Source organism: Vigna unguiculata, chromosome 10 (assembly GCF_037176805.1).
Source record: "Vigna unguiculata cultivar grain cowpea cultivar isolate G323 ecotype 2 chromosome 10, ASM3717680v1, whole genome shotgun sequence".
NCBI lineage: Eukaryota > Viridiplantae > Streptophyta > Magnoliopsida > Fabales > Fabaceae > Vigna > Vigna unguiculata.
In genome coordinates this window covers 40,038,658-40,182,836 of record NC_140801.1, presented here as the reverse complement: position 1 = coordinate 40,182,836, position 144,179 = coordinate 40,038,658, and the positions used below count along the sequence as shown (strand labels likewise).

Here is a 144,179-nt window from a genome sequence, read left to right as displayed (position 1 = left end):
CATTACCCAATCCTAATGGACACTTTGTTATATTTTGTGATGCTTCCAAAATGGGATTAGGTTGTGTTCTTATGCAAGATAGAAGGGTAGTGGCATATGCTTCTAGACAATTAAGAACACACGAGAAAAATTACCCAACCCATGATCTAGAACTAGCTGCCATTGTTTTTGCACTTAAGATATGGAGACATTATGTTTATGGTGGAAAGTTTGAAGTTTTTAGTGATCATAAGAGTCTCAAATACTTTTTTGATCAAAAGGAATTAAATATGAGACAAAGAAGATGGATGGAATTTCTGAAAGATTATGATTTTGAATTACAGTACCACCCAGGTAAGGCAAATGTAGTGGCAGATGCGTTAAGTAGAAAATCTTTACATATCTCCTCACTAATGATTCATGAAATAAATTTGTTAGAAAAATTTAGAGACATGAATCTGTCAGTCACCCTAAGCCATGATACAATGCAATTAAACTCCATTCAGATCACTAACAATTTACAAAAACAAATCCATGAGGCACAGGAAAGTGATGAATTCATTCAAAAGAAAAAGAAATTGATGGGACAAAAGGATGGGGAGAATTTTGGCATAGATAAAACCGGAACTTTGAGATTTAAGGACAGGATGTGTGTACCCAATAATGAGGAAATTAAGGAAATGATTCTAGAAGAAGCACATAAAAGCAAATTAAGCATACACCCGGGCACAACAAAAATGTATCAAGATCTCAAGAAAATGTTTTGGTGGCCCAAAATGAAAAAGGAAGTGGCACAATATGTAGCAAAATTTCTAGTTTGTCAAAAAGCTAAAATAGAACACCAAAAGCCAGCAGGAATGCTACAATCCTTAGATATACCTGAATGGAAATGGGATAGTATAACAATGGATTTTGTAGTTGGTCTCCCACGAACCATTCAAAAATTTGATTCCATATGGGTTATCGTGGATAGATTAACAAAGTCTGCTCATTTCTTACCCATTAACATTAGGTATTCATTGGAAAAATTGACTGAATTGTACATAAAAGAAATTGTCAGGTTACATGGAGTTCCAATAACTATTATATTTGATAGGGACCCTAGATTCACTTCAAAATTTTGGGGAAGTTTACATCAAGCCTTATGTACTCAGCTTCACCTTAGCTCAGCTTATCATCCCCAAACTGATGGACAATCTGAACGAACCATTCAATCTTTGGAAGATTTGCTGAGAGCTTGTGTGTTAGAAAATTCTGATAGTTGGGATCGATACCTGCCTTTGATTGAGTTCACCTATAACAACAGTTTCCATTCCAGCATAGGTATGGCACCTTATGAAGCATTATATGGGAGGAAATGTAGAACACCTTTGTGTTGGTTTGAGACTAGTGAGAATTTAGTATTAGGTCCTGACATGATTCAACAGACAACAGAGAAAATCATAATGATCCGGAACAAATTGAGAGCAACTCAAAGTAGACAGAAAAGTTATGCTGACAAGAAAAGACGACCTCTTGAATTTCAAGAAGGTGATCATGTATTCTTGAAAGTAACACCAATCACTAGAATTGGTAGAGCGATGAAATCAAAGAAACTCACCCCCCGGTTCATTGGTCCTTACCAAATTCTTAGAAAAATAGGTTATGTTGCATATCAAATTTGCTTACCTCCGTTCCTTTCCAATCTCCATAATGTCTTTCATGTGTCTCAATTAAGAAAATATATTTCTGATCCAACTCATGTGATAAGATCTGATACAGTACAATTAAAGAATAACCTTACATTTGACACAATACCTGTACAGATTATGGACAAGAAGGTCAAAGAATTGAGGGGCAGACAGATCCCTCTAGTGAAGGTCATGTGGAATGAAACTAATGGAGATATTACATGGGAATTAGAAGAAAAAATAACAAACCTTTACCCTTATTTATTTCAAAAATAAATAAATAAATAATTTCGAGGACGAAATTTCTTTTAGTAGGGGAGAATTGTAACATCTCAAAATTTGTACCCCGGTGTTTTCAGTATATCAATACCTAAAATTTTATGATACATTATTTTTTTAGGTATTGTGACTAGTATAATAAATTTTGAACATATAATATATATAAAAAAAAAATGACGATAGTATTTATAATATCTGCTAGCTGTAAATTTACAAAATAAATTGTACTGATGGGTAATAATTCATTACCAACAAATTATACGATAGTTCAATATTCTATAGATTATATATATATATATATATATATATATATATATATATATATATATATATTATTGAAACTAATAATAAAATAAATTATGAATATACGTATATATATGAATTATATGCAAAAGTTTGAATAAGTGGAAAGCGGATTACAATCAGATGCGAAACCTTGGAAAGCAAAGTGGCAGTATACTGAATAACAAATGGATGAGAACGTTAATATCATATTTAATAAAAGATTAAAAGAAAAGAGTATATATATATATATATATATGGAAGTAATCAGAAGCATTTAATGTTAGCAGATATGTTTCTATCCTTTATCCGTTCATTGTGAAAAAAAAAATATCTAGGATGGAATGTTAAGAACTAATGGAACTAGAATAGTATAGGAACCAAGTTAATTAAAATCAAACTAGAAGTAATGATTACTTAATATAGTATAAATAGGGGTGGGGTAAGAGAAATAGAAAGCAAAAGAGAAGCTGGACAAAAGAAATCAGAGAAAAGCTTTGTGTGAGAGAGAGAGAGGTTACGACAACGAAGAAAGAATTTTTATCACAGTCTCCGTACAACCTTGGTGTGTTTTCCGTAGTAATTAAGGTCAGGGAAGGAGACATCCATCACTTTATCTTTTTACTTCGATTATTTGTTTTTATCTATTCGTAATTTTTATCTCGATATCTACCCTAAGTGAAGTGTCCCTAACCTCATTCTAATTTATATTTAGTTCCCAATCCTATTTATTTATTTCCAGTTATGCACTAGTTCTATTTATTTAATTTATATTTATTCTCATTTACTTATTTATATTTATCTCTAGTTACGTATTGACCCTTTTTATTCATTTATATCTATTTTAATTATTCATTGATCCTATCTATTTATTTATTTATATAATTATATGGTTTAATATTGAAATAAAAATTATGATAATTAAAGATTTGATTAATGTAGTTGAAGGTATGACCTTGGGGATTTAAACGAGTTAGTATCACTCAAGATGAGATGTTCTTGAGTTACTTTGTTGGCCACGAACTCATTTATCCTGACTAGTCACTACAAAATTAATCAATATCTTTATAAAAGTATAATAAAGATCTCGTTTTATGGAATTGGAAGAATTTTCATTTCATTTTATTTTATTATGATATGTTATTTTTTTTTGTGATATTTGTCTCACTTCCCTATTTCTTTTGATTGTGTGCGAAAAACAAAATTTTATAACATTATCATAGATGGCTGCTCCGAACACGCTTGATCCCTTCTTCGCCGACATTGTGGCTGTTTTTCCGGGAAATGCATGGCAAACCAATGTAGTGAATAATTCTGTAACATTTCAGGGAACGGGAAACTCTACCATTACTTTTCTCTCTGCTCCGAATGCACCGATTGTCATCGAAGGACAAATCGGAGTTACCTTTTATTTACCCCCAACAGTACAAGTGAATCCTATCCATAACCTTTTCCCTCCACCTGTTTGATAAACCGCATATGAGGGGGAAACTATAAATAAATAACCCTTCTTCCTCTTCCAGTATAGAAAATATAAAATGTACTAAACAATGTGGATATAGGAAGTATATAGTATTGTAAATATATATATAAATGTGAATATTTTAAATATAATTATATATTAGTGTATAAATTTTTGCCTCTAAATATTTATAAGTATACTGTAATAAATAAATAAATAGAATTTTTTTTTTCGTCACACTAGGCGCCACCGTGATCCAGAACCCCCTATTTCTACGTTGTCGCTTGGCGGATCGATCACCACCGCCAGGCGCTACTCCAGTACTTGCGCAGTACTGGTTTTAGTTTAGGTTCAAACACACTTCACACTGGTTGCTCTCATTTGCTCTCATTCTAGAGTACCCTTAATGAAAAGCATTGCCATCTATAATGTTTCAGGCCTTATAGCACCTCACATGTGCATTCATCCCCTAGTCATATAGACCATCCCAAGTATGCTCAAATAAAATATAAGCAGCAACACTCTAACAATTTTAAGCACATGATCTGATGCACCAATGCATTTTAATATTGACACCCATGCCTTCACCAAACTAATTCTCCACATGTGACTAATAAATTGATAGAGACTTACCACAGAACCCAATCATGTTTCATTAAAAGTTACTAGGAATTATCAAGAGGTTATTCGTGCATTTTAAAGATTCCCAAATTAGCAATATTGGGTAATGTATATCTCTAGCTACTGACCTCCAAATCAAATCTCCACCGTGCAAAGTGAAGAACCACATGTTATGGATCACCTGTCAAAATTTCATCTTAATCGGACAGTTAACGAATCGGGATATGCAGTTTTACTAAAACTGCATAAACTAGAAAAATGGTCACGCCTAGCGCCCAGAAGTGAGGAAGGTGGCGCCTGGCGGGACTAAATTACCGCCTGGCGATTCCTGTTGCGTGAAAAGTATGAAAAACAGCATTTTTTGTGAATTAGAACACCGTGCAACTCTGGTATGGCGCCTGGCGGCCAATTGGGTGCCATCAGGCGGTTCCTGCACCTGCGAACCTTACCCCCTTCACTACAACTCTGATTTCCATCAATTTATGACTCCATAGGATACGATCCCAGTTATTAGGATTACGGTTCATCCCTAACACTTCCCATTCACGAATTCATTCACACTAAAATTCCCAAATCATCAACCCTAAGATAATATTCCTATTGTTTCATCCAATTTAGCCATCAATTAAATGAATTTCAATGATGTTTGACATCTAATCACCCCTTAACCATTAAAATTTGCTTTCCCTCTATTTAAAGTCATCCCACAACACTCAGAACACCAAAATTGAACCAAAATTTGGTTCGTGCCGCTTGGCGGTTCAAACACCTCCGCCAGGCTCTTCATCAAAGAACGCATAAATGGGTTACAGGTTTGCATCGCCTGGCGGTACAGGCTTCACCCCCAGGTGGTTCCTCAAAGGAACCCAGAAACACACCAGGCAGTTTCTGGAAATTTTCCAGAAATTTGAATTTTAACAAACAACAGAGGTTCATGGAAATCAAACACATGCATATATCATACAATTCATGCATTAGCATAAAATTTAACGTGAATAACTCCCCTAACCTGGTTTCCTTAGTTTATTTTGAAATTGTTTTCAGCTCCCCCTTGATCACCATTGCTCTTCCTCTGACTCTATCTCAATGCAACTCCTTTCCTCACTCAATCATCACCAAACTCTCCATTTTCGTACTCCTCTCCCTATACAGCAATAACAAATGCAGAAAAGCTTTCCTTTCACCTAAATTTTCCCTTATAATAGTGCCTTAATGATGGATTAATGTGCTAAAACGAAAATGACATTAGAAGTGGTATAATTGTCATTCAAAGTCCATCATTAGTTGTTTTTCCAGCCTCTTAGGCTGCCTTCACGTGGTTGCTAGGTTCCCAACCCTTTTCCTCTTTGCCAGAAATAAGTTTAGCAAAAAAGAAAGCTTAGTTTGAGTTAACCAAGGTTCAAACCCCTAACCATGCCCATGTCAAACCAATGCACAACCATTTAACCAATTCATTTTTCGTGATGATTAATATAATTCTATGATTATATTATCACTCAACATGATCAAGCATATTATTAAAAATAATAATAATTAAAGAAAACATAAATAGCATACATAGGACTTGAACCCAAGTCCTCTCATATAATAAAGTACTCTCAACCACTTAAGCTAGTACTTTTCCACGTCATACATGCCAGTATTAAATGCCATAAAGGCTCGCACCACCCACCTTTATTAATTAATTAATTAGTTAATTAATTAAATTCCACGAGTCTTACAGTGTTCATCACCGCCAGACAATTCATAAAAAAACCCAAAAATCTGGGTGGTCAATATGCGTTGCTTGGCGGCCAGGGTGCTGCCGCCAGGCGGTTCCCTTGTAGGAACCCAAAATGGCTTAAAAACGAGATGAGTCGGCGGGCAATGATCTATCGCCAGGTGTTCACAACCATGCTTGTATGCAAAATAATTAAATAATAAAAATAATCCACAAATGGCATTCACAAGACTCGAACCCAAGTCCTCCTCACACCATCAACATGCTTTACCACTTAAGCTACCATTGTTCATTGTCTTTTCTCTTCACATTAAATAACTTAGGGATTCTCGCTGTCGCATTTATTAAATAAATACTTATTAATTTATTTATTTTTCCCAGGTCTTACATGCCTGATGATGATGAGATACACCATGGAGAAGTCTATTCAACAGAGCATTCTAGATAATGACAATGTTAAGGATTTTATGAGATCGGTTGGTGAGATGTTTAAGACTTTTGACAAAGCTCAAAAGGGTCAGTATCTATCACTTCTTGAAAAGACCAAATATGATGGTGTCAGTGGTGTTCGTGAGCATATGATGAAGCTTGTGCACTATTATAACAAACTCAAATCTCTAAAGGTAGAGCTTGGTGATAGTTACTTGATTTGGTAGGTTATGGAATCTCTTCCTTCTCAGTTTGATATGTTGAAGACTTCTTACAACACTCAGAAGGAGGAATGGACAATTGATGAGATGATAATTATTATTTCTCAAGAGGAAGCATCGATTAAAAAGACTAAGTCTTATAGTATGCAGTTAACAGCTACTACTTCTAGCACTAAACATGTGAAAAAGGGATTCAAAGGCAAATCTCATTATGAAAAGGGGAACATAAGGAAAGCATCAGTGGTTTTGGAGCCTAAGAAGAAGTACTTCAAGGCAAATTATGCCCATTGTAAGAAATTTGGGCACAAGCTAGTTGACTGTTATATTCTTGAAAAGAAGAATGTTGATAAGGAAGGTATACTCCTATATGCTCTAGCTTGTTTTGAATCTAATGTTATTGATGTTCCTCCCAATTCTTGGTGGTTAGACGCGGGTGCCACTATTCATGTTGTGAATTCTTTACAAGGGTTCTCAAGCCTGAGAAAACCAAGTGATGTCGAGTCTAAGATTATCATGGGAGATGGAGCTAGAGCACCAGTTGAAGACATAAGAGTAGTTTCTTGAAATACGTTTTTTATGTACCTTCTATGAGAAGGAATTTGGTAATGGTAAACTTGTTGTTTATTTCAATTCAATTACTGTTAGCTTAGGAGTTTTATATGATGGGCTTTACATGTTGAATCTGAATGACATGTCTGTTAATTCTGTTATTGGACATAAGCGTAGTAGAGTTGATGAAAATTCCTCTATGTTGTGGCATAGACATCTAGGACATATTTCTAGACCTCAGATTAAGAGGCTTATTAAAGAGGGTTTCTGCATGATCTAGATTTTTTTGATTTTCATACTTGTGTTGATTGCATTAAGGGCAAGCTTACCGCAAAAGTAAGAAATACAAGAACAAACAAGAGTGACAATGTGTTGGAGCTTATTCATACTTATATATGGGGAGCTATCACACCCACTTCCATGTGGGGATATAGGTACTTTATCACGTTTGTAGACGATTATTCCCGATTTGGTTAATAGATCTCCTACAAGAAAAAATCAAGTACCTTGGATGCTTTTAAGTCTTCCAAAGCTACTATTGAGTTGAAAACAAGAAAGAAGATAAAATGTGTAAGGTCTGACAAAGGTGGAGAGTATTATGACAGATATGATGAGACTGGAAGAAATCCTGGACCTTTCGCTAGATTTCTTGATCAATGTAGTATTAAAGCTCAGTATACTATACATGGTACTCCTCAGCAAACTGGAGTTGCAGAAAAGAGGAATCACACTCTTTTAGAGATGGTGAGATGCATGTTGAGTCATTCCTCTTTATCGGATTTCCTTTGGGGAGACGCTTTAAGGACTGCTATGTATATTCTTAATAAAGTACCTAGCAAGTCTGTTTCAAAGACTCCTTATGAACTCATGTCTGGGAAGAAGCCAAGTTTGAGACATTTCCATGTGTGGGGTTGTAAGGCGGAGGCGGAGATGAGGCCTTATAATCCTTACTTAAAAAACTTGATCTTCAAACTGTCAGCAAGTTCTTCATTGGTTATTGTGTGGCTTCTCGTGGTAGCTGGTTTTACTGTCCTTGAGACGACAAATTTTTTTTTCTTTTTAACTATTATTTATTTATTTATATTATTTTCTATATTATACTAAAAAGATTTGAAACATAATTCTACAATAACATATCACATAACTAAAATATTCACATATACATCTATTTACAATATTGTATGCATCTTATATCCACACCATTGAGTACATCTTATATTTCCTACACTAGAAGAGGGAGGAGTGTTATTTATTTACAGTTCCCCCTCATGTATTGGCTTTCAAACATGTGGAGGGAAAAGGTTATGGATAGGGTTCACTTGGACTGTTGGGGGTAAATAGAAGGTAACTCCGATTTGTCCTTCTATGACAATCGGCGCATTGGAAGCAGAGAGAAAAGTAATAGTAGAATTTCATATTCCTTGAAATGTCACATAATTATTCACTGCATTGGTTTGCCATGCATTCCCCTGAAAAACAACCACAATGTCGGTGAAGAAGGGATCAAGCATGTTGGGAGCAGTCATCTATGATATGGTTATAAAATTTTGTTTTTCACACACAATCATAAAGTAGGGAAGTGAGACAAATTTCACATAAAAAAATATACAACATATCATAATAAGATAAAATGAAATGAAAATTCTCCCAAATCCATTTAATTGAATTTTTTCATACTTTATATAGATATTGATTAATTTTGTAGTGACTAGTCAGGATAAATGAGCTCATGGCCAACAAAGTAACTCAAGAACATCTCATCTTGAGTAATACTAACTCGTTTAAATCCCCAAGGTCATACCTCCAACTACAATAATTAAATCTTTATTTATCATAAATTTTATTTCAATATTAAACCATATAATTATATAAATAAATAAATAAATAGGATCAATCAATAATTAAAATAAGTATTTGAAAAAGTCTATGTATGGACTAAGACAAGCTTCTAGGAAATGGTATTTGAAATTTGATCAGGTGGTCACTTCTTTTGGCTTCAAGGAAAATGCCTCAGATCAATGCATTTACTTGAAGAAAAATGGGAGCCTTTTCATCATTCTTGTCTTATATGTTGATGATATTCTTCTTGCTAGTAGCATTGTTGAACTTTTGACTGAGACAAAATTTATGTTAAATAGCCACTTTGATATGAAGGATCTTGGTGATGCTTCTGTTGTTCTAGGCATTCAGATCTCTTGTGACAGGTCACGTGGCATTCTTGGATAGTCTCAAAGAGAAATCATTGATAAAGTCCTCAAGAGGTTTAACATGCATTCTTGCTCCTCATGTGCAACACCTGTTCAAAAAGGTGACAAACTCTTTAAATCTTAGTGTCCTCAAAATGATAATGACAGAGTTGAAATGAAAAAAATCCCATATGCTTCCATTGTTGGTAGTTTAATGTATGCTCAAGTTTGTACTCATCCCGATATTGCTTTTGCTGTTAATGCTTTAGGGAGATACTTAAGTGATCCAGGTTTGGATCATTGGAAAGATGTTAAAAAGGTCTTTAGATATTTGCAGGGAACTAAGGATCATATGTTGACCTTTGAGAAGTCTGATCAACTTCAAGTCATTGGTTATTCTGATTCTGATTTTGCTAGTTGTCCTGATGACTGGAAATCTACATCCGACTTTATTTTTATGATGGCAGGATGAGCCATTTCTTGGAAGAGTGTTAAAAAAACTCTTACAGCTACTTCCACTATGAAGGCAGAGTATGTTGCTTGTTATGAAGCTACTTGTCAAGCTATGTACCTTAAAAATTTGATTTATGGCTTTCAAATTATTGAAAGTATTTCTAGGCCACTTGTGATATGTTGTGACAACATTGCTATCGTACATTTATCTCAAAACAACAGAAGTTCTACTCGCTCAAAACATTTTGATATAAAATTTTTGTTTGTTGGAGAGAAAGTTTTGGATTATCAAACTCAGATTGAGCATACTGCTACAGAAAATATGTTAGCAGACTCACTAACTAAGGGCTTATCTGTTGGAGTTTTTCAAAATCATGTAACTCATATGGGTGTGGTTAATTCTTTTGATGTATTGGGTTAGTGGGAGTTTGACATTTACACTTTATATTATTATTATGGTTTTCATGAGATGTAAATTTGTCAATTTCGTTACGTCTCTTTCTCTTTCTGCATATAGAATTTATGAACCATTTTGGGATCACATATTTATTATGTTTATTTTTATTTTATATATTATCCATTATTTAAGAAATCTAAGCATATTGTAAGTATCTCTATCGAATATTATCTTTGTGATTCATGTTTGTATTTCTTAATTGGTATTTGTACTTATGTTGCAATTGATATAATTAATTTATGGGTTAAATATGTTTTTGGTCCCTTAACTTTCAGTGAAAATTGGAATTAGTCCCTCTCGGAAACCTTGACCCAATTTAGTCCTCCAACTTTACAAATGTTTGGATTTAGTCCTTTTAACAAAATTTTGTTAAGTTTATTTGACATTTTAAACGTTTTTCAAGACAGTTTCTTAGCTAACATTGAAGCGGAAATGTGTCAAGCGGGGTAAACAACTCAAATGCTCTCATGAAATGTGTTTAAAACGTTAAATAAACTTTAAAAAAATTGGTTAAAAGGACTAAATTAGGCCAAAGTTTCGAAGATGGACTAAATTCAATTTTCATTGAAAGTTAAGGGAACAAAAACATTTTAACCCTTATTTATTAATGTTAAGTGGGAGAATGTTATATTTTATATAATTTTATTATATAAAATTATTATTCTCTATTTTGTTATTATTATGGATTAACATTAATTAATAAATTAAATTATTTGTTTATATTAATTATATTGCACATAATTTATTATTGTATGGGTAATATATAATTTTGGGTTTCTGATGAACGATCCGTGATGGGTTGGATTGTTTAGTAAACGGTCTCTAATGTCTGATGGGCTTGAATAATCAAATACTTATTTGCGAGGTCTCTGGTCTTTGCTGATATGATATAAAACTGATACCCCATTAGTCAGTTTTAAGAGTAACAACTTAAAACACTCTTACGTTTAAGCAGTGGCGGAGCACTGTTGGTGCAGGGAGGGGCCATGGCCCCCCCAAAGTTTTAATTTTTTTTTTATATTATATATATTTTAATTTTTTTATATTATAGATATTAAAAAATATATTATAATTAAATCAAATATTTTATTTCTTTTGTAAACATAATAATTAATGTTAATAAATAATAAAATATAAAATTAAACATAATAAAAAATAAAGAATAAAAAGATTTATCAAGATATTTTTTATTTTTTTATTTATTATAGTTTGAGTTTCTCACAAATTGTTCTCCTATTTCATTCTCACATGTTTTTTCTTGTTTTTGAAGAGAAAAATATCTATTATTTTTGCTCTTATTTATCCTCTGTCCTCTTCCTTCCATTCTCATGGAAGTAAAGAAGAAGGTAATTCTTTGGTCTCAATTGATAGTGAAATATTAGTTTAATAATTTATTTAATGATCCTCTTTTATATTAATTGTTTATTTCATGAATATAGAAAAAAAAATATTGTACTGTGTGTTTTTTTTATAACCGAATCTTAATTGTGGTTCCATTATATGTCTTGAGTTTCTCACAAATTGTTCTCATATCTCATTTTCAACTATTTTCTTTTGTTTTTGAAGAGGAAAAGATCTATCATTTTTGCTCTTATATTTCCTATGTTCTCTTCCATACTCGAGGGGAAAAAAAGAAGGTAATTCTTTGGTCTCAATTGATAGTGAAATATTAGTTTAATAATTTAATTAATGAGTATGTTTTATATTAATTTTTTATTTTATGAACATGGAAGAAAAAATATTATACTGTGTGTTTTTTTTATAACTGAATTTTAGTTGTAGTTCCATTATATGTCTTGAGTTTCTCACAAATTGTTCTTACCTATCTTCTTTTGTTTCTGAAGAGAAAAAGATCTATTATTTTTGCTCTCATCTTTCAACGGTTTTCTTCCATTCTTGAAGAAATAAAGAAGGTAGTTCTCTTTTGTCTCACTTGATAGTAAAATATTAGTTTAATCAGCTTCTTGTATATTAGTTTTTTTTATTTTATGAAAATAGAAAAAAAATATTGTACTTTGTGTTTTTTATAACTGGATTTTAAGTGTGGTTTGATTATTATTGAATTTTCTTTTGACAATTTTTTAGATATGTGTGATTTCTTTTTTAGTTGTTGTTATACTAAAATATGTATTTAATTTTATTTTATTAGTGACAATAATTAAATATATAAATTTTTGATGTATTATTTTGGCTCCCCCAACAATTCTCGTCAAGATCTGTCACTTCGCTTAAGAATACCTATCAGAAAGTGAAAGAAGTATCTCATGCTACGTGCTTTTGTGGATCCTTCATTAATTTCGAGTACACAATCCTCTTTAAACTTTTGCATGAATATATTATATTATTTTATTTCTATCATTTAATTGATAAGTAATTCAAAAGTCAAAAAATAAAATAAAAATCTCAATCCTTTCAAGATTTGAAAGGGTTTTTAGATTGAAATGTAGTGACTGATTATAAGATTTATCTTAAAACAAACCTTTTTCTTTTCTAAAAAAAATTCATATTTACAATCTCAATTAAATTAATTCATTATGATATCATTGAGTTTACCAAATTAGATCTTGGAATAAAAGTAAAATCGTGGATTGATTCAATCACTGAGTCTTCACAATTTGTTATATATAAACTTTGTTCTTCACAAAGTTGACGTATGATTCAACTCTTTACTTTTAAAGATTCTTAATTTGGATTGTTCTGACACAATAATAAACTTCTCGTACCGCGACACAAACATTGCATTTGAGAATTCTTTCCAAATGAAAAAAAAAATGGTATTTTCAATATGGAAGTTATTTTATCTTTAAAAGAAATATCTGTTTGATTTTCGTTTCTTATGAAAAATAATTTCATATTTTATCTTGTTATGATTTTTGTGAAACAATTTTTTTCCGCCTTTTGTCCTTTTAAGCAAAATCGATTCAAAATAAATATAGCCATATTTTAGAAGAAATATATGTATTTTATAAGTTTTATAACTCTTTTAGTAGTTTTTCAAAATTAATATTTACACATGTATTTTATAATATTTTTCTTTGAACCAATAAAGTGTTACTTTAAAGTTCGGCAAACTAAATGAATATCCCATCCATTCTGGTTTACTATTCACTTAATAAAATTTCATCTAATTCTCTTTAAATTAATATTTAATGTTCTGGAATGCAAAATGATTATTTATGCTTGTGTTTCAGATTGGTAGTACTTGTTTGCACTTTATATCTTGAATTGTTGTTTTCAAATTTTAATAGTTATCGGAGAATTAAAGTAAAAGTTGATGGGCCCGTATATCAATTAAGAATAAAATATAGTTAGGAATTGATTATTTTAAATTGAGGAAAAAATTCATTTTAAAAGATCAAATAGTGTAATAATAATGATTCGTACTTAAAAAACTTAATTATAAATATTATAATTAACGTTTTCTAAAACAAACTAGAGTCGTGACTCTCAAAAAGAATAATATTTCTATTTTTATTCTTTTTATTATACATAACAAAAATCTTCGTATCTAAATTTTGACATTTTTTAATATTCACATCTAATACTATTTTTTAATATAAGATTTTTATTCAAGAAATATCACTATAGACTTTTAAAACCTCAATTAGGTATCAACCTCATTGTTCACAAATTGAATTGAATCGATACCAATAAAAGACGAAAAGGTATAGTAGTTGGAAAATAAATGTTTAGATGTTATTTTGTTTAATTGAACATAATAAAACCTTTAAAAATGATAAAATAGGTCAGAAAATGTAAGAAACGAATGGGTTAACCGATAGAATATATATATATATTATTGGCCGATCTTGATCAAGAGTTTTGGAGTGGTCAAAATAATATAATTCTTTGATCATTTGATTGAACCATTAGTATAATACTTTAAAAAATGAGTCTTCTATAAAATAATTAGATTGGATTATTAGTATAATGCTTTAAATATATATATATATATATATATATATATATATATATATATATATATATATATATAAATTTAGTATGAAAGGTTCTTAATCAGACATGAATAAATAAGAAATTGCAGATTTTGGGTACTTTTGAAATTTTCCAAGAGATGATTATAGCACAAGATCACGACTATTAAATATGATAAAATATCATCCAATCAAGCTAAATATGATCAAATATTATCACATCAAGTTAAAGATGATCAAGTATCATCGATCAAACTAAGGACGATCAAGTATCATAGATCAATCTAAGGATGATCAAGTATCATCCATCAGACTATCAAGCTACAATTAAGATGATCCAACTATCATTCGATCAAGCTAAAGATGCTCAAGTATAATTTGATAAAACTAAAAATGATCAAATATCATTTAATCAAGCTATTAAGGTACAATTAAGATAATCATGCATCATTCGATCCGGTTAAAGATGATCAAGTATCGTCCGATCATGTTAGAGATGATCAAGTATAATCTAATCAAACTAAAGATGAACACATATCATCTAATAAAGGTAATGATGATCAAGTATCATTTGATCAAACTATCAAACTACAATTAAGATGATCATGTATCATCCAATCAAGCTACAAAAGATGATTAAGAATTGATTGATCAAACTTACCAATAATGTTTATGAATCATCGGATTAAGACAAGAAATTAAATTTTTGTCATACTAGTGTCAATATGATCCATGTTATATTTTAATTTATATATAAATTTCATATTATTTAGGTCAATCTATCTAACATTAAGCTGAACTAATTAAATATTTTTTCACTTAACCATGACTTAATGTCATTTTGGCGTGATCCCCTAAGATAGGATAACGTTACATCAGAGTTCTTCAACTTACAGGTTCCTTCTCGAAAGAAAGCTAATTACAATTTAATAATACTGATTATTATATTAAATATGAGATGTATATATTAGTATGAAATAATAAATAATAATTTTCTTTCAAACCGATGCTCATCGGAGTGGACAAAATGCACCAATTTGAACAATCATAAAATTGAACCAAATCATATAAGTGTTATAAAAGAATTGAGTTAAATTGTATAATAATTTAAATAAATTGAATTTAATTAGGGCAGAGTGAACTAACTTAAATTGAACTACTCTACATTGTTAAATTGTACGAAGTATATGGATGTTTAGTTTATTACAAGTAAACATTCCATTTTTTAATATCATAGCATATAGTTTAATTTAATTTAACTAATTCTATTTAAGAGTAATTATATATTTTAAAACTAAATTAGTAGAACAATTCAGTACGACTCTTATTATAAACAATTCAATATTCAGTCCAATATCAACTTGGTTGAGTTTAAATGTTTTTCAAGAACTCTATTCTAATACTTCTGTCGAATAGTTTACTCATACTTCCTCTATCCATAGATAATAATAATTGTTTAAGATTCTTTCACTAAAACTAAACACATTATTTATTTTCTTAAGTAATTTATTTGAAAATAATGTTATTTGAAATTTTAAAAATAAGAGATAAAAATTAATATTTAAAAAAATGATTATATTAACTTTAGGGGCAATCTAAATCATTGGCTAATTATTCCGATAAAACAACATATAGTTATTATTAACTTATACCTCTTTAATATTTTAATTCCTAAGTCTAATACAATAAGGAAAACTATCATTTTATTATAACATATAAACTAACATCATACCCAGATATGTGATGAATAATTTAAAATATTTGGAAATTGTGTAAATATTTTACGGGTTGTAAAATTTAACTCATCCTTAAAAAGGAACCTTCAACATTCCATCTTTGACTTTGAATTTACATGTTGATAGTTTTGTTTTAACTATGCCAAGACTGAAAGGCAGGGAAACATAAAACTACTGAAGATTAAACTTTAATAGACTTTAATGAACATAAATTGAGAATAAGTGTGTTGAACATAAATTGGTAATAAATGTGTTGAACATAAATTGATAATAAGTGTACTTCTAGGAAAAATATATTATTTGTTCTTCCAAACTCCTAGAATTCTAAGTAAATACCAGGTAAGACTTTTTTGGATATAGATAGTGTCACTTAATATTCAAACTCTTTCATTACAATATCTAACTTTAATAAAATATTTTTCGAAAAACATAACTTTGATAAATGAAATTATCCTATAAATTTCACTCTCTCTTGGTATATAAACCCAATAAATTATTTGAAAAGAATTACAAAAATAAATTAAATCAAATCAAAATTTTAAACTGTTTTTAGTTTTAAAAGTTCTTTTAGATTGAAAGGTTGTGTGGAAGTGTAATAGAGCTGTAAATTGCATACGAATCATCACCATCAAACCAAAGTCCATAAGTTGCTTGCTTCAATTTCAATATAAGTGGCCACTTCCTTAAATCCTGTGAGGAAACACTATTGATTACAATAAAATTTATGTCTGGTGTATGTTACAGTTACAAACCTAATATTTTCCCAAAAAACTATTGATATTTACAATCTTAACTAAGTCACAGTTACATATCATTGGATGTATCAAGTAACATCTCATAGGAATCAAACCAAAGGTGTTTGATGACTGGTTGTTTTTAATAGCATCCATGCTTGTTTCACTCCCCATTTCTCTTAAGTTACTATTTCACTTTCAATCTCCTCAGTCACCAATCTGCAACCGCATCTTTCTCCAAATTCCATTCATGGGTTCCAACAAGATGGGAAAAATTGTGAATTCTACCACCAACTCTTCACCATCTGTTGCAGTCTCTGCTGTCCGCAAAAACCATGTATGATTCAATAGTCTTATGTCATTGTTCAGTGACTTGATGAATGAACCATTATTTTTGTTTCACAAAACAGAAATAATGAACGAAACCTGTACCTTAATTTGGCTTTGTTGGCTTGTAGGATTAAATAAAAATTGTAGTATTAGGCTTTCTCTGCTGCATTTTGCGATTACAGATCTGTTGTTTTTAATTTTCATGATTTGATAGCAGGTTGTGGCTGATCATGACATCGAGAATTGTATCATGTTTGGTAGTATTCCAGTCGTGCTGTCCAAAAAGAAAGCGAAGAAAGCGAAGAAGTTTTCACTTGGAGACAAACACCCTGAGCCAATAATATCTAATTCTAATGAGTCAATTTCCTCATCAAATGCCACCACTACTGCTTCTAAACCTAAAAATTTCAGCAGGAGAACTCGTGTTGATTTAGATTTAGAATCTGCCAACCCCAGTGGAGACAAATTTAGTGTACCAAATTCCAATTTTGAAAATTCTAAGTCACCTCTTAGAAAGAAAGTTGCAGAAAATTGTAACTTGTCAAATCCCCATGATGAATTGCCTCATAGCAATCAATGTTGGTGGAAGAAACCTGATTCTGTCAATAGATCTCATAATAGTGACAACAATTCAAACTATGCTGCAGTTGGTGATTCAAAGTTGGATTCTTCAGTTAACAAGCCAGAGTTCAGACCATTTGACATTTGTCTCCGTGGAATAGGAAATCCTGCTTTAAAAAGATTTACTCTGCATGGAGAAAACAAGGAAAGTAGAATTGAGATGGTTGATGAAAGATCAGAAGGGTATGTGTTGAGGTCTGGGATGGTTCTCTTGAAAAATTTCATAAGCCATGATGGACAGGTACTTCATTTTCACTTGCTTCAGTATTTAGGATACTGTTCTGTAACTCCTTTTAACATGTTGAAATGTTGTTGATGATACCTTATAGTTTAATTTATTGTAACATTTTTAGGTGGAGATAGTGAGAGCTTGTCGTGAACTTGGTCTAGGTTCTGGAGGATTCTATCAACCAGGATATGCAAATGGAGCGAAACTTCGATTAAAAATGATGTGTCTTGGTATGGATTGGGATCCTCAGACATATAAATATGGAACCAAACGTGTATTTGATGGTAGCACCCCACCAAGTATTCCAGATCAATTTAGTGAGCTAGTTGCAACATCAATCAAAGAAGCTCAATCACTGTCTAAAAGGGAATATAGTGTTCGTCATGCGAATGATGTTCTTCCTTCAATGACTCCAGACATCTGCATAGTCAACTTTTATACAAACAATGGAAAACTTGGTCTTCATAAAGTTAGCACCTTCCTACACTACTTTGTTCTGCTTTTTCATTTTGAAATATATTGACTTATTTCTTACCAATCTATTTCTCACCTGTGCTGGTGAAATATAATTTTTTCGAATCTTGTACGACTTTTGGTTGTAAAATATATTATAAAATGGACAAACTCTATGAAGCATCTAACTCAAAACTGTTTGATGTAGGATCGTGATGAAAGTAAAGAAAGTCTGCAGAAAGGGTTGCCTGTTGTGTCTTTCTCTATTGGTGATTCTGCAGATTTTCTTTATGGGGATGAGAGGAATGAAGAGGAGGCAGAATTGGTAACACTAGACTCTGGAGATGTGCTAATATTTGGTGGTGATTCTCGACATGTTTATCATGGTGTGCCATATGTTTATGCAAATTCAGCTCCAAAGGAATTACTCAGAGATTCTGGGCTTTCTCCGGGTCGACTCAATCTTACATTCAGACAATATTAATGCAGTCTAATCTATGTACTTCGAAGAATTACTATTTCTGTTTTTATAGACATGTTTTTCATACTCACTAGTTATCATTGTTCAGGTGAATATCACTTGTTCATAATCATTATATAGAGTTACATCTGAAGTTACCTGGTTGAATTTAGTTGAATAGTTGAAGTTGTGAGCAACAGAATAATTTTAATGTTATGCTTCTTTAATATTATACATGCCCGTGATGTTTTTCTTCCTTGTTCAAGAACTTTGATGAAAATGCTTCTTTAATATTATACATGAAGTTTTTAATATTTTGTGCTTGAACGAAGACTGTAAATAGATATGTCATCTTCTATCTAGACTTGCCCATTTCATTTTGTAAATTAAACTTAACATGAATGTGTAATATTTTTATATAAAAATAAATAACTTTCTTTTGTTATTTAAAAATAAATAACCTTACTTTCGTAAATAAGTAAGGGCAGGTTTTTATTTATTATTTTGTTTTTTTACATATTCTTTTATGAAGCATTCAAATTAGGGATGAGAACTCTTTTAGTAGTTTTCAAATTTAATATTTTTCAATCTTTTTAAAATTGGATTTGTCTTTGAACCAATGAAGTGTTAATTTTAAGTTCGGCAGAGTGAATGAATATCCTCATTCATTATTGTTTATTATTCAGTTATTAAAAGTTCATCTAATTCACCTTAAGTTGATATTTAAAGTTCTGGTATGCAAAATGATTATTTCTGCTTGTGTATCAGACTGGTGTAGTTTTTGTTAGCACTTAATATCTTGAATCGTTATTTTAAAATTTTAATAGTTATTGGAGGTTAAAATAAATATGAAGTTGAATAAAGGTAGGTATTGCTTGTTTTAAATTGAGAAAAAAAAAGCATTTTAAGAGACCGAAGTGTAACATTCATGATAATAATAATGATAAACTTAACCCGTAATTATTAATATTATAATTTTTTTTTTAAAACAAACTATAGTCATGACTGAAAAAGAGTAAATATTTCTCTTTTTATTAAATGTAATAAAAACTTCGTATCTAAATTTTGATATTTTTGATATTATTTATTATTCTTATCTAATAGATATTTTTTTAATAAGGTTTTAATCAAGAAAATACCACTATAGAATTTTAAAATGTCAACCAGGTATCAACCTCAAAAGTTCACAAATTAAATTGAATTGATACGAATAAATCATATCTCAACACATTATCTAACTGTAACTTTTAATTTGGGTTTTTTATTTTTTATTTTTCTTATCCTTCATATACATTAGCGATAATTTTCGGAAATACAGTTAATGGTTACTATGGGCCTTATTATTTATCACAGCATGGATTTCAGTGTGGTTTGGATTATATTATATTATTTGATTCAGTTTCGTATTTAGTTTGAAATACATTTTAGAATGTTTTCTGTTTATACGTCGCATGTTAGGGCATTAGGAGTATTCTCATACGTATATACAAGTGAACACACAAGCACATGTGTATCCAACTTTTTAATTTTGTAAGATTAATAATATTTATTTTTCAAATATATATAATAAATTTTAAAATAGTTGTTAAATAAAATAATTATTAAAAAAGGTTTTTAGAATAACGATCAAAATAAAAAAATTTAAAAAAAACAGTTAAAAAAAATAATTATAAAATAATTAATTTTTAAAATAATAATTAAATGTAAAATTGGAAAATAAAAAATGGACACAAAAAAAGGAATCTCCTTTATATATTGTTATAGATAAAATAAGAGACGTTTTGTTTTTAAATCTTATCTTTTTATATCTTTAAACATTGTATTAATTTTACTTTTTAAGTAATTATTTCTTTAAATTTAACCTTTTTTTATTTTACCTTCTCTTGGAGCTTAACATTTTTTAATCATAGAACTATTTACAAAATAAATAAATAAACTATAAATAATATAAGAAATTTATTTTAATTTTATAATTATATTAATAATAATAATAATTTCACTAGTAAACATAACTTTATATATATATATATATATATATATATATATATATATATATATATATATATATATATATTTATTTATTTATTTATTTATTTTGTGTGGTGCAATTAATGAGAAAAAAGTGTGGTATGACACAACAACATGGTTAAATCTTGTAGTGTTATAATATTTATATTTATATTTGTATGTACCATGAAAGTATTTATGTTATAGGTGATACAAATATCACTTTAATGTAAATATTACTAATTAAATATTTAAATATCTTTGCTTTATCATGAATAATAGAGGAATATGGCTTGCTTTCCCACAGATGGGGAAAAAATTCTTGTGTTCTGATTTTTTATTTCCTTCCTCTAGATAAGTTTGGTCGTATGAATTTTTTCTTTATTTTTTTTATTAATGTGATCAATTCTTATTTATAATAATTACAATAATGATATTAAAATATTGATTCTTAATCAAAATAAAATTCATTGGTTAAATCAAGAAAATCTCTGCTGTCTCAACTCTTTCTTTTACTATTTTAGGAGGATATTAATATTTAAAAAAATAGTTAAGTTTTAAATTCTTTCTAAATTTGAGTATTTGAAATATTTATATTTTTTAAATTAAATTTTCGTCGTTTAATTATTTTTTTTAAATAAAATGTGTTATTTATATGTACATGATAAGAAATTTTTATCTTGATTTTATTAATATAAAATAATATTATAATTAATCTGAAGAGATTAGTGACTTTTATTTCATTAATATTATTTTATATTATTCATAAAATTTCACATTTATTAAAAGATGAAATCAAGTAAATAAAGATAACGAAATAAAATAACAATTACATAATTTAATTAATGATAAAGCTAAACATTAAATCAATTAGAAAAATTTAAATATTCAATCAAAAATTTAATTAAAAATAGTTAACTTAAAAAACATAAAATCTAATTAAAAAAATTAAATTACAAGTCTAATTACTTATAATTAATCGCCTTTAAATATTATATATATTTCTTACAAATGATATATTTTACCAATTCGAAAAATTCTTTCGTAAACATTTTTTAAGTATTAATTTGAGAGACAACTCCATTTTTTAATTACTTTCTTTTGGTGCCGCCCGCTTAACAAAAACCGATTGAATTATCGTGATGTTTTTATAAATATACAGTTTTTAATAGTAACCTATACGTACTTTTTTTTATTTAAATATAATATAAAATTATCTCATAAAAATATGATATTATAGTTTTATAAATTTAATAATAATATTCACAGTGGTCATTGTAATAGAAACATTTAAATAAAATAAAAATAAATATTATCAATTTTGATTAAATAAATATTTAAAAGTAATACTATACTAATATTTTTACTACTACTAATATTATCAATAAATTTAATAATAACAACAATCATATATAATCATAATATTAATATTGTTAATAATACTAATAATAATAATAACAATAATAATATAGCAATAATTTTACTATTACTAATGTTAATAATTTTTACAATAACCAAATATAATAGTAATAATACTAATAGTAATATTAATAATTTCACTCCTAACTTAAGTATTAATTTTCGTATATTATAGTTAATAATTTTTCTAATTACTTCTTTACTCATAATAATAATAATAATAATAATAATAATAATAATAATAATAATAATAATAATAATAATAATAATAGTAACTACTTTTTTGAATTAATTACTTCGATGTAATGATAAATCAACAAAAAAAAGGAATAAAAAGTGCAAATAATTGAAACATGATCATGTAGTAAATATCAATAAAATGGGTGTGTAACTACAATAATAATATCCCGTATTGATAAAAATAAAAATAATAATAATAATAATACACACAACTACATATATAGAGATACATGGTCTCCTTTTGTTTTTACAGTTATATTCTCTTAATTATTATTTTTTAAATTTAAATTATTATTGATAATAAAAAAATTAGTCTTTAGTTCTATTATTTTACTAATTTTAGTAATTACTTTTTTTAATTCAGCTAATTACTCGGATGTAAAGATAAATCAACAACAAAATAAATAAAAATGCAAGTAATTAATATATAATCCGTAATAGATAAAAGTAAAATGTGTATCTAAATACTACAATTCAAATAACAACACTAAGATTGATATTAATATGATAATAATAACACTAATATTATTTAAAATAAAAATACAAATAATAATAATAATTATTATTATTATATTAATATTAATACTAATACTAATTATTATTTTTAAAATTTAAATGATTATTAATAATAAAAAAACTACATTTTAGTTTTATTTTTTTACTAATTTTAGTAACTACTTTTTTGGATTCAACTAATTACTTAAATGTAAAAACAAATCAACAACAAAACAAATAAAAATGCAAGTAATTAAAATATAATCTTGTAGTATATAAAAATAAGATGTGTATCTAAATACTACAATCCATATAATAAAAATGTAAATAATTAAAATATAATGTTGTGTCAAAACTGAAATAATATTAATAATACTAATATTATTTATGATAAGTATAGTACTAACAACAGTAAATAATAATAATAATGATTTTATTAATAATAATGTTATTAATAACAATAAATCTTTTTAGTTTTTTTCCATAATATATAAAAATATATTGATATTATAAGTAATACTATACTAATATTTTTACTACTACTAATATTATCAATAAATTTAATAATAACAACAATCATATATAATCATAATATTAATATATTATATATTAATATTGTTAATAATACTAATAATAATAATAACAATAATAATATAGTAATAATTTTACTATTACTAATAATGTTAATAATTTTCACAATAACAATATAATAGTACAAATACTAATAATTTCACTACTAATTTAAGTATTAATTTTCGTATATTATAGTTAATAATTTTTCTAATTACTTCTTTACTCATAATAATAATAATAATAATAATAATAATAATAATATATAATAATAGTAGTAACTATTTTTTTGAATTAATTACTTCGATGTAATGATAAATCAACAACAAAAGGAACAAAAAAGTGCAAGTAATTGGAACATGATTATGTAGTAAATATAAATAAAATGTGTAACATCTCATTTAATTAATAAGCGTAATTAAAAGAAACGCTACACATAAATAGTACAACAGCGCAGTCCTGGGTCCTTAACACCACCCCTACAAAACTAGGCACACCACGATGCCAACAGAAAAACAGTTGAAAGGTCTAACAGATGAAAGTAGAGTAATAAAGCATAAAGCAATACATGGGTCATAGCCCTAAAGAAAAGTCCATTAAGAAATAAGGTCCAGTCCACGCGGACTATGCAGCAGAACCATCATCTCCATGTTGTCCATGGGTGTTCCTCGCATCTGCTCACACCAACAAGTTGATGATCATCGCAAAAGAGAGTACCACACAGCAAAACACACAACAACGAAAGTAGGGTAAGCTATAGCACAAAAGATTTCATCCATACAATCAAATATATTTTCACAATCTCATATACACATATCAACTAAGCATGTTATGACTTTCCAAACAATACACTAAGACACGACTCGACTCATCCGGATACATATAACCTGGTCGGATTCAGCGGATGCTCGCACTTGTGGTGGATACCTCTGCTCACCCCCGAGCTGCTCACCCCCGAGCTATGTGTTACAATGAATCAATTTCCCTCACCACAAGGTTAACCCTTAATGAATTTCAGGCCTCCTGCTACTCTCACCACAGGAGTCAGTCCGCTCTAGGTGAGACTAATTGACTCCTTAGAGTGTCAGGATGCAACCTTACCTTGAATCCTTACCTAGTTATACAGATGGGGCACCACCATGGACACCTACTAAAAGGAGTCATGGAATTACGTCCCGACCACTGAAGCACGACCCTGAAAGTCTAACCTAGAGACTCCAAGGAATTACGCACTAACACGGACTAAACATGCTCAACCAATCAAGAAAGATTCATCATGTAGATTTATACATACATATCGCATACTAGTTCTTCATAATCCATCTCTTTCATTTTTTTCCAGTGAATCCATACCAGCTCATCATTCTCAACCAACATAGTGGAATTTCGTCTCATGCCAATGTCGTGTCAATTTAATACCAACCACCTCATTCATTTCACATGCGAAGGTTCACGCCCAAAACCATCATTTACAATTCATGAATCACCTCATTCATGCATATTTATTTGTCTCATGCATTTAACACAATAATCAACATCCAAGCAAGCATAAACCATTTCAGAATTTCAGAAACAACCACACAATCACATTGTCTCGCCCATCTCCTCGCTCACGCTGAAGGGTCTCGCTCAAGCGAGCCCCCTTCGCCTAGGCGAGGGCTCGAAAAAAGGGAAACAGTAGCTCACGCGGGATCTCGCTTAGGCGAGACCCCTCTCGCTTGGGCGAGACATTCGCTCGCTCAAAAGCTGAGCTGGTCGCCTGAGCGACCTCTCGCGTAAAAAGGGGTCTGGGTGAGTCCCTGTCCATCTCGCCTAGGCGAGACTGGCACGCTTGGGCGAGATTATCAAGTCTCGCCACTGTTTTCCTACAACAGCCACACACACCAGTCCAAAACAACATACTCATACGTTCACAACTAACATAACATCACGCCAACCATATAACCTCGAAATAACAGCCAAACAACATGGAAAAACAGAATATATGAGTAAGCCATAGCTTCCCTACTTGGAAATGGCTAGCACGAGACCTCGACCCTAAACAGCAGAAAGCGGCAACTCAAGGAGCGACTTAAGGTGCTGGAAAGAAATGAGAGACAGCGGGAAATGAGTTACCCAGCGTAACAGTAGCAGAACCATAAGCACAGATGAAAGGATACTTACGTAGAGGAAGAGAGCTGGTTCAAACTTGCGTGCCTACGGTGGTACCAAACCCTAGCAAAGATTGAGAGGCGGCTGCGGCTCTAGGACAAGGAACAATTTTTTGAAAAGTGAAAGGGAGAGTTAGGGTTAGGGCAGTCTTAGGGTCTGAATTCGTTTTGGGCCAACCCTTGGGCCCATTCGATTTGGGGCAGCCCTTACAAAAATAAGGCAGCAGGAAAAACTGGGTCTTACAAAATGGGTGTCTAACTAAAATAATAATATCTTGTATTGATAAAAATAATAATAATACACAACTACATATATAGAGATACATGGTCTCTTATTTTGTTTTTACAATTATATTCACTTAATTATTACTTTTTACATTTAGATGACTATTGATAATAAAAAAATTATTCTTCAGTTCTATTATTTTACTAATTTCAGTAACTACTTTTTTTAATTCAATTAATTACTCGGATGTAAAGATAAATCAATAACAAAACAAATAAAAATGTAAGTAATTAATATATAATCCATAGTAGATAAAAGTAAAATGTGTATCTAAATACTACAATTCAAATAATAACACTGAGATTGATATTAATATAATAATAATAACACTAATATTATTGAAAATAAAAATACAAAAAAATTAATAATAATCATTATTATATTAATATTAATACTAATACTAATTATTATTTTTTAAACTTAAATGATTATTTATAATAGAAAAACTACATTTTAGTTTTATTATTTTACTATTTTTAGTAATACTTTTTTGGATTCAACTAATTACTCAAATATAAAGACAAACCAACAACAAAGTAAATAAAAATGCTAATAAATACAATATAATCTCGTAGTATATAAAAGTAAAATGTGTATCTAAATACTATAATCCAAATAATAAAATTGTAAGTAATTAAAGTATAATCTTGTGTCAAAATTGAAATAAGAGTAATAATACTAATATTATTTATGATAAGTATAATACTAATAACCGTAAATAATAATAATAATAATAATAATAATAATAATAATAATAATAATAATTTTATTAATAATAATATCATTGAAACTTATAATAATAATATTAGTAGTAATAATAAATTTTTCTAGTTTTTTTTTTCAAATATATAAAAAAATTAATATATTATATATTGATATTATAAGTAATACTATACTAATATTTTTAGTACTACTAGTATTAGCAATAAATTTAATAATAACAACAATCATATATAATCATAATATTAATATATTATATGTTAATATTGTTAATAATGATAACAATAATAATAACAACAATAGTTTTACTATTACTAATCATGTTAATAATTTTTATAATAACAAAATATAATAGTAATAATACTAATAGTAATACTAATAATTTCACTACTAATTTAAGTATTAATTTTCGTATATTATAGTTAATATTTTTCTAATTACTTCTTTACTCATAATAATAGTAATAATAATAATAATATATAATAATAGTAGTAACTATTTTTTTGAATTAATTACTCCGATGTAATGATAAATCAACAACAAAAGAAACAAAAAAGTGCAAGTAATTGAAACATGATCATGTAGTAAATATAAACAAAATGGGTGTCTAACTGTAATAATAATATCCTGTATTGATAATAATAATAATAATAATAATAATAATAATAATAATAATAATAATAATAATAATAATAATAATACACAACTACATATATAGAGATACATGGTCTCCTATTTTGTTTTTACAATTATATTCTCTTAATTATTATTTTTTACATTTAAATGATTATTGATAATAAAAAAATTACTCTTAAGTTATATTATTTTACTAATTTTAGTAACTACTTTTTTTAATTCAGCTTATTACTCAGATGTAAAGATAAATCAACAACAAAACAAATAAAAATGCAAGTAATTAATATATAATCCGTAGTAGATAAAAGTAAAATGTGTATCTAAATACTACGATTCAAATAATAACACTAAGATTGATATTAATATAATAATAACTAGCATATCGCGCCTGTGTGTATGCATTTTTTGAATTATATTAATAATTGATGATATTGTAATATTATTAAGTTAATAAACAAAATAAAAATAAAGTAAAATGTATGGAAAAAATATGAGAAAAATAACTGTTGATAAATAGTAGAAGAAAAAATAAGAAAGAAATAAGTAAATAGTTTTATAAAAACTTGTAAAACTAACCGTTAATTTTTAAAAATTTAATAAATAATTAAATTGTAAAGGGTAAAGTTGGAATTATGAAATGTGGACACAAAAAAGGGAATCCCCTTCATATATAGTTATAGATAACACTACTATTATTTAAAATAAAAATACAAATAATAATAATAATAATAATTATTATTATTATTATATTAATAATAATTAATACTAATTATTATTTTTGAAATTTAAATAATTATTTTAATAATATGATTTTATTTTAATTATTTATTTATTTTTTAAAATTATATTAATTATTTCCAATAATCCTCCACATAATTAAAAAAAAACAAAACATATCACAGTTTAAAACAAAATATTATATTTCAGCGTAAGGAACCTTCTAAGTTTGAGTCTTACAACACTTTAGTGCTTATAAAATTTCACCCGAGAAAATGCAAATACATAATTATCTTAAGCTACATCCCCTATAATCGGGTTTTAGTAAATAACATATATAATATCGATGTTCATTTTAGGTTCTAATAAGTGGTTGTACGTGTTGGCAGGGGGAGCTTTTCTTCTATAAACAAAGATCAATTTTGATGATGTCTACTTATCTAGGATAAAACATAGCTTGATCTAATTAGGGTATGCATTAGGAATTAGCTTTTCTTGTTCAATTGTATTTCAGGTTCGCTGTGTAACTCTGTATGCGATTAGCTCCTTGACTAAGAGATTAGCTGTGAGTATTGTACTAAGTAAGTGAAAACATACTCACGATAATCGATTAGATAAATGGCTAATTGAATTAGTGACAGCAAAAACCTTAGTATAAAAGCTGTTTTGTAATCTGTTTTGGGTCTGGATTTTTTGGAGAGATTACGCTGTCTGCATCTGACAAAGAGCCATCTGATAGACACAAGAACTTCAGAAGATTCTGCAATTACCTAAGCACAGATCCAAGAATGTTTGATGGTTGACTCTACCATAATGGATCTTGCTTGATTCAAGAAGCTTCAAGTCAAATCTGCACAACATAGGTGTTTTCGTTTCTTGTTTTGTTTTCTGTATCTTTGTTTACAGTAGTTTCAGTGGTTGAAGTGTGGACCTAGGTGCAATTGTGTGGATGCATTGCTCCTAGGGGGAGTTCTTGATTGTTGAATCAAGTTCTTGGGTTTTTGGGGTTAGAATTACATAGGTGTGCTTGTAATTCTTGAAACCTTTGTGTTTAGTGGAATCCTCCTAAGTGCATTACTTAGGAGAAGACTGGATGTAGATTCGCCTTGAATCGAACCAGTATAAATTGTGTGTTTTGATTCCTCTTCTCTCTTTTAATCCGTCTTGGTTGTTTTAAAACAGTCCATTAACCCAGAACTGTGTGTTTGATTAACTAAGTTTTAAACCTTAAAGAATCCTTCAAGATTCACTTTAAACAAGTAAGAAACTCATTAATCAACACAGATCCACTTGTGGTTAAGAGTATTAGACAGATCTATTTTAACAGTACGTTACGACCTTGTGCATGTATCTTGTTTCATGAGTTAGAGACTTGTCCATGCCTCACAATGACATCCCCACACCATCACACTCAGTAGGTAAACCCTCAAAGGATGGTTTGTGACTCACACCTCTACAACAATTGTCATTGGGTTTATTAATATGTATTTAAAAAAATGTATAATTACTCGTATAGTACCTAGTTTGGGGCTAGTGTGTCAAATAGGTACCCGATTTAAAAAAAAGTGTCAATTACATCCCAACTTTTGAAAAAGTGCTTCAATTAGGTCCCTTTCAAACGGAGTTGACTAACACTGTTATTCAACATGCCACGTGTCAGTTTGTGGTTTTTTTTAATTTTTTTTTAATTTTTTTTTAATTTTTTTTAAAATTTTTTGAAAAAAAAAAATAAAAATGCCACATGTCAAGTCCCTATGTGTGACAGGTGGCATTGTCAGTGCCACGTGACATTGCAATGTCACGTGTCAGTATCAGATGCCATTGTGTTGATTTCGATTTAGTCCTCATATATGTCTTTTTGTTTCAATTTAGTACCTAAGTATGTGTATCTAATTCAATTTTGTCCCAATTTTTTTTAATAATTAAAATATTTTTGTAAGCCATTTTTTATAAGATTTAAAATAATTAAGTATAAATATTTTTACAAAATTAAGGACTAATATTTATATTGTTTCTCTCAATTTAAGACCAAATTTATTATTTGTGTAAATGTTATACTAATATTTTTTTATTAAAAACGACTTTTTAACATATTACTTTATTAATACTTTTTTATTGAGTACTCATGTTTTGTTAATTTTTATTTTTTTTCCAAAATAGAACAATATTGTCTCTTACTAATTTTAAACCAAAATTTCTATTGGTATGAATGTTATACTAATTTTTTTTATTAAAAATGACTTAATAAAATGACTTTTACCACTAAATTTTAATATAAATATCAAATACTTAATTTTTGTAAGACTTTTATACTTAATTACTTTTAATTTTATAAAAAATGAATTTTAATTATTAAAAAATATTAGGTCAAAATTGAATCAGATACACATAAGTAGGTACTAAATTGAAACAAAAAAACATATATGGGGACTAAATCGAAATCAACACAATGACATCTGATAATGATACTGACACATGGCATTGCAATGCCACGTGGCACTAATAATGCCACGTGTCACACAGGGACTTGACACATGACATTTTTTTTTTTCAAAAAATTAAAAAAATAATAATAAAAGAAAAGAACCACAAACTGACACATGGCACGTTGACTAACGGCGTTAGTCAACTCCGTCTGAAAGGGACCTAATTGAAGCACTTTTTCAAAAGTTGGGATGCAATTGACACTTTTTTTAAACCGGGTACCTATTTAACACACTAGCCCCAAACTGGGTACTATACGAGTAATTATACCTTTAAAAAATAAGCATAATAATGCACATAGCTCAATCTTATTATTGCCATAATTTATAGTTATACCCCAGCATAGGAGATGAGTTGCTATTGTTGCAAGTTATTGATGCATCAATCGGATCCACACTATTTCTTTCTAACGGTGACAAAGTAAAGAGAAATAACATCATGAGTAATTAAGTATCTAATAAATTTATGTCTCACTCCCAAATGCCTTTTTTCATTAAAAGTTTTGCTATAAACTTTACATATAGCAACTTAAGTGTCATAATGCATTGAAATAGGAGGTATAGGTTTACTTAATAATGATAAATCATATAGATAATAAAAATTAGCCTTATCTATAATAGTATTTACAACAAGAATCTTTGTTTCCATGGTATATCATGAAACAACATTTTGTGTAGTAGATTTTGATGATATTGCACCTCCACCCAAAGTAAAACATAATCAGTAGTTGATTTTGTGTCACTACAATAAAAAATCCAATTTATATCAATATATCCTTCAATAATCTCAAGAAATTACACATATTGAATGTTGTAACTAGAAGAAATACAAATAATGTTATCACTAAATTGTTAATTTATCCTTTAAAAGAAACATTCCTAGATTCCATAATAGTATTGTAAAAAATTTCACTCACTTTAGAATACATAACCAATAAATTTTCTTTTCTTATTGAGAGGTATATTAACATTTGCAAGATATCATCACACTTTAAAATATTTTAAATGTGGTTCTCCTTTTTTTTTCATAACTCATAATGAATTTTACACAATCTTTATAAGGAATTTTATTTGAGAATATGACAAGCAAAATATAAATTTTCACCATATATATTGCTAACTTAAATATAATTTCAGCGTCATTACAAAAAATAAAAAAAAATCGCAGCTAATTAGCGAGGAAATATATTTCACACTAAATTCATCGTAATTAAATTAAATTATGATATTATATCAAATAAAATTTATTTATACAATTAGAGTGATAAAATTACACATATGATAATGAGTTAAAAAATAAAAAAATTATATACAAAATATCAAAATAGTACTCAACATGATAAAAATAAACAACAAATAAAAATATTAAAAAGTGATCAAATGTGTGTCTTAGAAAAACATTTTCAAATATCAACTTAGTCTATGGTTGAGAGATAAAAAAATGTTTTAGCGAAACAAAAGAGTTATTCAGATGAAACCAAAATTAACAATAACAAAATAAAAAAGATAATTTTTTATATAACCTAATAAATGAAATTTTGATGCTATTGAACACTTAAATTGAGAGTGTTAAACATTTTCATCTAAAAATAAAATATACAATAAATAAAAGTATTAAAAAATAGTAGAAATATTGAAATGTAAGACATAAAAAATATTTACATAATTGCATAAAGGTTGTGATAATACCAAAAATACCTTGAAGATATGACTGAATTTCATGACAAGTCAAACAATTAGAATAAATAAAAAATAGAAAGTGATATATATTATATATATATATATATATATATATATATATATATATATATATAATAAAGCTCTAATACATTATATATACAAAGTATTGTATGGTAAAATTTTTGGTATTACAGTTGTCACCCATTTACAAAAATTTTGTCCTCATAATTTTTTATTGATTAAAATAATTAAGGGTAACTTTTTCTTATTCTTTCTTCTAATTTCCATGTAGTGTCTCTAGTGTCTTCATTCCAAATGACTTTCATTAGTAGGATTTGTCTACCTTTCAACTCTTTGATCTTATTATCTATAACTTATATATACATTGTGTGAAATGTAAGGTTATACTTTAATTGTATTGTATGAGGTGTTATTACATGAGATGGGTCAATAATATATTTTCTTAATTGAGACCAATGAAAGACATTGTGAAGGTCAAAAAGAAAAGGGGGGTAAAGAAATTTGATAAGCAACAAGACCAATTTTTCTGAGAATTTGATAAGGATCGATCAATCTGGGAGTGAGTTTCTTTGATTTCACTACTTTGTCAATTCCAATTGTTGGTGTGACATTCAAGAGTACATGATCACCTTCCCGAAATTCAAGAGGTCATCTTTTCTTGTTAATATAACTTTTCTGTCTACTCTGAGTTGCTCTCAATTTTTTGTTAATAATTTTGTTTTTTTTTTCTATTGTATGTTGAATCATGTTAGGACCTAAGACTAAGTTTTCTCTAACATCAAACCAATACAAAGGTGTTTTACATTTTCTCCCGTACAATGCCTCAAAGGGAGCCATACCTATGTTAGAATCAAATTTTTTGTTATATGTGAATTCAATTAGAGGTAGGCATTGATCCCAACTATTGGAATCCTCTAGCGCACAAGCTCTCAACAAATATTCCAAAGATTGATTGGTTCTTTTTTATTGTCCATCAGTTTGGGAATGCTAAGTTGAGCTAATAGGTAAATTAGGATCCTTATTAGATACAATACTGGTTAGAACTCCATGTTATAACACCCCAATTTGGGATGTCATAGAGAGTTATAAAAGATATACTTTCAGCGGAAAATGATTGTTCTAAAAACATATTTAAGTAAAATTTTATAATTTAATTTTTAAATATCGTAGTTCAAAACATCAATTACCTAATAGTTTTCAATAACAACGATAAATAAAAGAAATTACATCGTTTTTAATATTTAATTGAAACATCTTTAATAAATAGGAACAACAATCCCGAGTTCACCCCATCCTCTCGTCAATTGATGTAGGATTATCTTGTTCCTTTTAGAATATTATTGAATATGGTGATGGTTAATTAAGAAAAACAAGGAAATCCCCACTAGACATTAAGATAGCAAGCTATCTAGATGTGAAGGTTCCTTTCCAAGGTTCTAGAGAAGAGAAGAATGGCTTGATTCAAAACAAATAAGAGTGGACAACACATAAAAAGAGTAAAACCCAAGTCACACACACAAAGAAAGAAGAAAACATAAAATAGAAAGGAAAGGAATGATAAAAATGTGAGAAGCAAGGCACTACAAGGCTAGGCTAGAAGAAGTCATGGCAACCTTGAAGATGAGTGGATGTGTGCCGCCACTTGAATTAAGATTCAAGATAAGGCTTAAAAGAACTCCACTCCTTAAAGAGGAAGACTCTCACAATGGTTGATACACAAAGGTGTTTTTCCAAAATGTTCAACCCTTGTACAAGTGTTAGAGGTCCCCTTAAATAGAGATGTTTAGGGGCCTCTTAGAAAAAACAAATAAGCTAAAAAGGATTACAATGCAAATATAAAAACCTAGAGTCTAGAAAGTAGGTCAACAAAGGAGCACATGGACACATTCTAGAAGCCTTCTTGTCCAAGGCAAGGTGGATGCTCCTTCTAGATGTTTCTAGACTTCTTGGTGACCAAGGCATGTGGTCATCCTTTCTAGATGTTTCTAGAAAGCTTTGCTCCTTCTCTTTCCTCCATATGTGCTCTCCAAAAGCCATCTAAATGTGCCACTTGTCCTTCCTTGTCCAACCTCTTAATGATCCTACAAAACAAGTTATTTTTGAATTAGCATGTTGGCTTTAAGTTAAGCTAATTCTTTGAGTCAACAAGTCAACCCAAAGTCAAGGTCAACAAGTCAACTTAAAAATAGTCAACCAAGTAAACTTAATGGAATTTTAAACTAAAGAAAATAAAAGCAAAGGAAGGAATCAAGGAACTCCCTTTCTTCTAACCATGTGTCATGGGTCATCATCCTTGGTAGGGATCAATCCTTTATCATCAATCTACCCCATGCCAAAAGCATTTGCATTATCACCTGTTCTCGTATAACACGCACGTCATACGATCATCGCGCACACAAAAAATATCCAGTCATGAGGCATAAGTTGACTTCCTCACTTTCATCTCATGATGAGCTACTTGTTGAATCATCATTATCTTCCCAAGCTATGTAGACACGTCTTTACTTGATTTTCTTCTCATTTTTCCTGTCAAAACTCTTCTCCTTTTCTTTGTTAATGTTTGGACATCCAATCTTGATATGTCCTTACTTTCCACAATTATAACAAGAGATATTTGAAGTGTTATTTGACTCATTTCGTGTGGAATTGTACCTCTTTTGATTATCTTTGCTACCTTTCCTTTTGAGATACTTCCCAAACCTTTTGACTAGTAGATTCAAGTTCTCATTGTCACTTGATTCAGCCACCTCATCCTTGGGTTCATCAGTTTTATTTTTCCTATCCTTCAAGGCTATATTCTTCACCTTTTTCTCACTTGACTCTTGCTCATTCAGTCTATGCATTTCAATTTCATGCTTCCTTAGCTTGCCAAACAATGCAGTCGTAGTCATAGTGGACAATACTCTTGATTCTAAAATAGTCGTGACCTTTGGTTGCCAAGTTCTATCAAGACACTTCAACACCTTGATGTTTAGCTCCTCTTTATCAAATTCTTTACCCATACCTATGAGATGGTTGACAATGTGAGTGAATCTTTTTTGTACTTCAGCAACAAACTTTCCTTGTTGCATCTTGAACAACTCATACGCTTATATCAAGGCATGCTTCCTTGCTCTCTTCACATCATTAGTCCATTCATGCATGACTTCAAGTACATCCCATATATCTTTTGCACTTTTGCATCGAGAAACTCTAAAGAACTCATCCATGTTCAATAATGATGTGAGAATGTTCTTTGAGGTGTAATCATATTGAACTCTCCTTCTTTCCTCCTCTGTCCATTCAGTCCAAGGCTTGTCAACCTGTTTATTATCAACCACATATTTAGGAGTGTAAGGTCCATTCAAAATTGCATCCCAAATACCTTGGTCAATTGATTCAATGAAGATGTTCATTCTAATTTTTCCAAAACTGGTAGTTGATACCACTAAACATATGTTGTCCATGTATAGAGGCACCTTTTGCAAAAGAAAGCATGTTTTCACCCATTTCAAATAGTTAAAAAATAATTTTAGGATTAAACTTGAGTAATTTTCAAGAACCTTGCTCTATATACCAATTGTGGGTATTGAAATGTGTGAAATGCCAAGAAAGGGGGTTGAATTGGCTAATTAAAAACTTAGGTAATTTTTGAAAGCTTATAACACCTTTAACTTGAATCAAATCAACCACGAAATGAGGATGCAAAAGTTACTAGACTACACACTTTTAATCAATCAAAAATAGGGACAATCAGCTAATTTCATTAAATAGTTAATAATACTATGTAAATCAACAGACCAAAACACAAAATCATTCGATTGAAATACTGGAAGTCTGCAGAAATTGGATTTGTAGTTTAAACCAAAAACAACATGAAAGGCTTATCAAGATTGATTCAAATGAGTAATACAAATGAGTCAAGCTTCATATCAGGCTAGCACACACAAGAACAATTAAAAGATGATTAAATTCAAATTTCTTCAAGCTTTAATGCACAAAGCAAGAGAGAAAAGTTAAAGACAAGCACAAGAACACAAGATTTTATATGGTTCATTCAAATTTGAGCTACGTCCAGTTTGTCAAGGCAACATGAGTCTGACTTGCACTATTTCAAAAGATTTACAAAATCCACAAGATTACACTTTCAAAATATGCACAAATACAACCTAAGACCCTTGAATCCCACAATAATCAATACAAGCACAACAAGACCACCTTGCCGACCTGGAAAACCACCAGGAACCACCTAGAGACTTGAGAAAGATCAAACATGAATGATGGCTCTCCATAGCCAACTAAACCTTTTTGTCCTAGTTCCAAAACTAAGCAAAATTGCTCCAAGAAAGATCCAAGATCAATCTTCAATGGCTACACTTTTGTATGATCAAGGGAGAGAGTTTTCGACAGAATATCCAATGATTTCGCACTCCAAATGGTAAGTCTTCCACCTCTCTCTCTCTCTCTCTCTCTCAAAACAAAAACTTATAGTCAATCTATTAACAAATTCAATAGGTTGATTTTTCATTCAATATGTTGATTTCACTTAATTTAAGTGAAATTAGTCGATTAAGAAATAAATCAAATGATTGAATATGTAATAAATAAAACTATTACAACAAACCTCTTAACCTGTTAAAAAAACCATTCAATGGATTAAAAGAAACAATTTAACTTGTTGAAAAATAATTCAATAGATTAAAAGACACCAATAAGACCATATACATCTATACAATTTTAAAGGGTCTACACTATAAACGCTAATCTTTAAGTTTGTTTTCTTCATGAGTAGTCCAAATATAGCACACACACACACACACGAGGCTTGATCAACATTTGAAACATCAAACCTTCACATCTTCATCAATTTAATCATGGTTGGAACATGTTCTAATGCAATGGCTTCATATATCTTCATCAAATCTTCAAGCACCAAATCACCAAGACCATTTGTGCTAACATACAGTATGTTATACATCTTATATTTTACATCGTTTATATTACACATTTCATTTTCTACACCCGGAGGAGAAGAAATATTATTTAACTACAATCTCTTCTTCATCTACTAATCTTCAAGTGGTTGGAGGGAAAAGGTTAAGGACATGATTCGCCTAAATTGTAGGAGGCATATAAAAGGTAACTCTAATTTTCCTTTCAAGGAGAGAGGTGCATTTGGAGCGGACAAGAATGTAAGGGTAGAGGTACCTGTTCCCTAGAACGTTACTGAATTATTCAAAACATTAGTTTGTCATGTGTTCCCCAAAAAAATTGCTACGATGTCAGCAATGAAGAGATCAAGCGTATTGGGAGAAGTCATCTTAATGTTCATTATACCGAACAGGCATCGATTCATATACAAATTAGCACATATTTAACCAACTCTAACTTAAATAAATGCTAAATATATAAACAATAAAACAAAATGTTAAAAAATGATTACTCAAATAATACTAATAATAATAAAAATATAAAATGATATAATAATAATTATTAAATCAATAATAATACTAAGACAATATATAAAACAATGAATATTAATCAGAGATTAACAATTATAATAACAATAATAAATAAAAAATAAAAAGTAAGGAGTAGAAATATCCTAGGTTGAGGCACACATAGCGCTATCCTTAGAGAGAAAACGCCCCTACTGCACAGGGCTAAACAAATACACAGTACACAATCATATGTGTTTTCAAATCATATGTGTTTCTCTCCCAAGATACAACAACCCGTCAGATCGATCGAGTGCAGCGAAGGATCTCCGAACCTTATGAACACCACTGTCTTAAAGATAATATAGAGAAGAAAAGAAGAACATTTCAGAGAAAACTCTAATATTTGTTGTCTTTGTTGTTGTGTCTTTCCCCATGCACCTAGGTGGTATTTATAGGTAGAAAATGGAGACAAAGAAGTAAATAGTAATAAGAATATAGTCGTTAGCCATAAAAACCATTAACCCATAAATTAAAGGTCTATAAAAACTTCAATAACAGTAAAATTTTTTATTTTAATTATAATAAAATATTTCCAACACAAATTAAATCAACATTAGTTTTGTTGATACTAACTTCAACAAATATAAATACTAAAAATAAATAAAATTAACGTCAAAAAGTAATATTATTACTTATTACAAAAAAACTGAAAATAGTTAGTATTGATTTAGAGATGGCTAAGTCAATTCTATGAATGTGTAACATTTACTGTACTAGTGTTATCTAAGGTAATCCACATTAACATTGTTATTTTTAAGTATTAAAAAGTTAATATCGACTTAGACTTGAATAAACTAACATTACTATATATATATAATTAATTTATTTTTTTAATGTCCATATTTCTTTTATTTTATTCTTCAAGTGACAATTTGTTTTTTAAATTAACTATTTTCTTCTTAAATTTACCCACTTTTTAAAATTAAACTAATAAAATTATCTGCAAATAAATTAAACTATCTACAATTAAATTATAAAAATTTTCATATTAATTTTTATAATTATAATTTCATTATTCTATTTAACATATAAAAATAAATAAATAAACACACGTACGTGTTAATTTAGTTTAAAAATAATTTTATATTTTTTAAGTTTAAAAAATATTAACTTTTTACATTACGTCATAATTAGATTTATATTTTGATTAATTAACACTACTATTTAGATGTCAATTTAATATTTTATACAGATATAAAAGTCTATATAGTTGGTAAGTAGTGGAATTCATCCAAGAGAATAAATGTAGAGTTTTGCATAAATGTGGACCATGTTAGGGCTGCAGAGTTTGCATTCTTAAAGAGCAAGTGGCTGTAATTCAGTGGGCCGATGCATTCAAACAGTTGGCTTTTGTAATTTACTAGTATTTGTACCGTGCAATGATGCATCATGGATATCTTTTTCTTTTTCTTTTAATTATAATTAATATTTAATAATAAAATAAAGTTTATAAAATGACTTAATTTTATAGCGTTAAATATGTTTTTGGTCCTTCAAGTTTAAGTAAATTTTGGAATTAGTTCCTCTTCGAAACTCCATACCAATTTAGTCCTTTATTTTTAGAAATACGTGGATTTAGCCCTTCTTACCTGATTTTGTTAAGTTTATTTGTCATTTTAAACGCATTTTATGATAATATTTGAGTTAACAATGAAGCTAAAATGTGTCAAAAACAATTCAAATACTATCATGAAATAACTTGAAACGTCAGGTAAACTTAACAAAATTTGGTTAAAATGACTAAAATTCACGCATTTTCAAAGATGAAGGACTAAATTAGTCAAAAGTTTTGAAGAGGGACTAATTCCAAATTTCACTAAAACTTGAGGGACCAAAAACATATTTAACCATAATAATAATTGAAGTACTAAATAGTAATAAATTTTAAAAATATTGTCTATATATTAATTTAAATTATTATTAAATATTATTTTATAATGATTAGATATAATATAATGTGTTAAGTTTGAAATAAATTAAACAAATAAGTAAGAGTTAAATATGTTTTTAGTCACCGAATTTTGATGTGAAATTGAAATTCGTTCTTGTGTGAAACTTTAATATAATTTTGTCTCCAAACTTTAACAATAAATTGATATAATCATTTTAATCTAATTATGTTAGTTTTTTGAAGTGTTAAACGCGTTTCATTCTAACCTTTGAGTTGTTTACAATGTTTAACACATTCTTACTTTGTCACTTGAAAAACATGTTTCACATATAAAAAGTAATTGAGTTAAATGAATTATATATCCATTTTATTTTTAAAATTTAAGGAGCAAAATATATGAAAGTTTCGGATATTGACGAATTCTAATTTTATGTACAAGAACTAAAGATATATTTGACCCAAGAAATAATTTCGGATATTGTCATCTATAATAAATAATTCAAATTTTATTTCTAATAAATGATTTAATTTTTAAAATCAATTTAATAGTAAGAAATAACATATAAACTAACGTATAGAAATTATTGTAATAAGTGGTTAATTTTAAATATTTTATTTGAATTGTATAAGTGAGACTTAAATCAATTATACATAATTTGTGGCAAAGTTTATGTTCTTTTCATTTTTAAAACTTCTTTTTTTTTCAAAATTTTCTGATTGTGACATGTGACAAATTTTCATTTGTCCTCCTTGGAATATTATAGGTTATAGAATAGTTAATTACTTATTTTTGGTTGGAAATTATTTCATTTATATTATATTTTCATCCCCCTCATGTCAACTAATTTAAATCTATAACATCAATTTAGTAATTTAGACCAAATATTTAACATTAAATCAATTACTAAATATTTTTAATTAGTTTCTCAACCTTAAATTAGTTTTTTAGTTAACTATTCTATTTTAACTATATTTATGATTTTTATTTTAATTTTCTTATAAAAATATTAATAAGATAAAGTAAAATAATAAAAAAATATAAAATTATATTAAAATTTATGAGAGAAGTTTGAAAAGTATGTTTACCAAATTTAATGAGAGAGAAGACTAAACTTGTTTGAGAAACTTGACGAGAGAGAACAAATGAAATGATATTGGAAAGTGTGTGATTGCTTTTGTCACAATACTTATTTTCTTTTAATTTTTGAAATTTTTTCCAAAATTTTCTTATTGAGACATGTGGTAAAAATTTTCATTTGTGATCCGTGAAATTGTATATATTATATAGACTAGTGGAAAAAAAAAACTATTCTTAACTAATATAAATTGTAAATATAGTATATTTTTCATAAAATGTTTTTTAAATAGGTTATAGAATTTTAATAAATTATTAAAATCCATAAAGATGATTAATAAATTTAAGTTTATAAGGCATCGGTATTCTAAAATAAAAATTAAAACAATAATTATTTTGAAGGAAGAAAAATAATAATAAAATATATCTGATGAGTACATGTGCTAACACCGTTGGTCTTATATTATAATTGTTATCTAGATATGGTACAATGAATCCGGTGCATAGCTTTATTGTCTGATCTTTCAATCGTAAAGCTTTTTTTATGTAAATTTAAGTTATTATTAAATAAGTATTGAAATATTTTCCAGAACGTTTATTAATTTTGTTTACCGATTGAAATATAAATTCTATTAAATTCTATTGTGAATTTAACAATAATTATAACATTGTATTACTGATGTATTTACCGGTTTAGATAATTAATTAGGCTTTTACAAAATATCTAAAGTAACAATCAAACTTATAATATTTTCGTAAAACCACGAAATATAAAAATATACAATATATCATAATAAGATAAAATGAATAATAAGATAAAATGAAATGAAAATTCTCCCAAATTCATATAATTGAATTTTATCATACTTTATAAAGATATTGATTAATTTTATCATGGTTAGCAAAGTAACTCAAGAACATCTCATCTTGAGTAATACTAACTCGTTTAAATACCCAAGGTCATACCTCCAACTACAATAATCAAATCTTTATTTATCATAAATTATATTTCAATATTAAACCATATAATTATATAAATAAATAAATAAATAAGATCAGTACACAATTAAAATAAATATAAATAAATAAAAAGGACCAATACATTACTGGAGATAAATATAAATAAGTAAATGAGAGTAAATATAAATTGAATAAATATGATCAGTACACAACTATAGATGAATATAAATAAATAAATAAATAGTAACGAGAACTAAATATAAATTATAATGAGGTTAGGGACACCTCACTTAGGTAAATATAGAGATAAAAATAATTATGAACAAATAAAAAATAATCAAAGTAAAAAGATAAAATGATAGATGTCTCCTCCCCTTACTTTTCCTCTCCCGTAATGATTGCATTTAGTTTAAAATGCACTATTTTTTGTTTTGTTTCAGTTCTTCCATGGTTTAGTTTAGTTAGTTAAAGATCGGGCTATCAAGATTTTTTTGTATCCTATATGACGTTAACACATTAACCTGGCCTAGCATTAACTGTGATCTAAAAGTTTCTTTAGTATATTTGATCATAATATATAAAGTTTCTGCACATATATTATTAAAGTTCAGTTTGGAAAAGACTATAAATATTTTATTCATTTTTTATTTATCATTTATGGATTGATGTTAAATAAAATCAATAACTATTAATATTATGAAAATAAGTCTGAGTGCAAATGAATATGAATGTAATTAAAATGTTCAAATTAATAAATATATTTTATTAAATAATTATAAAATATCGTATACGACAACAATTATATTATTTAAAAATTATATTTAAAATTATTTATAGTTGATGTATAATATATTTTTTTAAATATATCCATGATATTTAAAAGTACTTCAACAAATAGGATAATGGTGTATAACGAAACAATATTATAATATTATTGTGTAATATCTATTATAAATGTGTTTATATTATTATTATTATTATTATTATTATTATTATTATTATTATTATTATAAAGGCAAAACGTATGTTTTTTTAAAATCGAAATGCTAGTTGTAATGTTATAAGTATTATAACTTATTTTATTATTGAAGTATAGTATTTTGTAGTAATATTTTTATTATAATTATTTTAATTGAAAACACTTAAATTTTGATTTCTTGAATAATTATAATTTTTATATCATATGTTCATAATTTATTATACTAGTCATAATATACTTAAATTTAGAACACCTAAAACTAAACAAAAGAGAGAGTTGGAGAAGGAGAAAGTGTGTTCAAGGGTAGAAGAAGAGAGTTAGATCAAACTTGATGCAAGAAGGACCTTAGGAGAGCTTTTGGAGAAATATTTCAAGAGCTGCACTAAAGGTTGTGTTTTCTTCTTGCAAGATTCGAAGTTGAGCCTCGTAGTTTCGTTGCATTTCATCCATTCGTTATTGCATCATTCTCAACATTTCCCTCGTGTCTCCTTGCTCGTTCACCACATCTCTTCCTTCTACGTTGCTCGTCATGTTTCTTGTGGTCACCATAAGGGTTTAAAAATAGTCGCTCGGCTCCACTATGAGCACCAAAATGTTTTGGGTATCGCGACTGGCCGTCTATCTAAACACCTGGCTTGTCTCTTCTTTTCTTTCGTCATTTGCTCGGTATTTCCATATTCTCTCATTCGGTGGTTCAGAGGATCGGGGGTACCTGTCAATTAGGCTACAATGCTTAAGTTATTTATAATCCGTTCGAGTTTAGCAATTAATGTAGTAATAAATGGTAAAAGTCCTTACTAACTTACCTTGAAGTCCTGTTTATAGTTTTCTATATGGGCCTTGGATTATGGTTTATTTAATTGAGGCCTAATTGCTTTTTAAACTTGATTATTCACCTATTTTATCTTAACTATAGGGGTCTGATCTTTCTGTTGTTGCCACTTGACTTATGTGGTTGTGCGTGCACAACTTCCTCGCCCACAATTTTGTGACCTGACAACCGGATGAGAATGGCAAGTCATGGGTGGTGTTACCAAGAGCCACAATGTGCACTCATGCTCACAAGCATCCAAGAATGGTCTCAATGTGATTTTCAGTTAGTGTTGACAAAGCAAATGTGGCATAGGCTCACTAAATCAGCTTTCGCGGCCTGCGACTGCTCGGTTGTTGACCTCTTATTATCACTTTGGAGTGATTGTCACATATACTAGTCACAACATCAAACCTCAACCATTGGATCGCGAGACAACCAACGATGTGGCTAGGGTACGTAGTTTTGCATCGATCAGCGCTGTGCGAACTTCTTTGAGCGTCGATCGGCTGTTGTGGCAAATCGAATGCTATGGTATAATATATATTATGAAACTCGTGTATATATATAATTATGATTGTGTGGTTTTAGTATGTGTGTATATACATACATATATATATATATATATATATATATATACATATACATATACATATACATATACATATACATATACATATACATATATGTATATGATATATGATATATGTATATATATATATATATATATATATATATATATTAGGTAAATATAGTGTATTGTTTATTTTGGAATGGGAGGCTTAAATGAAATAATAAAATTTTATATTAATAACGTTATTTTTGGGGTTGTTTTAATTGGGTACAATGAAGTAACCTTGGCAATTGGAGAATTGGAGTCCTTTGTTATTATTATGTGTTTTGTTATTATTATGTGTTGGTAGCAAAAAGAATTGTGGGTGAAGTGTTTTATTTTGGGTATGCGCCAAATAGTGGTTTTGGTTTGAAGCATGGGAATAAATGGAATCTTAAAGGAATTGTTTGAGACCTTGTTTGATTATATGCATGAATTGGTTGTTGGCTTATAAATTCTTATAAGCATCGGGTATTCTTGGCCATACTCAAGTGTTGGCATGATTTCAAATTCTGAATGCATGTGTGTTTATACTTGATTGATTCATGTGAGCTGTGATGATGCAATTTTGGAGCATGTTAAAGTGTATGAGTATGCATTTGCTATTCTTGATATGAGCTTCTGATAATTAGTGTGTTAAAAAATGGTTCTGCACTAAACCAATAAGAATCACGTTACTAGTGTAGCGTTTGGTGGTGTGAATTAGACCACCAGGCAATAGTTATGAACAAGGGTATCCTGCAGCGCATGGCGTCTGGCGATGAGTTGGGACCGCTAGGCGGTCTGCAGTACATTTTCGCCTAGCGGCGCTTAGACAACGCCAAACAATAGCACACAAACAATGTGTTATTTTGTAGCATTGTGCATGTTTTGGTGTGTTGGTCCTGATCTGGGATATGCTTGATAGTATCACGAGCGGTTACATTTGTGATTGGTGATGGAACACGTGATTAATATAAGTGGGAAGGTTTATATTAATGATACTCTCGTGTGAGGATACGAGTAGGGAGGTTCGTATGTTCCATGCTCACACTTGAGAGTTGTTGTGAGCGAGGAGGTTATTAGCTGGATGGATCACGCGTGTTGGACTATGGGCTGGGAGGTTCGTAGAGTTGGACTACGAGTGGGGAGGTTCGTAGAGTTAGACCACGAGCGGACAGGTTCATGGAAGCATTGGAATCCCTAAGACCCAGGTTGAGTGTGTACTAATCTTGTATAGGTCAGGTGAATAATATTGAGAGTTTTACACAACTTTGGATGGAGGCCTTGAGGAGATGACTTGTTGGGGTCCCATTTACATTTTGTAGCTTGTAATGAGGAGTTAAACACGTGACTATTCTAGGTTGAAGCCTGATGGTAATTGGAATTTCAGTGTGAGCATGCTAGTTGTGGCTAATACAGATTGGTTCATTTGATTGCCTTTCACGGTCGGAGTCAGCGAGGTCGGTAGTCTTGTGATAAATACGAATTGTGATTCGTATTGGGGAGCTCCACTCGGTATTGGGGATTGTAGTCTATAACTGGATAATTTTCGTGTGTGATCTATAGGTGATGGCCGGTAGATGGTAGAACCACGAGTTGGAGGTTGTCGCTGCAAGAATCATCTTAAGGATATTATCAATGTGTGTAGAATCGGAAGGTACACGGTGAGGCTATGATTGCTAGTGTTTGAGGATAGTAGTCCTCAAAAGGGTTATTGGGTTAACTTAATAACCTGAATTTGGGTTACATTGTATTGTTTATTATTTCTCTTATTTTGAACTCTTCCTTTCTGTGTGTGTTTCGCGATGATCGTGTAACTTGTTACACGAGATGAAATGATATTTTTGGTGGTGGTGTTGATGTTTAGAGCCGGAGTGAGGACTAGGGATTGCGGTTCCTTGAGGAATTGTTTTTACTATTTTATAGTTTATGATTTAAATAGTATTAGAACGTGTTTTATAATAAATTACTTTTGAATGTTAAAATGATGGTGCGATTAATAAAAGTTTTAAATTTTTCCACGCTTTGGGAAAAACTTTTAAAGCTTGAATTATTATTTATATTATTTATTTTATTTAAATTATTAATATACAGTCAAAATGTTACAACTTCTTCCAAAAGCAACTTAAGTCGTGCTTACGAGTGACAACTTTTATCAATAGAAAAGTCATAAAGTCGTACGATCATCTAACTAACTTCTTCATTATATATTTTATTTTGGAAGTTGAACTTGAGACATACAACTCCAACTTTTTCAACTTTTTTATATTATAAATTTATTTATTTTATTTCATATAAACAAATTTGTATTTTAATAGTTTTTTTCTTAAATATAAAAATATTAAATATTTTTTAAAAAAATTCCTATATATATAATAAATAAAAATATGTATAAAGTTTAATAACCAAATTATTTAAAAAAATTAAAATAGGAAATATTTGCATAAAAAGTTTAGAGAAAAAAACCTTTAAAAAGTGAAAAAAATAATTTGTTTATTAATTAATCAAATTATTAAAAAATATCTCAAAATAAAAAAAATATTTATATAAAACTTTAAAATATTAAATTCTTTCTAATCAAATTATTAAAAAAAAAAATAAAACAGTAAAGATTACTGAAAATTTTAAATTAATAAAATAAATATCTAAAAAATTTGGTTATTACATTTTATACGTATTCTTATTTAAAATATATATATATATATATATATATATATATATATATATATATATATATATATAGGAATATTTTCTAAAATTACAATATCTTTTATATTTAAGAAAAAACAATTAAAATAAAAATTTGTTTTTATGAAATAAAATAAGCATGACTTCAGTTAATTAACAACCATTACACTGAAGTTGTCATCCCTACACGACTTCAATGTTTATAACTTTTGGAAAAAGTATCCACCCTTGCACAATAATCAGAAGTCGTCCACAAGTCACTTATCTCTTGCATGACTTTAATTGTAGTTAATCTTAATTGAAGTCATTTTTTATCGACAACTTCAACATTTATACAAAAGGTCTTCTCGTGCTTGCACAACTTCATCTCCACTTATCTGAAATTGTCTACAATGGTCACGATTTCTTGAGAATGAAGTTGTACCACATAAGCACAACTTGTCTCTAAATGTTTTTTTTTTAAATGTGACCCAGATCTGTAATTTCAAAATCAAATTGACCCAGATAAGTAAAAAGAAACCTTTTTCAAAGGTTGAGTAAATATTTGATATAACATCTCATTAATAATTATATTATTATTAACTATAATAAGATAAATAAATATAGATTTAATTCTTCACATTACATTGTTTTTTGAAAACAATTTTCTCTCCCTACATAAAATTTATATATATTTATTCTAGAAAAAATTTAAACAAAAAATAAGATAGATTTCTTCTCTCTTTTTATATTATTTCTGATAAATTTTTCTCTTAAAATGTTATTTGTTTTTGTACAACACATAATTATTATAGTTTGAAAATCAACATGAAGACATGCAAAATATGATAAACTAGTATTTTAAAACCGAAGATACATGCATATATTAGAATCATATACATATTGAATTTGGGTGCTCAAGTTTAACTTGAAATGAGTGAAAAATGTTACTTGATCATTATGGATTGTATTTATCATGTTGAGTTATTTGGAAGTTGATTCTTTTTTATATTTTCTTAGAATTTTTTCTGAATAAAAAATAGAGTAGAAACTCAACATTTGCTCTTAATCTTATTTTCACTTGAGCGAATAATTTTTTGCTCAAATAAAAGTAGAATTGAAACTCAATCTTTGCTTTTGACCTCATTTTCGCTCAAGCGAACAATTTTTCACTCAAACGAAAATAGAGTTGCAAGTCAACCCTTGATCTAAACTAGATTTTCACTCAAATGCTTTTTTTTTTTCACTCAAGTGAGGCAACTTTTACTTGTGCTAATTTTTTCTCTCTTTTGTCTCTTTAATAGATTGAATGTGAATGCTTAGTGTGATGTAATGTTAATGTGTTGCTTTGTTTAAATGAATTATGATGTATGCAAATGTTGTAAAAACTGATAAGAATTCTATAAATTTGGAGTCACAAGTATGGGATGATATGTGAATCATTAGTTGAGTTGTGTATTAAGTAAAAACACCAATGTTATAAGAGAGAAATCTCATTACTTCAGTAATATTCTAAGTCACATAGATTAAGATATCAAATGTAAAAATTTGAGATGAGAGTTCTTGCATAGCATAATATGTGTAACTTAGGCTATAATGAACTTATATTGATTCATTCTTGGGTTTATTTGTTAATCTAAGTCTTCGATCGAATTAAATGTTAGGATATGATAGAATATACGTAATACAAGTCTTTTAGAAGGCTTTAATTCATATTTTATTTATGAATATATAGATAGATCTATGCATGACTTGTAGGATTTTTGTATGTTCTTGTTTGATTTAAATTAGATTGTTTATGGAGTACTAATTATAATCCTTCCCTTTTTTAAATATATATTTTCATGTTGAAAATTTATTATAATAACTTATCATTGTATATATTGTTTATGTAATGATATGTTATACTACTATATTGTATACATAAATGAATATATATATATATATATATATATATATATATATATATATATATATATATATATATATATATATATATATATATATATAATAAAAGTGCATAAGCAATATCGAATTACAAAAGATTTTATTTTGATTATATTTTTGTATATTGTGCATATGAAAGTTATATTTTAAAATTTGATATGCTTTCAAGGTCTGCTCAAGGATGGTAAAGTACTCGCTTTAGGTCTCTAGAAAAAGAAGGCCTCAAAATTATTTTTTTCTTACTACTAATATTTTTCTATTAAATTAATTAATACTTATAAATTATGTTTAAGAAAAAAGGTCTCAATTTTTTGTAATAATATACCTTTATTAAATTAATTATAAAATTATGTTTAAGAAAAACCTTCAAAAAAATATTTTATTACTAATATAACTCTATTAAATTAATTATAAGTTTATGTTTGAGAATAAAATTTAATTAAATTACTATTAGTGTCTTTTATTTTTATTGGTATTAAAAATGATAATTAATGAGTTAAAACCTTTATTTAGTAAATTATAATTTTGTTTACGAAAAAGATAATGATAAGTTATTTTTATTCTCTTATAATCAATTTGGATTTTATTTTCTTCTTTTATCTTTTTGTGTTTGACTTCTCTTGTCTCTCTTCACTTTCTTCTCTTAAAAGAGTCCTTTTTTAGGGTTTTGCCAAATTATGTTACTTGATTATCATGTTATTCGTGTGTACCAAATTTTTCATCTTCATTTCTGGTTAGTATGTTTTTTTCTTTCCATTTGTGTTAATGTTATTTTTATTTTGTTTTGGATTAGTATTAGAATTAGAAATGCGTTTCTTTTGCCCAATTTTATTTTTCGGTACTTTTCGGTTTATGAGTTTTGAATTTTTTTTTTTGCATATATCTTGACGAGGAACTATAATATTTCAACATAATTATTAATTGAATTAGGGTTTAGTCTTTTAGTGGATAATATATTAATTGAAGCATAATTCAAAGTTGAATTTTCTGTAAAAAGATAAGTAAAGTTTAGGAATAAAAAAGACTTACTATCGAATTGAGAAGAACACTGATAATTTTAATTATTTTTATTAATGATTAATCTTAAAATAAACTCCTTAGGTTTGAGAAAAAGTTGAGACTTGAGAAGTTGAAAGAGACTTGAAACTTCAAGATACTATAAGACTACTATCGAATTTATTTTATTGACAACCAAAACTAGATTTTACTGTTTTAACTCATTCGTTTTATATATTTATCTTTAGTAATGTTTTATATATTATAAGTTTTTATTTCATATAAAAATATATAGATATGTCAACTAGAAAATTTGAATCAAGTTATTCAAAAATCTAAAAGAAGAAAAGAATTGAGACTTTAATTGTATCAAAAAAGGACCAACGAATAAATGTATAAAAATTGATGAAAAATGAATTAGGAAATACAGGTGGATTGTAACATCCCATTTAATTAATATGCGTAATTAAAGAAACGTCACACAATTATAATATAACCATGCAGTCCTGGAGTTTAAACATAACGCCGTACAGGCCAAGGCACACCAAGATGCCACCAAAAAAATAAAATAAAAGAAACATGTTAAACAGTTTACTGGAATCCTAGAAAGATGTAAAAGCGAACAAGTACATGGGCTGTAGCCCTAAGGATAGCCCAAGAAGGATAGAAAGTCCGACCCAAGAAGACTAAGCAGCGGGTTCGCCTCTCCTTTGTTGACCACGGTTACCTCTCGCGTCTGCTCCCATCAATAGAATTGATGATCATCGCGAAGATAAAAGAACAACATACAAAGCAACCAACAAGAACGGGTAAGCTAGAGCCAACAACAATTTCATCATGCAATCAAATGTACCTTCATAGCCAATATACATGTATACAACATACACATATCACTCAAACATGTTATGACCCTTCAATCAATACACTAAGACTCGATTCATCCGGATACATATAGCCTGGTCGGATTCAGCGGATGCTTGCACTTGTGGTGGATACCTCTGCTCACCCCCGAGCTAAGTGTTACAAGTGTTATAATGAATCAAATTTCCCTCACACACAAGGTTAGCCCTTAATGAATTCCGGGGCTCCTACTACTCTCACCACAGGAGTCAGTCCGCTCTAAGTGAGACTAACTGACTCCTTAGAGTGTTAGGATGCAACCGTACCTTGAATCCTTACTAGACCATATAGATGGGGCACCACCATGGACACCCACTAACAGGGGCCATGGAATTACGTCCCGACCACTGAAGCACGACCCTAAAAGTCTCACCTAGAGACTCCAAGGAATTATGCACTAACACAGACCGACTTATATAAACAGCCAAGAATTTTCACATACATCACACATGAAATATCATGCCAACACCCATAACCAACTCCTCAATTCTCATACGTTGAATCATTACCAACTCGTTATTCCCAACCATGAGTAAAGTGTTTCTCCTCATAACATAACCATGCCACTGGTTTACCAACCATCAAGATTTATTGTTGCTCATGCCAAATTTGTGACTACACGCATATATATATATATATATATATATATATATATATATATATATATATATATATATATGTATCCAACTTCTCATGTACAACTCATATAGAAATCATGCCAAGCTCACAATTCCCCAAAAATAAACTCCTCCCAACATGCATACTCATTTCCCTCATGCCATCATATAACAATACAATAAAGCACAGTTCAACCATCAAAAGACAAGAAAACCCCAAGCTGAACGCAACCTCGCTCAACCCGTCGCCCAGGCGAGAGTCTCTCGCTCAGGCGAGTCCTCTTCGCCTAGGTGAAAGTTCGCGAATCTGGAACAGGGCCCTCCGCACGTTCTCGCTTAGGTGAAACTCGCCTCGCCTAGGCGAGACGCTCGCTTGCTCGAAATTGAGCGAGCCGCCTGGGCGGCCATTTGCGCGAGGAGGCCTGGGCGAGCCTCTACTCACCTCGCCTAGGCGAGATGAGCTTGCTTGGGCGAGTTTAACAGTCGCTGCCATTGCCATGCCTATAACAGTCGTATTTTGCACATGCCAACAACAACATCAACCATCTCATGCATTCACAAAAACATACCAGTTCAAGGACCTTAAAAATATATCGTAAACGACTTACAATCACATTAAACAGATTAAACAGAGAGGTTCTAGCTCCCCGTACCTGGATAAAACTAGCTGGAAACCTCGACACCCAACTGTGGAGCACGAACAGCTTCTAAGAAAAGATTCAGAGCTGGAAAACAATGAATAAAAGCGGGTCATTACGGAACCCTGAAAAAAGCTACGAGAATAGACCAAGGAGGGATAACTGCTAGTTGGAGAGCACTTACGTGAGCTAGGGACGGCCAAGCTGAATGCGAACGGAAGGTGTCGTGAAACCCTAGCAGAGGAGACAGCTACAACTCTAGGTTTTGTGAAAAGAGTGGAAAAGTGAGACTTAGGGCAACGAAGTATGATTTTGTATACTGGGCTAGCCCTTAGGCCCACTTACAAGGGCAACCCCTTTAATTTAGTGCAGGCAGAAAAGGATTATTCTTAATGGGCCTTACATTCTCCCCAACAAAAAAAATTTTCGACCTCGAAAATTCACCGACGAGATGGGAAGGAAACTACGTTTTCCCCCATTTCGTCTGACAACCACCACTTAGACATGACGAATAAAACGACTCCAACACCTATAGTCATTGGAAACTTTACCTTTGTACTATGCGATATGTGTCCAACAATGTAAATTGGTTTAGTCACTACACTCGAACTAACTCCTAACTTGCAACCTTAACACTGGAATTGCTCTTTCATACTTGCCCAACTAACTTGTATCTTATATACTGACTTACCCACCATATGCTCTCCATTACCTCTTGTAGGTTTCATCAAAGTCTTCGATGACTTTAAGTCTCAAACTAAAGCATGTTCGTTATCGCTTCACATCACCTTGTTTACTCCTTTATGCCTCACTCCATTGACTAGATCATTATTGAGTTCTGGCCTACTGCCTCACCATCAACACTCTTGACCCCTTTTACGCATAACGATACTCATAATATCTTACTTCCTTTGTTGGCTTCAACCAAGGCAACAAAGTCCCCTACCGAGTTATTTCATTTCCAATTTAAAACTCTCAATTGATTCCATCGCGATATCGTTTTGGTATCGTATCCTCATTTTTGATCCCTCAACTCGTAACCATCCTTCCACCAACCCACAGTACCATAACTTCCATTGAATCCAAATCTCAAGTCTGGTTTGCACCAAGCAACCCTATGATACACCTCGAACTGAGATTGCCCGATTTGGCTTTTTCCCCACCTCTTTGAGAAACTTACTTATTCTAGTCGAATAACTAGACCAAGGAAATCTCGTCACATCTCCTCCTCCCGACTTAGACACTTACCTCTCCACCAACCCTTACCCCGTCAAGCCCAGATCTTGAATTCTCTTCTAGAAATAAACACATACCCTTAGTTCCTTACTTCAAGGTCGGTACCTTAACTTGAAAACATAATTCAACCACCTCTCATTTTCTTGGTCCAACTTCCTCTGTGCAACCCTACACTTCCAACTCTGAATGATCATTGCACACTTTTACCTGACACTCACAAGGACGAAACCTTTGATGTTTTTAGGGACTGGTTTTCGTAGTGATCTCTAGGTCTTGAATAAGATAGTTCTTCTCGCGCACCTATTACCATTTCTAAGCATCATCTGCCACCATCCCGCTGTGCTACTTTGATCTATACCCAAGCTCACTTGTTTATTTACTCCAAATAATGATCCTTTCATGTCCACCATGACAAGGAAGCAATCATTGTTGAGAAATCTTCCTCGAGACCCCTATCAAACTTGCAGAACCCCTTAAACTCCTCTTTCGATAGCCTTAGCTCTCCATTTTCTTAACAACGTACCTACCCTTTTTAAAACCATATTCCTCATTAGTCACCCCAACCTTAGTTAATACTCTTCTTGAACGGTTTGACACCCCAACTTCACCAAACTCGCAGTCATCTTGGTGATTATACTGAGTTTATACCATTATGTCTCCAACAACTCTTTCACTTGTTTCTCTTACTTCACAATCCTAGCATAAAGCCTCCAATTAGAAACTATCAGCACAAGTTCGACTTCAGACCCAAAGGCAAAAGGGGACTTCACCACTCCAAAGCGAAAATTCTAATGTTTACTTCAGGACGATTCTATAACTCTTCTACAACTGAGGTTCCATGCGTCTATTTTTCGCTTGCCTTTGTCGTATAACTCTGATTCACATAACACCCTGCCTCCACCTTTCAACTTGATCTACATTTATTACATCACCACTGACATATTGTTGGTCTCTTGGCAAGCGTACCAAAAGTCAACTGTAGTATAATGATTTTTTTTTGTAAGAGTGTCGAACACACGAGAAACGGAGTCAGTGAAAATTAATAATTATCTCAATCAGCATATGTACAAAGAATTTAATTTGACTTGACATTAACTATTGCATAAAATGAATACAATAAAAGCGGAAAAGTTTAAGAAAATACAGTAAAAGAAACTGGGATTGAATTGCATCTATCTCCCTTGTCTGTAATCTGGATGAATATAATATATAACATATGAAAATACCAATATTGATGCACACTCAAAAATCATTTATACCGATCTCTCGCGTATAAAATTCATAAGATTAGTTCCCTGAATATTGATTCCTCACATATTCAACAAACTATCCAGCATTACGGTCAAGTGTTAAAAGCAATTGATATATTGAGATCTATTCCTAGTATCACAGTATATCAAGTATCGTTGTTCAAATCAGATTTTCAAAAATACCTTTCGGTCAGATCTAAAAATCAAAATCAAAACATCTATTGATTAGATAGAAGTAAGCATTAAGAGCAGAACAATAATACCAATACTGAGTAAAACAGAAATGCTATATATAAATATCACCAGATTACATCCAAGTTCGAGTAAATTACATTCAATCCCAAGGGAGAAGATTAGCCACTCATGGTAGCTATCAAATCCTAAGAACTAAAGAAGAAGAAGAAGAAATATGATCTGTGTTATGCTCCTGGTAGCAGCTCTGCAGCACGGATGCACCCCTCTTCCAAAATCTCTAGCTGATCTGCAGTTATGAACCTCCAAAATATATATATACAGCCCGAACTCTCGCTTGGGCTACTGAATCTCGCTTGGGCGAGATAGAGTACTTCAGCATGAAGGAAGGGTCTCGCTTGGGCCACTCATTCTCGCTTAGGCGAGATAGAGTTCTTCAGGTTGAAGGAAGGTCTCGCTTGGACGACCATGTTCTTGCTTAAGCGAGAATTGAAAAACTGGGCATGGCTTCTTCACGAAATCTCGCTTGAGCGAGAAAGGCGGCAAGTGTCTCGCTTAGGCGAGAAGACTTTAAGTTTTGGGCGAGCCTGTCCTAGCTTGAGGGAAACACCTTAGTTTTGAGCGACCTGTAGCTGATTTTCCTCCTTTTCTTCTCTATTTCTTGCTTTCTCCTTCACTCTTCTTGAGTTCTCTTTAATCTTTCCTGAAAAACACACAAAATAGGATCAAATGATTTCTTTAATTCAAAACTTGGAAGCATGTGATTGAAACTTAGATTTAGGGAGAATCAACATGAAATGAACACAAATTTAAAGCATAAGTGCCAGAGTTTGTTATGAATCTTTATTGAATTTTGGCACTTATCAACTCCCCCCAACCTAGCATCTTGCTTGTCCTCAAGCAGAGTAACAAAATCAACAGCCATTCAAAACTAAAACTGAAATTGGTTATTGAGAAATCTTTTTCACAGTTCCTTACCAGACAACTTTTACATTCCAAACCACAGATTCAAAATCAGAAGCAAATTGTGAATCCAATTATCAAACAACAGTAGGATAAGAGTGCAACCAATTTTTCAGGAAAACTAATTGTAAGAACAAGTGATTCTAACTAAGGAAATTCTCTCTTAAATGTCACAGGCATGTGTCTATCTCATTTTCCACTGGATTTCAACAAATCAAAATTGCTAGTCATTTACAATTCAACCACAAACACACATTCAGCATGGATCTTAAGGTCTTTTCAAGGTTGTAATGAGGCTAGGCTTTCAAGAATAATGGTTTTTCAAGATCACAAAAGCACAACTTAGAAAAGAGAGCATAGTTACAATTCAAACCCAATTCTACTCTCCATTCCTCACAATTCAGACCTCAATACACCAAGTTTCTTTTTCATTCATAATTCACTCTTATCTCTTTTTGTTCTTTCCTTTTTTTTTTGAGTAAAACATATACATTCCTACACAATACTAAAGAGTGAATTATGATACTCAACCCTTTTCTTCCTTAAGTGCAATTCTACCAACCAATTACCCTTACAGTTGAAAAATGCACCTATGCTCTCGATCCCTAAGTGTGCAAAGGGAAAGGATAATAATTCAAGTTAAGGTTAAGGTGCATAATTCAAACAATTAGGCTCTCAAATGGGCTATCAACAAAAGATGATTATTTACAGGTTGGCTATTTGACACTAAGTTATAAATTCAACAAAATTGCCTTAATCATTTCCATGCTTCAAATGTGATGTTATCAAATGAAAACTCAAGCAATATCAATTTGTCAACAAACAGTGGAAACACTCAAACTGTTTAAGGATTCACACACTCACTGGGTTTTCTGGTTTATTTCCTTGGTATCTCACTTGTTGTTACAACTGATTATCTTGACTAACTATGCAGCACTAATATCCTAATCCTGTTTAATTATGAATTCAACCAAAATTTTCCTTTTTCACCTCTGTGTTCAGTTCACTCAGTTGTTCTAGGACTCAGGATACTTACTGAAATCAGATTTCTCTTTAACCAATTCTCTCAAAAAAGATTTTCAAAATGATTCCCAAAAAATTTTAGTTGTCTCTAAGTATTATGCACAAAATATTAAGCCAAAAGGTAAAGTTAAACAGTTAATTAACTAGATAATATAGAATTCTAGCCAAAACAACTAAAGCAAAATAGTAGTAATTACATAAATACTGCAAAATACTAAAAGAAAAAGAACAATGAAACCGTATTTATAGAGTTTTGAAGGGTGGAATGATGTTGTGAATCAATCTCCTCCAAAATCAATCTCATCCTCAATGTTAGCTCCATCTGTGTCAGCAGCTCCTGATGGTCCCTCACCTGCAGCAGGTCCACTTCTCCCTAGGAAAATAGGACTGTCCCCAGGCCACTATAGATAAGTGAAGAATTCTGGTGGAGTCATGCCTGGGTATGGTCCGCAGACATTCCGATAGAGGTACTCCTAAAGGTGGAGTTGTCCTCTATGAATGGAAGCATTTTGCTGGTGAGTCTGCTCCATCTGCAACCTCAGATATCTCATCTGCTCAAGCAATTCATTATTCATGTTGAGCTGAGGTTGTTGTGTGGGCCCTGTTTGTTGTTCTTCCATTGCTGGTTGGTCTTCAACTGGTTGATCTTCAGCTTGTTGGTCCAGTTGGGGCTCTTCTAGCTGCTCCAAGTCCTCTGGGTGGGTACAAAAGTGTTCAATGAATCTCTTGGTAATTGAAGGTCGTATCTTTTCAGTTAACTCTACCTCCACCCCTTGATCTTGGCAAAGAGCTGTGATCAATGCCGGAAAACCCAAAGCATCTTTTGCCTTGTCATTCCTAGTGTTGACTTCGTATCTCACAAATTTGTGGATTTCTTCAGAGATAATTGTGGCGACGTCAACAGTCAGATCCTCCCTCATTATGCAATAAAGGAGATGACATCTGGGGACATTCAAGTTTGACACGTGGCCAATGGGCACTATGTTTGCAAGTAAGAATGTGGTCCAGACTTGGGCTAAGGTTTTCATATCCCCTCTTAGAATTCTGAGAGGATTTCCAGTGGGTCCGACTTGATAAGAGCGGTTGGCAGCGCATATAAGGAGTGCCACTTCATTTTCATCATAAGGTTCATGACTCCCCCTTCTTCTTGTGAAGTCACTGCGTTGCCCTGGTTCTAGAGGTAGTGGATTACCAAGGAATTCACTGATGGCAGCTCGATCATAATTTACCCACCTCCCCCTAACTTTAGATCTCTTTTCACCAGGATTGTCCTCAGAATAAGCATTTGCATAGAACTCTCTGACAATTTCTGGATCAAATTTGGGAAGCAGGTCAGCCAACTTCATCCAATTCCTCCTGATAAGGCCATTCAAGAATGGATCATATTCATCCGGAAGTAGGACCACCTTTCTTTCTTTGATAAAGACCCAATTCTTTATCTTCTCATACTGTTCTTCTCTTTCGGGGTCCTTAAAACGGTTGCTTATTGGCCTTTCAGGAGAAGAGCTACTTGCACGTCTTCTCCTTTCCCCTTTGCTGGGTTCAGTAGTGGGAAGTCTAGATGTTGTCTTTGTTCTAGCCATGGACCTGCAAGGATGAAAATTAACCCACTAAAAACATGCCAAGTCATCTTTCAACACTTAAATGACAAACCAACACAAAATTAAGTCAAACATTTTGTCAAACAACTTGAATGCATTCTTAAAATATGAAATTTTTGAACCAATTCGTGCATAAACAACCTACACTATTCTGTTACAGCATCAATTCATATTAATTCTCACAACATAAACACAAAATGCAGCAACAAAATATGGGCACTCTCCTAGGGTTTGGAGTATACAAAACCGTAACTATGCTTGGTGAAAATGAAGAGAATGAGAACTAGAACTTACCTTGAAGGGGAATTAGCAAAGGGAGGAAGAAAATTGTGAGTTAAAATGCAGAGAAAAGAGTGAGTGATGGCGCGCTCAAAACTGAGGAGGGAAGAATGTGAGCGAGGGTTTGAAGGAAAGAAAAAGAGTAGTGAGTTCTGCCACTGTCCCTCACTTAAACGCGAATTCTCGCTCAAGCGACTGATTCTCGCTTAAGCGAGATGAGCGTGAGAGGAAAATTAAAAAGTCTCGCGCAGGCGTGACTGTGTCACCCAAAACACCCCTGGTGCAGGGCATTCTCGCCTAGGCGAGCCATGACTCGCTTAAGCGAGTATATCAGCAAAATTGGTTGGCTCAGGTTCTGCATATCTCGCCCAGGCGAGACATGTTTAGCTTGGGCGAGATTTTCGTGTAGTTTTGACACACACTGATTTTGCCATTTTACAATTTTTTGTTCAACTTCCACTCACTCAATTCATGATCCTTTCAATCCAAATAACTAAAAAACACACATCAAACAATACTTCAATCAATTCTCTATCATTCCAAAAGGTTTCACATCAACAAACTAAAAATCAAGCTATCAAACTCAAATTTCACAATTTGGCCAAAACAAGGCAATTTTTAGCATTTGATGATCTCAATTCTAGCACCAAAACTCATTGCCACGCTTAAAATATAAATTTTGTTTGAAAACAACCAAAATTGCATGGTTTGTCTTATTGAGATGATTGGATGCTAAAATTCACCTTTTTACACACAAACATATAACTATAAACACAAACACATAATTACATACACAAACACATTTCATCAGAAAAGATAAAATTGAAGAGAAAAGATAAAATTGAAGTGCAAGAACATAATTAAAACACTGGGTTGCCTCCCAGGAAGTGCTTGTTTAACATCACGAGCCTGACGCCTGTTTCATTAAGGTTCATCCAGTTGAATGATTGTGGCGAGCCTATCAATCTCACCACCCAGATAGGGCTTCAACCTTTGCCCGTTTACAACCTAACTCCTTTTTGGATTCAGGGTCCTCTAGCTCAATGGCTCCATAGGGTTTCACATCTTTGACAAGGAATGGTCCTGACCACTTTGATTTTAGCTTTCCAGGGAATAATCTCAACCTGGAGTTGAACAATAGTACTGATTGGCCAGGATAAAATTCTCTTTTGAGAATTTTCTTGTCATGATTAGCCTTCATCTTTTCCTTGTAGAGATTAGAGGACTCATAGGCGTTGAGTCTCATTTCCTCCAATTCTTGCAGCTGTAGTTTTCTCTTTTCTGCTGCTGCCTTTGGATCAAAATCCAAAAATTTCAAGGCCCAAAATGCCTTGTGTTCCAATTCAACCGGTAAGTGACATGACTTACCATATACCAGCTGGAATGGGGATAAACCTGTGGGAGACTTATAAGCAGTTCTGTAGGCCCAAAGTGCGTCATCCAACTTCATTGACCAATCTTTTCTTGAAGATGCCATTGTCTTCTCTAGAATACGCTTGATTTCCCTGTTCGACACCTCCGCTTGTCCATTGGTCTGTGGATGATAAGGTGATGCAATTTTATGCCGCACTCCATAATGTTCCAAACATTTCTGAAGTTGAGCATTGCAAAAGTGTGAACCACCATCACTAATCAACACTCTTGGAGTACCAAACCTGCAAAAGATGTTCCGTTTGAGAAATTTTATTACAGTTTTGGCATCGGCCTTAGGAGCTGCTACTGCTTCAACCCACTTTGTCACATAATCAACTGCCACCAAACTGTATTCATTTGAGAAAGAAGATGGCAGTGGTCCCACAAAGTCGATTCCCCAACAATCAAAGACCTCAACCTCTAAAATGATATTCAGTGGCATTTCATGTCTTTTTGAGATTCCCCCTATTCTCTGACAACTATTGTAGTGTTGCACATATTTGTGTGAGTCTTTGAATAAGGTGGGCCAATAAAATCCAGATTGGATGACTTTTGTAGCTGTCCTCTCTCCATTAAAATGCCCTCCATATGGGGAACTATGACAGTGCCACAGAATGCTCTTTGCCTCATCATTGGATACACACCTTCTCAATAATTGATCAGCTCCGATTTTGAACAAATGAGGATCATCCCACACATATTGGTGTGCATCTCTTAGGAATTTCCTCTTCTGGTGCCAATTAAAATCTTCAGGTATGACCCCTGCAGCTTTGAAATTGGCCATGTCAGCAAACCATGGCCTTTCTTGCACCATCATCAATTTTTCATCAGGAAACTCCTCCTACACCTCCGATTGAGTGTTGGTCACCTCAGTATTCACCAATCTAGACAAATGATCAGCTACAAAGTTTTCACTTCCCTTTTTGTCCTTGATTACCAAATCAAATTCCTGCAACAATAAGATCCATCTAATTAGTCTTGGTTTTGAATCAAATTTGGTTAACAAATATTTAATTGCAGCATGATCAGTATATACAGTGACAGATGAACCAATCAAATATGCTCTAAATTTTTCCAATGCATAAACTATAGCTAGCAATTCCTTTTCAGTTATTGCATAATTAATTTGAGCTTCATTAAGGACTTTGCTAGCATAGTGTATAGCATGGAAAACTTTGGATTTTCTCTGTCCCTAAAACTGCTCCTATGGCATAATCACTTGCATCACACATTAACTCAAAACCTAAATTCCAATCAGGAGCAATTATCACAGGAGCTGAAACCAATTTCTATTTTAACAATTCAAATGCATGAAAACATTCAACATCAAAATTAAAGGGTGTATCCTTATTGAGCAGATTGCTGAGTGGTTTGGCAATTCTGGAGAAATCTTTGATGAATTGTCTATAGAACCCAACATGGCCTAGAAAACTCCTGATACCCTTCACATTTTTGGGTGGTGGCATCTTTTCAATGATCTCCACTTTAGCTTTGTCGACTTTGATACCTTTAGCAGAGATTTTATGGCCCAACACCACACCTTCAGTTACCATAAAATGGCACTTTTCCCAGTTCAAAACCAGATTAATATCAACACACCGCTTCAGTACGATGTTTAAGTTTTCTAGGCATTGATCAAATGAAGCCCCAAATACAGAGAAGTCATCAATAAAGACTTCTATGCATTTTTCCACCAAGTTCGAGAAAATTGCAAGCATGCATCGTTGAAAAGTTGCTGGTGCGTTACACAATCCAAACGGCATTTTCCTGTAAGCAAACACACCAAAGGGACAAGTAAAAGCAGTTTTTTCTTGGTCTTCTAGATCCACTGCAATTTGATTATAACCAGAATATCCATCCAAAAAACAATAGAATGCTTTCCCTGGTAACCTTTCTAGCATTTGATCCATGAAAGGTAAAGGAAAATGATCTTTCCTAGTGGCCTGATTTAATTTTCTATAATCTATACACATTCTCCAACCTATGACTGTTCTAGTAGGAATTAGTTCATTTTTATCATTACAAATAACAGTCATACCTCCCTTTTTTGGAACTACCTGGACCGGGCTGACCCAGGCACTGTCGGAGATTGGATAGATCATACTTGTATCAAGTAACTTCATTACTTCTTTCTTGACCACCTCTTTCATGGTTGGATTCAATCGCCGTTGAGGCTGTGCTACAGGCTTGTAATCTTGCTCCATGTGAATTTTGTGCATACAGTAGGATGGACTAATTCCTTTAAGATCAGATAAAGTCCAACCTATTGCACCCTCATTGGCCTTAAGAACTGAAATCAGCTTTTCCTCTTCAGAAGCCGTTAGAGCACTACTGATCACCACTGGTTTGTTACCTCCATCTGCAAGAAAAACATATTTTAAATGAGGAGGTAATACCTTTAGCTCCAGCTTCTGACTTTCAGTTCTATTTTCTTGCTGCAATTTCTCAAGTTGTATATCATTTGATGCAATTTCTTTTGCTGAATTTAGATGTGTCATGTATTCATCAACTTTCTTTTCTTCATCTTCCTCCAGATCATCACAAGCACCAATCAAAGCTTTTTCTAATGGGCTTGCCTTTGTCAATTGCTTCTTGGATGACAGAAAAATTTCATCTATCACATCCATCCTGAAGCATTTTTGCTTGTCCTTCGGGTGCTGCATTGCTTCAAATATATTAAAGTTGACTTCATCATCTTGCACCCTGGCCTTCAATTTACCATCATCAACGTCAATAATGACCTTGGCCGTCTTCATGAAAGGTCATCCCAGTATTAGAGGAACTTCAGTGTCTTCCTCAATATCCATTACTACAAAATCAACTAGGAACATGAATTTGTCAACCTTAACTAAGACATCCTCTGCCACACCATAGGGATACTTCATGGATCTGTCAGCTAGTTGTAATGTCATCCGTGTAGGCCTCACTTCCAGATCTCCTATTCTCCTTAGCATAGACAAAGGCATCAAATTTATACTAGCACCCAGATCAAGCAATGCTTTTCCCACTGGTAATGTTCCGATTGTAACTGGAATAGTGAAGCTCCCAGGGTCTTTGGATTTCTGAGGTAATGATTTCTGAATTATAGCACTGCACCCTGCTTCAAGCTCCACCGTCTCTTCAGAAAATCTTCTCTTTTTTGTTAGGAGCTCTTTCATGAATTTTGCATATGTCGGCATCTGCTCCATAGCTTCCACAAAAGGGATGTTAATCTGCAGTCGCTTGAAAATGTCCATGAATCTTGCAAACTGCCTTTCCTTGTCTTTTTTGGAGGGATTTTGAGGGTATGGTAGGCTCTTCAACTGAGGTACCTGTTTCTCACCCTTCTCCCTCTTTTTCTCCTCACCTTTATTTTTTTCTTCTTTTTCTTCTCTTTTATTTACAAACTCTCTTTTATTTTGTTCTTCCTCTCCCTCACACTCATTTTTTTCATTCTCTCTCTCTTTTTCCTCCAACACCTCCTCCTCTACACCCAGGTTGTCTCCAATCCCTCTTCCCACAACTTTACCACTTCGGGTGGTAATAGATTTACAATGCTCCTTGGGATTAGTTTGTGTGTTGGCTGAAAATTGACATGCTTGTTGATCTGATAATTGTTTTGCCAACTGACCAACCTGTGTTTCAAGATTCCTGATTGAAGCTTCTATATTTTTCTGATTAGTCAAAGAAGCTTGAATAAACTTTTCTAAAGTATCCTCCAGTTTAGTTGTTCTGTCATGCACAGAAGGATAATGTTGTTGCTGTTGTTGATAAGGAGGTTGTCTGTTTGAAGGACCAGCATCTTGCTTCCATCCAAAATTCTGATTTGGATTGTTTCTCCACCCCTGTGAAAAGTTGTTATTATTGGAGAAATTTCCTGGTCTTCCTTGGTTGCTCACATATTGAACTTCTCCTTGTGAGCTACTCTGATAAGAACAATGACCATTTGGATGATCGTCTCCACAAAAGTCACATCTCATGGGTTGTTGACTGGGAGAGGATTGCACAACTTGTAACTGCTCTGGTAATTTAGACATCTGCTTCGTCAGTGCTTCAATATGTTGAGTCAGAATTTTATTCTGAGCTAAGATCACATCTGTAGTACTAAGATCAAGCACTCCTTTCCTCTGAACAGTTTGCCTATTATGCTGAGCTTGATGATCTGTGGATACTAATGCCTCAATGATTCTTGTTGCTTGCTCCGCATCTACACTCATCATTGTTCCACCTGCTGCTGCATCTAATATCATTTTGGTGTCAGGCCTCAGACCATTGCAGAATATGTCCAGCTGAGCAATATCTTCAAATCCATGATTTGGGCATTTCCTCAATAAGGAATTGAACCGCTCCCAAGCTTCACAAAATGGCTCATCTGGTCCTTGCCTAAACGTTGAAATATCAGCTTTGGCTTTGATGTAGCGAGATGGTGGAAATAATCTGTTCAAGAATTTCTCCTCAACATCCTTCCAACTGTTCAAACTTTGATTTGGATGTGACTTAAGCCATTCCTTTGCTTTACCTGCCAAAGAAAAAGGAAACAAACGCATGTATACATGCTCAAGATCTCCTTCTTGAAAGCCCATGGTTCCTATCAATTCATAGAATGTAGAAAGATGAGTATATGGATCTTCTATCCATTCCAGTGAATTGATGAGAACTGATTAAGCTGAGGAAGGCTGGCTTCATCTCCAAAGTTTTGGTGGTGGGTGGTATTGCTATGCTAGAAAAATATCTTGGCCCTTGTTGCATAGCATAGTCTCCAAGTGTCTTTCTGGCTAGAGTTAGTCTTTGATTCTCCATGTTTTCTGATTGAGGTGTGATGGAAGTACTGGAAGATTCTTCCCTTGTCTTTCCTTGCTTCTTTTTGCTTTTTCCTTTGTTCCTTCTAGCTGTCTTTTCTATCTCTGGGTCAAATGCTAATCGATCTTCAGGAACCTGACCTCTTAAGAATATAAATCAAACAGCTCAAGCAAGGATTAGTACAAAGGGAAAATTTAATAAGCTATCTAATAAAGAAAAATATACACAAAGCTGGATGAGATAACTAGAAATTTCAAAAGAACACCGTTCCCCGGCAACGGCGCCGAAAATACTTGTTGGTCTCTTGGCAAGCGTACCAAAAGTCAACTGTAGTATAATGATTTTTTTTTTTGTAAGAGTGTCGAACCCATGAGGAACGGAGTCAGTGGAAATTAAAAATTATCTCAATCAGCATATGTACAAAGATTTTAATTTGACTTGACATTAACTATTGCATAAAATGATTACAATAAAAGCGGAAAAGTTTAGAAAAATAGAGTAAAAGAAACTGGGATTGAATTTCATCTATCTCCCTTGTCTATAATCTGGATGAATATAATATATAACATATGAAAATACCAATATTGATGCACACTCAAAAATCATTTATACCGATCCCACGCGTATAAAATTCATAAGATCAGTTCCCTGAATATTGATTCCTCACATATTCAACAAACTATCCAGCATTACGGTCAAGTGTTAAAAGCAATTGATATATTGAGATCTATTCCTAGCATCACAGTATATCAAGTATCATTGTTCAAATTAGATTTTCAAAAATACCTTCCGGTCAGATCTAAAAATCAAAATCAAAACATCTATTGATCAGATAAAAGTAAACATTAAGAGCAGAACAATAATACCAATACTGAGTAAAACAGAAATGCTATATATAAATATCACCAGATTACATCCAAGTTCGAGTAGATTACATTCAATCCCAAGGGAGAAGATTAGCCACTCATGGTAGCTATCAAATCCTAAGAACTAAATAAGAAGAAGAAGAAATATGATCTATGTTATGCTCTTGGTAGCAGCTCTGCAGCACGGATGCACTCCTCTTTCAAAATCTCCAGCTGATCTGCAGTTCTGAACCTCCAAAATATATATACAGCCCGAACTCTCGCTTGGGCTATTGAATCTCGCTTGGGTGAGATAGAGTACTTCAGCATGAAGGAAGGGTCTCGCTTGGGCCACTCATTCTCGCTTAGGCGAGATAGAGTTCTTCAGGTTGAAGGAAGGTCTCGCTTGGGCGACCATGTTCTTGCTTAGGCGAGAATTGAAAAACTAGGCATGGCTTCTTCACGAAATCTCGCTTAAGCGAGATCAAGCTCGCTTGAGCGAGAAAGGCGGCAAGTGTCTCGCTTAGGCGAGAAGACTTTAACTTTTGGGCGAGCCTGTCCTAGCTTGAGCGAAACACCTTAGTTCTGAGCGACCTGTAGCAGATTTTCCTCCTTTTCTTCTCTATTTCTTGCTTTCTCCTTCACTCTTCTTGAGTTCTCTTTAATCTTTCCTGAAAAACACACAAAATAGGATCAAATGATTTCTTTAATTCAAAACTTGAAAGCATGTGATTGAAACTTAGATTTAGGGAGAATCAACATGAAATGAACACAAATTTAAAGCATAAGTGCCAGAGTTTGTTATGAATCTTTATTGAATTTTGGAACTTATCACATATCTCTTCGAATCAAAGGATATTACTTCGTTGGAGATCATATCTCCTAAGAATAAGAGTAAGAAAACAACCAATTCACTCTTGAGATTATGTCCCAACCTTGTAAAGGAAAAAGTTCGAATTAGCTTCGAATTTAAACACTATGATCACCGCGAATGCACCACACACCCGAGCGAGTCTCCACTTGGTCACAATTGTAGCGAAACCACCATCTTAACCTCAGTCCTTTCCTAAAGGCGACCATGATTCCTGTACCATACTGGCGACATCAAGGAGTACACGATTCCAAGAAAATTGGCTCTTAGTCTAAGCATCACTTCGTAAGGTGCATCTCTGTATGAGATTTATTCGTGCTAACTGATGAAGGATTATCTTGTTTCTTTTTAAGATTATTGAATATGGTGTGAGTTGATTAAGAAAGCTAAGTGAAATCCCCACTGGACATTAAGATAGCAAGCTATCTAGATGTGAAGGTTCCTTTCACAAAGCTCAAAAGAAGAAGATGATGGATTGATTCAAAATGAAAAGGAAATGGAAAGCACATAAATCATAGAAAACCAAGAACAATTAAAGGAAGAAGAAAACATAAAATGGAAAGGGAAGAAATGGTAAAAATGTGAGAAGCACGCCACTACAAGGTTAGGCTAGAAGCCATGGCAACCTTGAAGATGAGTGGATGTGTGCCGCCACTTGCTATGCAAGATAAGGCTTAAAAGTATTCACTCCCTAGGGAGGAAACTCTCACAAATGGTTGAGACCTAAGAGTGTTTTTACTACAAAATGTTCAACCCTTTTACATGTCTAGGAGCACCCCTTATATAGAAGAGTTTAGGGGTCTCTAAGCAAATAAAAGATACCTAAGGATGTCTCTACAAAAACCTAACCCTAGCTTCTAGAAACTAGGTCAAATAAGGTTACAAAAATGAGAGACAAAAGAGCTAACTATGGTGTGTGCAAGGCTAATTTCGTTCTAGCACAAAAGGAGACAAAGAATGTGTCTCATATGTCTCCAAAAAGTGGTCAAAGTGTGCTAAAAACAAAGGAGACCAAAGGTACATAGGTACACTTGCTTCATGCCTTTTACTTTATACTTTATGCCTTTGCTTTACTCTCTCCTCCACATCATTTATGCTCCCCAATCACCATGCGCCACCTAGCATTGCTTTCTTACTCCTAATTAACCTACAAAGCAAATAAACATAGATTAGCATGTTGGCTTAAGTCAAGTCAACTATAGTCAACAAGTCAAACCTAGTCAAAGGTCAACAAGTCAACTAAAGTTGATTCAACTAAGTCAACTTAGGGAATCAAAAATAACAAACATAAATGAAAGGGATGAAGGATTAGTGAACTTCCTTTCTAAACATGCTTAGTCTTCTTAAGCATGTGCCTTCATCCTTGGTTGGGGTCAATCCTTCATCATCCTCCCCTTCTTGGAGAGAATTTGACCACAAATTCTTTAAGCTTTTGTAGATGGAGCTTGACTTGATTTGGGGGAGGTTTTGTGCCTCCCTTTTATGAGCTCTTGTTCCATCTTTTCTAAGGGTACTACCCCTAGCTTTGGTTAGGCCATCCCTCTTTTCTATACCACTATTCTTCTCATGCTTGCGCATTGGGTCTTCCTTTTGAGCCTTGCAAGAGAAGAAATAATGGTGATGTCCATCTTGCTTTGAAAATATTTTTTTAGAGGCAAGTAACACTTTAGAGGTAACTTGCTCTTTTTGTTTTTCATCTTTTCTCTTATCTTTCACTTTATTTTGGTCCTCATTTGCTTGATTGGGTGAGAGTGGTAGGAGTGTGAACTTCTTGCCTTGGAAGGAGAAAGCATAGGTGTTAGCATGGCCATCATAAAAGACTTTTCTATCAAATTGCCATGGCCTACCTAACAAAATATGAGTTTCTTCCATAGGCACAACATCACATAACACCTCATCTTTAAAATTTCCAATTGAAAAGTTAATGAGGACTTGTTGAGTTACTTTAATTTCTTCTTTCTTAAGCCATGATAGCTTGTAGGGCTTGGCATGAGGGATAGTTTTCAAGCCAAGCTTGTCCACAACCCTTGTGCTAGCCACATTTACACAACTTCCATTATCTATGAGGAGGGGACATAGTTTGTCTTTGATATGACACCTTGAATGAAAAAGGTTTTGTCTTTGAGAAGGGTCAAGTTCCTTGGAAACTTGTCTTAGTTGGTGCCTTATCATTAACAATCCACCTTCAAGGGGTTTAATCCTTTCACTTGAAGAAGAAGTGTGGGAAGAAGTACTTTTGGGGGAAGGGCGAAAAGAATGTTCACTCTCTACTTCTTTTTTAAGGTTTAAGGCCATGGTTCTTTTGGTGGGACAATTTGAAGCTATGTGCCCATATCCCAAACACTTAAAACATTTTATAGAACTTTTCCTTGTACCTTGAGAAGAATTAGGAGTTTCATTAGAAGGCCTAGACGAATTAGTCCTAGGAAGTGGGTCTTTGGAACTCTTGAGTGGTGATTTATCATGTTTTCTTTCTTTATCTTTCCAAGTACTAGAATAATAGTCATTGTATGAACCACTCCTCTTGGCCTCTTTTTTCTTTTGCAATTGAGTTTCAACTTTGATGGCCAAATGTAAAACTTTATGAAGAGAGGAGTACTCATATAACTCTACTAAATCTTGTATGTCCCTCCTTAACCCACTCACAAATCTAGCTACCTTTTCCTCTTCACTTTCAAATTGGAGTCCTACTTTTAGAAGCATGGACTCCATTAACTTGTAATATTCATCCACACACATGGACCCTTGTTGAAGCCTTTGGAGCTTCAAAAGAGTCTCCCTCCTATAGTAGGAAGGAACAAATCTAGCGCGCATCAAATTTTTAAGGTCCCTCCAAGAAGTCGCGAGTGACTCTTGGTTAATATTGTCCATACATAATTGATGCCACCAAGTCATGGCATAATCCTCAAAATCTAAGACTACCAAATCTACTTGCTTTTGATGACTAACTACATGAATGGTAAAAATTTGGTCCACTTTTTGTTCCCACTCAATGTAGATGTTTGGGTCATTTTCTCCTTTGAACTTAGGAATCTTTGGAGTTTGCTTCTCTTGTGATGGTTTGCGCCTAGAATGCCCTCTTTTCCTAGCCTCTCTTTCTTGCTCCTTAGCTTCAAGCCTTTGAATGTGCTCTTGGATTCTTAGGTCACTTTGCTCCTTGTCCTTTCTCAATTGTTCAAAGGCCTCCTTCCTAGACAACTCCAAATCCCGAAGCAATCTCATCAATGTATTGTTTTTGTTTGGTGTAGGTGCATTTGATAAACTTGCCATGATTCCTACAACAAAAACACTCAAATCCGAGACAAAATAAATGGATTAGGGGTTAGACAACATGAAAATCGAGACCAAATCCAACCCAAAATGCAACCCAAGTGTTTAGATCACACTCCCAAAGTAACAAGGCAAGGCTAGCACTCAAAATCCACTAAAGGAGTGAAGCAAAAACTTTTAAAAACTTGTTCAAAACCTTTCAAATGCAAGACAAGTGATTCGGCCACAACATCCCAAGAGTTTCAAGAAAAGAAAACTACTATGACACAACAAAGAATACCTAGTGACAAGCAAGAAAAGCACAAAAACAAGAAAGTTTAACTTCTAAGGAAATTTTGTTTTAAAGACAAAACTTGAACAAGACTAAAGCAATGAAAAACACTTTTAAAGACTCTATGGAAAGCATTTGAACAAGCCAAGATTATACCTCAAATTATGCATACACCAAGAAAGATCATAACCAAGTTAAAGCATGGAACTAATTTGCCAATATCACCCAAAATCCAAGTATAAAGTTTGGTAGCATAACACCTAGTAAAAATGGCCAAATGGATTCACCAAGCATTGTAAAAGCTCTCGGCCAAACTGTTTTTGGTCTTGAAAACACTTTTTCTTTTCAAAACTAGGTACTTAAAATGATGAGAAGGATTTTTTAGGGTGTCTTGAACACTTAGTTCCTTAAAATTAGGTCAAAATCAATTTCAAGGAGCATACAACAACACAAGGCATAAATCTCATGCAATAGTTCAAAAACTTAGAAACAAGAATAAGAAAACTCAAAGAAGCATATGACAAGAGACTCAAGCAAAAGTTAGACACATTTAAAGACTCAACATGACATACACAAAGACACAAACATGTAGCTATCATGCATTTAAACTCATGGATTTGAGGCTCAAAGACTAAGCATCAAAAGACATGTTATCCAACCACATTTAGGAGCAAAAGACTCACAAAACCGAAGCCAAAATTGCCACAACATAACCTGAAAACGTTGTTTTTCGTATTCTCGGTAGCTCTGACCTTTGCTCACTCATTTGATCATAACTCTCTCCACAGAACTCCAAATGCATTAATTCTTTTTTTTTTGGAAACTAGACTCACAGAGCTTTCTTTTGATATAAAGAAAGTTACTTTTGGACCACTGAGCTAGCTGCAGTATTTTTTTCAAAAACGCACACGTTGCTGCCAGCACTGTTTTTATGTGGACCATTTAAAGATAGCTACACAAGACAAGGTTAGAACATGAAAACACCATATTCAAGGACAACCAAAGCTCTAGATACCAAATGATGAAGGATTATCTTGTTTCTTTTTAAGATTATTGAATATGGTGTGAGTTGATTAAGAAAGCTAAGTGAAATCCCCACTGGACATTAAGATAGCAAGCTATCTAGATGTGAAGGTTCATTTCACAAAGCTCAAAAGAAGAAGATGATGGATTGATTCAAAATGAAAAGGAAATGGAAAGCACATAAATCATAGAAAACCAAGAACAATTAAAGGAATAAGAAAACATAAAATGGAAAGGGAAGAAATGGTAAAAATGTGAGAAGCACGCCACTACAAGGTTAGGCTAGAAGCCATGGCAACCTTGAAGATGAGTGGATGTGTGCCGCCACTTGCTATGCAAGATAAGGCTTAAAAGTATTCACTCCCTAGGGAGGAAACTCTCACAAATGGTTGAGACCCAAGAGTGTTTTTACTACAAAATGTTCAACCCTTTTACATGTCTAGGAGCACCCCTTATATAGAAGAGTTTAGGGGTCTCTAAGCAAATAAAAGATACCTAAGGATGTCTCTACAAAAACCTAACCCTAGCTTCTAGAAACTAGGTCAAATAAGGTTATAAAAATGAGAGACAAAAGAGCTAACTATGGTGTGTGCAAGGCTAATTTCGTTCTAGCACAAAAGGAGACAAAGAATGTGTCTCATATGTCTCCAAAAAGTGGTCAAAGTGTGCTAAAAACAAAGGAGACCAAAGGTACATAGGTACACTTGCTTCATGCCTTTTACTTTATGCTTTATGCCTTTGCTTTACTCTCTCCTCCACATCATTTATGCTCCCCAATCACCATGCGCCACCTAGCATTGCTTTCTTACTCCTAATTAACCTACAAAGCAAATAAACATAGATTAGCATGTTGGCTTGAGTCAAGTCAACTATAGTCAACAAGTCAAACCTAGTCAAAGGTCAACAAGTCAACTAAAGTTGATTCAACTAAGTCAACTTAGGGAATCAAAAATAACAAACATAAATGAAAGGGATGAAGGATTAGTGAACTTCCTTTCTAAACATGCTTAGTCTTCTTAAGCATGTGTCTTCATCCTTGGTTGGGGTCAATCCTTCATCACTAACGACTTTAGCATCAACCATCGTAGGCACCATGTCAACTACTTAAAACTTTTCTTTTCATTCCCTCCATCATTGTGCTCCGACCTCAGTTGGGTTGTCCTTCCATACGAGAATAACCTTTAAAGGTGTGTCCTCTCTTCTGGTGCATGAAACCTTCCACTTTATACCCAAGGTCAAATGACTTGTTCATGGGAACTACTTTTCCTCGAAACATCCCACTGACGAAGTTGAAAAGACTTTTCTCCACCTACTGACTGTTAATTCTAGTATGAACCTCTTATCCATTTCAGCCTCTCACTAGAGGTTTGTCATCTCTTTGCACTCCACAATCTCTTCTTTTCTTAGCTTGCTCGTTGGTAAGCAATCTCTCCACTTTCTGCAGCCTAGAATTTGCCAATCGTCCCTCTTCCACTACTCCAAGAAGCACTAGGTGTGGCCATATGACTATATTACTTCTCTTAACGCTGTATGCATTTGCATGACTCTGAACTTCAACCTTGTCGGAATGTAGAATCAGGTTGATTTCTTCAAACGATGTGGCACTTGCATGCACTGATACCCCTTAGTATTCTTAACCTTTGGATTCAACTTCTTTTAGAAAATTTGTAGTATCCGTTTTCGAGAGTCTATCCTTAAAGCTCCCTCTGACCAATCGTTATCTTTGGAACTCTAGCATCTTCTCTAATTTATTAATCCAAGACTTAGCTTTCCTTGTTCAATTATATACATCATACATCAACTTCCTATCTCTGAGGTAAGACGTTGTCTCAAAGGCCCCATCTAACACTTGTAAAGGTGAGCAGACCAAGTTGACATTGAATTTGGATTCCCTTATCTCTGTAGACACTAGACACAAAGCACAGAGGCGCAGCAGGACAAACTAGATCATACAAATCAACAGTCTGTCACTTACAGACAACGAACCCTTTTTGTCTGTTACCCTTCCTTCCCCAAACTATTAGAATTAAGAAAGGAAAAATAATCTTTGATCTAGTCATGAGTGTGCACCCTCATCACTTTATCAAGACGTTTTCTGTTCTTAAAACTTTTGGTTTCACTGACAAACTCGACTATACTTGACAACTTACGCCCTCGAGGCATGACAAACCCACAACCTCAGGTCATCCTAAGGACGAACTGCTCTGATACCATTAATGTAACATTCCATTTAATTAATATGCATAATTAAAGAAACGTCACACAATTATAATATAACCATGCAGTCCTGGAGTTTAAACATAACGCCGTACAGGCCAAGGCACACCAAGATGCCACCAAAAAAATAAAATAAAAGAAACATGTTAAAGAGTTTACTGGAATCCTAGAAAGATGTAAAAGCGAACAAGTACATGGGCTGTAGCCCTAAGGATAGCCCAAGAAGGACAGAAAGTCCGACCCAAGAAGAGTAAGCAGCGAGTTCGCCTCTCCCTTGTTGACCAGGTTACCTCTCGCGTCTGCTCCCATCAATAGAATTGATGATCATAGCGAAGATAAAAGAACAACATACAAAGCAACCAACAAGAACGGGTAAGCTAGAGCCAACAACAATTTCATCATGCAATCAAATGTACCTTCATAGCCAATATACACGTATACAACATACACATATCACTCAAACATGTTATGACCCTTCAATCAATACACTAAGACTCGACTCATCCGGATACATATAGCTTGGTCGGATTCAGCGGATGCTTGCACTTGTGGTGGATACCTCTGCTCACCCCCGAGCTAAGTGTTACAAGTGTTATAATGAATCAAATTTCCCTCACACACAAGGTTAGCCCTTAATTAATTTCGGGCCTCCTGCTATTCTCACCACAGGAGTCAGTCCGCTCTAAGTGAGACTAACTGACTCCTTAGAGTGTCAGGATGCAACCGTACCTTGATTCCTTACCAGACCATATAGATGGGGCACCACCATGGACACCCACTAACAGGGGCCATGGAATTACGTCCCGACCACTGAAGCACGATCCTGAAAGTCTCACCTAGAGACTCCAAGGAATTATGCACTGACACAGACCGACTTATATAAACAGCCAAGAATTTTCACATACATCACACATGAAATATCATGCCAACACCCATAACCAACTCCTCAATTCTCATACGTTGAATCCTTACCAACTCGTTATTCCCAACCATGAGTAAAGTGTTTCTCCTCATAACATAACCATGCCACTGGTTTACCAACCATCAAGATCTATTGTTGCTCATGCCAAATTTGTGACTACATGCACATATATATGTATCCAAATTCTCATGTACAACTCATATAGAAATCATGCCAAGCTCACAATTCCCCACAAATAAACTCCTCCCAACATGCATACTCATTTCCCTCATGCCATCATATAATAATACAATAAAGCATAGTCCAACCATCAAAAGACAAGAAAACCCCAAGCTGAACGCAACCTCGCTCAACCCGTCGCTCAGGCTAAGGAGTCTCGCCCAGGCGAGAGTCTCTCGCTCAGGCGAGTCCTCTTCGCCTAGGCGAGAGTTCACGAATCTTGAACAGGGCCCTTCGCACGTTCTCACTTAGGCGAAACTCGCCTCGCCTGGGCGAGACGCTCGCTTGCTCGAAATTGAGCGAGCCGCCTGGGCGGCCATTTGCGCGAGGAGGCCTATGCGAGCCTCTACTCAACTCGCCTAGGCGAGATGAGCTCGCTTGGGCGAGTTTAACAGTCGCTGCCACTTCCATGCCTATAACATTCGTATTTTGCACATGCCAACAACAACATCAACCATCTCATGCATTCACAGCAACATACTAGTTCAAGGACCATAAAAATATACCGTAAACAGCTTACGATCACATTAAACAGATTAAATAGAGAAGTTCTAGCTTCCCGTGCCTGGATAAAGCTAGCTGGAAACCTCGACACCCAACTGTGGAGCACGAACAACTTCTAAGAACAGACTCAGAGCTGGAAAACAATGAATAAAAGCAGGTCGTTACGGAACCCTGACAAAAGCTACGAGAATAGACCAAGGAGGGATAACTGCTAGTTGGAGAGCACTTACGTGAGCTAGGGACGGTCAAGCTGAATGCGAACGGAAGGTTTCATGAAACCCTAACAGAGGAGGCGGCTGCAACTCTAGGTTCTGTGAAAAGAGTGGAAAAGTGAAACTTAGGGCAACGAAGTATATTTTGTATACTGGGCCAACTCTTAGGCCCCCTAGGGCAACCCTTTTAATTTAGGGCAGGCAGAAAATAATTATTCTTAATGGGCCTTACATGGATAAACAATGTCTAAAAAAAATTAAATGAATTAACTTTATTAGTTATTGAAAAGAAAATGTTCAGTAAAATTAATTATAATAATTTAATCAAAAGATTTGCTTAAAAAATAAATTTTAAATAAAGTATCTCAACTTATAAGTTTTCTTTATGTTTCTCAAACTCTTTGAACCGCCCATATATGCTTTATATAGATCTTCTAACTTTTGTTAAGAGTTTTATAAAGTATGGGCATGTTTTCCTTTAACTCTGGTACACTTTAGAAGAAGTTATATAATAAACTCTATTAGTTATTGCAAAGCAAAATAAAGAAAAGGACATATATATATATATATATATATATATCACAAATTTATTTGAAAATAAAATTAAAAACGCTAATGGAAAAATATAAAAAAACAACAATTTTTGAATGCAATTAAGAAAGATAGACCAAGTCACAGTAACTTAAAAGATTGGGTGCTGACTCCCCATTTATGAGGAACATTCCATATACAAAGTTGTTGCCATTTCTTTAATGGCAATCACTTTCATATGTGTAGATGTTTTGTCCCTTTGCAAAGAAATGTTGTGTTCTTGATGCGTTTGATGCGTTTCTGTGTGTTATTTCTCAAATTCAAAAACGACAAGCAGCACCGAAATGTACATAAACACGTGTTCCACGTCAATGAATGATGATGAAAATTGGTTATGGAAATCCTACTCTGCAAACAAACATAGAAGTTGAAAAACCTACTTTCTTAATTAGTTGTGGAAAACCTACAATGTTGAAAGCCATTTATTTATTTTTAACCTTTCTTCTCTCACTAAAAGGTCTATGAATTCATCATGATATTGATACATTTAGTTTAATATTCGTCATTAGTCCACAAAAAGAACTTTTGATACTATATAATGAATTTAGGAGTTATAAGGTTAGTCTATATAATGAATTTAGAAGTTATAAGGTTAACATTATAGTGATATGGAAAGGAAAAGTGGGAAGGAAAGGTGAGAAAGGTTATGAATTCAATTTTTCTCACTAACGAAACTAATAAATAACATTTGTTAAAAAAAAATTATATAATATATTTTATATTCTAAATACATTTTATAAACTATTTTTTTATACAACAATAATAAAAAGAATAACTCTAGTTATATATACTAAATAAAAACATTTAAAATGTATGTTTATCTTAAATTTGAAAGCTTTAGACTCTAAGATGATAAGAAATGTCTAGTTAAACTATCTATGGGTCTAACGGATAAAACAAGTTGATAAGTTATTTTAAAATTGAAAAAATAATTATTAGATGATAAATTATTTAATTTATATGTTTGAATTGAAATTGACAAGTTATTTTACTGGATTTTAAGTATGTGATAAATTATGATAAATTAGTTGGAAAAAGTATTAAATAACATAAAAAAATATAATTACATAAATTTTATCATACAAAATAATTTTTTTTATATTTTAGATAAAAATATATTATTATGCAATTAAATTTATATTTTTCTAAAGCATTTAAACTTTTTTTTTTATTTTCATTTAATTTTTAAAAGTCATTTATAATTTATTTTAAAATTTTGATTTGATTATTTTTCAATTCGAACTACTAAACTCTAAATCTCAAATCCTAAACCTTAATTTTTATTTTTTGCGATGCTTAATTTTTGTTTCATTTGAAATTTTTTTGTTTTATTATTACAATTTTCATTATCTTTCAACAGTTTGACTAATTCGATATTTGAAAAAGTTTTCTTCCATATATCACCACAATATTTTCTATCTTATCATAACCTTAATTATACATATTTCCTTTATGTGATTTTGTTCAATAATGTATCAAATCATTTCCAGGACATACATTTGATTATTTTTACTTTTTTTTCTAATATTTTTAGTTCTTGCTTATTTTTATCATGTAAAATATTGTTTTGATGAATACTTATATAGTTACTTTTATTTTCTATTCATTCTTATAAGTGTAATTTAATGTCATTGTTATGAATATTGTTTATCACCATCCCACATAAATTGAAGTTCAAAAGATGAAATATCTATGAATAAATTCAAATTATTATTTTTTGTCCATATGATTTTATTCAAGTGGTGTACTAAATCTCTGTTAGTGAATATAAAAAAGATTTAGTTAGAATTTGAAGAAAGAAAATTAGACATTTGAAATATTTTTAATGTAACATTCATATATATATATATATATATATATATATATATATATATATATATATATATATATATATATATATAATGTATATTCAATCCTCTTCCAAGAGGAATTCCTTTTTTTTCAAAAGAAAAAATAAATATTATGTTACATATATTGTCAATATTTGATATCATGTTACATTTGTCTACACATGAAGAGTACATCAATAAAATAAAATAAGATATCCTCCATATAACAAATCTTTCATATTTTTCATGTTTATGTAATCTCTAATATCTCAACATAGATGTAAGATGTAAAAGATATTCTTAGTCAAGAAGAGGGTTGAAATGACTCTTTCTAAAAATTAGGTTTAATTTTAGACTCCTAAAAATTTCTTGTTTGAATTCAATTAATCAAGTTTCTAGTAACCTATCAACTTGAAACATACATTTTAATCGATTAAAAATAGAGTCAATAGATTGAAATCACTTAATAGATTAAGTATAATTCAACAAATTAAGAAACAAAATACATAGGTTGAAAAACTGGAAAAAATATGTAGAAAACACAATTAACACAAAACACGTAATCCGACCAAAATACCATCAAAGATTAATTATAGTTGGCAATATAAGCAACACTTTAACAACATATTACATTAAAGAACCCGAGTTACACAAAAAGATTGATTAAAATGGTTTTCTTGAAGATTTTATCAGAGATCAATTAAGAGAAGAATAATCAAACCAATGCACAAATATTTTTACACTAGTTCACTCTTAACAAAGCTACATCCAATTAGTCAAAGAAACAGTAGCCTAACTTTCCACTATATCAAAAGTTTTAGAAAATCCATTTAAGATTACAACTTTAAAAACCCCAAAACCACATCAAGACTATTGAATCCCACAAGAATCTAATTCAACACAGTAAGACTCCCACTTGCAGATTTGGAATCACACCAAACGAAACCCAAATACCTAAGAAAGACCAAACCTTAGTGGTGGCTCTCCCTAGCAAACCAAAAGCTTTCTTCAAGGCACCCACACCAAGCCGACAAAGCTCCAAGATATCAAATAGTAATTCATAAACATTTGCAGTACTGTGTAATTCAAAGAGGATGAGTTTTCCAGAGATTTCACACTGATTTTGCGCTAAAAATGAATGCCACTGACCTCTCTGTAAAATACAAGATTTATAGTATGTTAGTTAACATATTCAACATGTTGATTTGTCCATTCAATCTATTGATTTTACTTGACTTAACTAAACTCAACTAATTGAATGATAGTTTAGCTGATTGAATATGTTAATACCAGAACTATAACAACAAGCAAATTAACCTATTAAAAACCCTTTTAACAGAGTAAAAGACTGCAACCAGACATAAGACACCTATTCTATGTCAAATAATCTTCAAGTTAAGCTCCAATCTTCAAGCTTTAAGATCTCCACTTGTTATCCAAATTAAGCATACTTCAAGCTTGATCAACACACCATATTTTCAAGTCTTCATCACTTTATCAAGTCTTCATCAATCTCCATCAAACCTTCATAACCTCATTAAGTCTCTATGCAATATCATTATCCAAAATCTATGCATCAAAGTTATTTGTGCTAACAATCTCCCCTTGATTTGTTGAATCCAATATTCGTTGAACTGATGAAGCAAACATCTATTTTGTTGAAAAGGTCTTTCATTGCTATCAGATTTAGTTCATTTATCCTTAGACTTAGTTCATTAATTTTTCTCCTACAATCCTTAATTTTTCTCCTCTTTTGGATTCATCAAATAGAGGTAAAGCATATATTGAGACATAAAGACCAAAGTTTCATTCATGATAGGACGAAATACGACCAACAAAAGTAAAAAGATAAAGAAATATTAAAAATAGATACAAATAATCGATTGAAATTTTAAAATAGCCAACTGAAAAACTACATAACTCATACAAAAAAGCAGAAATGCAACAAAAATATGCAATGCATGATCCAAAAGTCAAGCCAATTAGTCATCTTGAGGATTATCTCTATTGTAGAACATGATCAATATATCATGAACACCATGGATCTGGTCATCCAAATCTTGGAACCTTGCATTATAGAAAGTGTGATGCTTATCTTGAGCAACATTGCTCAAAGACAACATTTTTTTCCTAAGGCTACGAAAGTTTTGAAAACCATTGCTTTAAAAGAAAATAATAGACCACATCTTTTAGCCAAAACTTTATTTCATAGTTTTACGTAAAACATTTTGAAATTGATGTATTCTTTAGGAAATGATTATTTAATTATTGTGTTTATGATTAGAACATAATAAGTTAATATCTCTCTAAACAATTGCCTCATTGGGAATCAAATTTATGACCTTGGCTTTGGTACCAATAGTTAGGATGCAACTCTTTCTACTTAAGATCGTAGCAAGAAAAGTGGCATGATTTGATTATGACTTAACCCATCTGTCCTCTATCATAAGACAAGTGATGCACCTTACAACAATGTAATTATTATTGGGCCACGTCATGGTAATTTAAAAATATTTATAGTTAAACTACAATAATTTTAAAAATGTGGTCTAAATTATCCATCTTTTAACAACTATTGCCTATGACTATCAAAATTTTCTACCATGTTGCTTAAAAAAAATAGGGAACATTTTTTGTATACTCTATATGTTTAAGACAAATAAAACTCACCATATAACCAAAAATCAAAAATTGTGGCTTATTCCTATTTTACACAATGGTTTTTCAGTTGTTGTCATGTCAGGTTGCCTAATTTATAGGTATGAATAAGATTCATAGTGTATAGTATAACTGAGAAGTAAACAACACAATAAGGAGGCCACACATTTATTGTTTTTGCTTACATTTTCTATAGCCAACTTTTAAAAAAATGTTGTCTAAATAATCAACAATTTATAAAATGTAACTTTTAGTAGTTTTAGGCCATACTTATATATTTGTGACCTTTTCAATGTTTAGGCAACAATTTTATAAATGTAGGCTAGTTCAATGTGGTCAAAAGTAAAAAATGATGTAGTGGCCCCAAAAAGTAGGTCAACTCACCCATCATGGACATCTCGATCAGAAAGTTGTCTTTTATACCATGTTTTTCACAAAAGTTTTCAAACTTTTCATTTTAAAACTCTCTTTCATGATCATTTTGAATGGAAACAATTTCAAAACTCTTTTCATTTTCTAAAAGCTTGGCAAGGCTTTTGAAAGCATGATAAGTATCATTTTTGGATACTAAAAATAATGTCCATGTGAACCTAGAGAAATCATCTACTATGACGAATGAAGTTTCCACCAAGACTCATGGTTTGTGAAGGTCTAAATAGTTCAATGTGAAGCAGTTCTAAAGGTCTTTCTATTGAAACATAGTTCTTAGGTTTAAAAGAAACCTTAGTTTATTTTCCTTTTTGACTTCACACACCTTATCCTTTTCAAACTTGAGTTTTGGCAGTTTTTCAACCAATTGTTTTCTATTTAGCCGATTTAAATGTTCCATGTGAATATAACAAAGCCTTCTATGCCATAACCATGTATCACCTTCTTTTGTAAGAAAACAAAGTATGATATATGATGCATGATACAGATCAAGCAAGTATATATTGCTAAATTGTTTCCTATTAATACAATGCTGTCAAATGCATAAAAATGAGACAATGACTAGGTTTAAACACTACTTTGTATCCCTTATCATAAAGTTGGCTTATACTTATCTGATTATGCTTTAATCCTTCAACTAAGAGTACATCTTTGATGTTGAATAAGGATTCATTGCTTATTGCTCCCGTTCTATGGATTTTTCCTTTGTTGTTATCTCCATAAGTTACGAATCCTTCAGTCTTTGAGTTCAACTTTGCAAACTTTGATTGATCACTTGTCATCTGCCTTGATCATCTACTATCTAGGTACCACAAATCTTTCTTTTCACTCTTTATGACCTGTAAAACATATTTACATTACATGGTACCCTTAATAGGTTAGGTCCAACATGGGTAATCCTTCCTTGGTCCTTTTGAGATCCATTTGAAATATCCCTTAGAAACATCATATTTTCTTGCATCGCAGTTTTTATAAACATGACCTTTTTCTGAAACAATAATTGTAAGATATGAAAGATATATCACTTGATTTGCTAGTGGAAAAGAAATTAGTAAACTTTTTGACTTTCTTTTCACTAAAGGAATTGTAGCCAATACCAACCTTTCCAAAATAACAATTTTGAGAGCCAAGAACAAGTTCTAAACTTGTTTTTCCTCTTGTGAATCTTGCACAAGTTCTTAAAAGGTTTTTGACTTTGTTTTCCAAAATTGTGCAATTTTCACAAGGTTTTGAAATCAACTTATTTTCATAACAATAGGTTAAATTTTTGTAAATCAGATCCAGTTTTTTAAATCCTCTTTTAAATCGGTTCATTCTGTTTCTAGTTGATTAACTTTCTTTTCTAGCCAATTGTTTAAACCTTTTAGCCGATTATTTATGGCAACAATTTTATTTGCTTCATTATGCAATTCCTAAAAAACATGCAGTAATTGACTATAATCATTCTTATCTTTTAAGGACAGAGAACTCTTCTGTCTTGATGATGATGACTCATAACCAACCATGAGATACAAGTTTGTCTCCTCACTTTCTTCTTGTGATGAGCTACTTATTGAATCATCATTATCTTCCAAGCAATGTATACATGTCTCTCCTTGGGCTTGCTTTCATTTTTCATGTATCTTTTGTTTGGTTAATGTTTGGACATTCAATCTTTATATGGCCTTGCTTACCACAATTGTAATAAGTGAAATTAGGAGTACTATTTGAATCATTATGTTTAGAATTGTATCTCTTTTGCTTACCTTTGTTACCTCTTCTCTTGAGATACTTTACAAACTTCTTAGCAAGTAGATACATATTCTCATTCTCACTAGCTTTAGCCACATCCTTATCATTTTTCTTGGTACTTGAGGTCGAGCTCTCTATGGCCAAGCTTTGTATAGTCAAGCTATATGTGGCCGAACTCTGTATGGTTGATCTTTCTATGGTCGAACATTGTATGAATGAGCTTTGTATGGTTGAATTTTGTGTGGCAAAGCTCTGTGTGGCTAAGCTCTGTATGGCTAAGCTTTGTCACTGAGCTCTATGGTCCAAACGGTAAAAAAGAAGAAGATAAGACAAGTATCTTATCTCTTTATATGAAGAGAAAAGAAAGTAATTAATGCTTGCACAGTTAAAATATGTACCCATCTATCTATCTATATATCTTTCTCTCTCTCTCTCTCTCTATATATATATATATATATATATATATATATATATATATATATAATGGTAGGGGTAAATTTCTTAAACAAAAATGGAAAAGAGAAGAAGGAGGAGAGAGAAACGAAGAAAGATAAAAGAGAGAAGAGAAGAAGAAGAAGGGGAGAGAAACAAAGAAAGATAAGAGAGAGAAGAGACGAAGAAGGAGAGAGAAAAGAAGAAAAAAAGAGAAGGAAAGGAAGAGAGAGAAAGAGAATGTGAAAGAGAAAGAAAAAGAAAAAGTGAAAGTATATTTCCTACAATCACTCAGGTAAGAAAATGAGAAATATATCATTTTATCTATTACTATTATTTATTTTATAACTATATTTCCTCAGTGATGTGTCCCTAACCTCACTTTATTTATTTATATTTATCTACAATTACACACCGATGGTATTTATTTATTTATATTTGTCTGAAGTTCTGTTGTGACCCTATTTGTTTATTTATTCAATTATATTGTTTGGCTTCAAATATTTATCATTTTATTTGCTTATGACAAATAAATGTAATGATAATAACTAGGGTGAAACGATAAAATTTATGATAAATAAATATTTGATGATTGTAGTTAGAGGCATGACCTTGGAGATTTAAATGAAAAAAATATTATTTGTGATGAGATGTTCTTGGATTATTATATTAACTACGGTGAAACTCATTTATTTTGGTTAGCCACTACAAAATTAATTCAAATATTTATAAAGTATATGATAAAGTTTGAATATATTATGAATTTATATGATACTTGTTTCACTTCTCTATTTTATTGTTGATGTATGAAAAAAAAACGAAAATCTCATCATATATAGATGGAATCTCCAAATGTACCAAATCTTTTCACAACAAATATTTTATATCCTTCCAAACACTAGTTGGCACACAATGTTAATAGTTTTGTAACTTTTCAAGGAATAGTTCTCTTTACTCTCAATTTTGTGTCACCACCAAACTCCTAATTTTAGAAGAACAAATTGGTGTTACCTTTCATATATCTCCTACGATATTGTATAAAAGAATGGACATCACATACTTTGAGTTATTATATAATACTAGAGAGAATTAAATTATTTATTAAAAAATATATTAGAAAAAATTGTGAGACGTGGATGAAAAGAAAAGGAATGAATACAATAAAAGAAAAAACTGTAAAGGTAAAAGCAAGAAAAATTATTTTCTATACTTTTTTAGTTGGCAGACAAAGTTCCACGTCACACGTTATTTTTAAGGGACAATTCAACTATAGTGCAAACATGGAAAACGAAAATTAAGCTGGAGTGAGAAGTTGTGGTTATGTTAATTAGAAAGTGCAGAAAAGGAATTCAAAGAGACCTTTCGCCAGCTTGCCTTGGATGATAGTGGGAGTGCGACTGTTATTTTTGAAGAGGAGCTTGATAGTGGGACTGCAATTTGGAATAAGGTTCTGATTTTGAAAGAAAATTTGGGGGTTTTGGTTTCCAGGTCGAACACAAATTGGAGGTTCATGTCGCGAAGTTCTTTGACCAAGGTAAGTGGTTATTTTTTGGTTTCATTATTGTTTTTCTCTGTTTAGTTCCATTAGGTTAGCATCGAAGTAATTTTTGTGTTGCTTTCCAATGTAGGGTTCGAAATGGGTTTTGATCTCGTTTTGTATCATATGAGAAGGTTTGGAAAAAAGAGGGGAGTGAAGTATGTTGGTGGAGAAATACATGTTGTTAAATGCATTGATCATAATCGTTGGTCGTATTTCAAAGCATTGGGGATAGTCAAAGAGTTCAAGTATGGTGGTGAAGTTAGACTTTGGTGGAAGAGTTCATCTGAAAGCCTTTACAACAATCTAAGGCTACTGAGTGATGATAGGGAAGCATTGAACCTAGCTAAGTATGCAGAGGATGATGAAGAAGAAGTTGAAGTGTACATGGATCATCTTCCTAGTATGCCATAAATAATTAAGTGTATTGAAGGAGTCGGCAAAGAGGCGGGACAAGAACAGGTTCTACAGCAAAAGGTTTTGGAGGAAGTGGTTGTCGACCAAGTGGTTGTTGATGAAGTGGTAATGGGGGAAGAAGAGGTTAGAGAATAAGAGTGTAGGGAAGAAGAGGTTAGGGAAGAAGAGGTTCGAGAAGAAAATGGTAGGGAAGAAGGGGTTCGAGATAGACTTGATGAGAGTGAAGAAGAAAGGGTTGTTGATGATGATGATGATGGGTTTGGCATGGATAATGATAGTGTTGCACATGATGTGCCACGTAGAAATTTTCAGCAGGTATTGGAGAGGTTGAAAAGATTGAAAGCAAAGTCCAATTCGGTTAGGAAAAAGAAAGATGTTGGTGAAGGGTCATTTGTGACTAATGACTACGTTGGACAATATGAAATCAATGAAGAATATGATAATGAGCAAATGTGCTCTGATGTTGATATTGATGAAGGTGTTAATGATAAAGTGCCAAAATTTGTGAAGTATAATGCTGAAGATATGAACAAGAGCTTCAAATTCATATTAGGGATGAAATTCTATTCTCTGAAGGATTTCAAGCATGCCCTTATGGAGCATAATGTATTGAATGGGAAAGAAATCAAATTTGTCAAAGAATGGTGACAAAAGAGTAAGGGTTGTTTGTAAAAAGAAATGTGGCTTTAATAATGGTGAGCAAGGTTGGTGATAGCCAAACCTTTAGAGTGAAGACACTTGTTGGTAGTCATAGATGTGGGAGGGTTATGTTCAACAAGAATGCAAATAAAGATTGGATTGCACAGGTTTTGTTGGACAAATTTTTAGATATTGGGAACATGACCGTAAACCAAATAATTGATGAAGTTAGAGAATTATAGTGTTGGGGTAACACAACTCCACTTAACAGCCCACATGATTTGATTAATTGTAACTTTGTAGTTGGTTTGTTGGTTTAAGTGAAAACGTTGTCTTTTTTGTGTACATGTACGCATTATTGTCACCCACTAATGGAACACTATAGTGGTGGGTAGGCTTGTGGTGGACCACCTTTTGTTGTAGGCACCACTTTTGATGCAGGGACCACATTTTGATCATGGACCACTACTAAAATATTGCAAACATTATGCTTTTTGTAAAGACTTATCAGTTGTTTAATTCATATGGTTGCAAGGTCCACTTTATATAATTACTTGATCTTAATCATCTGTTTGTTTGGTTCAAACTGTCAAAATTTTTAAATTACTAAAGAATTAACTCATTTATGTCTTAGCCAGATTTATAGCAATCTTCACATAAGTCAAATTTAAAACAAACCAATATCTCATTAAAGCTACGAAAGGGAAAAAATATGGCCTGCGCGTAGTTACAAATATAGCCAAAAGATTGATGATAATAGCACAAGGGAAAAAAATCAAACTATGTAGCAGTAATACCAATTCAATAGCAATGCAAATTCTCATTTCATTCGGTAATAGCAAATTCCCACAAATACATTACATATCCAAAACAACCCGTAACACTTAAAAACCATCACTACCACAACTCACAACTACAAACCTAATTACAATTCACCTTCAACAAGAACATAACCACAAATGCAACTGTAAACTCCCACGACATAAGAAATAAAAATTGCAAGAATTTCCCTAATCTTCTCTCTTGTTGCAATTTCCTCTTCAACTTCTCATTTTTCTTTGTCAATTCCAGGATAAATTTCTCGCTATTAAAGCAAACTTCATATTCTTCTACTATTTTTCCGTTGTTAGCTTCAATTTCATATTCTTTACCTTGAAATTCAGATTCCCCTTCATCAACCCACTCAAAATAGTTAAAATGTGAATTGGACTGCAAAAGAAAAAAATTAAACCATTACCATAGATCAAACTGAAGCAAAAGTAATGGAATTTGTTATAGCTACAGCTCAATTTCTACATCTTCAAAATAACTTGCCATTGTTCTTCACAATTGTTGCCTTTAGGAGCAATAATCTTTGTTGTTGATTAAATGTATTTGAAATGTTTTTTATGATGTCCATAATAGCATGACAATGGTTAACATGACATAGCATGACAATGGTTAACATGACATGTGTATAAAATCCTGAATCTGTTAATCTGCTGCCCCGATAGTCGACTAGCCAACTAATGTAGTCGACTATGTGTGTAAAATCCTGAATCTGTTAATCTGTTGCCCCGATAGTCGACTAGCCAACTAATGTAGTCGACTAGGCTCGTGCTGACAGCAACTGGTTTTATAAAACAGACTCTGCACCTGCTGTTAAAACAAGTTGTGCAATCAAAAGAAAGAAAGAAAAGTGTGGAACAGGTTCTTGGAGCTATCTTGGAAGATCTTCTTGAGAATTTCATCAAGACACATCAAATTTGGCTTGGCAAGAAGAAGAAAATTTAGACTTGGAAAAGGTGTACTCAATCTAATCTTTAGGCTGTGTTCTTGTGTTCTAAATATAGTTTGAAACTCTCTGATTTACTATTTTCTGGTTAAAGCAAGTGTGTGTGATAGCCTTGCTATTTTTGGTTGTTAAAGCAAGTGTGTGTGATAGCCTTGCTGTTGTGTGGTTGTGCAAGTGTGTGGATGCCTTGCGTGTGTGTTCCTTTATCTTAAAATTTAGATTTATCAAGTGTATTTGTAAATCTTGAAATTCTTGTGATATAGTGAATATCTCTAGCTGTGGTTTGCTAGATGAACTGGATGTAGATTCTTAAGAATCGAACCAGTATAAAAATTCGGTGTGCTTTATCTCTTTCTCTCTTTATCTTGTCATAATATAATGCTCCATACATTAAGCATCAAACCATACTATTTCAATTGATTCAAAAGTAAAGGTTTTTATCAAAACAATATCAAAAGTGCTAAAACTGGCAAAGATTTGTTAATACCAATTCACTCCCCCCTCTTGGTTGTGAAATATTGGAGCATCAATTCTAACAAGTGACACCAGAGCTGGTTAGTCGAATACATAGTCGACTAGATCCTGACAGATGGCCAATATTTCACAAATGTTTTCTGAAGGGGTTTCTATCAATAGACCACCTTTGTTTGCTGGAGAAAATTATCTTTTCTGGAAAATAAGAATGAAAATCTTTTTAGAATCCATTGACATGGGTGTTTGGGATGCTATTGTAAATGGACCATTTATTCCTATGCATACCATTAACAAAGTGCAGGTTGAGAAAGACTTCAATTTGTGGACTGCGGATGAGAACAAGAAAGTGCAATATGATGTTAGAGCTAGATACATCATCTCCTCAGCACTGACCATGAAGAATTCTACAAAGTTTCTACATGTAGGAATGCAAAAGAAATGTGGGAAACCTTGGAGAAAGCTCAAGATAGCATTGAAGAACATGGCCATAACAATTCAGAAAGCAACAACATCAATAGAGATGTCAACACATGCTTCATGATTGATGTTGAGTCCCAAGAAAGCAAGATAAGTACTTCTAATTCTAATATTCAAGCAAAGTATGATGAACTTCTTGATACATTTGAAGAATTGCATAAAGATGCAAATGAACTTAATTGTTTAAACAAAAAGCTTAAGATGAACTATCAAGAGTTGGAAAATAGATTGGATCAATTAGAAGAGGCAAATAAGAAATTGGATTTTGATTTGGAAAATTTAGACATCATTCATAAAACCTCCTCTCGTAATTGTAATTCAACCTTGCAAGTTGAAAATTTTGATTGTAAAGATTGCAAGAACTTTAAAAACAAATTTGAATTTCTTGAGGAAACTCTTGCAAAGTTTACAGCAGAAAAATCCAACTTGGATACTCTTCTTAATTCTCAAAAGCATGTAATGGATGAATATGGATATTCCTTTTCAAAGAAACAAAAGTCTTTCAAAAATCTTTTCTTTCATCCTGAGAAGGCATTCAATACAACTTTTGTATCTTGCTTTTATTGTTTAAAGAATGGTCATACATCAAATTCTTGTTATTTCAAAAATGTTGGTGTTCCAAGTGGAAAATATCTTTGGTTGCCTAAAAACACCATCTATGTTGCTAACATGAAAGGACCCAAATACAAAGTGGGTACCTAGATGTATTTTACCTGTTTTGCAGGGTTTGTGAAAAGCCTAATAATCAATGTGGTATTATTTTTTGGGCTGCACAAGTAAAGAAAAGTTCCAATCATTCCCTGCGTGAGTAAAACAACTTTTAACACTTTTTGATGATGTTTCTTAGGACATAAAAATTAATCTTTTTGCACCAAAAGTGTTTCCTACAAATACAAATTGTGTTATTGCATCTATGTTGTTATTCTTCAACATTTTAATGAATTAGGCATACTTGATTTCACATTTACAACATAAAAATCTGCATCAGATTTTACTACTCTGCAGCAAATAAAGTTGACTATCTAGTTGACTATCGTTTTCATACTGCACCAGATTTGTCACCACTGCACCAGTTTTTCTATTTCTGCATTACATAGTCGACTCATTAGTTAACTATTTTTTCATACTGCATCAGGTTTTCTCATTCTGCATAAAATAGTCAACTTGCTAGTTAACTAGCCACATACTTTTTTGTGTTCCTGTGTCCAAATTCGCACCTATTCGACTAGATTAATAACCTAGTTAACTATGTCTGCAACAAACTTGGTTTGGTAAAGTTTTTGAGATAACTTTCAAATTAATTCCAAAAGTCATAAACAACACTACCAAATCCCTAAATAAGATCAGAACCCTAAATCCCCATTCTCAAATTGTTTTCAAAACTCCCAATTTCTTTAAAATCCTAATGTTGAGAAGTTGTAGTAAGTTACCTATATTCCCTTTTCATTGTGCTATTTGAATTGTGTTGTTGTTGTTCATCCTTCCCGCAACCTTCATATGAGAAAAGAAATTTGTCACTGCCATTGTTGATGATGAGGAAGGATCTCCACAAGCTGAAATGTCCAAATAATGGGATAGTAATCTTTCTATCTTTCTCCTTTTGTTTTCATTTTGGCTTAAATTGGTGTTAACATGTACACTGCCTGATCTAGTTTCAGAAGCGTAAATAGGATATCTCTTTTGCCTATATGTTGTATGAGCTGAATGTTGCATACATATTTTGTATCATGTTTGTCCTTGCTATGCTGCATCTTTGTCTGAACAAATATTTGTGGTACTGATACTGAATATGTCTCATAGTTTGCATATTTTTTTAATGTCAGTCCCTTATTTTTTCTAAATGTTCAAAAAAGGGGAGAAATTTGTGTGTGTTGTTTGGCTGTTTGTTCCTAAGGGGAGTAACCATGCATCTAGATTTTGGGATCAAGATTATTCTTTTGTGATTGATTGTACTTTGAGCTCATATGATAAAACTTGTTGTATTTGGTTTGCCCATTAAGTCCATGTTGCTATTTTCTTGGTACTTGATTTGACAATGTTGCTTATACTTTGATATTCCAATTTCTCTTATCCGTATCTGTTGCATTTTACTTTGATACCATATTATATAATGACATGCATTCCATAGTTATGAAATTCTATGATTTCATTGGCCTATTCCTCATATAGGGGGTTTCAAGGTAGGGGGAGCAAAGGTAGCCCATGGTTTTGAAAGCTTTTAGCTATATACTTCATTGAGATTGGCTATTTTTTTGCAGTGTTTTTTTTTATCACTGTTTTTTATCATGTCCAAAGGGGGAGAAAGGTTTGTTGTTCTATGCAAGTTTGTCCATCATCAAAAAAGGGGGAGATTGTTGTTGATTAAATGTATTTGAAATGTTTTTGATGATGTCCATAATAGCATGACAATGGTTAACATGACATAGCATGACAATGGTTAACATGACATGTGTATAAAATCCTGAATTTGTTAATCTGCTGCCCCGATAGTCGACTAGCCAACTAATGTAGTCGACTATGTATGTAAAATCCTGAATCTGTTAATCTGTTGCCCCGATAGTCGACTAGCCAACTAATGTAGTCGACTAGGCTCGTGCTGACAGCAACTGGTTTTATAAAACGGACTCTGCACCTGCTGTTAAAACAAGCTGTGCAATCAAAAGAAAGAAAGAAAAGTGTGGAACAGGTTCTTGGAGCTATCTTGGAAGATCTTCTTGAGAATTTCATCAAGACACATCAAATTTGGCTTGGCAAGAAGAAGAAAATTTAGACTTGGAAAAGGTGTACTCAATCTAATCTTTAGGTTGTGTTCTTGTGTTCTAAATATAGTTTGAAACTCTCTGATTTACTATTTTCTGGTTAAAGCAAGTGTGTTTGATAGCCTTGCTATTTTTGGTTGTTAAAGCAAGTGTGTGTGATAGCCTTGCTGTTGTGTGGTTGTGCAAGTGTGTGGATGCCTTGCGTGTGTGTTCCTTTATCTTAGAATTTAGATTTATCAAGTGTATTTGTAAATCTTGAAATTCTTGTGATATAGTGAATATCTCTAGTTGTGGTTTGCTAGATGAACTGGATGTAGATTCTTAAGAATCGAACCAGTATAAAAATTCGGTGTGCTTTATCTATTTCTCTATATATCCTGTCATAGTATAAATGCTCCATACATTAAGCATCAAACCATACTATTTCAATTGATTCAAAAGCAAAGGTTTTTATCAAAACAATATCAAAAGTGCTAAAACTGGCAAAGATTTGTTAATACCAATTCACCCCCCCCTCTTGGTTGTGAAATATTGGAGCATCAATTCTAACAATCTTTCCCCACACCCACATACTTTTGATGTTATTTCCGAAGACGAGGCACAACTCTACGACATTTTTGAACCAATCTTCCTCTGCGTAAAATTGAAACCTTTGCTACCACTATTCATCACTAACTCAAGACTAATGTTGTTGCCTCAGTTTCTGCAACACGAACCAATCTTCCTCTTCAGTGACACTCCTTAGCACCTTAGCACCGTTCCAATCCTTAAATCATAATTTTAGGGTTCATATCCTATTTGAAGCTTCTGAGTAAAATAAGGTAATTAACTTTCGTTTTGCCATGTTTCATTGTAGCTTAATTGACCCTTAAAATAACGGGTGACATGGAACTCCGTTTGCTAGCTCAAAAAAAAAAAAAACCTAACGGCATCGTAAAATGGGGACCAATTCCACGAGTTTTAGAAGATGAGGGACCAAAATAGATTAAAGTTTGAAGGAGAGACCAAAACCAAAAATGCGCAATAGTTTGAGGACCTAAAACACAGTTAACCCTTTATTAATTTATTATTGAAGAGAAGAAAAGGGAAAGAAAGAATATTAAATTACAACACATGCCATGAAGAATATAAATACACCTCATTATTATTAATTAACCTGAACTGTTAAATTGAAATTCAATAGAACGAAGGTTAAAATTATCTTTTAGGTCTCTATTCTTTTATTTTTATTGTATTTAATTTGGTCTTTGGTTCAATTTTTTTTTATGGACAATTGTTAGTTGTTAGTTTTTGTTAAAGAGAGTGTTTTGATTTAATTAAATTACATTTTATGTTAAATTGATTTAATTTAACCTTTATGTTATATTTGCATAAAGAACATTAATGTTATATTTGTACATATCAATGTTAGTTTAAATGATTTTTCTTTTTTCTTGTTTTGTTTTTTTTTTTCTATATAGTTTTTAAGTTATTTTTTCACATGTCAATCTTGCATTTTGTCACTTGACAATGTCAGTGTCTTATCACTTGACAATGTTAGTATTATGTGACATGAAATTGATACTAACACGTGATATTAACATTGTCAAGTGACATGACATGAATTTGACAAGTAAAACAAAAAAAAATAACAAAAAAATACTACGAACTGATACATGGTACGTACAAGCACAATATTATTATCGTTTATAAATATCTAATAGAAAAACTTAAATTAAATTGATTTATCACAAAAATGGAATTTAATTGAAAAAAAGTAAAAACAAAAAAGATCACATCGAATAACAACTACAAAGTAAGGTTAAAAATAAATTAAAAATATCATATCATGAATTCACTTTTATTAAAATATATCATTGCACTTATCTTATACTAAACTCGTCCTACTCTTTTATCCAATATCATGCCTTTTTTATTCAATAAATATCAGGTATATATATTAATTTAATAGAATTTATGATTAATAAATTTAACATTTATGACCTATGATACACAAATATGATACGTCTATCAGATACAACACATATCCAATATGTCGATACATTTATTTTAAAGAATAATATGATATGATACGTGATAGATACGTGATATAAAAATATAATTTTACAATAATTCATAAAAACATAATACATAATAAATATATGATTGTGATTGTTAATGTGTGAATCCAAATTTTCTAATTAGAGACCAATTATTTTGGTAGTCAAAACATGGTAGCTAATGTTAATTCATAATTGAAACTATTTTAATTATCAATTTAGAGACCAATTATTATTTTTTGGAACTATTTTAGTTGTCAAATTCGTCACTATATAGTGACTAATTATTTTTTTGTCACTAAAATTGGTCACTATTCAAAGATTTTATTGTAGTGTACTATGAATTTATAAAGTAGATACTTCATTAATAATTATTGCTAAAGTATTCTAAAGTATCAGATACTATACGTGTCCGACACGAATACGTGTCCGACACGAATACGTGTCCGACACGAATACGTGTCCGACACGAATACGTGTCCGACACGAATACGTGACCCCAAGTTGAATTATTAGTGCATAGTTTATGACCAATAAATGTAATAACTATTTATATTTATATTCTTATTGCTTAATAAATTTGATATAATAAATAAAAATTAAATGTAGCATTGATTGATATTTTTATTCCTGATCAAATTTTATGTAATAAATAAAATCTTTAATGTAATATTGAATGTTTTTTATAATTAATTATATTTTGCTTTAATTATGTCTTTATATTTTATGAACTTTGAAATTTTAGCTTTTATTTTTTTTTGTGAAATTTTAATCTTTTTACCATCTTTATTTGATTTTCTAAACTTTTTGATGCAATTTTTATTGTTCACTTTTTAATTTTTCATTATATATAAGTTTGCTTAATTTTTAGCTTAATTATACATAATTTACTACATTGAAAAGAGTAATAACTCCATAAACTTACTTCGAAATATAATTTAATATTTTAAAGTTAGAAATGGAATAAATTTACAAATAATAAAGATTGATATATATTTACATATACCCCTTCATGCTAATCCATTCAGAAAAGAATACTATATTTTCAATCAAAAATTAATTTATACAATTGATTAACAATTGATTAACAACTATCCACTTAATTAATTTTCAAGAATAAGAATAAGGAATTCCAAAACGGTAACTTTCACCGATTTCAAGAGTATTGTTGCCACATCACTCCCTCAGTTCTTGTGTCCACGTGGTCATCGTTCCCTATCCATTCTTTCTATATAAGATACTTCCCACTCTTCGTTTGCTCAAGCCGTTCTCTTCAGTTCTCTCCTCCATTTCTCTGATCGGGTTGAGTTTCTCTCCGGATCACCGAAAAATTCTGCTCTGCCAGAGTCAAAATTATGTTTCCTCTTTCCAGGAGGCTATTGACGCAACGGTCGCAGCTGCTTCACTGGCGACGCAACTTTGCTCAAGTGGCGGTGGACGCTGAGAAGGGCCCTACTGTCCAAAACCTTCCACCGTTTGATTACTCTCCGCTGCCGTATGTGGGACCTACTGCCGATGAGATTCTGGCGAAGCGCAGAGAGTATCTGAGTCCTTCCATTTTGCATATGTACAAAAACCCCGTGAGTTCACCCAACACCAGATTATTTTCCCACAACAAATACAACGACTCTGTTTCAAAGCTTTTACCATGTGCACAATTTTGAACATGTGCAACACCAGCCTCACAATTTTTACGCTATTTTCAAAATAATTTTCATATATTATTATAGTTAATACATTTTTCTTATTATAATGGTTTTGATAAATAACATTCTTAAGTCAAATATATAGTAAAATAATTTATGCCTTAATTCATAAAAAAATATGGTTATTATAAAAGGCATAAATCCACAGCAAATAATTATATATTTTTAGCTAACTACATATATATATTTAAAAAAAAAATTAACAAAACTATATCTCATGTTAATTTTTAATATATTTTTAATTAAATAATTAATTTTTAAAGAGTTCTACGAATTATTATTTTTTATTTAGTAGGTTTAATGCAAGAGTGAAAATATTTAAAGTTTTTTCTATTTCTGATTGAATGGAGTTAATGCTCTGCAAAATTAATTGAATTCTGATAGAGTAGTTTTAATATCCAATGAGCATTTGATAGGAATAATAAAGATTTACTTGTGTGAAAATAAAAAAGTGATAAAGTAATGGTTGGAGGTGCAGGTGAACATAGTGGAGGGAAAGAAACAGTACCTGTTCGATGAGAATGGGAGAAGATACGTGGATGCGTTTGGAGGGATTGCTACGGTGTGTTGCGGCCACTGTCACCCTGATGTAGTGGAGGCTATAGTGAACCAAACCACAAAGTTGCAGCATTCCACCGTTCTATATCTTAACCACGCCATCGCGGATTTCGCTCAAGCTTTGGCTTCTAAGCTTCCCGGTGACCTAAAGGTTAGTTCCTCTTTTCCACACTCTTATTGTGTCTTCCTGTTTTTATTTATTTATTTTTTTTAGGAGGGATGACAACATGGACACACTTCGTTTATTTTTTTCGTAGGGATGTAAAATTTAATAACCTGATTTTTATTTAATTAAATTAGTAAAAATAAAAAAATGTATAATTTTATTTTTTTTAATAATATTTAAATTTTATAATTCTTAATTTGTAAGTATATCTTGAAAATAAAAATAATTTTAATTTTTTCTAACGTCATAAAATAAACCTAACAATAGAAGTGTTTGAACATGAGAAAAAACTTTAATAATCAATTTGCTTATAAGAAACACACGTGATCTATATAGTATTGGACACCGACTTTTAAGAATTTAAGTCAATATGGATCTATATGGATCTATTTATCATTAGTTCACGAACTATGCTGGTCTACGGAGCTATGCGAGTCTATCTTTTGCTGGTTCACGAATTATGCTAGTCCATGTCACAGACTATGTAGGTCTACCTAGTGTTAGACCACAGACTATGCTGGTTTACCTATTGTTGATCCACGAACTATATCGGTCTACCTTTTGTTGGCTCACAGACTATGTAGTCTATCCTGTGTTGGTCCACACAAAATTAATTAAAAATTAACTTAAGCGAACCTGTGAACTAAAATATTCGGTCAGCTCTACACTTTTTCTTGTGATATTTATTTATTTTTTTTAACCTTATTTTTTTTTATTGGGATTAGAAGATAATAAAGATTTTATTTTTGCTTGATCTAACCATTTCAAAATTGTTATTAAGATAAAATAAAAATTCTAAAGAAACAATTATTACAACCATCACAATAATTACCAAAATATTAGCACACTTGATTAAATTTCTTTTTTATAAATAAAACGGCTTCGCTTTCGCTTTATGATCTGAATGATGATGAACGTGACTTCTCCATACAACTTTAACGATAACTGTTTCTCTGTTCTATCTGATTTACATGTATAAAATAAAAGCATTAGTTGGATAACCAAACCAATAGGAAATAATTTTTGTTTATTTTAAATCAAGGATGGTATGCATTTTTCTTTGTGAATCATTAGAAAATTGTTCTGTATCATATTTTTACGGGTGCTGATTTGAAGAGAAAATAAAGAAATTAAAGCGAACGAAATGATGAAGTTCAAAACTTTTAGAGCAGGTTCCACGTCAGCCACTATCTCAAAAGATGGGCATGTTTCAATGATCTGGTAGAATTTCGTATTTTCGTATTTTATTTGTAAAATATTGCTTTCTTTGTCCATATATTAATGGGTTCATTGGATTGAGATGCCACTGGATGCGTGGATGGCATGGTGCTTCAGTATTGCACAGTGTTTCAATATTATTTATTTCTTTCAACAAGTTAATAATGTAAAAAAGGTGTTTCACATTAATATTTTATTTTACGATTACATTTTTTTATTTGAAATAATAAAAAACTTTGTCGTTTTCATTATGTTAGGTAGTGTTTTTCACAAACTCTGGAACAGAAGCAAACGAATTGGCCATTCTGATAGCAAGGTTGTACACCGGGTGTCATGACATAATATCTGTGAGGAATGCTTATCACGGTAATGCAGCTGGAACAATGGGAGCCACAGCTCAAAGCATCTGGAAATTTAATGTTGTGCAGGTACAAATTATTATTATTATTTTTTTCATTTTTAAATTTCATATAGCAATTGGTACTATTTAATCCCAAAATAATAAAAAAAACTAACACAAGTAATATTTACAAAAATAAAATTATATACAGTAAATTCACATATTTTTTATTTTTATTATTATTTAAAAGGAATAATTTAAAAATTACCCAGAACACAAGTCTACGTACTGGTGACACGTATAGTTGAGTGGATCATCACATCGGTACTAAACTCAATTTTTTAACGCAAATTTCCACGTTCCACAACAACTCTTTGTTGTGTCTAGCTACAATGGACGTGTGTCACGGGTCACATATGAAGTGATGCTGACATATGATTAAAAACTCGGTTTATAAATGAATTAACTCTTAATGTATTGTATTATGTTATTAGGCTTATCACTCATGTCTAATAATAAACAATTTAATGATCAAGATGTTAAATTCCGAGAAAAAAAGTGTTTTGAAGATCTTATATTACTAAATATTACTTAATAGTATAATCAAACATGGTATTTATGGGTAAGAACTAACTTTGTTTCCTCTCACTCTTAAAAAGTACTTTTATCAAACTCTGTATTTAAGAAATTGAATACAGAGTGTGGACCATCCTAATAGCAAATGATATTTCATACACGTTTTCTCTGACTTGGCTTTGTTTCCGTTCTACATTATTAACAAAAAAGCATCTATCATGTGTTATCCTATCTTCGGAATAATTTTCAGTTTCTTTATTAGAATATTAACGATAGGCAGATAAGTTCATTATATGTGTCAAAAATTATCATAATTAGGACTCTTTCAGATAAATTTGAAACTAGAGATAATTTTGAAAGATTTTCTGTGAAATATGATGACCTTGTAATTGTGAATTTCTCAATAATACGGCACCGTATTCCTTGCTTGTGTCAAATTAATTACGATTATTTTGATTTTATACTGAGATAAATTTTTATATTTTTTAAATTTTTTATTTTTTAATCTCACATTTTTGACCCAAAATGAAGTTCCATTATATTTTATATAGTATTATAATTTTCATTTAAGATTTAATTTTGTTTTTATACTTCTTAATTTTTTATAAATCCGGCTTTAGTCTTCTAAATTTAAAAGCATTGATTTGAATCCTTCAAACTCAAAAAAAAAAATAAAAAATTACAGTGTTAATGCTTCAAGTATATCTTAGTCCCTTATGTGTTCTTGTGCTGATATTGTGAACAGAGTGGTATTCATCATGCAGTAAATCCAGACCCTTACAGAGGAATTTTCGGTGCTGATGGAGAGAAATATGCAAGAGATGTTCAAGATATCATTAACTTTGGAACTTCTGGACATGTTGCAGCCTTCATGTCTGAAGCTATACAGGTATTAAGACAAATATGTATATCTAACATCATGTTGTGATAATTGAAGTAAGGTATAAATACACATTTGGTACCCAAACTTTTTCGGAAAGTTCAATTTGGTATCCAAAATTTAGGAATGTTCAATTTGTTACCCCAATTTTCTAAAGAGATTCAATTTGGTCCTCTCCGTTAAGTTGGAGTTAACACCGTGTCCGTATAGGACACGTGTCAAGCCATGAAATTTTTATTTTTTTTTAATTTTTTTTTTTCAAAAAAATTATTTTTTTTTCCAAAAATTTAAAAACTGCAACGTGTCAGTTTATTATTGTGCCACGTGACAGCTTACAATCATGACATGTGGCAGTGTAATAGTTATTTTCAATTTAGTACCCTAATTTAAATTTTTGGTTCAATTTAGTACCCAAATTTTTTAAAATGATCCAATATCGTCCTTTCCTATTTGAGACCAAATTAGTAAATAAGCTAAATTATAACTTATATAAACATGTTAAAATAATTGTTTTGAATTTATACATCAAATCACTACACCTAAATATTCAAATTATTTTAATCATGACAAGTGTAAAAAATTTCATGTATAAAAAATTACAAAGGTTAAAATGTAAAAAATAAAATAATTTAAGTATTTAGGTGAAATGATTTGATGTATATATTAGTAAAAGTTATTGTAACATGTATATATAGGTTGTAATTAAACTTATTTACTAATTTGGTCTCAAATGGAAGATGACAAAATTGGATGATTTTAAAAAATTGGGTACTAAATTGAACCAAAAATTTAAATTGGGGTACTAAATTGAAAACAACTATTACACTGCCACGTGTTATGATTGTAAGCTGCCACGTAGCACGATGATAAACTGACACGTGACAGTTTTTAAATTTTTTGAAAAAAAAATTAAAATTTCATGGCTTGACACGTGTCCTGTACGGACACGATGTTAACTCCAACTTAACGCAGAGGATCAAATTGAATCTCTTTAGAAAATTGGGGTACCAAATTGAATATTCCTAAAGTTCGGGTAGCAAATTAAACTTTTACTAAATGTGTATTTATACCTTGATGTAACAAGATATTATAATTTAACTTATGATTGAAACAACTTGGGAATGAAACACACCTTGATGCTGGTTTTGTTTGTGATAGGGAGTGGGGGGTATCGTTGAACTGGCTCCTGGTTACTTGCCTTCTGTATACGATACCATCAAAAAAGCAGGAGGACTTTTCATTGCAGATGAGGTTCAGGCTGGCTTTGGTCGCACTGGTAGCCATTTTTGGGGATTTGAGTCCCACAATGTTGTTCCTGACATAGTCACAATGGCTAAGGTAACTTTACTAATGTCGTGTAAGATTATGATTTGTTTGGATAGATAATTATCGATATATTAGGATACAGTTATTTTTACATCACATTTTTTTTTTTACTGTTATTTGACACTATCCTTCATTATTATCTATTTTTTTTTCTTTTAAAAATATAAAAGTTAATTTTTATTAAGATTAGTTTACTCTTATAAAAATTGTTAAATGATGTCCAAAAACATTTTTTTCATTTTGTTTGTGGAATATGATATTTTGACAAATTTTTTCTTTGACAAAATTTAATTTTTGACACACACCAAACCATTTTCTTTTCGAATTACATCCAACTTTTCTTTCATTTATTGAGGTATTGTCATGTATATATTGTATATCAACAAAACTTTATTAAAAAATAATTTTTCTGTTTTTATTCTAATTTGGCAGGGCATTGGGAATGGTTTTCCCCTTGGTGCTGTTGTAACAACTCCAGAGATTGCAGAGGTCTTAACCCACAGGAATTACTTTAACACCTTTGGAGGGAATCCTGTTAGTACTGCAGCAGGGTTGGCTGTTTTAAAAGTAATAGAGAAAGAACAGCTTCAAAAAAATGCACTTGAGGTTGGCTCCTATTTGAAAGATAGGCTCACTACCCTAAAGGACAAATATGAATGTAATATCTTCTTCACCCTTCTTATTTCATTCTCATTACAGTTTTACATCCAAGAATTTCTTCTAATATATGCATGCTCTGTTTGGATAAAAAAATAGGAAAGTGATTTTCGGTACACATTCTCAAGTTCTAGATACAAAATGAAGAAACAAGTCTTTAATATTTTAGGAGTAGAGTACATTATTTACAGCATTAGAGACACAAAACTATCATGATTTCACTTTTTTTAGAACAAATTTTATAACCCACCTTGGTTTCTTCTGTAGTGATTGGTGATGTGAGAGGAAGAGGCCTGATGCTAGGAGTTGAACTTGTCACTGATCGTGAGCTTAAAACTCCAGCAAAAGCAGAAACATTGCATGTAATGGACCAATTGAAAGGTAAAATTAATACCCTATGCACTTTGGTTCTAGCTATAGTTTTCTTCTGTATTACAAACTCATCATTCTGCTTTACTACAGAATTAGGGGTACTTATTGGCAAGGGTGGTTACTATGGAAATGTCTTCAGAGTTACACCCCCGTTGTGTTTCACAAAAGAAGATGCTGGTAAGACTCAACTTCAATTGTGTTCCCTGGGAATGTTATATTCTTATTTACTGCAAAAACAAGTTCGTCACATGAAAACACTACACATATGTTTGTTAGGAAACATGTTTATAATAACAGCTTGTGTATTCCTTTGTTTGCAGATTTCGTAGTAGATGCAATGGACTTGACCTTGTCTAAAATGTGAGGCTTAGACCGAATATCTTAGGTTTAATAAAAGTGTTATATTATCATAAGTGAAACGGTGTAATATCATCTTCACAGCCTGTAAAATTTCCTGGGATGCAGAATTAATAGCTAAAATTGCCAACCTATCCATGATCTTAGGATATGAATGAGCCAACAACTCGTTGTCTCTTGTTTGATGTTTGTATCTTTTTCAAATGAATGAGCCAACAATTCGTTGTCTCTTGTCGTTTATCTTTTCTTCCCATGCTATTATCTGTTGCTTTATTTTCAAGTAACTTAAGGCAACGCTCATATCGATATCGAAATTGATATTTTAACAATTTTTTTTATAACATGAAATAATATGTTCGAAGTAGTTTTCAAATTAAAGAAATAAATAAAAAAATAAAAATTATTTAAAAAATGTCATCTCAAATTAAAAAAATTATTAAAATTTAATTATTAAAAAATCCTACGTTCTGCCAAAACTGATAACTTGGCCATTGGAAGTTTCTAGCAAATAACACAGCAACTTCTTTTATAGAAAAAAATTATTCATTTCGTTTTCTTTATTCAGCTTCTATGATAGTGTGACTCTGCCCGCCACGACATGGGTAGGTAGAGCTTCGAACAAAGCTTCATTGTGAAAGAGATGTTTTGGCCTTACCTATTGTTATGAATGTGATAAATAAATTCACTTACTGATGAAGAAAAAAATGGTTCAGAAGAAAATCGGCACTATATATTTAGGTGAAATTCATCCACTCAATGTGGTTGTGACTGAGATTTTGATACATGTCACTTGAATTTTATACTTTTAAGTACAACAAATTAATATAAGTAGGGGTTTTGCCATTGGTATAGGATTTGGACAAATCTATTATCTAATCCATTAAAATATAATTAGGCTGGAATTATAACATTTTTTATAGTAAATTTAATCTAATTCAATGTTTAATGGATTGAATTGGGTTATTTTTAAAAACTTCCTTTGAAAAATTATAATTTTCAAACATTAACCTAATTAAAAAATAACACAATATTTAAAAAAAATAATTCAAATTTTTAAAATAAGTTTTTGTAAACTAATTTCAAGATATAAAAAGAAACACACATTTAAAATTTTACCTACCTAAAATAAAAATGTAATTAATTGTTAGTTAAAAGGAGTCATCTAAATTTTAGTACTTTTAACATTAGAAAAATACATTCTGAAACCCGACACCCTAATTAGATTATATTTTCCTTTCTTAAAGTAATGAATATTTGGTATAAAAAAGCAACTCTGATATATAAGCAGGTCCTTTATGTGGATTAAGTTATGTCTTAGCCAAAAGTCAGAAAAGTTATACAATTAAGAACAAATTATTTCCTTATTGATATCACTATAACATTTTTTTACTTTAGGTAATATTAGATTTATCCAGAGGTATAAAATGTTGCCTAAACATAATAACATAGGCAACAATTATACATCCATGGCTTAAAATCTTTTAATGGCAACACTTTGTAAAATGTTGACACTTTATGCCACATACTTTCTAGTGTAGTCGTGGACGTACGCATACACATTGTACTCCGAACCACGTTTAATTCTTTGTCTTTTTTTTTCTCTCTTTTATTCTTTCCTTTATTGCCTTGTTCCTAACAATTGGTATCAAAGCTGATGGTTAAAACCAGCTCAGACGAGTGCAGTATGGTCCTAGTATCGAAAGTCTTCCTGGCAAGGGTTCCAACGAAGCTTGTCCCATTAAGAAAAGAACGGCGGTACAGAAAAGGGCAAAAAAGGAGTACTCGTGGTTGGGAATGCTTCCGCTGGAGGAGGAGTTTCAAAAACTTGTTAAGACTTTGGCAAGTGTACCAAGTCGCGCAAGTAGTAACCGGTAAGACCGGAATATCGTTTCCCAAGAGACTCGTGTATACTAAATATTTGCGTAATTAGTGACTAATTTAAACTAATGAATAAATTCATAATTTGGTTTTTTGTATGAAATTAAATTTTGCATAAATAATTAAAATTGAACTTTGGAAGTTAAAGGCACTTAGTGAATGGAAAAGATTAGAAATGAAATGAGTTGATATTGCCGGGGTTAGAATTCACCAACTATGCTCTCATGCAACTACAATTTAACATCATCTTCATTAATATGCTAATGCCAACCCACAATATTACTCAAACCCTAATTCCTTAATAGATTGAGCCTAAATTTCCTTATTAAAAGTCAATTCCTTGAACTCTTAATAAGCAAATTTGCTTTATGCACAAAGGTTTAAGACAACCAATGGGTCAAGTCCCATTCCTAGGTACAAGCTCCATTGGGTTTTCTTATTCCAAATCTAGGTTTCAAAAGATATTTCCACACCCAATGAACCAAAAATCATGCAAGAGATGGCTAAATCAATGCAAGCTTTAAGTGAAGAAATAAGAAGACTAGCAATTAATGAAAGAGTCATATATATAATCAAAACATTTGCATTTACATAAGAGTTTCGTGGCTACATCTAACCCCAACAAAAATGGGTTTAGCTCTCCATTGTCATGGAGAGCTCAAGCTTGCAAATGAAAGAGGTGGAAGAGAAAGAGATACAAAGAGGAAGATGGAGCTGTTCCCACAAGCCCTAGCACTCCTCCAAGCTCTCCAAATGCGTTCTTCGTGCCTCCAAAATGCCAAAGATTCGTTTCCCTTCGCGAAAACAGAAGAAAAAGAGCCAACTTGCCACATCAACGAACACTGGCGCCTAGCGGAAGGGTCTCACCGTCAGGCGGTATCGAGCAAACAGGGGGCAAAACTAACAACTACCGCCCGACGGTGTCCAGTTACCGCCAGGCGGTTCGTAACAGGGGCGCCTGGCTGGCGCTTGGTTGGCGCTTGACTGGCGGTATGTTCCGCCTGGCGCTTGCTTCGTGTCGCTAGGCGCTTCCTGTTGACATTTTTCTTCTTCTCCTTGCTATTCCGGGTCACTCATTAGTCTGAATTTTTGGAACAAAGCTTCCCATCTACAAAAAGGACACAAAAAATGGGGATTAGTGGTATATTTAGATAAATGTAACCCAAAATGTATTTATTTACAAAAGTAAGGTAAAATTGAGGATTAAGTAGGTTAAAAGCTTTGGAAGAGATGATTTTGCTAATGAAATATAGCTTGGATAATGGTAAAAATTAACATTATCAACTCCCCCAAACTTAAAACCTTGCTTGTCCTCAAGCAAAAAGGTAACTTGGCCTAGATGAACAACACAATTGCAATGATCTAGCAACTCAAGAAAACAAATGTCAATTGTGCTTGCTCTTATTTGAAAGATTGTGTAGCACATGTGTTTCATTAGCAAGGCAAACTAAAGCTATGGTGTTCATAAACAAAAATTTCACAAGTGCATGCAAGAGTTTATAAGGGATCAACAATCATGGCAAAATGTTTCCTTGATCAATGGGAACCACTTCTCACAAGAACAAGTGTTTCACTCAAGCCCACAGGTGTATGGATATAAACAAAATTCTCTCTACCATCACAATGTCACACAATTTAACTTTGCTTTTTGTTCAAAATGGCTAAAACTTTCACAAGCATGCTATCATCACAAGGTCTTTTATGGCTTGTATCGTGGCTAGGCTAAGAAGGAAATTTGGTTTTTCAGGATAACAAAAGTGCCTTGAGCTAAGAGAGCAACTAATCAATTCATGAAAGTATTTTTCTCCCTTCTTTATTGAACCAATGAAACCAATTCCCAACTTGCTTGCACCAATTTTCTTTTCTTTTCTTTTCTTTTCTTTTCTTTTTTTTTCTTTTTTTTCTTTTTTTTTTTGAATTGAACCAAAAACTTTACAAATTTTCCCATGCTCCCTTATATTAGCAATAATTCCCCCAAACTTGAACCATACTCATGACTAACAATCATTTGCTCTCTCAAGCTCAAAGTAAGGTAGTCAATATCTTCACTATGCTCAAGGTTCAAGGAATGAGGCTCAAAGAAGATTCAAAGGGTTTGCACAAGAAATCAACTTGAAAAAAATTGGCTCAATTATGTAACAGGCAAAAAGAAAGATGGCCTTGATCATCTGTAGCATGCAAGTAAGTGATTAGCAAATGAACTCAAGCAAAGTCAATTATGAGTCCACAGTGATAACATTCACACAAATCAACTCTAGGGCACAACCTCTCACAGGGTATTTGGGTTCCACAATTGTCAACATATGCCAAAATCATTGATCATAATTCAAATCAAGCATCACTATATCAAAATGAGAACAACCACAAGCTCATGCTCACAAGCCAATTCAACATCATTTCATAGCAAGCACAAAAGATGATCATGAAAAGTACTAATTTAATGCAAAAGATTAGTTCACCACAACCAAGTTACAAAGTTCTACACTACGCTAAAAAGTTCAATACTATCAAAAGAAAGTTAAAAAAAAAACTAAAATCTAAAAGCATAAATTAAATCAGGACTATAAGCAAAACAAGTCCTGCAAAATGTGAATCACTCTCTCCAAATGCTCAGGCGTCATCCTCGCCCTCTTCGTCTAGCTCCTCCTCGTCATCATCACCAGCAGCTGAGGCTCCACCTCCCCCAGTAGTAGTGGCCTGGGCCCTAGGCCAAGCAACAGTGGCAACAAACTCCTCAGCTAATGGGGTGTGTAGCTCGGGAATAGTTACGGAGATGCCCCTAAGCATGTTAGCATTGGCCATCCCCATCCGGTATAAGGCTTGCATCTGGGGTTCCAAGAGCTGAAGGTGATCGAGCTTGGCCTCCAAAGCCTGCAACCGCATGTCAATGGTGGGTGTTGCCTCGGGCTCGGGCTCTGGCTCAGGCTCTGCCTGTGGCTGATGACGCCTCCTGGGTCTGGGAGCAACTGAGTAGAACCTCTAAAAATATGAAAAGTCCAGGTCTTGCGTTGCTTTCTCCAATGGGGGTACAGAAATATCCACCCCTGCCAGGCTGCAAAGATGGGTGATGAGAGAGGGATGGCCAAGAGCGGCCTTGCCAGCGGCGTTGGCACACCGGTGGATCTCATTTGCAATAAACTGCCCTACATCCATCACCCGACCTGTCAGGATAGTGTATAAAATGGTGGTGCATCCCTCCGTAAGATCAGACACATGGGAGCACGGGGAGATGTTGGCGTGCACAAATCCTGACTAGAAGCGAGCCAAGGGGTGAAGGGAACCTCTCTGAATCGTGCCCCTGTGAAATCCTCCACCCGCCAAGCAGAGTGCTTGGATCAGCTCTCCAGGCGCCACGCCCTCATCATCCAACACTGAAAACTGGCACTCCACATCATCAACCAGCTGGGTGCCCAAGAAATCATTGATCGTGTCTGCATCAAAGGGCACCCTTTTCCCCCGCACATAGCTGAGAAAGGTGGGAGCTGCTGAGGTGGTAACCTTGACATTAGCATAAAATTCTTTCACCAAGGTTACACTAAAAGTGCTAGGATAGCTACCCAGCCTTTCCCAGCCACGCCTGATCAACTCCAGCTGAAATTCGTTGACCTCCCCGGGCTTGAGAATCACTTTCCTCTCTGCCACCAACTTTCGTTGCATGACCACTTGGAAGCGGTCCTCATTATCCTTTGTGAGGAAGTAGTGAGAGTAAATTCTCTCCTTTCGCTTTTGCCCTTTTGAAGGGTTGCCAACAGTGGTCTTCATTCTTTTGGGATTTGAGGAGGATGCCATCTGCAAAATAAACATTGGTACAAAGAGGCAATTTAAAGTTAGCATTGGAGTGAGAGATTCAATCAAAAAGAGAGTTAATTGCATCTAAAGACTAAACTAGAACAACAAAATGTCAAGTCATTCAGATGCAAAAACCATTGTAGCATTGGTGCCTCACAACCCAAGCAACAATCACAAGAAAAGCAAAGAAAGAGGCAAAAACAGGGGCCACCGCCTGGCCCCTCAAAAACTGCCGCTAGGCGCCAGCTCGAACCAGCGAGCTCTACAAGGCGCCACCACCTGGCGGTAAAACAGGCCAAAATGGCCACCGCCAGACGGCAGTGAGTGGGAGTGATGAAGGGCACGAGGAAACGAGAGTGAGTTCAAATTTGGGATTAGGGTTTGAATTTGAGAGAGATTGGGAAGTAGAGAGTGAGATTGAGAGTTAGGGTTTTGAGAGGGGTGAGGAATGAGAGTAAGGCGCCATGCGAGAGTAATAAGGGGGTAAGGGTTTGGGCCAGGTCAAAACACATTTTAAAAGGCCCAACCACAGCTCGCGCAGCAGTACCGCCTAGCGGTAGGTCACGAGCCGCCAGGCGGTATGCCAGCAAAATCACTTTGGAGCTGTTTTTCTGGTGTGGCGTCAGGCGGGCGCTAGGGAGCTGCCAGGCGGTTGGCTGCTGGAATCCTCCCAGGGGTCAATTTTTTTTGCTGTCGCTAGGTGGGAGGGGAGTGACCACCAGGCGGTTAAGCTGCAGTGGTGGAAATTTCATGTTTTTGGCTATTGGTTGGGTTTGTTTTGACTAAATTGTCCTCCCACCAACCTTTCACTCTTGCACACATACTTTTTCAAGCTTTTCAACTTCAAACCAAGCAGTCACACTCAAGCAAAACATTCAATTCACTTAACAAATGCACAACTTAATTTAAGACATGATTTTACTACACAACTATGCTACTCCTATTCTCACAAACAACCAACTTTACACTACCACAATCTATGATGCATAAAGGTTGAACTCCATCCAAAATGCAACAACAAGCACATGCTATCACATCTTAAAACTAAACATGCTTAACAACATTCTAGGCTATGCTTCCACAAATTCACAAATGCATGCAACAAAATTAGCTCAAAGTTCAAACATCAAATCAAACACAACCATCTATGCTAACACACTTCACACATGCATAAAAACACAAAGCTATATTAAAAACGAAAATTAAAGGCTAGAATGAGTTTAGAGCACTGGGTTGCCTCCCAGGAAGCGCTTGTTTAACGTCACGAGCCTGACAGGCAAGACGCTTAAGCTTGGTTGGTGCTTTTGGTGTGCTCCTTCCCAACCTCACATCTATACAACTTCAATTGAGCACTAGTCACCAATTTAGTCCTTCTAGAATAAAGAGCTTCAATTTCAATCCTTCCATCAACTTTGATGTCTCTAATAACCCACAACCTTGACCATTTTGACTTGAATCTTCTAGGGGAAATCTTCAAATTTTCCTTTCTCATCACAATTTGTTGGCCAAGTTTAAGCTCATTCGTTCCCATCAAAGAGTGGTGGTGAACTCGAACGTCATCTTTCTCTTCCTTCTCTTCATTCGCTTTCGCAGAGAAACAATTTGAGCACTTTTCAAGCAACTTTGAAGCTTGCCAAGGTCTACTAGTCACAGATAAGACTTCATTAACGACCTTAAGACTAGTTTGTTCATCAGTCGGTTCTTACACAACTTCAAGAACATTGAACGTCACCTCCTCATCTTGGTCTTTCAATTTTAGCGTTCCATCATCCACATTGATAACAACCTTTGTTGTCTTCATGAATGGCCTCCCAAGAATGAGTGGTACCCCTTCATCTTTCTCCATTTCCATCACCACAAAATCAACTGGGAATTTAAGATTATCTATTTGCACCACCACATCTTCCACCACGCCATAAGGGTATTTGATGGAGCTATCTGTTAGTTGCAAGGTCATCCTTGTTGGCTTGGCTTCGAGACCACCAATCTTTTTAAGCATAGATAGGGGCATGAAATTAATGCTAGCCCCTAAGTCAACAAGAGCTTTCCCCATATCTTGATTTCCAATGGTGTAGGGGATGGTGAAGCTACCCGGATCCTTGAATTTTGGAGGAAGATTTTTCTGAATAATGGCACTACAATTCCCTTGCACTTCAATGGTTTCCTCTTCTATGTATTTCTTCTGTTTGCCAAGGAATTCCTTCATGAACTTTGCATAAGAGGGTATTTGTTGCAGTGCTTTAGAAAACGGGATCTTGATCTCAAGTTGTTCGAATATGTCTTTGAACCGAGCTAATTGTCTCTCTTTCTCTTTTCTTGAAGGATTTTGAGGATAGGGAATGATTTTCACAACAACTTTCTCTTCTTGTCTTTTCTCTTTATCCTTCTCTTCACTTTTATTCTTTTCTTCTTCTACAACAATCTCTTCATCAACTTCTTCCTCTTGAATCTCTTCTTCATTCTTTCTCTTTTCTCTAGCCTCCACCTTTTCTTTAGAACCTAGTCCAACCTCCTTTCCGCTTCTAGTGAAGATGGCCTTACATTGTTCTTTGGGGTTGGCTTTGGTGTTGGCTGAAAAAGAACTTCCTCGTTGATCAGCCAATTGCTTGGCTAATTGCCCCACTTGCACCTCCAAGTTTTTTATTGATGCATTAGTGTTCTTTTGATTTTGAATTGACATTTGCATGAATTGCTGCATCATGTCTTCAAGCTTGGATGTTCTATCAGACAAAGAAGGATGTTGGTAAGTTTGTTATGTGGGGGCCTATTGGAAGGTCCAGCTTGGCCCATGTTTTGGTGAGATCTCCATCCTTGATTATAGTTCCCTAGTCGGCCTTGATTGCCCATATAACTAACTTCCTCTTGAGATGTGCTTGGCATAGCACATTGCGCATTGGTATGGTTTCCTCCACATAACTCACAACTTTGCACTTGTTGGAGTTGAGCTATAGAGGCTTTTTGAAGCTCTTGAGGAAGTTGTGACAATTTCTTCATCAGGGTCTTCAACTGCTGAGTCATAATCTTGTTCTGAGCCGATAGAGCATCTTGAGATTGAAGCTCTAAAATACCCTTCTTTTGAGAATGGGCTCTCTCAGTATAGGCTTCATTATCATTAGCTGCCATGTTCTCTATTAACTCATATGCTTCCTCTGGCGTCTTCCACTTGATACTCCCACTGGCAGAGGCATCTAACATCAGCTTTGACTGGGATTTAAGTCCTGCCAAGAAAAGAGTGAGTTGTGTAGGTTGATCAAACCCATGAATGGGAGTTTTGCTCAACAGTCCCTTGAATCTATCCCATGCTTGGCCCAAGGACTTATCCATATCTTGTTGAAATGCCGAGATTTCCTGTTTTCCCTTATTAACCTTGGACTGGGGGAAAATAATTGCTCAAGAACTTTGCAACCACATCATCCCAGTTAGTGAGGCTATTTTCAGGAAAGGAATTCAACCAGGCTTTTGCAGGTCCTGCTAGTGAGAACGGGAAGAGACTCAGGCGTATGGCTTCATCAGGAACGTGATGGATCTTCACAGTATTGCATATCTCCAAGAATGTAGCCAGATGAGTGTAGGGATTCTCATGAGACAGGCCATTGAACTGATTACTCTGCACCAGATGAATAAGAGCTGGCTTCATCTCCATGTTGGTGGCATTGACGGTTGGCCTAGCAATATTGTTGAAGTTGATATGGCCTGTGAACGCTGCATAATCTTCCAAAGTGCGTCTTTCAAGACCTCTACCATCACCATGAGGATTGTCTGCCATTTCTTCTTCTGGAAAAGAATCAGGATTCTGAGAAGTAGATGGAAGAGTGTCTGAAACAGAAGAGTGATGGGCAACTTGTTGTGCTTGAGCTTGTCTTCTCCTTGTGGCACTATTGTTTCTGCGGGCAGTTTTCTCTATCTCGGGATCAACAAGGAGTGGTTCTGAAGATGCAGTCCTCCTTGTACGGATCCTACCCTGCATAAACTATAGAGCAACAACAAAAGCAAGCTCGAACTACAAGTTAGCCCAAAAGTAATGTGCGTATATAAGTAAACATAAACAGTAAATATGAACAAAAGAATTTAGTCTAAATAAGTCAAAAATCACACAAAAGTCTAGTATTAGACACGGGACCCCGGCAACGGCGCCAAAAACTTGTTAAGACTTTGGCAAGTGTACCAAGTAGCGCAAGTAGTAACTGGTAAGACCGGAATATCGTTTCCCAAGAGACTTGTGTATACTAAATATTTGCGTAATTAGTGACTAATTTAAACTAATGAATAAATTCATAATTTGGTTTTTTGTATGAAATTAAATTTTGCATAAATAATTAAAATTGAACTTTGGAAGTTAAAGGCACTTAGTGAATGGAAAAGATTAGAAATGAAATGAGTTGATATTGCCGGGGTTAGAATTCACCAACTATGCTCTCATGCAACTACAATTTAACATCCTCTTCATTAATATGCTAATGCCAACCCACAATATTACTCAAACCCTAATTCCTTAATAGATTGAGCCTAAATTTCCTTATTAAAAGTCAATTCCTTGAACTCTTAATAAGCAAATTTGCTTTATGCACAAAGGTTTAAGACAACCAATGGGTCAAGCCCCATTCCTAGGTACAAGCTCCATTGAGTTTTCTTATTCCAAATCTAGGTTTCAAAAGATATTTCCACACCCAATGAACCAAAAATCATGCAAGAGATGGCTAAATCAATGCAAGCTTTAAGTGAAGAAATAAGAAGACTAGCAATTAATGAAAGAGTCATATATATAATCAAAACATTTGCATTTACATAAGAGTTTCGTGGCTACATCTAACCCCAACAAAAATGGGTTTAGCTCTCCATTGTCATGGAGAGCTCAAGCTTGCAAATGAAAGAGATGGAAGAGAAAGAGATACAAAGAGGAAGATGGAGCTGTTCCCACAAGCCCTAGCACTCCTCCAAGCTCTCCAAATGCGTTCTTCGTGCCTCCAAAATGCCAAAGATTCGTTTCCCTTCGCGAAAACAGAAGAAAAAGAGCCAACTTGCCACATCAACGAACACTGGCGCCTAGCGGAAGGGTGTCACCGCCAGGCGATATCGAGCATACAGGGGGCAAAACTAACAGCTACCGCCCGGCAGTGTCCAGTTACTGCCAGGCGGTTCGTAACAGGGGCCCTTGGCTGGCGCTTGGTTGGTGCTTGACTGGCGGTCTGTTCCGCTTGGCGCTTGCTTCGTGTCGCCAGGCGCTTCCCATCTACAAAAAGGATACAAAAAATGGGGATTAGTGGTATATTTAGATAAATGTAACCCAAAATGTATTTATTTACAAAAGTAAGGTAAAATTGAGGATTAAGTAGGTTAAAAGCTTTGGAAGAGATGATTTTTCTAATGAAATATAGCTTGGATAATGGTAAAAATTAACATTATCAGGAGTATACCAATGTGGTTGAAGGGACTCACCCTTAAGGGGGAGATTGTTAGGAATCCAAGTGTGAGTCTAAGTCCCACATTGGCTAGAAATGAGAAAGTAGAGCACTATATAAGAATAAAAACCCATAAACCCATTGCCTTAAGGTTTTAGGTTGAGAGTGGTGTCAATGTCTTATGTGGTTAGGCTCAGGTCTCATTGGTGTTTGTTCTCCCTAGTGAAACCCCCTCCTTATAAACCTAACATATTCAAGTATTGGCTTTAAAATATGTGGGCTAAACCATAAAATTGTTGCTTGTAAATAATTAATAATTTAGCACATATAATTTTCAGCCTTCCTTTGTCTTAGTGTGAAAAAACCCAACTCAAAATATAAAATTTTCCAACCACATTCTCAAAATCCAGGTTTCCTCCTCATTATCAAAACCCTACTCATTATCAAACATCGCTCCACTTTCTTATTTTCAAACATCGCACACTACTGCACCTTCTCATTGCCAAACACCGAACACCGCTCCACCTTCATATATGAATTATAAGAGAGAGGAATGTGTGCTTATACTTGAAAGTTTCATATGTGTTGTGATGTTGTAATTTGGAGTATTTGAATGTGTATTTTGATTTCTAGATGTTTGAGAATTGAATGGTTGAATGCTAGAAACTAAATTAGAGTACATAAAAGCAGTAGTGTCACATTAGTGGTGTAGGGTAGACCACCAGGAGATAGTAGGAAATAGGGAAGTCCTATGTGTTATGGCGCCCGACGGAGATGTAGAACTGCCAGGCGGTCTGCACTACCATTTCGCCTAGCGGCGCTTAGGCTGCACCAGGCGATGGTGTAGTGGCAGGGTGCGTTATGATACGTTTTGCATGGCTTGTTGTGTTGGTCCTAGTAGGGATATGCTTAACCGTATCACGAGCGGGTAAGTTCGTGATTGGTGATGGAACTCGTGGTTAATATGAGTGGGAATGTTCATATTAGTGATACTTTCGTGTGAGGATACGAGCGAGGAGGTTTGTATATTTCGTGCTTACACTTGAGAGTTGATGCGAGCGGCGAGGTTCGTAGTTGGATGAATCACGCATGTTGGACTACGGGTGGGGAGGTCCATAGAGTTGGACTACGAGCGGAGAGGTTGGTAGAATTGGACCACGAGCGGGCAAGTTCGTGGAAGCATTGGAACCCCTAAGACCAGCTTGAGTATGTACCTTGTATAGTGCAGTATGCTTTTCTTAATTTCGTTTTGATGTGTTGAGATGTGGACTTGGACCAGGAGATGTTTGATAGTGTCATGAGCGAGTAGATTCATGACTGGTGATGAACACGATATAATATGAGTGGGGAGGTTCATATTATGATGCTTTCGTGTGAGGATACGAGTGAGGAGGTACATATGTTCCGTACTCACACTTGAGAGCTGCTGCAAGCGAAGAGGTTCGTAGCTGTTGGATCACGTATGTTGGACTACCAGCGGGGAGGTTCGTAGAGGTTGGACCATGAGCAGGCAGGTTCATGAAAGTATGATATATCCTAGGTCCATGACCAAATAATTGTATAGGTAAATGGATTAGTAGTTTCATTTGTATAATGAGACGATGATTTCAAATCCTTGGGTATCGATTGTTAAGATTAAGCAATCTAGATGAAATAAAGTAGTTTGGGGTGAATCTCTATTTTTATTAATTGTATATTTGTATTGTTATGAGCTCACCCTTTCTGTGTATGTTTGGCGATGATTGTGTGACTTGTCACATAGGAGCAGATGATGTTCTAGGTGATGTTGGTGAGGCATAGAGTCGGAGAGGGGCCTAGCGTGGGAAAGCTTTTTATGGAAGTTTACTATCATTTTATTTTCAGATTTTTGTAAACCGTATTTTTACTAGAATATGAACTAGTATGGATTATTGGAACATTATGGTTGAATTGGATGAGTTTAACAAATGTTTAAAATTTCCCGCATTTTAGGAAAGACAATAATAATAAATGTGAGTTTGTATTTATTTCTATTTTATTTTATTTAAATTAGTAATATCCGGTTGGAATGTTACATTTGGTGTTGGAGCGATGGTTTTCAAATGATTTTTTTGGACCTTGGGGAGTGAACTTGTCATGTTTCGGTTGCAAAACCTTGTAGGAATGGACTAGCAGACTATCAATCATATTATTGATTGTGGACTGCACAAAGTGGTGAAACTGGAAGCATTAAGAACAGAAAATATCTTGGTAGAGTGTTGAGGGTGCACACTAATGACTATATCAAATATAGTTTTCCTTTCTTAATTCTTAAGGTTTTGGTAAAAGAGAGGAAAGTTATAGGTTGAGTTGTCTCCTATACATTTTCTAGTTATGTTTTCACTTCTGCGGTATGTGTGTGCTCTCTGTAGTGGCAAATGAAGGCAGACTCAAGGTCAAACTTGACCTGCTTGTCTTGCAAGGGTTGAGTAAAGCCTTTGAGGTAGCCTATTGATCGAAGATACGAATATGCAGAAGGATATATCAATATTCCTCCTATTGTTTGCCATTTGGAATTATATGAGTAAAAAAAAATATGATGATCACATTTCATAGATCTCACATGAAACGTTGCTTTGATACCATTTAATTGTGATGACCTAACTTTTTTTTATTAAAAGTATACATATTATTTATTATTATTATTATTATTATTACTATTTTCTATAATATACTTAAAAAAAATATTTAACACATAATTCTACAAAAATATTCACATACTTATATATTTTATAGTACTGTATGCATCTTATATTTATGCCATTTGGTACATGTTATATTTTCTATACTAGAAGAGGAATGAGTATTATTTATTTACAGTTTTCCCCTCATATACTGGCTTTCAAACATTTGGAGGAAAGAGGTTATGGATAACATTCACTTGGACTGTTGAGGGTAAATAAAAAGTAACTCCAATTCGGTCTTCAATGATAACAGGTGCATTTGGAGCAGACATGAAAGTGATAGTAGAATTTCCCGTTCCCTGAAATGTCATAGAATTATTCACTACATTTGCTTGCCAAGCATTTCCTGGGAAGACCGCCACAATGTCGACGAAGAAGGGGTCGGGCATGATAAGAGCAGTCATTTATGATGAGGTTATAAAATTTTGTTTTTCACACACAACCATAAAATAGGGAAGTGAGACAAATATCACATAAAAATATAGCATATCTTAATAAAATAAAATGAAAACTCTTTCAAATTTATAAAACTGGATTTTCATCATGGCCAACAAAGTAACCCAAAAATATCTCATCTTGAGTAATATCCACTCATTTAAATCTCCAAGGACATACCTGATGGTATCGCGCAACGGAATGTTTAAGCGTTTGGACAAAAACCAAGAGGGGGTGAATTGGTTTTAAGTAATAAAATTAATACTTTAAAATTTTTCCAAAATTTATCGATTAAATCAAATATTAATTTCTTTAAACACAATAATAGATGAAATAAAGAGATAGAGAAGAAGATTGAACACAAGTATTTATACTGGTTCGGATCAAAAGATCCTACGTCCAGTTGTTAATCTCTCAAAAACGAGATTAACTAAATCACTAACAAATAACAGATTTACAATCAGATAGTAAGAGAGTAAGGAAAGAAAACACCTCTCTTGAACACACAAGAGATGAACACCTTTCTCTGAATCACACAGAGAACCTTGACCTTAGCTTTCCTAGCAACAGCAGCAGCACTCAATCTCCTAGAACACCTCTCAGGAAAAGTTATCGCTCTACCCATACTAGGTTTTTCAAATCTTCTTTTGAGAACACTCAAAGAACTCTCTTGCAGTCACAACACTAGCACTCTAGCTTCTCAAAAAGGTAAGTGAGAAGTAACTCTGATGTTCCTTAAATAGGGGTTCCAGAAATTAGGTCAAAAAGCTGAACAGTCGCGCCCAACTGACCAGGATAATCGATTATCACTAGTGATAATCGATTATTCTAGTGTGTTTTATGAAAAACAAATTTTTGAACAGATAATCGATTATCAGAGGTGATAATCGATTATTCCAGTGCTTTCTTGAAAAAATTGGTTCAGCTCAGGATAATCGATTATCCTAAGTGATAATCGATTATCACTTTGATTTTTCGAGAAATACTAGAATTTTCTTGTGCAATATTGATTCTAACTATTCTAATTACACTTTACAAGATAGCTTTAAACACAACAACACATGTTCTTCATATTGACTTCCAGATGGCTTTCAAGCTTCTTTTATCATCATCAAAATCTTGCTTCAACATTTAGACTTGTATTGCTTTTACCAACAATCTCCCCCTTTTTGATGATGATCAAAACAATATGTTTAAAGTATCTGCAATCAAAATATCTTACAAGTAGATTTGTTAGTAGCACTGTTTGGTTTAAACTTTTAAACTTTTTCTACCCCTGTTTTGATCATATGAAAAAAGTTTTAATAGAGAAGCTCCCCCTCAATTAAACAATTGTAAAGAATAACAATAAAAATAGACTTTCATTAAGAAATAATAAAACTGGAAAACACTTACAAAATAAAAAATAACAATGATGTAGACTTTTAAAAGTCTTGACTCATGTCATCACCTTCATCATATTTATCAAACTTATGTTCTAAATTAGAAATCCTAGAATCTAGTCCTCTGATTAAGCCAGTGACTTCCTCATGTCGATGAGTGGAGAGAAGAAAGAATTCTTCAAGTCTCTAGTTTAGGTTTAAAATGTGATCTTCTAAAGAAGAGGATGAGCCACCAACACCATTGGATGATCCAATATTGGTGTCAACAGGAGGAATATGAGCAGTGGGAGGATTCTCTTCTTCTTCATTGTCCGAGGAAGGCATATCATCCTTGTGAAACAAAAGGAATAAATTTCATCTGCTTCAAGGAGTATTCCACAATTTTGTTTGCCTTAGTGGTTTTATGAGATTATTCATCAAAGACATTTACCCCTTTGTACTCACAAATACGAGAGATGAGCAAGGAATACGGGAGTGGATATTGAGGCAATCTCTTGGCTTTGAGCATGGTGTCAAGAATGATGCTTGGCCAATGGATAGGAATGTGATTGAGCATAGCATAGATGATCATAAGCTCTGTTTCACTGCACTGTGCGTGATTTGTACCACGTGGACATAAAATCCAAACAATAAGATAGTGAAGTAGACACTCATCAACTTTGAGAGGTCCTGCTAGCAATTGGCGGCCTATTTCTTAATCTGTTCGTCCCATAAAGGATCTATAAGCGAATATTTTGTTGAACCCTTCAATGCCACTAGTGAGGATTGGAGATGTGCCGTCATGAATGGGAAATTGAGCAACATTTTCCCAAATATCATCATCCAGAATAATGTCAACACCTTTCACCTTTGTAAAACCCACTCCATCTCTGAATTTGTAATTGAAGTAGAAAGATCGTACCAAATCGGGGTAGTAGGTGCCTTGCATCTCTGTGAAGAATTTGACCCCTTGTTCAGTAAGAAAAATAGGAATTGTGGAACGACGATTGACAAACCATTGAGAATGGATGAATTTCCGAGTGACAAGGGGCTTGTCTTTCCATAATGTGATGAATTCAGATCTTCTATCTTCATCTGAAATCCATCCTTCAATGGAGGCAGTCCTAGGTGCAGTTGAGGTTTGAGGGGCACGAGATGCAGTCCTTCTACGGGTAGGAATCTTCCTACGAGAGGGTTCAGCCATTGTTGAGGTAAAGGAGAGGGAAGCTTTGAGAGTTTTTGAGAATTTTGAGAAAATGAGAGGTTCTTGAGTGTTGAAGGTGAGAAAAGAGTGTTCTAGCGACCAAAATGGCTGATATATATAGAGAAGTGTCTCCAACGGCCATATACACGCATTTTAATGCAAATCTAGCCGTTGCAACGACTAGTTTTTGAATTTATTTGGTCCAACGACGTGTAATAATCGATTATCTGAAGGTGATAATCGATTATTGTTTCAAATATTGTGTAAAACATGAATCCTGACGAGCTGATAATCGATTATCCTAAGTCATAATCGATTATTCCAGAGAGTTTTTGATTTTTTTTGGCTCAGAATTAAGGATAATCGATTATTGCCCCAAATAATCGATTATTCCAGAATGTTTTTGGATTTTTTTAAGGGTGGCTGATAATCGATTATTGACACTTATAATCGATTATTGACGCTATTTTTCGAATTTTTAAGGAAATTGAGTATTTGGTAATTTAAGAGATCTCTAATATGCCTAAGTCTCTTCTTAGTTCATAAAATCTATCTTTAGCTAAAGGTTTGGTAAAGATATCTGCAAATGATGCTTTGTATCTACGTATTCTATCTCACAATTCCCTTTATTTATGTGATCTCTTAGGAAATGATGCCTTATTTCAATGTGCTTTGTCCTAGAGTGCATTATGGGATTTTTGGTTAAGTTAATAGCACTGGTATTATCACATTTCAAAGGTATATGATTTAGAAAGATATTATAGTCTTCTAATTGTTGTTTCATCCAAAGAATTTGAGTACAACAGTTTCCAGCTACTATGTATTCAGCCTCTGTAGTTGACAAAGCTACACAAGCTTGTTTCTTAGAGTGCCAAGAGACTAATGAACTTCCTAAGAGGTGACAAGTACCACTGGTACTTTTTCTATCTATTTTAGAACCACCATAATCAGCATCTGAATAGCCTATCAAATTAGGAGATACTCCTGAAGGATACCAAAGTCCAAAACATGTAGTTCCTTTTAAGTATTTTAAAATTCTTTTCACAGCAGTAAGATATGATTCTTTTGGATTGGCTTGAAAACGAGCACACACACATACATATTGCATAATGTCAGGCCTACTTGTAGTAAGATACAACAAAGAACCTATCATGCCTCTAAACATAGTCTGATTTACCTTTATTCCTGATTCATCTTTGTCTAAGTAGCAGGAGGTTCCCATAGGAGTACTTGCTTCCTTAGCAGTATCCATTCCAAATTTCTTAAGTACTTCTTTACAGTACTTAGATTGAGAAATGAAAGTTCCATTTTCCATTTGCTTAATTTGTAGACCCAAAAAGAATGTCAATTCTCCCATCATTGACATTTCAAATTCTCCATGCATTATGCTTGCAAAGCCTTTACATAGTGAACTATATGTAGACCCAAATATTATGTCATCCACATAAATCTGAACTAGCAAAATATGCTCATTTACTCTTTTAATAAACAGAGTTAAATCAATTTTACCTCTTTCAAAATCATTTTCTAACAAAAATGTACTTAATCGTTCATACCAAGATCTAGGTGCTTGTTTTAATCCATACAATGCTTTCTTTAATTTGTAAATGCGATTAGGAAACTTATAGTCTTCAAAGCCAGGTGGTTGTTCAACATACACATTTTCTTTTATAAATCCATTTAGGAAAGCACTTTTGACATCCATCTGATATAGTTTAAATTTCCTGAGAGAAGCATAGGCAAGAAGTAAACGTATAGCTTCTAACCTGGCAACTGGAGCATATGTCTCATCATAGTCTATACCTTCTTCTTGTCTATATCCCTTTGCTATAAGTCTGGCTTTGTTTTTAGTGATGTTTCCATCTTCATCCAGCTTGTTTCTGAACACCCATTTTGTTCCTATGACTTGGTGTGAATCATCCCTATGAATGAGTTCCCAAACTTCATTCCTTTCAAATTGATTCAGCTCTTCTTGCATTGCTATACACCATTGATCATCTTGAAGAGCTTCTTCTACACTTTTGGGTTCTATTTGTGAAACAAAAACAACAGTCATACAGAAATTTGACATATTTCTAGTAACTACTCCCTTTGATATATCCTCTAGGTGATTTCCAGCTTTTGGCAAGATCTTCAAGTTCAGTCAATGGATTTTCATTTAGATACATCTCATCAAGAGCTTCTTTAAAATATTCTTCATCACCTGCATTTGTTTTATTTGACTCAAGAGGGTTCTCCTCAAGGTCCATAATTTCATCAAAAACAACATGCACAGATTCTTCCACATTCAAGGTTCTTCTATTGAAAATTCTATAGGCTTTACTAGTTAACGAATATCCTAGGAAAATAGCTTCATCGGCTTTAGAATCAAATTTACCCAAATTTTCTTTTCCGTTGTTTAGAACAAAGCATTTGCATCCAAATATTTTTAAATGTGCTACATTTGGCTTTCTTCCTTTAAACAATTCATAAGGGGTAATTTTTAAAATTGGTCTAATGAGCATTCTATTTAATACATAACATGTGCTCACAGCATCAGCCCAAAAATATTTAGGCACATCATATTCGTTCAACATTGTGCGAGCTAAATAAAGATCTATTTTTTCTTTCTACAACTCCATTTTGTTGAGGAGTTCTAGGTGCAGAAAAATTATGCATAATTTTGTTTTCTTCACAAAAGTTTTCAAACAATTCATTTTGAAATTCTCCACCATGATCACTTCTCAAAACTTTAATTTTCAAATCTTTTTCATTTTGAATTACTTTTGCAAATTTCTTAAAAGCTTTAAAGGCCTCACTTTTAGTGTGAGAAAGAAAGTCCATGTATATCTTGAGTAATCATCAACAATAACAAGAGCATAGTAATTTCCTCCAAAACTTTTTGTCCTTGAAGGACCAAACAAATCCATATGCAAAAGTTCTAAAGGCTTTGATGTAGAAATCACATTTTTTGAATGAAATGAAGATTTTACCTGTTTTCCTTTTTGACATGCATCACATAGTTTATCTTTTTCAAACTTTATTTTTGGCAATCCAATTACTAATTCTTTAGAAATTAATTTGTTTAATTGTTGCATGTGAATATGAGCAGCTTGTTTATGCCACAACCAAGGATTTTCTTCTTTAACAACCAAACAAGTTATATCACTAGATGATGCATTATCAAGATCAATCAAGTAAATGTTATTGTGTCACATACCTTTCAAGGTTACTTCTTTGGAGTCCTTTTGATGAATAGTGCAGTAGTCACTCTCAAATATTACTTTGAGTCCTTTATCGCATAATTGGCTTATACTGAGAAGATTGTGCTTTAGTCCTTCCACATACAGTACATCCTTGATCTCCAAAGTATTTCCTCCACCTACATCACCCGTTCCAAGTATTTTTCCCTTGTTGTTATCCCCATAAGTGACAAATCCTTGTTCCTTTCTTTTAAAATTCTTAAACTTCTTTTTGTCTCCAGTCATGTGTCTTGAACAACCACTGTCAAGATACCACATTGATCTTCTGGATTTAGAAGTCATCTGCAAAATAAGGAAACAATTCATTTAGGTCCCCAACAACTTGTTTGGGTCCTTAGGGTTAGAATAAAAATATCTACTTATGAACAGGCACCCAATGATACTTCCCATTAGGAACACCAAAATGTTTAATATTGCATTTGTTTGAAGTATGACCCTTTTTCATGCAATAAAAACATGTTGCAGTACATGCATATGTATTCATAGAATGATATGTTCCTTTTTCTACCTAAACTCTATGAGTCTTTTTAGCTTTATTTTTTAAATTATGATTATAAGCATGCTTGGTCTTATTTGGATATTTCTTGAGATCAAACTTTTCACAGTTTTTATTTTCTAAGGCATCTTCAAGATGTTTTTCCAAAATACATATATCAAATATATAACTTTTACATGAAGTACATTCAACAGTTTCTTTTTCTTTATTTTCTAATATTGAAATTTTATTTTTCAAAAATTCTTCTTCAAGAGAGATTTTTCGAATTTACTTTGTAAATCTTTAAAATCAGATTTTAACTTTTTATGGGCAGTATCCAATTTACTAGATTTAACAAGTAATTGTTGAAAAGCATAATACAAATCATCATAGTCATTTTCATAGCAAGTAGAATTTACCTCACTATCAGAATTATCGTGATTAGCCATCAAACATAGATTAGCTTCTTCATTTTCAGAATCGCTAGAATTTGATGAGCTTGAGGCATTGTCTTCCCATGCTATGTATGCATATTTCTTAAATAATTTTCTGTCCTTCTTTTCTTCACTTTTCTTTGAATTTGGGCAATCAGCCTTGACGTGTCCAGATTCTCCACATCCGTAGCATTTGAAATTTGAGGATGATCCTTGATTATCCTTCTTGTTGTTCTTGAATTGATTTTTACCTTTGGCCTTCATGAATTTTGTAAACTTCTTAATCATAAGCGTTTGGACAAAAACCAAGAGGGGGTGAATTGGTTTTAAGTAATTAAATTAATACTTTAAAATTTTTCCAAATTTAACGATTAAATCAAATATTAATTTCTTTAAACACAATAATAGATGAAATAAAGAGATAGAGAAGAAGATTGAACACAAGTATTTGTACTGGTTCGGATCAAAAGATCTTACGTCCAGTTGTTAATCTCTCAAAAAGGAGATTAACTAAATCACTAATAAATAACAGATTTACAATCAGATAGTAAGAGAGTAAGGAAAGAAAACACCTTTCTCTGAATCACACAGAGAACCTTGACCTTAGCTTTCCTAGCAACAGCAACAACACTCAATCTCCTAGAACACCTCTCAGGAAAAGTTATCGCTCTACCCATACTAGGCTTTTCAAAGCTTCTTTTGAGAACACTCAGAGAACTCTCTTGCAGTCACAACACTAGCACTCTAGCTTCTCAAAAAGGTAAGTGAGAAGTAACTCTGATGTTCCTTAAATAGGGGTTCCAGAAATTAGGTCAAAAAGCTGAACAGTCGCGCCCAACTGACCAGGATAATCGATTATCACTAGTGATAATCGATTATTCTAGTGTGTTTTATGAAAAACAAATTTTTGAACAGATAATCGATTATCAGAGGTGATAATCGATTATTCCAATGCTTTCTTGAAAAAATTGGTTCATCTTAGGATAATCGATTATCCTAAGTGATAATCGATTATCACTTTGATTTTTCAAGAAATACCAGAATTTTCTTGTGTAATATTGATTCTAACTATTCTAATTACACTTTACAAGATAGCTTTAAACACAACAACACATGTTCTTCATATTGACTTCCAAATGGCTTTCAGGCTTCTTTTATCATCATCAAAATCTTTCTTCAGCATTTAGACTTGTATTGCTTTTGCCAACAATACCTCTAACTACAATAAGCAAATCTTTATTTATCATAAATTTTATTTTGATATTAAACCATATAATTGTATAAAAAAATAAATAGGACCAATGCATAACTGAAAACAAATATAAATAAATAACGAGGATCAATACATGACTGGAGATAGACATAAATAATTAAAGAGAACCAGTACGTGACTGAAGATAATTATAAATAATTAAAGAGGACCAATACGTCAATATGTGACTGAAGATAAATATAAATAAATAAATATGAACGGAAACTAAATATAAATTAGAATAAGGTTAGGGAAATCTCACTTAAGATAAATATAGAAATAAAAATAATTATGAAGAGATAAAAGATAATAAAAGTAAAAAGAAAAAATGATAAATGTCTCCTTCCTTTACTTCAAAAATTGAAAGAGATATGAATAAATGCACGTTTCACTCTTATCTGCTTCTTACTTTTACGTTTCCTTTCTTTCATGGTTATTGATCCTTCTCCTTTTATCCAATCTTTTTTTTTCGTTGCTTTCACTGCACCATCAATTCTCTATATAGAAGGCATCATGTGGTAAAGATTCTTTCATTAATTACACTTGATCCTTTTAATTGTCCAAAGGCTTGCAATAAAAAAGAATTTCATTAAATGAATTCTTATATTCTAAATTCACAGTTTTCTGTCTCTTCATACAAGAGATCAAATTTATCTATATGTATATTATTTATTTTTTTAAACATATAAATAATATATTTTTATATAATGTTTATAATATATATATATATATATATATATATATATATTAATTGGATATGTATTCGTTGATATACTTATTATTATATTATTGTATAATATATGTAGTTATAATTATAACTTTAATACATTGTTTATGAAAAGTAATATGTATCATAAAATTTTAGGTATTACCATATAGAAATTGTTGTAGTATAAATTTGAGATGTTACATCAATGGAAAGTGATTCCTCTTTGTAAAGGGTTCTATGAATTTTCTTTTTCTATGCTCGACGATATGAGAAGTGTTTTAGCAGTTGAAATTTGGAATTTATCTCCCGAAATCCTTCGTGTTTTTGCTTAGACTAAATATTTTGTTCTGGCTTCTGTAAAGCTAAAAAAACTCAATGTTTGTTGCGCAAATGTTGTCTTCCTTTGAAATATTGTTAGTCAAATACAATTTTCTCAACTGCGTGTGGTATTAACACTCCTTTATCTTTAGATGATCATACTAAGAATAAGTCGTGAGGTTTCTTTGCAAGTATCTTGGTTAATGTTGATTTGTTATGATGAAGGATTATCTTGTTCCTTTTTAAGATTATTGAATATGGTGTGAGTTGATTAAGAAAGTTAAGCAAAATCCCCACTGGACATTAAGATAGCAAGCTATCTAGATGTGAAGGTTCCTTTCACAAAGCTCAAGAGAAGAAGATGATGGATTGATTCAAAACAAAAAGGAAATGGAAAGCACATAAACCATAGAAAACCAAGAACAATTAAAGGAAGAAGAAAACATAAAATGAAAAGGAAAGAAATGGTAAAAATGTGAGAAGCACGCCACTACAAGGCTAGGCTAGAAGCCATGGCAACCTTGAAGATGAGTGGATGTGTGCCGCCACTTGCTATGCAAGATAAGGCTTAAAAGTATTCACTCCCAAAGGAGGAAACTCTCACAAATGGTTGAGACACAAGAGTGTTTTTACTTCAAAATGTTCAACCCTTTTACATGTCTAGGAGCACCCCTTATATAGAAGAGTTTAAGGGCCTCTAAGCAAATAAAAGATACCTAAGGATGTCTCTACAAAAACCTAACCCTAGCTTCTAGAAACTAGGTCAAATAAGGTTACAAAAATGAGAGACAAAAGACCTAACTATGGTGTGTGCAAGGCTAATTTCGTTCTAGCACAAAAGGAGTCAAAGAATGTGTCTCATATGTCTCCAAAAAGTGGCCAAAGTGTGCTAAAAACAAAGGAGACCAAAGGTACATAGGTACACTTGCTTCATGCCTTTTACTTTATGCTTTATGCCTTTGCTTTACTCTCTCCTCCACATCATTTATGTTCCCCAATCACCATGCGTCACCTAGCATTGCTTTCTTAATCCTAATTAACCTACAAAGCAAATAAACATAGATTAGCATGTTGGCTTAAGTCAAGTCAACTATAGTCAACAAGTCAAACCTAGTCAAAGGTCAACAAGTCAACTAAAGTTGATTGAATTAATTCAACTTAGGGAATCAAAAATAACAAACACAAATGAAAGGGATGAAGGATTAGTGAACTTCCTTTCTAAACATGCTTAGTCTTCTTAAGCATGTGCCTCCATCCTTGGTTGGGGTCAATCCTTCATCATCCTCCCCTCCTTGGAGAGAATTTGACCACAAATTCTTTAAGCCTTTGTAGATGGAGCTTGACTTGATTTGGGGGAGGATTTACGCCTCCCTTTTATGAGCTCTTGTTCCATCCTTTCTAAAGGTATTACCCCTAGCTTTGGTTAGGCCATCTTTATTTTCTAGACTATTCTTCCTCTCTTGCTTGTGCTTTGGGCCTTCTTTTTTGGCTTGGGAAGAGAAGGAAGGGTGATGCACATCTTGCTTTGGAAGAATTTTTTTGTAGGCAAGTAACACCTTGGTGAAAGCTTGCCCCTTTTGTTTTTCTTCTTTATCTTTTCTTATTATATTTCTATCCTTATTAACTTCTTGAGGTGATAGGGGTAGTAAAGTTGTCTTTTTCCCATTTTTGAAGAAAATGTATTGGTTGGTATGGCCATCATGTAAAGTTTGTTTATCAAATTGTCATGGCCTACCTAGTAAGATATGTGTGACTTCCATGGGAACAACATCACATAGCACCTTATCTTTGTAGCTTCCTATAGAGAAGTTAATTAGGACTTGTTTATTGACATCTATTTCTCCCTCTTTACTTATCCAAGCAAGCTTGTAGGGCTTAGCATGAGGAATGGTCTCTAAGCTAAGCTTTTCCACCAACCTTGTGCTAGCTACATTGGTACTACTTCCTCCATCAATAATTAGAGAGCAAACCCATTTGTTAATTTTGCATCTAGATTGAAAAATGTTTTCTCTTTGAGTTGGCTCAAGCTCACTTTGATCTTGACCTATCATGCGCCTTAATAACATAGGGTCTTTCTCAAAAATTTTAGTTTTACTAGAGGAAGAAGATTCTTTTGAAAGAGAATAGGGAGATGAGTGTTCACATTCAACATCATTACTCTTCTTTAAGATCATGGTCCTTTTGGTTAGGCAATTTAAAGCAATGTGATTATAACCCAAACATTTAAAACATTTAATGGAACTTGATTTTTGAGAAGTGGAATGGTGAATGTGATCACTTGATGACTTACTTTTACTTGGTAGTTCTTGATGAGAGTTAGATGGGAATTTATCATGTTTCTTTTTATCATTTCCCTTCCATGAGTGACTAGAGTAGTGGTTGGATGAGTAACTCTTCTTTGCCCTTCTTTTTCTTTTCAATTGAATTTCAATCCCAAGGGCAAGTGTGAAAACATTTTCAAGAGTGGAGTACTCATACAACTCTACTTGGTCTTTTATGTCTCTCCTAAGACCACTCACAAATCTTTTTATTTTTTCTTTGTTAGTTTCTTTTATTTCAACCCTACGCATTTGAGACTCTAATTCTTTAAAGTATTCACTCACACTCATAGGACCTTGGTAAAGCCTTTGGAGCTTCAAAATAAGTTCCTTCCTATAGGAGGGAGGAACAAATCTAGCGCGCATAAGAGTTTTAATGTCCATCCAAGAAGCCGCGGGTGGCCCTTGGTCATAATTCTTACAAACTTTATGCCACCAAGTATTGGCATACTCCAAAAATCCTAAAACTACTAGATCAACTTGTGCTTGATCCTTTACATGATTTTTATTGAAAATTTGATCAACTTTAGCTTCCCAATCAAGGAAGATTTTGGGATCACTTCCTCCATAGAACTTAGGAATCTTTGGAGTTTGTTTCTCTTGTGATGGGTTGCACCTAGAATGTCCTCTTTTCCTAGGCTCTCTTTCTTGCTCTTTAGCTTCAAGCCTTTGAATGTGCTCTTGGATTCTTAGGTCACTTTGCTCCTTTTCTTTTCTCAATTGTTCAAAGGACTCCTTCCTAGACAACTCCAAATCCCGAAGTAATCTCATCAATGTATTGTTTTTGTTTGGAGTAGGTGCATTTGATGAACTTGCCATGATTCCTACAACAAAACACTCAAAGCCAAGACAAAATAAATGAATGAGGTGTTAGACAACATGAAAACCGAGACCAATTCCAACCCAAAATGCAATCAAGTGTTTAGATCACACTCCCAAAGTAACAAGGCAAGGCTAGCACTCAAAATCCACCAAAGGATTGAAGAAAACACTTTTAAAAACTTGTGCAAAACCTTTCAAATGCAAGACAAGTGATTCGGCCACAACACCCCAAGAGTTTCAAGAAAAGAAAACTAGTAAGACAAAACAAAGAACAGCTAGTGACAAGCAAGAAAAGCACAAAAACAAGGAAAGCTAAACTCTAAAGAAGATAAGTTTGAGACAAAACTTTTAACAAGACTAAAACAAGAAAAACACATTTTAAAGACTCTATGGAAAGTACTTGACAAACATCTTCAAGTCTTAAATCATGCATACACCAAGAAAGATCATAACCAAGTTAAAGCATAGAACTAATTAGCCAATATCACCCAATTCTCAAGTATGAAAACTAGTACCATAACACCTAGTGAAAAACACACTTTTAGTTCACCAAGGAGCAAGGTTGCTCTCGATTTTTAGGCAAAAATTGGTGCAAAATTTTCTTCTTTCACAACTAGTTTCATAAAATGGTGAGAAAGAGTTTTAGGTGGCTTGGACACTTAGTTCCTCATGTTTTTGGCCAAAATCAATTTCATGGAGCATACATCAAGCAAGACATAAAGTGAAAGCAATATTCAAATACTTGGAAAAACAAGAATAAGAAAACTTCAAGTTAATATATGACATATGACTCAAGCAAAAGTTAGGCACATTTAAAGACTCAAACATGACATACACAAAGACATAAACATGTTGCTATCATGCATTTAAACTCATGAATTTGAGGCTCAAAGACTAAGCATCCAAAGACATGTTATCCAACCACATTTACGAGTAAGAAGAGTAACAAAAATAGTAGCCAAAACTGCCCAACATAACTTGAAAAACGTTGATTCGCAGTGATCTCAGCAGCTCTGACCTTTGCTCACTATTTCAATCATAACTCTCTCCACAAAACTCCAAATGCATTGGTTCTTTTTTTGTTAGAAACTAGACTAACAGAGCTTTCTTTTGACATCAAGAACGTAATTTTTGGATCACTGAGCAGGTGCAGTTTAATCTTTTAAAATCGTGAACAGTTTCTGCCAGCATTGTTTTTGTGTGCAATGGAAGTGGATTTGAACCATACAAAGATAGCTACAACAAGACAAGGTTAGCACATGAAAAACACCATATTCAAGATAACCTAGGCTCTAGATACCAAATGATGAAGGATTATCTTGTTCCTTTTTAAGATTATTGAATATGGTGTGAGTTAATTAAGAAAGCTAAGCGAAATTCCCACTGGACATTAAGATAGCAAGCTATCTAGATGTGAAGGTTCCTTTCACAAAGCTCAAGAGAAGAAGATGATGGATTGATTCAAAACAAAAAGGAAATGGAAAGCACATAAACCATAGAAAACCAAGAACAATTAAAGGAAGAAGAAAACATAAAATGAAAAGGAAAGAAATGGTAAAAATGTGAGAAGCACACCACTACAAGGCTAGGCTAGAAGCCATGGCAACCTTGAAGATGAGTGGATGTGTGCCGCCACTTGCTATGCAAGATAAGGCTTAAAAGTATTCACTCCCAAAGGAGGAAACTCTCACAAATGGTTGAGACACAAGATTGTTTTTACTTCAAAATGTTCAACCATTTTACATGTCTAGGAGCACCCCTTATATAGAAGAGTTTAAGGGCCTCTAAGCAAATAAAAGATACCTAAGGATGTCTCTACAAAAACCTAACCCTAGCTTCTAGAAACTAGGTCAAATAAGGTTACAAAAATAAGAGACAAAAGACCTAATTATGGTGTGTGCAAGGCTAATTTCGTTCTAGCACAAAAGGAGACAAAGAATGTGTTTCATATGTCTCCAAAAAGTGGCCAAAGTGTGCTAAAAACAAAGGAGACCAAAGGTACATAGGTACACTTGCTTCATGCCTTTTACTTTATGCTTTATGCCTTTGCTTTACTCTCTCCTCCACATCATTTATGTTCCCCAATCACCATGCGCCACCTAGCATTGCTTTCTTAATCCTAATTAACCTACAAAGCATATAAACATAGATTAGCATGTTGGCTTAAGTCAAGTCAACTATAGTCAACAAGTCAAACCTAGTCAAAGGTCAACAAGTCAACTACAGTTGATTCAACTAAGTCAACTTAGGGAATCAAAAATAACAAACACAAATGAAAGGGATGAAGGATTAGTGAACTTCCTTTATAAACATGCTTAGTCTTCTTAAGCATGTGCCTCCATCCTTGGTTAGGGTCAATCCTTCATCATGTTATTTTATTTGCCAAATCAAATTTTGGTGGAAAGGTCAGAATTTGCATGTATTGCTGATGTGGAATATGAGAAATTTCCTCGTTTTTGTTCCAAGTGTAAAATGATTGGTCATGATCTATCTAAAAGTAAATGGTGCAAAAAAAATAACTCTAGGTTCAATTTTAAAGCTCGTGGAGGTTGTTGTGCAGCCTATTGTGCAGCCTATTGTGGAGTCTATTTTGGAGCTTGTGGTGAAGTCTATAGTGGAGCATATGGTTAAGCTTGTGGTTGATCTTGTGGTGGACCCTATAGTGGATACTATGGAGGAGCTTGTGCTGGATATTGTTACTTAGTCACAACTTGATCCAAATCATGATAATGTTTATAATGTGCAGGGATCTTTTATTGTTAAGAATATAGATATAGATGTTTGTAATGGTGATAGTGGATTCTGATTCCTAGATTGATATGCCTTTTTTAGAGGATGTTATACTCCAATTGTAAATAGTTTATAGGGTTTACAACATTTAGATTCACCTCATTGTAATTTTGAGGCAATTCCTAATTTTTTGATGTCCAAGGAAGCTCCTTTTCTGGAGCAATTGAAAATCGCCTCTAAATGGGCTAATATGCTTGATGAAAGGAACGATTCGAATTCTGAGGAGGATGATGAGCTAGTTCAAACAACAAGAAAGTTCGATCAGGGTAGACCAAAGAAAGTTAATGTTAAATCTTCTAAATTAAGGATTTCTAAAAATCTATATAATAAGTTTTAAAGGTCTTTTGTGGATTGTGAGCGGGTTTAATATGCTAAAAAATTTATTATTGCACTTTAATTTTCTACTGGTGTTGCATTAGTTTACCTTTTTTCCATCTATGTATATTTCTTACTTTTTTTTTTTCATCATAGGTATTTTTTATCTATGTATGCAATGTATTTTAATCACGAGTTTAGTGTGGTCCTCTATATTTTTCGGTTTGTTTTTCTTTTTTTTTTCTAAATAAAATCTTGATATTATGATAATGATGTCTAACATGAAGTTATGTGGAAAACATATAGTCTATTTTTTCCTATGATAAATCCATAGTTAACATGACGAAGAAAAGTTTAGTGGGAACTTAGGTGTTAATAAATGGTTAAATGAACTTATAGGGTGGTGCATCTTTAAATAAAACTAAACAAATGTCATGTTTTTCATAATTTTAAAATTGTCGTAATTTCACTTATTATGATTATGATGAGTGAATTACAACCATAATATATAATATATAGTAAGTCAATATAAAATCATATTTTTTTATCACTAATTATTTAATAATTAGTAAACTATGGGTCTACTTCATGATGCAATATTGTTTTACTTTGAAGATCATCCTTATGATGAGAGTGCGATGAATGGTTAGAAATATTAAAAGATGATACAATCATTACTAAATATACAAGTGAAGCAATCAATATACGTCAACCAACAAAATGAAATTGTTAAAATATAATATCCTTTATTGTATTATTAAGACAACTACGTCAAAATTATCAATATACAGTGCACTTTAGAGAACGCTTAATTTAAAAAGCGCTCTCTAAAGAAACACGAGACCAAAAGAGAGCGCTTGATGAAATAAGCGTTATCTATTGACTTCACACATAGACAACATATTTTTTTAATAAGCGTTATCTATATTTAATTTTTTTCTTTAAAAAATTTAGTAAATCAAAAGAGAGCGCTTGTAGAAATAAGTGCTATGTATTGGGATACTAATAGAGAGTATGTAATTAAAAAGCGTTGTCTAGTGTTCTGCTCTTTTAATTTAAAAAAAAAATTGGCACCCTCATATTCCTTTATTCATCAGCGTCAATTCTTCCTAGTACCCAAGACTCGTTTCTGTTGCATTGAACATCGTTCGTTTCTGCCACACTCAGCACCCTCACTCGTGTATTTCGTTCTGCACTCGTTTCGCACTTAGTGCCCAAGACTCGTTCTGCACCCGTGCTTTTCGTCGCATCTCTGTTGCACTCGATACAGGTAATGTTTCGTCACCATCTAGTGTGATTTTTATTGTTGAGAAAGTTTTGATTGAGTAGGTTTTTGTAAGGGGAAAGGGGAAAAGGAGTGCATGACGATTGAACTTGTCATATGCATCCCTTTGTGAGATTATTGATTTTTATAGAGTTTAGGGTGCACATTTTTATGAATTTTTCTATTCCAAAATCAATTCACGAGGTGCACAAACAATGGGTTAATTGGAATTTACAAAACTTTGGAGTGAACTTGCATAGTGTTTTATTTGCATGGGTGAGCAGAGTTATTCTATTCTACAGAGAATGGAGTTTGATTAAGACTAGTTTGGTGAGAATTTTATCCATAATTGTGGAAATGCCACCATAATTTTGTCCATAATACATGCGATTTGGGCTAAGATGGATAGACCCCCTTCACCTCCACCGTACTGATCAATCTCATTCTGTTTCTCTTCTTTTTTCTTTCTTTTTCTAGATCAATCAATGTCGTGGCTACTGTAATCAATTCTATATGTTGGTTTCTTTAATTTGATTTAGCTAGTTTAGTTGAAATCCTTGGTATTAGTTTAACTTTTATCATATAATTATTATAGTTAGATTAAGTTGATTATAATTGAAAAGAGCAACACCAGTATTAATTAGTGGGTACTGTTTGGAGTGATATAGCTATAGGGTGGTTTATTTGCGGAGCTAAGTATATGGATGGGTGTCTACCTCTTTTTATCTATCATGGTTACATTATACTACTATATCATCGAGTATGTTGTTTGTTTGTTGTTGGGTATGTATGATTTTGTTTTGAAGTTTTTTATGATGTTTTTAAGTTGATGGTAAAAAGTTGCAATGTTTTGCTTGTAAGAAAAGGAAAGTCAGAAATGGGTTGTGTTGGTTAAGCTTTCTCTGTCAACGTAGGGAGTAGAGCATTATGCGGTACAACTATAGCTAACTAGTTATTAAAACTAAAGCTGCAAAATTTAACTATGCTTTACAAAGATGTATTCTAAACTAGACTCAAACCAGAAACTAGAGTAAAATAAAACAGCCTAAAAACTAATTTTCTACCCTAAGTAGCTTTAAACTTATTAAAACAACTCAAAAATTCACTTAAAGATGAATTCTAGACTAAACTCAAATATGCCATGGAATTAGTGTGTTAGTTCAGGCTTGTATTAAATTTTGTTACTCTTAAGGCTTTAGTTGGGTCATTTTGGATTAGATACTTGATTTGATACTAACTACTACAATTTAATTTTTGTGTGTGTGTAGAAGTGTATTATAGTAGTTTGTTTACTATCTTTAAAGGACAACTTGCAATGCATGCATATTATTATGAATCACATTTTGTTATACTTTTGATTGATTTTTACAGTTGTCATATAAGTTTTATGCAGATATAACACTAAAATAAGAAAGAATGAATGAAAAATAAAATAAATTATAAAAACAAAAATCAACCCAATAGAGAGCATTTTTTGTTTAAAGCGTTGCGTATTATAAAACACATTTGTTTAAATGAATGAAATTAAAATAAATTATAAAAAAAAATACATCCAATAGAGAACGTTTGTTAATGAAAGCATTCTCTACTAATGTGTAGATAGAGAGCACTTATTTGGAGAAGCGTTGTTTTTTGACGTACATATAGAGAACGCTTACTTGGAGAAGCGTCGTCTATTGACGTGCAGATAGAGAGCAATTATTTGAAGAAACGTCGTCTATTGATGTGCAGATAAACAACGCATACTTGTAGAAGCGTTGTCTATTAAAAGTCATTAGATAGCGTTTTTTGCAAACTCTATTAATAGAAATTGCTCCAATAGAAAATGTCTAAAAAGCGCTATCTATGAAAAAAAAAGTGTTGTCTTTTGACAATTTTGGCGCAGTAAAAATCTCAATATACATATAGTTTGTCTTGTATCACAACAAAAATTAAGATTTAAAGTAATTTGGTTTGAGAAGCTCTCTTCGTCTTATACATACATTCAAACCTTAAGCATGAAAAGCCAGGCCAGCATTATAAATATGTTTCTACAATATGTTTTAGGTTCAATTATTCACTTTATTGTATATAATTGAACCTGCTTTTATTGTTGTTTTCTTACCTTATATTTAAAATTTTAAGTTTTTCTTCTTATATGAACAAATTTAATACATGATTTTCTTATGTTTACTTGTAGTCCAATTTCTGTTAACTTTATAGGACTACAATTCTTTTTGTGGCTGCGTAAACTTCGAGATTGCAATCAAAATTTGTATGGTGAAATTACATTTTTGATGAAAAATATATTTCTTCTTACAAAATAAAGATTAAAAAATCAATTCAATCTATTCTCAATGATAAAATATATTTAACCTAATTTTTTATTCATCAAATATTGACGCATAATTTAGGTCAACAATCATATTAAAAGACATCACATTGATAAGAGTGCATTTACAAACAATTTATTTAAATTTAAAAATTTAATGAGATGATTATAAAAAACATATTAGCAACAAGTTACCCTTGAAAAAGAATATACATTTTTCAAATAATGCCATACTCTTTTATATAACAATTATGATATGTGCCTCAATAAAATACAAAACCACAAACTTGTTCAATCCAAACAGCTTTCATCATAATATCATATAAAATAATTATCAACTCAAGATGTATAACAAAATCTGTGTTAATGCAACATGATATATATATATACATATATATATATATATATATATATATATATAATTATCGTGATTTAATAGATTTTTAAAAGAAGAATTTAATAAATTAACAATACAATAATCAACTGTAATTTTAACATCATTTCACCATCATAAGATAAAACAATAATCGAAGCCTGATTTTTTAATGATTAGCTTTTGGAGGGTTTGGACTTCATCCTTATTTAAATACAACAGATACTCATTTCAGAAGAGTACTAGTTTGGGACTTCACTTTGTAAATATTTCGAATAGGCACTTCAACAATTAACAAACTAAGAAAAGAACTAATGAAAATATAATTAAAATATTGACAACTAAATTCTGAATTTAAATTAAGTTATAATGAGTATGAAATCAAACAAAAACTATAGAAGGTGTTGCGAGACTCAAGAATCAAAAGAGAGAGAGATTCTCTTGTCTGTATAGACATGACATGATTATATATATATATATATATATATATATATATATATATATATATATATATATATATATATATATTATTGAACATTTACAGACAGTCCAAAATCAAGAACTGTAATTAAAAGTATATAATACCTAGTTTCGTGTTTCAAATTTGTTCAGCTGTGGAATGAAAAATGCCTTAATTTGAATGTAATTGCATGCAAAGCTTTGTTTCAATAACTTTTCTGAATGTGTAGGGAGATTTTAGAGACTAGGTTTCAAATCTCATATATACTATATACCATGAAGTGTAATTGGCTTCATATATACTCAACTTTTTTTTTTCTAAATATTCAAAGCTAATTATAGTTATATTCTCACTTTTTTTTCCCATTTTTTCCCATATATATCTTTCTTTTTGTTACATTTATTATATCTTTCACTTTCCATTTCTCTCTTTCCATTTTTCTTTCTACGGTTTCTTTCCTACACTTATCCAACAGCAAATTTGAAATCCTACATGCAACATTTTCTTATATTCAATTTCCTTGGAGATGCCTAAGCTTTTTTTTTCATTTTTTTTTATTTTAAATCTTAGATACTTGTAATGAAGAACATGGCCCCTATCAAAATATATGTGTCAGCTCAATCAAAAGCTTGTTGCATATTTAAATAAGAGACAAATTGTGTAACTAGTTGAGTATTCTGTTACATAACAACTAAAATTTAAACAGTCTTTACAAAAAATATATCTTACATTTATATAATTATAATTAGAATCGACTTAGACTGTGGGATAATATTATGTTTAAATATTAGAAATGCTAAACTTAAATTTTATTATATACTACAAAACCATCTATCCTTCTAAAACAACATATTAAGTTTAAACATGTACATAATGTAAGTTTAAACATGTACAAAATCATGCTTACAGAAACGTAAATTCCATTTTACAAACAGTTTTCATCTTGTTTTGATCTACAGTTAAAGACTTGCCATCTTCAAAGTAATTCTTGGTGAAATTCATTTCATAAACATTTCAGCCATGATTCCATAACTGAAGCTGCAAATTCTACCTCTTAATTTATACATTGAGAGAGATTTTGTGTACTATTTTTGGCATGCATAAGATATTATCAACACAGAACCTACACATATACACATGAATTCAACTCTATTTATCGAAATCAATGGAATCTCTCTATGCAGAAGCATCGTTAAATGGCATTAAGCAAGTTTATTACGGAAGCTCAAAGATTAAGTAGCGTTGCATCCTACAATTAACATATATAAGGAAAGAGAGAATAGAGCTATTAAGAAAAGAACAAGGAGATTAAACTGTAGTGAAACTTTGAATCAAATTGATTAATGACAGAAAATTGACCATGGGAAAAAGAAAGGGTAAGAACACATACATGTGATCTACAAAACATGCTAAACTAACTAGATAGATAGTGCTAGCGATCGGGCCTACCCATCATTGATGTCATCGGAGAAATTCTGCCGGAAACCGCTTCTGTTGGCCGGAAACGCATGCCGGAGAATGTCACCGACGATACCAAAACGAAAGCCATGTCCAACAAAAGATGCGCATATTCATTGTACATATGAATACACTTCCTTAGAAGCACTCTGCTCAACACAGATACTAACTCCATGAATCTAGTCATTTGCACTTTTTGGATTCTTGGTGTTCTCGCCTTCGCAGAAACCTATGTTTGATTGATTGATTCCACTGTTCCAGAAGAATGTTGCTTTTACTACGGTGCCCTTGTTTCAGTTTTGTACGAATCATTCGTAGTTGCAATTTAAATTTTTTATATTGCTCAAAAATTCAATAATAACTTCAAAATACAAAATGGAGACTTGAATAATACATAAGAAAAAGTATCTATAAGTATATTGACCTAAGGATTTGGGTAGAATTATAATTAAGTCATAATTTATTGATGTTTAAATTTTTTAAGTTTGTTTCCTCTTAAAAAAAACCGTAAAATTAGTATCAAAGTTTATTTTGTGTTGGTAATTAGGAAAGAAGCATGTCTAGATATGATAAAAATTCAATTATAATTAGGGTAATTATCTAAGAAAAATGTTTTACATTGAATAAATTTTTTTGAATAATATATAGAAAAAATACACACAAATAAATTATTTTAAATTTTGAGTTAAAAATTACATCAAAATTTCTTATATAAATAAATTTATTCCTAATTTATTGAAAGTGAATTTTCATAATTCACTGGTACTGAATCTACTTACGATATCTCCTACAAAAAAACTTAAGAACTAATTAGTTTGAATAAATAATTTTTAGTGAAATTAAGAATGTAAGTTAATCTCTAGTAATAATTTTTTTTAAAATGTTAAAAGTAGGATTATATATAGTGGGATGTAGTAAATACTTTGTATCTTATTATTATTATTATTATTATTATTATTATTATTATTACCTTTATTTAGATTGCAATAAAAGAAATTAAGTCTATTAGGATGCAAAACTAGAAGTTTTGAGCGAAAAACTCTCGAAAACATTTACAATTTGTATTAAAATATGATCATTATATCTCGTAATAATCAGATTTTTTTTTCCCGTTTTAGTCAACTTAATGAAATATCAATTTTAAAATTGCAAATCGCAATACTTATATATGTCATATCTAAACTAGTACGATGCATGTTTCACATCCCTTTTCAGTCAAAGATGATAAAAGTTTAATAATTTTACTTACTCAGGAAATTTTGGGCAGGAATAATTATGAAATTATTGGCTAGAAAAAGAAGATATGAACCGTGACGTATAAGTGTTCCTTTGTAAATTACTAATATTTTCTGTAGAATACGATTCTATTCTTATATTACAATTGTAAAGTGGTATGATACATATTACTAATCAATAATCATCTTATTAGTGATATCATAATTTAATTATAGTCATAAAATTGTCAAAACTATGATTACTCAATAAAGTTATTCAAAAAGTTCATCTGCAATCGTCCTTTTGAATGTTTACACTGGCATACAATTACTTTTAGAAATTTTAAAATCTTGAAAAATTAGAATAATTTTAAAAAAGCTATTTTTGAAGTACAACAAAAGGAAAACTTAGCAATAATTAAAAGTGAGATCTAAATCATAATGGGCAAAATGGTAACTGTGTTGAAAAGCAATGTCAGAAGCATTTTCAACGAGAGATAAACAAAGAGTGAGAGAGAAAGAAAATAAGAATGAGGACATAATGAAGACATGGATGCAATAGAAGGAAGTGGTGACCATAACATCAGAAACATTTACTCTGCCTTCTTCGGAACTATGTCATCAAAATGTCGACATAGTTCATTTATGTCTACCTTGCAGTTTTCGAAAATTTTAATAAATAATTTATTGTTATGAAGAAAAATTAAAGAATTATTAAATTAACGCCATTAACTTCACTGATCCAGAAGTTTTATTCGCACATTTTACAGAATTTTGCTTTTCATATTCAGAAGCTGACTTTTAAAAATTATAAAGGTGAATTTTTTCTATTCTTTTGTTTCTAAAATCTTGATTTTCAATAAATTTTTGAAAAGTTTTAAAGAGAGAGTTTCCAATATGATTTTGCTAATATTTTATTTTAAAATATTTATAAAGCTCGCAAAAATTAAAGAGAAATATAATGTTTTCATTAAATGGGTTAAATATATTTTTGGTTTCTTAACTTTTCCTGAATTTTGAAATTAGTCTATTTCAAAACTTTTGACTAACTTAGTTCTTCATCTTTCGAAATAAGTAGATTTAATCATTTTAATCAAATTTTGTTAGATTTTTTTGACATTTCAAGCGTGTTTCATAATAATTTGACTTAATATTAAAGTAAAAATGTGTCAAATAGTATAAACAACTCAAATACAATTTCAAAGTACATACGAAACATCAAATAAACCTAACAAAATTAGATTAAAAGGACTAAATTCACATATTTTGAAGGATGAAGAACTAAATTGGTCCAAAGTTTCAAAATGAACTAATTCCAAAATTTACTAAAAGTTAAGGAATCAAAACCATATTTAATTCTTGTTAAATAATTGAATGTAGGTAATATGATTTTTTTTTTTATTTAGTTTCTTTAAATTTATGGAAAACATTTATGGAAATATTTTTGTATGAAGTATAACTAATACATGTTTCTAGGAAGTATATTATTGTTTGAAAAATTAAACTTTTAAAATAATGCAAATTTCTTTTATATTTTAATTTTTAAAATCAAAATTTATGTTGTAGAAAAACAAAGAAAATGAAGAAAACAGAGAACAAACCTAAATTATTTGGATTAGAAAATAGAAAATGAGAAAACAAATGAAGAGAAAATTTATAAAAACATATATCAACAAAAATATTAAATTTATTTTATTATTTTAATATTATTTTTTATTATATTATAATAAATATATTTATAAGTATTTAAATATTGTTTACATTTGTATTTTTTAATTATTTATTGCGTTAGAATAATTTTTTTTTATTATATAGTATTTATCTTTAATCAATTAACTCTCCTATTTAATTGATTATGAATCTGATTACTATTAAAAAAATAATAAAGAAAATGTGACTTTCTTCGCAGTTTGGAGTAAAATATTTTAGGTGGAGCATTTGTCCCTTTTTCGTAATTTTTATTTTGTTTTTTTGGACTTTCTACGCTTTTTTCTTCTTAAGATTCGTCATCAGAAACAAAAAGTGATAAAAATATGAAAGTAGAAAAATAAATACAAAATAAGAAATAAAGTGAAAAGTTAGACTGCTTGAACAATGAGTAAAGAAAGTAACAATTGATGAAGAGTGAAATATTTGTAAATGATTATGATTAATTTGAAAGAATAAAAATAAATGATAATTTCACAATTTAAATAATAACCAAGTATACTTGAATTAATGATTAAATAAATCTTAATATGTTATATGAAGTGTAGGCCAAATATGTTAGTAATTTTGGGTCATGCATATATATAATACATAATTAAATGTGTATTAGGGTCATTATTTATAAAGCCAAATAATAAAGTGATATGACTAAATTAAAGATTTGGCTAAAGGCATATGTCATGAAAATAAATATTGTGTAGAGACCACTTAGTAATTTCTAATTTAATGAGGGACTAAATTAGAAATACTAAAACTTAAGTAATTCAGTTTATAAATGGTCGTGGTCCCCTTCTAAGAACACACAGAGTCATAACGTACTCTTCCTGTTCCTTTCTCCCTATCCCCATCAAGAGAAAAAACCAAAGGGAAATAAAGGTCCTCTACAGGAGGAAGATCACTGCATCATTAGTGCTCTCTAATATTATCGTTATGGTCAATTCAGGTACGCTTCGGTTTACTTTTTACAGCATGATTATCAGTATGGGATATTGTTTATGATTGATTGTTAGAATCAATAATATGATCATATTCTGCGTTTATGCTTACAAAATATCGATAACATTAGGTCTAATATTGTTGAAAAATGAGTGATTTTTTCACATTTTATAGTTATTTTAGTCTTTTAAACTAAAGGTTTGAAGATTATGTAGTGTAGGCACAATACCAATTTAATCATTAGTTAAAAAATTGACTTGGAAATTGGGTTCAGTATTGATGGATGTTGAAAGGTCAAGTAAGGTTTCAAACTGTCGAATATTAAAATAATGATTGCATATTTTTAATAGAGATATTAAAGAGATAATATTATTAAAGAAGAACCTTAATGAGAGATGTCAAGTAAGGAGTGAGGAAGACACAAAGAACAAAGAAGACTTAATAGAAGGAAAAAATTGAAAATAGGTAGAATACTTTGAATGCTCTAGTTGATCGGACTCTAGTCTTTTTGGCTAGAACATTTTGGCGTCCACCGTGGAGCTTGGTGAAACATTTGGATGGCAGTGTGGAGCTTTCATGATCTATATTGTTGCATGCCATCAACTCACGTTATCTCACTTGTCATTCTCAAACCATGTGATTGTGACTCCTTTCGTGACATCATGTCCATTCACACTAGGGATGACAATGGAGCAGGGTGGATGCAGGTTTCATCATCCCATCCCCATCCTTGCAATAAAAATTTGTCCTCATCCCCATCCCTCTCTCCAAATCCAGCAGGTATACAATTTTTGCCTTATTCTCATCCCCACTGGATAACATGTATACTCGTATAGCACTTAAAATTGAAAGTCAAACATTCTTATTAAATAGCCTATCGGTCCATCAAGAAAGAAACGGGTTGGGTCAAGATATTCAACCCGTGGCCTGTTGCAGCCCGGCTAGTTTGACCCATCAGTCTATTGGATTGTGTAACATCTCGGTCGGATATTACGAATTTAGATAAAGTAAAATAGAAATAAGATTAAACATCATTTATTATAATTCCATTTTCCAAAAACGCGTGAAATTTAAAACTTTATTAAATAGTAAAATTTATCCAAAATTCAAAGTTTATAAAACCTCAATACAATTCAAATATATTAACACAAATATACAATTCAAATAAAACATATATAATTCAAATATATTAACACAAATACATCAAAGGAACATTATCCTTTGATTCCATATCACATGGCCACCACCATGTCATCCATGACTTACGTCTCAGGACAAATACCTCAAGATGGCTTGCTGCCACACCTACAAGCCACAACTTCTAGAACACGTGCGAGAAACCTGCTACAGACCATACTCCGTAACGCCAGGTGGAGTTCCCAATACGAACATAGTCCATAATGTCCCAAGACTACCAAACTCGTCAGCCACATACTAAGGAGGAAAATCTATCTGGACCCATCTGTACGAGCCACAACTCGCACACTCATACCGGCAACACTCGCCAACCCGAGCCACAACTTAAGAGTTCCTTGTGTTCATCCACCATCCTGAGCCATAACTCAAGAGATGTCATTCTGAGCCACAACTCAAGGAATGTCACATGTTTAACCCCTATCCCGAGCCACAACTCAAGGGATACATTCCAAGCCACAACTCAAGGAACATCAGCAAGCCGACATTTAAGGTATCCCAAAAGCATTGTAGATCACGCACAAACATAACAAACAAAGCTTATGCCTTTGTGTTATCGCCTGGCGGCTTTGAAGCAATGCCAAGCGAAACTCGCTTCCAGACAGCCTCGCGGGGGACACGTGCCGCTAGGCGCCAAGCACCTCTAATCCCTTTGCCTTTGCAGGTATCGTCTGGTGGGACGACCATCATCGCTAGGCGCCACGCGTTCTAGAACTCCTCTGTTTTGTAGCTTCCGCCTAGCGGTTCAAACCTCACTGCTAGGCGTTACACCAGTTCGGTGAGTTACTGGTTCTTTTCTTTCGTAGCTCAGTTTTCCAATTCATCCATATGCCCCAGCAAGTTACTCAGTTCCTTGTGACTCCAATTACCTTTGACAGCTTGAAATTCATCTTATACTTGCATTTAGAGCTGTCAAAATGGGCCACCTAGCCCGACCCTACCCGATCCACCACGGATTGGCCACTTAGTGGGCTAACCCAACTCGACTCACTTATAAGCGAGCCGAAAAACTTCGAACCCGACCTGACCCACCACGGGTTGGTGGGTTAAACTGGTTGGCTCACTAGCCCACTTAATTAATTAAAATTTAAGTCATAAATTATAATTCAAATTAAAATTTAAATATACTTCAATACAATCTAAGTACAATCCAAAATGATGTTAAACTCCAATACAAACCAAAATAAAAAAAAATTAATATCTAAGATCAAAGCATTCTTGTCACTTATCCAACTATAATATTAGAGTCTTGAATGGATAAATCCACAACATTTTCATCTCTTGAAGCATCTTCTTTATCCCCATCTATTTGAAGTTGAAGCAAGGTTTCCATTTGCCAACCCACTAATGTGTTTGGTTAAAAAAATAACCCAACATTGCAAATCCCAACATAATGTGTGTGACCATACAGGGTGGTGGGCCAACCCGGCTCACCACAGGTTCAACCCGGGTGAGCCGAGTTCTTGGTGGGCCAAGTCAAAAATTGACTCGTACTGACATTTGTAAAAAAATTTTAACCCAACCCGGCCCAAACCCGTGGTGGACCGAGTTGGCCCACGGATTCTGACCCACTTTGACGACTCTACTTGCATTCAATGAATTGGCATCTCCCGGTAGTCATCCAATTACAATTCCAATGCCTAAATTTAATTAAGTACCACCACCACCACATAATGCTTATTCCATAATTCCCCAATGGTTCCTATTCTCACAGTCCGTCCATTTCCTAACCTTTGTCACACACACTGTGTTACTCTCCAATATTTCACATACTCACTCATGCACAAGTAAGATCAAATTGCTTGCAATTTACCCAATGGCTGAGGTAACCAGCCTGTGATTAACTTAAACTAGCTCTTGAATCCTCTTATGAATCAACTAAACCTCAACTACAACACCAGCACACTCAGATTTGCAACCCATATCTTAATCCTTTGATCATGCATTCTTTCTAACATCAAAAGTATTCCTAATAACATATTTTTCTCTATTTTTCCAACCATATCTCCTTTTAGCCTTCTCAATGAATCCAACCCGTGCCCAAACCACCAAAAACGCAAGAACAACAACTACACTTCCCGTTGTCGCCTGGCGGCAAGTTATCTTCCGCCAAGCGGTGCATCAGTTCTGGGAAAAATCCTAGGTTTTGTTACATATGCCTCCCATTGTCTAATCCCATAATTTAGTCATGCCATCATAATTCCAAATTTTACTAAGTATCAAATTTAAGGATTAGCAGACAATTCTCAATGTAAATTATACGTCCAATATTCTAAACTCAGAAATTTCCCAAATTCTCAAACCCTAAAAATAGGTTCCTACAATTTCCTTCAATTAGCTTCCAATCACGGTGTAATTCAACAGCTATAGGCATCCAATAATCCACTAACATTTAAAACTACCTTTTTCCCCGATCAAACTCAGCCTAGAACTCCAAAGACATCAAAATTGAGCAAACCTGCTCGCATCACCTGACAGATGTTCATCACCGCCAAGCAATTCATGCCAAAAACCCAAAAATTGGGTTGATTAGGGTGTATCGCCTGACGGCGTGTTCTTACCGCCAGGCGATTTCTAGAAAAAACCCGAAAACCAAGTGGAAATTACATGTGTCGCCTAGCAGATTTGAAGGCCCGCCAAACAGTTTCTGGAAATTTTTCAGAAACTATGAAATCAAACAAAATAGGCAAGGTTCAAACATCCATATATGCATAAATCATGAAAAAACAATAATACAATTTAAAACCACGGAGTCCAACTCCCCTAACCTGGATTCCTTGCTTAAAAATGAGTATGTGATAGTTCCTCCTTGATGAAGAAATTTTGGTAAAAAGAAAGCTTAACTTGCATGTACCAAGGTTCGAACCCATAACCATGCCAATGTCAAATCAAAGCACAACCATTCAACCAATTCATGTTTCATGATAATTCTTACTCATTTAAAAATATAATATCGCGCACCACAACCAACATATTTATTTAAAACAATACACTATTAAAA

General features: G+C 32.5%; 3 protein-coding genes, 1 non-coding gene and 1 pseudogene across 4 annotated transcripts in view; 4 read left to right on the top strand and 1 right to left on the bottom strand.

The window, feature by feature from the left end:
* The window catches only part of LOC146883178 (uncharacterized), a 4,259-nt gene extending 2,407 nt beyond the window's left edge, over positions 1 to 1,852 (top strand). The window contains exon 2 of the mRNA XM_085667903.1: positions 1,785 to 1,852. Within this exon, the coding sequence (XP_085524029.1) occupies positions 1,785 to 1,852 (68 nt within the window). The remainder of the gene's footprint in view (positions 1 to 1,784) is intronic.
* Positions 1,853 to 16,867: 15,015 nt separating this feature from the next.
* Positions 16,868 to 18,891, top strand: LOC114165478 (DNA N(6)-methyladenine demethylase ALKBH1C-like). Its single transcript, XM_028050092.2, has 4 exons — positions 16,868 to 17,050; positions 17,261 to 17,905; positions 18,018 to 18,362; positions 18,555 to 18,891. The coding sequence occupies exons 1-4, from the start codon at positions 16,868 to 16,870 to the stop codon at positions 18,828 to 18,830; spliced, it is 1,449 nt and encodes a 482-aa protein (XP_027905893.2). The 3' UTR covers positions 18,831 to 18,891.
* Positions 18,892 to 59,254: 40,363 nt separating this feature from the next.
* Positions 59,255 to 81,165, bottom strand: LOC114170122 (uncharacterized; annotated as a pseudogene).
* Positions 64,028 to 64,134, top strand: LOC114170904 (small nucleolar RNA R71). The gene has a single exon (XR_003601258.2). It is a non-coding gene; the product is annotated as a small nucleolar RNA R71 (small nucleolar RNA).
* Positions 81,166 to 93,911: 12,746 nt separating the features above from the next.
* LOC114165730 (alanine--glyoxylate aminotransferase 2 homolog 2, mitochondrial-like) lies at positions 93,912 to 101,058 on the top strand. The gene is made up of 9 exons (XM_028050306.2): positions 93,912 to 94,242; positions 94,847 to 95,077; positions 96,568 to 96,738; positions 97,972 to 98,115; positions 99,265 to 99,444; positions 99,865 to 100,090; positions 100,357 to 100,470; positions 100,552 to 100,638; positions 100,782 to 101,058. Exons 1-9 carry the CDS (start codon positions 94,018 to 94,020, stop codon positions 100,823 to 100,825), a joined length of 1,422 nt encoding a protein of 473 aa, XP_027906107.2. The 5' UTR covers positions 93,912 to 94,017; the 3' UTR covers positions 100,826 to 101,058.
* Positions 101,059 to 144,179: the final 43,121 nt, after the last annotated feature.

Coding starts and splice junctions, on each gene's coding strand:
- LOC114165478 (XM_028050092.2), top strand. CDS start 16,868: ATGCTTGTTTCACTCCCCATTTCTCTTAAGTTACTATTTCACTTTCAA. Junction 17,051..17,260: donor CTGCTGTCCGCAAAAACCAT/GTATGATTCAAT, acceptor ATTTGATAGCAG/GTTGTGGCTGATCATGACAT. Junction 17,906..18,017: donor TCATAAGCCATGATGGACAG/GTACTTCATTTT, acceptor TAACATTTTTAG/GTGGAGATAGTGAGAGCTTG.
- LOC114165730 (XM_028050306.2), top strand. CDS start 94,018: ATGTTTCCTCTTTCCAGGAGGCTATTGACGCAACGGTCGCAGCTGCTT. Junction 98,116..99,264: donor TCATGTCTGAAGCTATACAG/GTATTAAGACAA, acceptor TGTTTGTGATAG/GGAGTGGGGGGTATCGTTGA. Junction 99,445..99,864: donor ACATAGTCACAATGGCTAAG/GTAACTTTACTA, acceptor CTAATTTGGCAG/GGCATTGGGAATGGTTTTCC.